Below are 144,179 nucleotides of genomic sequence, written 5' to 3'. Positions count from 1 at the left end.
GTTTACAATTATTACTATTATTTATTTATTTTTTTTTACGCTGCTGGCTCTTACAGTACAGGAGACCTGGAAATGGGATGAGGGCTGATGAGTCACTAATAGAAAACCCTGGAGTATCATCGTGTCATGACACCACAAAGGTTCTGCTTCTTCCATTGATCTTGTGCAACAACATTCACAAAGAAAAGTGCTGAAAATCACTTCTGAGTGTGGAATCAAGTTGTCTGTGTTTGCAATTATCACAACATCATTTTCCTGCTCATACTATGAGAGCGGTGCACTTTAACAGAGGTTTGTTAAGGTCATTGACTATCTGATGCAATGAGGAACTTTTATTCGGGGGATTGTTAAAATATTAAATGCATGAAGTATTGTCATTTACCGACCACTCACACGTAAGTCACTCAATGAGAAGACCTGAGCACTCCAGTCGGTAGCAGAAAGTGAGAACAAAGCTGCACCTTGTCAATGGTTCTCTCATGCCAGGCAGCTGAGTGTGTGTGTGTGTGTGTGTATGGGTGGGTGGGTGTGCACATTGTGTTGATGTGATGTGAAGTGAAGACTCACTGAGAGATGGAGTCCAGTCCACCCGTCTGACAGTCACAACACAAATAAGCAGTGGACTTCCATGTTTGCCTTGCCTGTTAGTGTCCAGCAGTACACAACCCAATTACACCATCGGCGCTTAATTGTGAACTCGTCGAGTTTTGCGGATTGAAACTAAAATAACTTTTTGCAAAGAAAAATAAACAGATGGGGATTTTTCCTGGGAGGAAACCTTTAGTTTACTATATGACATGTTTCTTAATAGTGCTAAAGTGTTCTGTGTTCTTTAAATAAACAATGGGGAGTTTTGCATAGAGGGGCATGATAGAATGCAGGATTTCACTGCCCCTCACACACATGTCAGCAATTTGGCTGCCTTGTGTATTTTGGACGTAAAAAAAAAGAAAGAAAGAAAAAAAAAAGCAGCATTTCAAAGTAAACGAAAGAGGGAAAGTCTTATCCGCCTGGCAGCTGTGCTCAGTACCAAATTGCTTTCAGGTGATGCTCTGCAGCTCAAACTTGCTTGGGTAATGTCAAGTGATGCATTGCAATCCTGAGAAAACAACACAGACAGAAAATAAATAGGGAGAGAGAACCGGTGGAACGTTCCTGTGCTTGTTCTATCCTGTCGCCCTTCACCCCCATGTTCCCCGGCTCCACACCCCACATCCACATTTCTCCCCCGGGTTTGGCCCACTCTGATGTCCACAGACATGAGGATGTCCTTTTCAATGAGACAGAGATTATACTCTGAGGTTCTGTGGTTGGTCTTGCAGAACAAAGATGTTTACTGCTTAAGTTCGAAGGAACTCAACATAATGTCCTTACAGGCGTTCTTAGAGTGGAGGTCTAGAAAGTTCTCATGAGTTAAGATACATATTAATCATTTAATATTCAGGTAAGAAGAAAGGTAATCTTCTCAAACCCTGTTTGAGGCATGTCTGTTTTATATCACCATTTAGGTATTCTCATTATTTAATCATACTCAGAATGAAAACCCTCTGTACAAAAAAGAGATCATTTATCTATTGAAGACCATGTTTTGGTCATGTTTCATATCCTTCTTGTCTTATTGCTAATATGCTCATGTATTACCACCTATATGACTGTGATGTAATAGACTGTGTAATTACTCATATTTATATTACTGTAGAGGGTATAGCTGAAAAGAGACTGTGAAATAGATTGGAAGTATAAGAAGGTGCAAAGTGAATTGTTGTTCCTTTGTAACTAGTCTGTTAATTAGGCTAAAAAGGACTAATTACATAGAAACACACAATGTCCTTAAAATGTCCTTGTAATTTGTGGTGAGTCACAATTCTCGCTCTAGAATGTTGGCTTCAGGATGGCTATCTGCCTAAATGCATAACTGTTGCACTGGTGTGGAGGAAAGCCATAAATCAAAGTGACTTTGTAATTACGCTAGGGTCTTAGTATGTACATTGGTCACTGGACTTTGATGCTCTAAAATTCATAAGAAGTGGAGGGTCCAAAAATTAGGATTTTGGATGATAATTGGACTTATGCTTTGCAGATGGCTATTAGGATAACCACATTTCATAGATAATATGAATTTATTTTGTAGTCTTTTGGACTGGATGTGCTGTGTTGAAATTTGTTTTGGAGGTGTTTGTAATGTCCTGGCGTGACCTACAATCATCTATCTTAATACTACGAAGCATTTTTCATCTCTGCTTCCCTCCCCTCCCCGACCGGGACAGATAAACCACAACGGACCTCAGTGATGCAAGTCAGACCCAGCATAACACAAAAAATGAGCTCACAATCTGGAGCAAAGTGCATCAGAGAAGGCAGACATGCTTACAATGTGGACTGTACTCCCTCATCACTCTGATCTGTACACTGCTCTGGTGAAGCCTCAGATTGCAAAGCTATTCCAGTCCATCTGAGAGGCAGCTCACAAACAGCCAAGTAATATATTCTTTAGAACTAAGTCACCCATCATGTAACATACTCTTGGAGGGGGAAAAAAATCATGGCAACCATTTGCATCATCATCAGTCCTCGCACAGCAAAACATAATACATATGAAACGGGCTCCGTCATTTGAAGGTGCACCAGTTGTTCGCGGTTTGTAGCGTAGTCCCACGAAATGTGACCAAGGACACAACAGGTTCACACTCTGAAAATTTGTTCCCAGTCTCGCTTTGTTTACACATTCAGAGCGGAAGAGTCTGGAAGCGTTTCACTGCTTGACTAGCTGGGAACTATCAGATGATTTCTTTTTTAAACTATTTTGATACAGACTCTGAGGAAAGTTGGCCTGTGCCTGAGAAAGGGGCTCCTCTGGGCTTGAGGGGCCTGGCCGCACTGCAAGAAGAATAAACACAGTGACAGGATCAGGCTGCAGCCGACACAGGCCTTTCAGGAGCAGGAAAACATCACAGACCCGTCTAAAGACACACAATAGTCAGGCACATAGACTCCTCTCTACTCCTGATCAGGGGCTGAGTTCAGTGGAACTGATGGATACATGTATTGTAACGTAATAGGATAGATGAATTTTGTAGTTTAGTGGTCCAGATTTTGGCCCTCAAAATGTCTTGATGTGTGGCTTATATGCAAAAAAGGTCAAAGGTCAACGGATTATGGGGAGGCCCTTTCTCCCATGGCAATTAGGGCTGGTTGCAAATCTCATTCTGCCACACGCCTAGAGGTGCAACGATCCTAAAATGACATCTGCCTTTGCTGCGGGCTCGTTCCCTGTGACCTATTCCCCAAATGTGTTTATTCTGGGGGCTGCCATTACCCTGGCTCTCATCCCACTGTGGAGCTAATGGCTAAATTCTCTGCAAAAAGTTTTTGTGAAATAATTGATCGCATGTGAGAGTGCTGGTGCGTGTTTCCTCCGTTTTTGGAGGTGATATCATGTGGTCAGAGCATTCTTCTGATACTGTGATTGCTTCCGCTCTGCTGCGGTCGGCCATGGCCAGGAGACAAAAGTAGGCGAAGCATTACAGCATTTAAATGGAGCGCTCTCATTAAAGCGTGGTGTTATCACCATCACAAACTGCCCTGGATATCAGCCACCTGCACTGAACAGCTCCTCCAGCTTTCGCCATTCTGGAACTCGGTCAGGAGATTTCTCCTCAGTTAGACCTGAAGGGCTGCAATGGCTTCTCAGTACAAATATAGAAGAATATGTTGACACTGTCTTTGTATTTTTTTGAAAGACTATATCTTGTCGGCTGAAATTGTTTACCTTTGCTCTTGTCACACGATAGCCGTTGGACGCCCTGTGTCATGTGGGTAATGGAGGGTGAGCCTCTCAGTGGCGGGAGCTGTTAATAGATTCAGTTCTCATTCCTTTTGTCAAAGCATAGATGCTGAAAAATGTATAGTTCACCAAATGGCCATAGAGTAAACAAGCACATTGTTTAGAATGGTATGGCCAGACTGAGTTGTAAGCTTTGAGCCTTTGAGCAGTGCTTTTGCATTCGGGGTCTGCTCTCTCCAGACAGTTTCTTGAATCTGATGACTTTTTTCCCTCGCTTTTTCCCCCTTTTGTTTTGTATACGTCAAGTAAAACCATCCAGCGCGACACAATGTTGGCTGTGATCCCACACTATAAGACGGACCCTCCGCATTAACCTAACTGCTTTATTTTTCCTATTTTGACAAATTTGCGTTTCCAGGAAGCAGCTGAGGTCAGTGCAGCATCTGTTGCTACTTATGTCCAAGATGCATGCACTGCTTTGTGTGGGTTGTCAGGGTAACCAAACCTTTGCAATCAGGCCTGCATGGCAGTATCTTCAAAGGCTTGATGTGACTCATGTCAATCTTAGAGCTTCTAGAAAAATCTTACTACGTGTGCAACACTTCCATAACTATCCTAACAGACTTCCCTTTTCCCGGTCACTCACACATTCCTGTCTCTGACATAAGCCTTATAATGCAACAATAACTACAATACTGATGTTTCTCCTGCATAGCTCATTTGTTACCATATATGGTCCTCTCATTATTTTCATTGATGATTCTCAAAATATGATTCTCATTCTGTCACAAATTTCATCAAAGGCATATCCAAGTGATAGATTCCAAATGATAAAATACAAACAACAGACAGAAAGAAACCAGACATCACAAAACATTTCTGGGAATGTTCCTCCAAATTTTGAAATCAACATGAATCATTCCACACAGACAAGTTAGACAAAGACAAATATTTGGGTGTGTTTTTCATATGAAAGAACACAATGTTAACAAAGAATGCAGGAGCATATTTAAGGTCTCCTTCAGAAGGAATTTTAATTGGTCTTCACCAATGCAAATCACCAGAGTACTACAAAAGCACTAATATAAACACAGTTGAACAATGTCTGTTTTTTAATCGTGCTGTCTCCAGCATAAGCTATTTTGATGTATTTAGAAACATCTAAGACGGTAAGAGTGGCGCAGAAAGAGATTTAATTACAAGTTGGTTAGAGTTGCATATATGTTTGATAAACCTGGCTCATTCCACTGTTGTAATCTGATAAATAATCTACTCAATATATAACTCTGTGGCTGTTTTACAGTGTGCTTGCTAATTTCAGCCCTCTGGAGTGTCAGCACACATTTAAAGACTTCCACTCAGGAAACCCTCAATGGATCTGCCAAAAGTGTCACTAAGGGAACATCACAGACCAGTTTGTCAGTGCTGGCAGCTGAGTCTGTCTCAAGGATGTGCATCTGTGCTTTCCTCTTGGCAAAACCTCCATTTGATGCTTACGAGGTCTAATGAACCAATTAATCAACTGGACGAGAATTCTATTGATGAAGATGGCTCTGTTTCAACAACTTTTCTGATCAGTAAAATGGATTTGGTAAGTGGCCAGCACTGAAATATAGACCATAACCATGAAGGATGGTGGTACAGGGACCCACTAGGTTGTAGGTAGGCTAACGCTTGTCCTATGCAGCGTTAACAGGACATTTTGCTTGTAGTGAAGGGACCACCCCTACACCAGTTTCCCCCAAAACTCAACCAGATGTGTAATGAGCCCCTCCATGCTTGTAGTTGTAATTATTTTCACCTGGCCAGTGACGGTCTCCTGTGTGGAAGCTAACGTGATCAGCCCCAATGCGGATCTCTCTGAGACCTCACAAGCCTCTTCCAAATTCAGTGTTCATTTCATGAGATTATTAGCCCCAAAACACCTCCTCTCAAGCAGACATATTCAGTCACCCACCCAAACCAAGTCTGGTCATAGCGCCTGACTCACTCTCTTTTCCCTTTTTTTTCGCTCTCTGTTTTTTTATCCATCAGTGTTAGGTTCTCTCTCTCTGTTGAGTTCCATGCGGATTTAATTTTCGCTGCCCCCCGTAGCCTCCCGTCCACCTCATTTTTACCTTACAGCTGTTGTTTTGGATTAGTGAAACAGCTGCTGTCAAATGAAATGATCCCTCTCCAGTGCCACCCACCGAGCCAAAGAAGATGACAGGTAAGTGTCAGTGTGCGTCGGTGGGTGAGTGGGCGGGTCCCCGCAGGGTTCGGCTTGGTGACTGTGGACGACAGTCTGTCTTTTCATGGTCAGGCAGCGCGTCGAGGCACACACCTACCTTTAGCTTTGTTATTTCTCTCAGTCAGGAATGTCATAAATTCCCAGTTTTGCTGAAATCCATCACTTCTCACACTTCCTTACACTTCTTCTCTTTCTTGATCAGAACAGCAGACAATGAAGTTTAGACAAGTTTCGGCTTCTGTTTCTGTTGCCAACATCAACATACACAAAAACATTCTGGGAACATGTCTGTTCTTGTTTACCATACATGCTTAAATTTATCCTACTAGGGTTACAACTCTAGGAGTTGTATGAGACCATAAGTATCATTAACAATATCTTTATGGAATACATAAAATTAACTTCTTTTTTAAAACTAAATGACACTAAAACCTGGCTGAGACTACACACAGGCATCTCTTTCTCCGCTGGTCATGATATTGGTGCCAGCATTGCAACTTCTGAATATGGGTCTGAATTAAAGAAACTTCATTCTACTACTATTCCAACCAGGAGCTTTGTTGCTAGCTATGCAACACGTTTTTGTCGAAAATGGGGAATGTTTCACACATGTGTAAACTGTAAACACCATGCACATTAACTACTCCTGAAACATAAAATAAACAACTGTGATTAAAACAAAAGAAAACAAAACAAAAGAAAACAAAACAAACAAACAAAAAAAAAATCAAAGCATTCATAAGTGGCACAACCCAATAATGAACCTCAAACTTTTTCTTGTTGAATAAGTATCCGTTTTGGACAAGATGAACCTCAGATGTCTACATCCTGTATGTTGACTACTCTGTGTGGTTTGATGGTGTACTGGACTAATTATTTTCTGTGTTGCTACTGTAGACCCTCCCAGCCAATGTCCAGGCTGTTTGTTTTTGGTTCTCAGTGGCCCCAGTACAACAAAGTGACACAGAACAAGGATCTGATTGGAAGTGTGATGGAGGGCCTCTGCTGATGGCTTCCAGAGGACTCTGTTGATTGGATCAAGCCTGGCCCCTTGCTGTGAGTGGACTGGGGAAGGCAGGGGGAGGACCACTGCAGTGGACTGCCAAAATGTTCCAGAGTGGTAAACTGAAAGAAAGGGAGAGTCCTGCTCCGTGCTGTAATAAGCTCACACGATATGGTGCTCCCTATTTTCTTTTCGATTTGTCATATCAGCGGCACAGAGAGGAGGTTAAATCCAATTACAACACAGTCAGAGCACGTCACAGTATCTTAGTGGTTCAGGTTTACATCAACAAACCTGAATTATCCCATCCATCTTCAGAACTGTAACATAACCTAAGCCGGTTGTACTTCACCTTTACAGAGTATAGTCATAGCTCACTTGTCCACTGCCTCCTGTGTTTTCCCTTTAGCTGCCCCTCTGCCCTCTCACCGAACTGAAGACGCGCTCAGACCTCCTCCATGCGCATGTTTCCTCTGAGATACAATAGGGGAGCAGTGTGGGGATGCTCCTGGGCCACAGGGGCAGATTTATTGCTGAGGAAACAGCAGCCAGTGTCAAAACGAACAATAGAGGATTCACAGTATGTCGGTGTCCCCAGGACAGGCACCCACTCCTGTCCAGACCCCTTTTCCTACGGCTGGGAACTCCCTTCCTGTAGGACTGGCAGAGAGACCAGGGTGAGAGAGAGAGAAGGACTGAGGTAAGAAAGGAGCAGAAGGTGTTTAGTATCTGACAGGGGGGCCTCTGCTGGTTAGCCAGTCAATATTTGTGGGTCATTACATGCTGACGTATGGATTTATCTACTACCATGTGACGACATATCTCGTACCCTGGTGCACTATCCACCGCAACTTGCAGCTCCCTCTGAAGGAGTGTAGCAAGGGTGGAGGGATTGGTTCTGGGTACAACTTGGTTTTCATGAGATTGTAACTTTTGGTAAAACTCTGAGTTCCTGAAAAACTGTATTTGTTCTGTGGTCATACCACCACTGCGAAATGCCACCAGTTATTAGGCCGAGAGATGATTTATTATGTTTGTTTTGATGATCCTGCAGACAAACAGCTTGCCATTTATCTCTGAAATAAACCATGGCTGACAGTAATGCCCAATGAAATACACAGAAAATCAGACACCTTAGTATATACATTCAGCCTACCTTGCCCACTTAGGTGTGTTTTGCTAACATGGTGCTTCATGAAGACTTGGGAAACATACTTCCCCATCTACATCCATCTCTTACACGTGTTTGCACTTCAGGGAGTGCTTCCACATTTTACAGGAGCTGGCATTACTTATTGAGCCATACTCCAACAGTGTGGTTTTAAGCAATCTTAGCAGTTTTGGAGTATGTGGTTTGTCCCCTGAGGACAGATATAGCGGCAGAATTCCTTTCTTATGTGATATTAATGGAGAGATGTCTCAGTAGCCATTGTGAATAGGCTGACCATACAGGTTTCCATTATTATCAACTCCTGGCTCAGAAAAGCTTGTTGGTTAAGTAGTTTTGTGCTCCATTTGTGGTGTATTGGCATATTAGCTAATATGTTGGTTCACCATTAGAGAGACTTTCATAAACACAGAGACCACAGCTATTTCAAATGTATATCCAAATAGTAGTTTTCTTTAATCAGTACATGTACTAGTAAAATTTGTGAGAATTATAGAACGGGATTACTGCACAACAGACTGGTTGGATCATGGATGGGCAATGGTCTGTCTGGGTAAATTTGATTCAAATGCAAAAAAAAAAAAAATCCTTCTGACTGAATGAACCATGTTTCCAAACAAATTGATTCAGGCTTTGCTTATGGCTGCAACTCGATCTTTCTTATTTGAAATAGAGATAGACAGAAATTCTAAGATCATGTCCCTAGAGGACAGAAAGAAAACTGTACTCCTGATGAGAACACTAAAAAATAGACAATATTAGATTTATAATTTATCTGACTTACAAACATTTGAGATGCTAAAAAACCCCCAGATCTGCCTCAAAATGTACCCTTCATTTGTCAAATGTCTGCACTTAGGTGGCTGAATGGCTTGCGTCATGAAAATATAGCTAACACTAGCATGTTCAGCCGCCATCCTTACGCAGAAATTAGATTTATCTTTTAACAACAACCAGCTGGATTTTATGTAAGACATGACCACAATAATTTAAAAGCACACTATATTAGTCAATTTAAACAAATATGTGCTTGCTATTTGGTCGGGTCATGATCCACAGACTCCTGGGTATCGGGAAAGAAGTGGCTTGAGGGAGGTTTTTGTTAAGTAAAAGACACACAGTTAAGTAAATGATTGCTGAGTAAAGGGCTCCTCAGTATATGTAAAATGAATGCTAATCTAAATCGAACCAGCAGTGACAATAAAGAATAATTTTAGACTGAAGCGAGTGGTGAGTTTTGCCTTTATGCCACGCACTGGGTCCGTTTTGCCTTTTGTCAAAAGCAGTCATCAAGACATAAACTAACAAGAACTGGGCAACCTGTAAAATTTAACTATGACAAAACTAAATACTCTGCAATGTAAGCTCCATACTTTGAGGTGAATAAGGGGAACTGAATAAATAATGATTTTTTTAATAACACTCAGTAATGCACTTCTCAGTGGAGATGACCCTCACAAAAATCAGTCCCTAAAGAAAGCGACTGTGGTACTTACTTAGTGCATAAGTTATTCTGACTTCCTTGCCTTTGGGCATCCCCTCTCAGGAGGTCCTGGAATTACTAGAGACAAAGGCTTTGAGTGGCAGCTATCATGCTGACGTTTTTTACACAGCCATTGTGCCAGGAGATAGCCTAATTGTTGTTCTCAACACAAGACAAATGGCAGCTAAAAAGCGAATGTTCCTGCCGCAGCCTGTGGCCCAAGGAAAAGGTGATATAAATGTATGAGATAATGTTGTTTCATTAAGTTTGTCTCCCTTCTCTTTCACAATGCGTTAACAGCCATTCACGACATACAGCGCTGTAAATATAGTGTTTAGTGTTGTTACACCACGCGCGGGTCTGGCTGGTAATTGAAACTTTTTCATTTCGCTTTTGTAATGTCATGTGTCTGCGGGGGTGATTGGCAGACTGAAGTGGCCGCAGATGAAATGGCTCCCGTGTTAATGAATAGAGCGCTGATTGCAGGATCCCGAGCTGTAAATTACCGTGCTGCCACGCTGACGTGCAATTACCGGACCCCTTCTTGCATATTCATCAAGCTGTTTTGCATATTGATCAACAACTTCGCGCGCCTACTAACAGCGAAAAAAAAAAAAAAGACTTTTTAAAGTCTCTGCTCCCGTTCTTCGGAAGTCGAAGGTGTTTCTCCTGGGGTATAATGACCTAAAATGTGTTTTAAAATAACTGAAAAGTTTCTTCTTCTTTATGAAATAAGGTTCATTGTGACTGCACTGTTCTCCGTTGTACACGCACTCAGTAGGAGGACTCTACAACCATTCTTGTCACTTCAAGTGCTCAGAGAAAATTAGGTACACGAAAAGACTCATTCAGTTTTGATTGGCATCTTCATGCGTTTTGTAACGTCAGTGCATGGTTCGATACATCCACACACACATTTTTTAGTACTCAGTTTTTTTTTTTTTTTTTTTTTTTTGATAATTCTTTATTTAATCTTTCATTACGATACCAAGATCTTTCTAAAAACAGCAGAGTAACAACGATGAAAATGTGCTTTTTTGGCCGGAATGAATTTACTTTATTTGACCTCACAATTATATTTTACCTTTTTTTTGTTTGGTGCATTATGATAAATTGAAGGTTAAAACCGATTTTTTTATGAACAAAGAGCAGTTTAAATTTTTAAACATAAGACAACAATAGTATAATAATAATAATAATAAAAATAATGATAATAATAATAATAACGTTGTGGTGGAGGTGGCGGAAGTGATCCACAGTAATCACGGTAATGATAGCCTACTCCTGATTACAAATAAATGATGTGCCTAATTGTGTAAATAAATGTATCTTTTTCAGTTAACAGATTTCACTTAGAGGATTTCTTTATTGATTGACAGTTAGACATTGGGTGATCAGTAATCACATGACTATAATATTTGCATTAACGGTTTGATGGAAACAGTTAAATACGTATGTCCTAAACTTGTAATGATATAAGATTTGCTGAAGAGTGTCAGTCTCGGCAGGGTTGTGAGTCGGACGAGAGGAATTACTTATGGACTTGGCTTCAAATTTTTAACAAGTAGACAAAAAATGCCATCTGAAATGCTTTGATTCCCAGAATGCCATGAGACACGGATTTAAAGTACATGAAGCCAAACAGATTTGACTGTCTCATCTATTCTAATTTAACAACATATTCATTCATCACGCATGCTGACAACTCACACAATATTCTTGGTGTTATTTAGAAAAAGAAATGAGTGTTCTACTAGACCACTTATGACATCTTTTTCCTCATGAAAAACACATCAGCACAACAACCCTGAGTAATTTTTTTAAAAAGTATTTGTCACTTTTGTGCAGAGCTTTGTTAAAGTGCATTAAACTGACCGATTTAAGACTCGTCTCCATTCATGTAGTGTTAAAACCGACATTAGTGTGAATCTTCTGTTAGACTGGAGAATTCATTCTTGAAATCTGGAAACACAGCATACATTTGTTAAAAAACAAGAAGCGGGAGTATCATAACGGAAAAATAAGAGAGCTGCCAAAAATCACTGTTGAGCAATCAAAGAACAATACAATGTGTAAACTTCAAGACAAATGCACTGTCAACATTTTTCTTTAAAACGAAAAAAAAAAAAAAATGCATGTGCCGATTATGGTCGTTTATGAGTTTGTATGTATAGAATGATATTATTTTCTTGAATTTCAGTTTTACACAATCACAACTTTGAAGTATTTTTCAAAACAAGAGTAACATTATCACATATTTGCTCAACAAACTTTATTTATATACACACACATGCAAACATATACCTAAATAAAGGCAATTACCTAACTGTCGGTCTGTCTGTTTGTTGGTTTGTCTGTTTGTCTATGTATGTATGTATGTATGTATGTATGTATCTATCTATCTATCTATCTATCTATCTATCTATCTATCTATCTATCTATCTATCTATCATCTGTAGAAAATGCTGTAGATGACATGCTCTTTTAAAACCCAGAACTGCAGAATGATTGGTTAATGTCAGTAAAATGGTATTCTCTTCCAGTCATCCTTACCAGCAATAAAAAAAATCAAACCACTATTATTTGAAAACACTTCTTTGACAAATGTGAAATGACTTTATTGAGCATGGTAGATTTAAATGTATAAAAATAAGGATTGCCTCATAAGCTCCCTGAACTCTGTCAGAATCGAGTAAGCCTGCCAAGACCTCATATTCTCCCATTTCATATTTATAAATGGCATTCTGAGCTGCACTTTGGCTGTCTTGTGATGCCTATACTATTCCACTAAACAGTCTCTTTCAGTCTGCCATAACTCTCAGTGCTCATGATTTTTATGCCTGCAGTTCACATTGCACACACTCAGATTCAAAGGAAAATTATTTTAACAAAGGAATGTGAATCAGCCGGAGCGTACAACCCCTTTACTGTGAGACAGTAAATGCACTGATAAAAATCTCTACTTTAACATGTTTGTTCGTATTTTAAGTGGCCTATTGCATGTTATAAGCACAAAAAAACCTGTGCAAAGGACTAGGAAATGCAAGCAGCATTTCAAAAGAAAAGGGACAAAATATGAATGCAGGTGCTGACCTCCTGTGTTTTACACATCTGCTCACTGATGTTTGCAATTTCACCACTAGTGATCTTTATCATTGATTCAATTGCTCCGTGAACTGGAGTCGTTGGCCTGGCCTTCTCAGCCAGCCTTGCTGCTGGCAGGCAGTCAAAGGCCTGGGAACAGCAGTGAGCTCAGCACAGCCTATGAAGCAGCCTCCAGTTCCTGCTGCAGATCAGCCCTGGATATCAGCAGACTAATTGTGCTAAGTGCTCACTCTGCGCATTTTGGAACACAAACAGTAAACACCCTCAGAGCATCTGTCTATGCTGACAAAAGGGCAGTATGCCCACTACAGCTGGTCAAACAGGAAAGAATGACTTAAGATAAACAACAGAGAGCAAAGAGAGAGGGGAGAAAGAAAAATTCTGTAACCACTTAACCTCAACAATGTTTTCTACACTCTCTCTATTTGTGTGTGTGTGTGTGTGTGTGTGTGTGCGTGTGTGTGTGTGTGTGTGTGCTTGCATGTGCATGCCCATGTGTGTGTGTGTGTGCTTGGATGTACATGCCCGTGTGTGTGTGTACACCTGAGTATTGTTCACAGGCAAACTGAAATGATAGGATCACTGTGTTGGACTCAGATTTGGATTATAATGCATGTATTTAGTTTTAAAATGCCTCTAAAATCCCACTTATTATTCCATATCACTTCTCTTTGTACCCCACAAATGTTAAAGCCAGAACCAACAATCTTTTAGAAAAGAGAATAAGAAGAATTATAACAAATGAAAGGCAGGTGCTCTGTCACTACATCCTGCTCAACATTTTTAAAGTTTGAATCATTTGTGATCCTATTTTACGTCCAAATGAATGGAATGAATATTACCAGGATTTTTTTTCTCCCTTTACATTCATTTTCTCATCTACTCTCCCTTTCCCACATCTGCTCATTTGTCAAAACTCAAAAGTTTTTTGAACTCAGTGTTGTACTCACGTCAGCAGCGTTTGGAGGTGTCACTTTGCAAGCCTTGGATTTTCAGAAGGAGAGTGAGAGGGCTACACCAGGGGAGTTTCAGCAATAATCAAACATGACAGGGGTCGGCAAAGGTCAAGTGGGGTCAGGAACCACATCCTGACATTGCATTCGCTGCATTACCTCATCCGCTTTCGATTTAACCAATGCTATTGACTTTATTACTGATTTACTCAATTTCATTATTATCTTATATTGCATATCCCACACTCTGTACACACCTTGAGACATTTGCATTTTGAAAAGATTTAGAAATTGAAGGCATTTTTGTAACCCTAATTTTTTCAAAGTATGAAACTTTAATTTTCACTAAATGAATTTATGTGGTATTTATAATGTAAATTTATTTTATTGGAAAATTGTGCATCTTTTAAAAGAGCTTCAGATCCTTCAGATTGAGGATGCAGGCTGGCTTACACACAGCCGTATCATCACAGGGAGTGAATAAATGAGCAGTAGGATATTTTCATTGATATTAGTAATAATGCTCAGTGCTTGTAATGCAAAGCTCACCAGTGCCTTCTGCTGCTTCCTCAAAGTAAATGGCAACAAATATTGAAGACATTTCACAACAAATTGAAAAGACATATGGATTAAACATTTACAACGAACAACAGTACATGATGTAGATATTTTTTTTTTGGTTCATGGCGCTTTCGTGGTCTGAGATGTTTATATATATGTATATATATATTTTTTTCTTATGAAACCAAATGTCAGCACAGTCCTGTATTTTAATGACTGTGTTTCCACACACAGGCCACACGATGGCGGTATTGTTATCTGTAAATGTGGTAGGCCTGCTTAATAATGACAGAAATCATTCAGCTGCTCATCTCAACATTTTGGACCTGACTGTAACAAACAAAGAACTACATTAAATGGCCATTTTACTGTCTCTTTGACCCCATCACAGGATTTCCAGTTTAAATGTTTTTCACTAAATGTTTCACCTCAGTGTAATTTTTCAGGGATGGAAAAACAACATTACGTGATCCCTTATCTCTTTAATGCAAATTGTTCAAATTGAATACAAACCATGACCAGATGCAAATAGAATGTAAAATATTATGTACAAACTAAGATCTTGTTGACTTATCCCTGACTATCAAGTACAGGTTGGGTAGGAAGAACATCATCAACAAGTATCCACATGGTAATGTTCTGTGTGACAGGGGAGAGATTAAGATGGTCCAGTCATCATCACATACACACATACATATATTTGGCCTTGTGTTTTACTGTACAATCCCTACTGATTTTCATTTTACAGATGCTGAAGATTAACAACTTTACCTTAACCCTGACCATGACCAGACAAATACTTCGGTACTTTTTTAAAGAGCCATATCTTTAAAACAGTCTTCATAAGAAGGAGAATTTCATGTGCTTGTGTGGATGTATCGTTCACATGATGCCATGACAATCTAAATAATACACCCACACATACAAAGAACTATTTTACCAAGGTCTTTTCCTCTAGTGGGAACTTGAATGAACTTAAGGCTCCCCAGTTGAACTTTATCAGTGTATACAGTGTTCATCAATGATTTCACCAGATGTGACTCACTTATCATATAAGCTTCTTGACTCCTCTGAAAATCTTATCTTTAAACCCAAATTGAATGATGAGGGACTGCTGGATGGAGATAAGATTATGTCTGAAAGTATTCATTTATTATCTTGGCGAGAGAACTTTATCCAAAATCTGATATTGAGCTAGAAAAATGCAAGGAATTTTCTGTAGTAAAAAAAAAAAAATCACAGGGTGTTATGGGGTATCAATGTCACTTTACCATGATTATCAACAGCTATTGAAGTTTGGACCCATGTGTATTTTTTCAACAGTAATTGTTACATCACATTTATTCATTCAGCAGGTGCTTTTATCCAAAGCTAATTGTTCTTTTAGGGATGGATTCCAGTCCGGTTTTTAATCAGTAGACTGTAGTCCGTTTTCCTCTGTGAGCACACTTAATTCAACTTTCCTGTTCTTCATGTTGAAAACAAACACAGTGAATATATTTGATCATAATAAGTTAGTCTGAAGCTACATTTGTATGTGCCTATCAGTACTTAAATTTGACAGAGAGTTTTGACATTACTCCATTTGCATGAGCTTTCCCATGTTCGGCACACTGAGAGACGATTAGGATGCAAAATGGAATAGAGTGAGGCCTGGTGTGCAGACTCATTGTTCCAGAAGTTTGACTCAGTGGTTTGCACCACAGCCAGGCAGAGTATAGTTCTGGTTCTTATAGCAACAAACTTCCAACACTGCAGACATGGCAGATTCAGAAGACAAATCTCCTTTCTGTGGAAATGTGAAATGTATCCCCAAAATGTAATGTAAATATAACATGTGTGTGTCTGAAAAGATAGAAAGAAGTGTTCTGTAAGGATGGAATTAGAGAGAGAGAGAGAGAGAGAGAGAGAGAGAAGGAGAGATAGAGAGAGAGAGAGAAAGAGAAGAGAAAGACTGCCCAATACCTTGGCAGTTGTTATCACAAACCAGTCTCAGATCAACATGGCCTATAAGGTAAACATCAATGAATCTGAGGAGGCCTTCACTTTCAGGGATATTAGTGAAAATACAGCCAGAAGGGTTTCTCATAGATCTGTGTTAATTGATGTCACACCAGTGTAGTGGAAAGTGAGATTGTACCATTGACATTTGATTAAGCTCTATATAGCAGCTATAGTGATGTGATTATGTCTATGACGTTCTCGGTCCAATCATCAGTACCTCCAGCCCTTGCCAGTTCATAAAGAACAAAGGTATGTTTTTGTATTACATTAAAACATTTTTTTTACTTGTAGTGTTTTGCAATTACCATGTTATGTTTGTATGTCAAGGAATCCAAACATGTATCATTTTCCACTCTTTACTCATGTCTAAATAAATAAGACTATGACGTCTTGCAATGGCCATGAACAAGGCATAAACAATGCCTGTGAGGCTGGGCTTAGCGGTAGTGCTGTGTTTCAGTTGTCCTAGAGTAATAAACAATGAAAAACAGCACATCTTGCTCCCTTTCTGTCCACAAAAAGAGAAATAAAGAGAGAACAACAGTAATGTGAGAGGCCATGGACCTGTTTGAAATTGCAAACAATAATGTAGGTTCATTCAGAGTGGAGCCAAAATCGATGACACTCTACCTTGTTAACTGATAAACACCCATGTGATAGAGAAAGGTTATGTTTCGATCATTATCACTCATACATTATCACTCAATAATTAAACAAAACCCACAAAGTTTTAGGTTTTGTCCTGTTCTCCATGAGAGCAAGCCATAAGTCTATCAGATGGACTTTGTTTTGTGTGGTGTCTAACGGGTGGGTAGGGTGTGTCTATTTGTTCCTGCAGGCACTTTTCTCTCCTCTGTAAGTAGCAGATTAATTTTTAAGTGGTCTGAGAGCATGACAAAGACAAGCATATCTTCAGACTACGACAAAAAAAAGTCCTTTACCACACACACTGAAAACAAGGGGAGGTGGCCGCTGACATCTGACTAAGCCTGTCATTTGTGTTCTTAGTCAAGGTATAAGGGCACAAAAGACAGGGAGACAGGTATGAGACAAAGACATGTCTGCTAAGAACTGAAGCTGTTTGGAAGTGCAGTCAGCAAAGCATGGGCTTATTTCAGGGGTGATGCCTCTCCGTGCCGACTCATGAATTGTTGCTGATTGTCTGTCTTCTTTAACCACTTACTGTGATGGATTCGTTTAGGGAGAGACTTGTCTAGCCATGGGGCTGTGATTTTGCAAGAAAGAGAAGAGAGAATGAGAGGTGGGACAATATGAAGAAGAAGAAGAAGAAGAAGAAGAAGGAGAAGAGAAAGAATGAGTGTGTGTGTGTGTGTGTGTGTGTGTGTGAGAGAGAGAGAGAGAGAGATGTTGTCTCTCAAATCAGTGAATGGGATTAAAGAGAACCAGTTCAATGACCAAAACTGACCGAAGATACTGCAATGCTTCAGCTATGATGAGAAAAAAAAAAATCCAACGGAAGCTTTACAAGAAGTTTATTCTTTTAATTTTTTTGGACGATGATGATGGACACATAAATATGTTATGAGTTGGGTTCTGATTTAAATATCTGAAAAATCAAAGAGGAAATGGTTTGGCACAGTTACAGCTATTCTAATTACCATGAGTATTTTTCAGTCTTTGGATGAAATGTTGCGACCTATAAGTAATGGCATGATGTAACTTCATGGAGAGTTGCGGTCGGGAGCAGGATGAAAATATCACATGTGGGCCTGTGAGTGAGAGAAAGGGCACATCAGGAATGAACCGAATGCGCCAGAGACCGTTTGAGGACGTCGAATGCTCTGACACAGTGCGCCTAAAAAGTACTCAGTATACAACTGTAACTCACTTCTCACGTGAAGCTGTGATGAGCGAGGGGTAAACAAATTTCAGACTGTGACAATACATTCACCGTCACAGTACGCACACGCACAAACACGGATGCGTCTGTGGGTTTAGGTGGGAGTGTCTTCTAATAAACATATGACAAATCCGCTATTCTTCTTTTAAGCCTTTTCAACACACCTGCACAGGTAGGAACATGCTAATTGGTAGTTACATCCATATATGTTGAGAGAAAAATCACCACAAATGTGTCCTTTTAAGGAATAAGAACCAGTCACTGGCTCACAGTAACCAATCACAGAGCAGAAATGCATGCAGGAAGAGATGGACAATCACCTTGCCATCTGACCTGTGGCCAGCTACCCATGTTTACATTATTTTTTTAGCCTGTAGAGCCCATATGACTAGACTCTTATTCCCACGACCAATATACTGGTATGTTTCTGATTCACATAACTAAGGCTACAAACTGAGTGTCACTTTACACTGACTAAACTAAACAGAAAGAGAAATACAGACTAGTTGTCCCCTCATTCACCTCAAAACATATTTATCGCGGCCCCTGTTTATCCTCACGGCTCCTCTTATTCTGGTCAGTTTATAATTGAGTTCATTCTTTCTTTGGACCGTGTTGTTTCAGAGTGCTGCTGAATAATTGAGGTAGATTTGGTTCAGGTTGCCGCTGTGCACTGACGTGAATGACTCTGTTATCACACAGAGCTCCACTCCACCCACCCCATATCCAGGTAACACGTGTCGCCCCTCCCTACTGCTCTGTATATAAGGCACTGTTACCTCTCTCTCACAACCAGCAACCTACTGCACAGCCCCAGGAGCACTTACTCCTCATTTCCAGCAAGGACAATCTAACTACAGGTAAGATCTCCGCTGGTCTTTCTGCTTTGTCTCCTCATTTTAAACTGTGAGGTCAGGTTCAGGCATTAGACTCGTGAAGTGCTTGAGATACAAATGTACTGGTAAATTGCAAGTAATGAGTTAAAGTTTGTTATCTTAAATTAATTTAAATCATTCCCAGCTTTGGTCTGATTTGCTTTTTTTTACTCATATAATGGCATGTTTATTATAAGTCCATTTGTTCATTTGAGTGAAAGGATAACTAATGTTTAACAATAATAAAGAAACTATTGTAAATTGTGTTTGTGTGTGTGTGTGTGTGTGTGTGAGTGTGTGTGTGTGTGTGTGTGTTTGTGTGTGTGTGTGTGTGTGTGTGTGTGGGTGCATGCGCGTGCGTGTTTGTGTGTGTGCATGTGCATGTACATGTGCATGAATTTTTTAAGTAAACCATTATTGCATGGCAAAGGGAACACAAGTTACTGAATAAAATTTTGTTTTTATATTTGGAGTGCCTCAAACAGGATTAAATAACAAGAACAAACCAGTTCCCTTAGTAACTAATCCCACATTAGAGAGAGGTGACTGAGCTGCTCATCTGAAGTGCCAACACAAAACAGTAACTTTTCTCTCAGCAATGCCTCCTGCCCTGAGGGTCAGTGGCTCTCAAAACAGTTTTAAAATTTTATTTGATGATTAATTAGTGGTTGATGAAAAAAGATATACCTCATTTGCGTCATATGAAAGCTTCATAGGTTTGAGAGTTGGGAGTGAAGTCATTTACATGCAGTGAAGTAAGCTTTGACAACAGTGTCCAGGCAGTAGCCAGTGGCTGCATGTAGCAGCTTATCAGTTTATGGAGAGAGATATGAGGCTTGAACTGACAGCAGCCAGACCAATTCAGAGTCGCTCTTCGAGACATGGAGAGTCACCTTTTGCTTTAAACTTTAGCATTCTCTACAGAGAATACAACTCTTTCTCTTTAGGAAACTTTGCATAATATCTGTGTTTACAGATATTCTAGTCTAACCAAACTCTTTGACTTGGGAAGGAGTGTCTGGTTTTATGTTATTCAGTAAAATAACTAAACATATGCATCATATCGACTGCTGCTCTTGATAAAAGGGCCAATAAGTGCAACCGTGAACACTAAAATTGCACTGGAACCATTAAAAAAGACCTCTGAAACATGAAGAGTACATTAAAAAAAAAAATACCTGCGTGCACATCATTCACGTCAACACTCCACATGCTCTCCTCTGTCACAGAGACCATGGCATCCAGTTTCTCGGTCAGGAGTTTCTCAGCTGGGCGTCAGCCCTCGTTTTCCAGCATGTCGCTCAGGGACCCCATACGGAGCCATTCCAAAGCCTCCGTGTCGTTCGCGGCACCCAGGCCTCTCACTCGCTCCATGTCCATGAGTTCTGACATCAACGGGCTGACAGCCTACTCAGTCAACGGCCTGGGCAGCAGCACCAACGAGAAGGAGGCCATGCAGGTTCTCAACAACCGGCTGGCCAAGTACCTGGACAAGGTGCGCACTCTGGAGAAGTCCAACTCTGAGCTGGAGATACGCATTAAGAAGCTGATGCTGGAGCGCATACCTAAGGGCTATGATGTCGACGGCATGGTGGCACAGGCCCAAGCCTTGGAGCAGGAGGTATGAGATTATAATACCACAGTCCAACAATACAGATCACCGCCACTGAAAATTTCACTGCCCTGTCTACGGTTATTAGCACAGATGGAATACCCTAATACTCCTACTTAACCAGATAAAAAATATTAGCAGCGACAGGTTTTGTATAGATTTTCTTTTTGACAAAGTTATCTATTGTCTTCGATCCTATTCTATTCTATTCTGCACACAAATTGTGCCTTATTTGTGTGCAAAAAACTACTTTAGCTCATGTCTGAAACAAATACATCAAAGTAACTGTACCTCAGCGGTTGTCTGTGAGGTGACACACACGGTTATTTGGCCTGAGTAACGCCAGCCTGAGTGATCAGTGTATGTTAGTAACACAGGAGCCCAGTCAGCCCTGACTCAGTTAATCAGCTATGCCATCCCCCCAGGTGCGTCGTTAAAAATTAATCAGATTTGGACAAATCATTAGTTAGACTTAAACAAACCAGGAATGTAGTGCTTAATGTCACTGAGATGCACGCTTAAGTTACATTTAATTGAGATGGGAAAAGCCAACAGTGACAGTGCATCAATATTATTGTCTGTAATTTAAAGCAGCCAGAACACTATAAGATGTTTATCCAGTGTTGATTGATCGATATAGTCAATAGGGTGACAGGATGAGCATGTGATGTGAGCCCCATCTGAAGATAGCTGTTGTTTCAGGTGAGGAAGAAGACTCTGGAAAATGCACGCATCATGTTGGAGATTGACAATGCAAAACTGGCAGCTGATGACTTTAAGATCAAGTGAGTGTGTGGAACTGCTTCTCTATTGACATGGATCCAGATCTCTCTGCATAAAGTGTTTTAAACATTACTCAACTGTTCTTCCACATCTATGTGTGTCTATGTTTTAGATGGGAAACAGAGAGCGCTATGTGTCACTCTGTGGAAAGGGACTGTGTGGCTCTAAAAAAGGCCAAGAATGACCATGAACACATCATTGCCAAACTGCGTGGTGACCTGGACAGCCTGAAGGAAGAGGTGTACTTCCTAAAAAAGAACCATGAGGAGGTAAGGCCATTCTCAATGTGGATGGAAAACCCTTCCCCTTTTAGAACAATGCACAGTTGAGAACACATTCTATGTGGAGGGACAGTATTCTCTGTTTTAGGTTCCTGGGGTAGGAGCTATCTAGCAATCCCACCAACCGTTCCTAAACAACAGTCTAACCTCATGGGAGACACACACCAGGCTTTGCAAAGAATTACTAGTAATTCAAGCCGTTAGATCTGCTGTCTTCTGCAACATAATATGTGGGTTTCACCTCCTATGCTGGCATAGACTCAAACTGTTATCATGTTAGGCTTTAAACAGCTATTGTTTGAGCATCACTTCAACTTCACAAATAGACACAAATTTGTGTACTTCACATGCATCAGCTTGTTTACACTCTTGTCAGGTCTACCCCTGTCTGGACTCTATGAGAAATTATGTTTATGGGAGCCAAGATGAACTCACTTTCAGTCCTTCCTGTTTTCATATGGGATATAGGAGGAGATAAGACAACACAAACCACACACACACACACACACACACACACACACACTCACACACACGTACATACTTTTTCAAAGTGTATGTATTTAAAGAGTAGGGTGTGGTTTTGGTGAAATGCCATATATCCTGAACATCCGGTGTGTGTGTGTGTGTGTGTGTGCTTGAGGGGTACATGCTTTGGATCTGCTGTAGGTAATGTGAGAGTATCTTCATCAAGTATTAATGGAGAAGGAGTTAATAATAAAGGGACTCTGAGCTTCCCTACCTGGCATTTAGTTTACAGCAAAGCAAACAGCAAACTCACAAAACCACAAACAATCAAAATATTATGACACTTAACACACAAACAGAAACAAAACAGGATCGCGTTCAACAAGTCTTTCTCCCTCTCTCTGTCTCTCTCTCTTTCTCTGTCCCCTGTAGGAGAAAGATGGTCTTAGGTCACGTCTGGCCCAGGAAGAGTTGAATGTGGAGGTGGAAACAACCCGTGGGCCTGACCTTGGAACAACCTTGGCCGAACTCAGGGCACAGTACGAGGGCATTGTGCATAAGAACAAGGAGGAGGCTGAGCTCTGGTACCGCAAGAAGGTCACTGGCTTATTATTTTACATGAGTCTCATGTCTGTTATGTTACTTTAGTGACAGTCTGGTGTGCTGTGTTACAGTATTAACTTTTTTTTCCTATGGATGTAGTTGTTATGGTCTGATTTTATGCTACAGTAGTAATATCTGGGTCACTGTGACTTCAGAAGGATGTCTGCAGTGTTGCTTAAACGATATGCATTGTGTGTGTTACTGTTAGAATAGTAACACACCAGGAGCGTATCACTATTGATTGAGTGACATGACGGCAGTGTGTCAGTGTTAAGGTAGAAAGATATCTGCAGTGTGGGTAACTCTTACTGCAGAAACCAACAGAGTACAGGGCTGTTAAAGCAGTAACTTTCTTGTTGATGTGGTAAAATGTCTATTGTGTGGTGTTGTAGGTGGAGACATTGCAGTCCAAGGTGAAGGAGAGCAATGAGGCTTTGCGTAGAGGACAGAATGAGATTGTCGAGAGACAGCGCCTCATGCAAACCCTGGAGGTGGAGCTGGACAGCCTACACAAACAGGTGAGAACCTTACCTCACAGTCTCACTCAGGGACTGTTTCACACAGCTACCTTAATATCACTAACACCTTGTTCCCAGGCAAAAAAAAAACCCCACCCTAATTTACAGACAGGATCTTATTCTCTCAGCAATTACACAACACGCTCTAATTTTTAAATCACATACACGGTGATGATACTGCCACACGATTTTTCTGTTTGTTTACAAGCTAAAACGCGTCATCTTTAGGAATTTGATCAGCTCTACATGCATTTGTGCTCTCAGAGAACACTTTGGCTCAGAAACAAATGTAGGGAAGTCTCCCTGTGCGTTGTTATCCTTCACTTATCCACGTGTAGCGTTCTACTGGGCGTGAAGTGAACAGGCGAAGGCGTTACTTACAGTTCTTTCTCTCTCTCTCTCTCTCTCTCTCTGCTGATAAGTTTGGTTCAGAAGAGGGTGACACTGTTTTTCTTTCTTTTTTTTTATTTTAATGTTTTACAGCCATTACATTGGTGACGCACCGGTGATCTGTCTCTTTCTTTCTCCAGGTGGCTTCTCTGGAGATGAATCTTGGGGAGACCGGACAGAAGTATGCCGGAGAGATGGAACAGCTTCAGGCCAACCTGTCTCAGCTGGAGGACGACCTGTCCCAGCTCCGCCTCGAGATGCAGCGCAACAAGACTGACTACGAGCAACTGCTCCGCATCAAACAGAACCTGGAGCTGGAGATCGCCACCTACAAGAGACTGCTGGAGGGAGAGGACGTGTAAGTGTGGATCAGGGGCTGCCCCCCACGTTAGGTGTGAAAGGGAGGGTGGAAAAAGTCAGCATGCGAGATGACCAAAAAAAAAAAAAGAATTCTACTATGAGAGCTCCGTTGGTGAAAGCTGCCATTCAGTGTTTACACATTGATGGGCAGTTTGGGAATGTTTTGTAAAATCATTAGTTTCAAGCGGAATGATGTTATGAATCCCGTTTGGTATATTTTCCCATTTTACGATATAAAATAACGTGGCTGTCTTTGTTGTTTTTTTTTGCAGGGTTAAGGAGATCCCCAAAAGTAAGTTTAGACTTGCATGAACTATAAACACATTCATGTCACACATTTTGTAATAGTGCAAAGACATGTGGTTGACACTGAATGTAGCATATTTGTTTATGAAGTGTTCCAATACGTAGTTCAGTCTCACTGTTTCTCCACCTATCTACAGACAACTATAGTCGCATTGTACCAGCTTATCAGTATGACTTAATTACATTCCAGAAGAATAAGAGCCCTAGTCAAATCCATGTGTCATTTCTCACTATGCAGTCACGACACAGACCCACCTATCTCTCTTTAACTCTCTTTCTCCCGCTCTCTCTCTCTCTCTCTCTCTCTCTCTCTCTCTCACATACACCCTATCTCTCTCTCTCTCTCTCTCTCTCTCTCTCTCTCTCTCTCACATACACCCTATCTCTCTCTAACTCTCTCTCTCTCTCTCTCTCTCACATACACCCTATCTCTCTCTCTCTAACTCTCTCTCTCTCTCTCTCACACATACACCCTACCTCTCTCTCTCTCTCTCACTCTCTCACACACACACACACACACAAAATTGCATCCATCTATCTAGATTCTGAGGGATTGTTTCTGTTAATAACAGTAATAGCTACAATCCTAACCATGATATTTGCAAATATCAATATTTGTACAAATATGGCATAGTATGTGAATATGAATGTGAATACTCTCAGTCATAATCAGTCTTCATTGAGTTAGTTCCTACTGTTTTCCAGGAAGGAGCTGAGGATTGAGACTAATGATATATTAAGAGGTGCAAACTGTGTGTGTGTGTGTGTGTGTGTGTGTGTGTGTGCGTGCGAGCGTGCGCCTACGTGTAAGTGTGTTATATAAAGATAGAGAGAGAAAGGGAGTGAGAGAAATAGACAGAGTGGAATGGAGAAAAAGAAAGAATGTTTCAGGACCTCTTTCTTTTACTACTCTTTATACGAAAGTCCAAATTTCCATGTTGTTGTTATGACCTCTCTCTCTCTCTCTCTCTCTCTCTCTCTCTCACACTCAATCTCTCTCTCTCTCTCTCTCTCTCTCTCTCCCTCTTCTCAATGCAGAGGAACCTGACGTACGCACCAGGAAGATTGTCAAGGTGGTGACACAGACTATGATCAATGGCAAAATTGTGGATGAATCCAGTGAAGTTGAGAAGATTGAGGAGGCTAAGAAGTGAAAGAGGGCCATCCTTTCTGAGGCCATTGTGCTGTCCATATAAAGCCTTCACTGTTAGTTAGGGACCATTTTACCCCAGGGCCCCTGGAGGCTCTTGTAGAACACACAAATGCCTGTTTGATTCTCAACAAAGTCTTTTAGAACGATCATCTTTCCTGATCCTCTTTCAACCAATGAGGAAAGAGCGCGTAAAGATCAGCTCTAGAGTCAGGATTACGGTTCTCACACTGTACAACGACTCTTTCGTCTAATGTTACCCACGCATGCAAATTTTACTTCTTTCTAGAAAGGGAAAATGTAACTCTATGAAACAATTGGTTTGGGTTTAAGCACATCCACTTTGTCAAATGATTAAATCTTTATTAAAATAAGTATACACCCAAAACAAATGAGTGCCATCTGTGATTCTTTCAAACTATGATAGCATGCCATGAATATGAATACGCTATATAATATCAAAGTTACCTTTTGTTATTTTCTCATTTAAATTTAGTCCTATTTCTGGATCAATGGAACAATGTTGTTTAAGACATAAAGGTAGTCTGTATTTGCCATTTAAATTCAAACCCAGTAAAGTACAAGGCATTTGTGATGTGCTTGCCCTGTTCACGTGACAAAGCTTTGCTTTTTTGCAAAAGTGGCGTCATTCTTAATTAAGAGTATTTACATATGAAGATTCTTCAGCTTTATATAGGTGTATGTGTATGTTTGATCATTTTCCTGAAGGCATGACTCACTCACAAACACTCAAATAACTGTCATACCTTTGATTTCAAAACCATCACTTGACAGATAAGATTTGTAGTTTTATGCCTGTGAATTAACTGCCATGTGGGGTCACAGACAGTTTATTCAGAATGACAGGAGACACTGAGTCTGTGAGCATGGGTACAAGTCACAGCAACAGTGAAATTATCATTTATGTCCATGAATATTTCACTGCATTTCACTACAATCTTTATCAACCCCATTTTGAGTTATTCTGAATGCCTGGATACTAGAATAATTCTGTGAATTTGAAAGACAAAACTGTAAAAATAGAGAACAAATGGAATAAATAGTTTATGGGGACAGAGAAAAAAACTTTTGAAAAACCTTTAAACCCTTTTGAAAAAGTTTAAAACTGACCCAATCATTTGTCATGTTTTCAGAGTAAACAATTGTAACACAAGCTGCTTATCTTTTCAAAAGCATTTCAGAAAGAGCTGTGCACATGAATGATTTTTTTATTCTTTTGCCAGTTTAATTTATTGGTTTTAATCATTTTACACCAACTGGAAATATGTATTCCACATGGCATACTGTATTCGAAGAAAAGAGGAAACTTTATGAGGAAATTTGAAAATATTTTTCTGTACCGTGTTATGAAGCGGTGACATGCTGCTGTAATGAACTGGGCTCTGTTACATTGACTCAGATGGGTCTCTTGAAACAGGGACAGTCCAGTTTAAACAGAGCTGGCAGTCTATGCAAAGAGACATCAGACAGCAGAATAGAGATTTTTTACTGTGCCCATTTGCCAAGTGTCTTACACTTAAAAAGTCAAGTACAGACAAGTGCAGGGGTAGTAGATAGAATGCACAGAATAATTGCAAAAATAAACATGCTATCATGTGGCTTTTCACTATATTGTGTACACCTTCTCTAGACTGTGCACGTATGTCTGTATGGTTGTGTGTGTGTTTATGTATGCATGTGTGTGTGCGTGCGTGCGCGCGTGTGTGTGTCTGTGTTTATGTATGTGTGTGTACGTATGTTTGTATGATTCCTCAGCAAGCTCTGGCTAGTCTTAGTGGGGCCTGTTTTTCCAGACAATGAGATGATGGTCTCCATAGACACTAATCATGGCCACAATGGGCAATTACAAAGACAAGCAATCTATTATCCAATAAATCTGCCCTCTCTCTCTGATAGGGGCGGGGCAAGCAGCCAAAGCAAGGCGCCCAATGTGTGTGAGTGCTTATGTATCTGTGTGTGTGTCTGCTGTGTCTGTAGAGGGCGTCTTATTGGGCCATGAGGGACTTTCCCCTGACACGCTCCTATGCTCAAATCCTCGTATACACCATTCAGAGCAAAGCCACCCTTGAGATCCCCTTGTTTGCAACCCGTCCGCCATAGACATAGACAGGCGTGTTCACACACAGGAGTGAGACATGCATGAACGCACATGTTCTTACATGGACATGTTTATGGCATAAATGATGTCAAGAAAGACTTGCTAAGGAGGGCACATCCAAAAGCAACAAGTGTAATTAGTGATCTCACCTCACTGACATACCCTTTTTAAGATAACAATGACCATACTATACTACAACTATGTTATCACAAATGCAAGTGAGATAAAGGTAGGCTGGCTTTGGCTGGGTGGGACACTTTGATGTTTGTCCCTATTAGGACAACACAGTTGACAGCACAGTTCTATCATCACCATTTCACATTTTCAACCCAAAATGATGGGAAATCCAAAAAAAAAAAATACAGTGTACAGACATTGTACAGATATTCATTATAGTTCCCATAAGTGTACAGATGCAGTTAATGGCCCTAAATTCATGAAATGCTACATACCAATGGATTATTTCTACTATTGCTCCATGTAATTTTTGATCTTTATTTTGGATGGGAATATGTTTCCTCCAGATTGCTATAGTCTGGCTACTGATGAAGTACTGTAACAAATACTCATTGATGCTTGAGGCATGTGTTGGACAAGACTTTATTTGAATGTGATCAAAAAACAAGAGTCACGAGAGGGCAGAGTACAGTGCATGACTGTCAGGCTAGTAAAGGTTAAACAAGGAATCAATAATGGGGAAGCACAGGGCAAAAACACAGGAACAGTTATGCTAAGAGGAATGGGGAAGCTAAACAGGAATAGCATGGCCAGGCACAGTTAGGTTCATGAAAGACTTGGCAAGTGACAATGGGAAAATCAGGAGTTTTTAGACACAGAGCTAATTATTTTATGAACAAGGAACAAGTGTTCATGATGATCAGAAATTGAGATGATAGACCTGGTGGATAATGAACTGATGAAATGGATTGACCAGAGGAGAGGGAGGTCAGAGACACAGATGTGACAAGTACATTGGTGATGCCGAATCGTGTATGAGTTAAACTGTGTGATAACTCAGTATGGCTCCCCTCATCGCTTTTTACAGGACTTAACACGTTTACAGCCCAGTCCGTCCTTGCACCAGCAAACTATAACTGTTCGTGTTTGTTGCGGTACTTTGATGTTGAATAGCTCCACACCATTCACATGTGGTATTAAATAAAAGAATTTTTAGTGTTAAGACCCTGGTGTTTTTTCAAGGCCATTACCGCCGAGTTTTTGACTCTTAGTGACCCTCTGTAGCCATTTCAACGCTTCAGTAAAACATTTTCATTTGAGAAAATAGCACAGCGAGACAAGAGTGCTTTTAATGTGATGCAGAAAGAAAATGGGCACCCAAGGTGGTGTGGACACGGGTCAGAGAGAAAACACTTAACAAGAGTCACATATAAGTGACGTAATGAAACTGCTGAAGCATGATGTCCAATAACTTCACTAAATGTCTCTGGCACAGACAGTACATCTTCATAGCAAATAAGATTCAATAATTGGGTTAGTTAATAATCTCAGAAGTGGTTCTTTGTTTCAGTCAATGACTCTACACCGTTCTTTTGAAGTGAAATTAACCACGCTGTTCTACAATAGACCATGGGAATTAAGAACAATGTAATATATAGACATTTCTGTTAATCTCTGGGAGACAAGCGATACTGAGCTCCACGCCTCTCTGAAGCACTGGCCAATTTAATATTCACCTGGGTAATCTATCTTTGTCGTAATTTTAATTTCCAATTAAAATATTCCATTAACTTGAAGTTAAACTTCTGTGTTGGGGATTACAATAGAAATGTAGATTCTGTTTGTAAATGCTGACACAACAAAATTGTTCTAAGATGCTTTAGAATATATTCTATGTCACACACAGCATGGATTTACATACTTGCCTTCAGAATAACTATAAGATCTATCAGATGAGTCAAGATTTTGTTGAACTCACCTGCAATGACATTGTCACCAGCTCACATGTACACTCTCTGTGACCCTCTAAGGTGATACTGATATGAGAGTCCAAGGGAAAGATATTGTCAGATAGGGTCAGCAGTGGTCAAAAGCACACACTCCTTGACTGTTAAGTCTGTACACTGGTTTCAGATGAACTCTGAATCAGCTGACTGTGAATATCATTCTAGGGCATGAGGCAGCTTTGTCAAAAAAGTCCCTTCGCAGCTTCATAAAGATGGAGACAGTACTATATCCAAACTGCAGTCCTTATGATCAAAACTCATTATTATGCCTAAACTATGCTTTCGAGGATAGTGGTGCAAAGACCCCAAGCAGTGGTCTACTGAGTCGTGGAAAAAAGTCATAGGGTCAAACGAATCATCCCTCACTCTGTTCTCAACACACAGATGAGCACATGTAGGGCACTTGCTGAAAAAACAAACCTGCATGTCTGAATTTTGACTCCCTATGGTGAGGGGGTTCTAGAATCTCTGCTGTGGTGGAGGGTGCATTTTTCCAGCGTACTGTAGGTCTACTCAACCCTTTAAAGTGAATGGTGAGCTCTAACAAATATAAAGCCATTCCGAGTGGTGACGCAACAGTAAAGCATTTCTTTGGGAGTAATTTCTTTCAAAATGATAATTCACCCCATCCAGAGGCCCCAAAAGGTCACTAAACATTCTGATGAGCATAAAGAAGAAGTCTTATGCCTTAGTCATCTAAAGGAACAGAACTCAACTCACTTGAACACTTATGTGAGATGTTGGAGCAGTGTTTTCACTACTATCAAAATAAATAAATAAATAAATAAATAAAAGAACGAATGAAGTGTGATGTGAATCTCTGATAACAAGTGTTGAAACTGTTGTGGCGGCACTTTGAGTTAGTGCTTCCTTTCCTTTATTGTTTCTGTTGGGTTTTTTTTTGTATTTACCTGTGTACATACACACACATAATTCTCTCTTGTTTTGGGGATGGCAGTTTTAGCCAGGTATTTGACTGGTGGTTGTTTGGACCTAGAGACCTGTCTCACACTATAGGTAAATTCTATAGTGACCTTTAGTGTTACTGAGGTATTCAGTAGTAATAACTGTCCATTAAAAACATAGCCAATGTACTCCAGTGCTCTGGCACAATGATCTGCTCTTGGTGTGTACTCTAAATGCCTGCTGAGACAGATTATCAAGACTGGCTCAGACTCTCTGTCAAATAAGAGCTGTTATTCACCGGCTAAGATGATGAGATTTCTGTCAGTTTCTTACTTCAGATGCCTCAATTCATATCAGTATTAATATACATTCAAAGGCTGAATTAATTCACTGCAATTATTTTTTATTGTGGGCATACTTTCTTTTCCATTTGCCACATGATGCTTTATTATAGAAACTGCAAACCAGGTGGATAATCTGTATGCACCCTTTGTGAAAATGTAGTAGAGACTTTAGGGAGTAAACAATTTCACATCTAATCAAGTAGCATCTCTCTGTGGTAGTTTCCTTTTTACAAATTCAGCCTGCAAATTTAAATGAACTTTTTGTGTTTCAAATGTTCATGTATTTCAAGTATGTTATGTCTTTATGCCTTGTGGTGTGTTTTACACCAACAGAGTTATGGTTTTATTTTAAATTCATTGTGCTTTTTATAACATCTCTAATTAAGCCAACACTAAGGTGTTTTCAGTTCATAAACCTAAGGTAGCTTTTACTGGCTTAAAAAGTTCTAGTTCTATTTTATTGCTGTGACCAGTTCCAGCTGCTTCTTGAACTTTAACAGTTTATTGTGCAGTGTGGATTTCTGAGGTCAGTGCTAAGCAGAAGTGAGAAACCATTCTCTGCTGTTTGAAACCTGGGGAACTAGCACCACCTTGAGTTGGAATAGCAGTTTTCAGGACAGGACTGAACAGAGTGAAGTGGTGACACTTTTCATATGTATAAAGTAGTTTTAAGTGGTCAAACTACCTCTGTCAAATAATAAATCACATTGTATCAGCACTTCTACAACTGCAGCATTACACGATGACTGCAATATTGCAGATGTGAGGTAAAATGGATGGCATTGTGAAATTGGCAATGATGACTGATTGACACCAAAAACTCAGCATTTGAAACTGTAGACAGCAAAGACTTTAGACTGATCTGTGATCAAAAGCACCATTACCACTTAATCATCTCACTAGCACAAGATAACAGAAAAACTAATAAACAGAAATTCAAGTGTCAGAAAAACTGAATGTGTTTGAGAAAGAAGGGAAAATACTGATAGTGGTATAATAGATGTATCCATTAACATAACGTGTTTCTCTCATAACATTACAGTGGCTTCTTTTTTTTCATCAGTGTCCTGAGAAGTCACAACTGTTGTGAAGTGTTTCAGACCAGTGATCAACAAAATGCAGCTTTTATCTTGTTACTCAGCAATTACATGCCTAATTCAACTTTTCAACTTCACACAGACATGAATAGTAGCTATAAGAAGTTAAGCCCTGAACTAAAGAGGGCTGTATGGTGGGAATTTCCAATTAACTGAGAGATACTGTCTTTTTGATGACAAACGTGTTAACGTGTGACATGTGTGGACTTTAAGGAGAGCTGCAATATCTATAATGACCACATGGTGACACTATATGATTTTTAATTTCATTATACACGCTCTCTGCCCCACACTGTCTGTGCGAACCAAAGAAATTAAATATGCAAAGCAAAAAATTTAAATAATTGCTTTCTTATCTGTATTTACTTCCACCTTTGTTTTGTGTTTTCTAACTCGGTGCTCTGATATTCAGCGTGTCGTAGGATCAGGGAATTTGTGAAGCAGTGAATTTCATTTTTTTTATTCATGTAGCATTGCATGTTCACATGTAGCGTGCCCTGTCCTATGTTTCATTAGGGAGTTGTGGGCGTGGGTGGGGGATTCAGTGCTGGTGTTTGAAAAATTGTGAACCCATGTGGCCCATCTGACAGGCATACATCCTTTCCTATCACTTTATTTCTTGGCTGGCATTGGGGGCGTGGCTTGCTTTTGAAAGGCTGCCACGAAACTCACCTGAGAATTAGTGGAAGACCGAAGCAGGGAGAGCTTTTTCTTTTCCTTTTTTATGCAGATAGTTGCCTTTGTCATCGGTTCCGTTCGACATTACGGTTTAATTTCGTCGGCGCACTTCTTTATTTTGCAGAAATCCCATAAAACAAAAACTGAATCGAAAGGAGGAAGAAATTACTTGGGTTGGTCGTTGGAGCAAGACCGTGGGAGCTGGTTGTTTGTAATCAGTGACTCTCCATACCATGTGCCACCTCCTATGCCAGCTTCTTTCTTTCTTTTCTCTGTTTTCATTCCGTTCTTACGTACACTTTCGTTAGGAAAACTGTTCGGGGTTACGTTAATCATTGGAACATTTCACAAACTCAGTTGCTCGCTGCTCGGGGCTTAGGTGCAGGATTAGTTTGACAGCGTAGCCTGTTAGCTTGGTATCAGTATAGATGCATCTACCATAGAGTAGCGTAGGGAAGGTAAACTTGGGTTCAACTAGATTGAACATTTTCCCTTTTTTTTTTTCACGTGAAATTTGTGTGTGTGTGTGTCAGAGTGAGTGAATGTGTATCTATGGTTGTAATTGCTGGCAGTCCTCCTTTTTGGAATCAAGAGATTCGGTGAATGACTCCACCGGTTTTAGTCCGTTTAGGAGCTGGTGTATGGCCCATGGATGAGTTGAGCGGCCCAATTACGTTTTTGAAGGACCAAATGCTTGTACTGAATTCACCAAGAGGGTTGCTGGAATAAGTAGTTGCATTCAAAGACATGTTACAGTCTGTGTGTGAGTTGGCTAAGGAAAGTCTTCATAAGGCTGGAAATAAAATGAAAGACAAGTATAAGAAAGCAGTAATCAATACTTTTGCTCCAAGAGAGTTTTGGTGTCACTATCCTTCACAGGCGATAAATTAGGCTTCACGTGTTTTTTTGGGCCATACTCTGTTAAGCATGTGGGGGAGAGTAATTATGTTTTAAATACACCAGATCTTAGATGCAAGACCAGACAGTGCCATGTAAATCTCCTTAAACTCCAGTCCTGGGGGCCCACTGTCCTGCATGTCTGTTTTGTTTTAACTCAGGACTGACGCACCTGATTCCACTGATCAGTTAATCATCAAGCCCATGATTAACTCAATTAACTGTGATAATGAAGAGTTGACTGGAGGTGAGAATCACTGTCCTAGAACCATACATACATCAAGCAACAGTTTTTCCTTGTGCTGCGTGTCTTGCTCGCTTAACAGATACGGGTATGGTAGCACCATCCCAGAAAATGGGCCCAGGTTAAGGAGGAGTTGGTCTACATGATGAAAACAGGAGCAGTAAAGCCAGGGTGGAATGAATGGAGTTCACCGGTGGTAACAGTGACAAAGCCCGATGGGTCATTGTGGCTCTCTATTGACTCAAGGAAAGTGGGGGAAAAAAAACCTGATGCCTTTCCCATACCAAGATTAGGGGATTGTATTGACAGAATTGGGCACATTAAGCTAGTCTCTAAGTATGATCTACTTGAGGGATATTGGCAAGTGCCCATAACTGATAGAGCTGAAGACTTATCTGCTTCGTGCATCCCTGAAGCCCTGTTTCTTTTCTGTGTACTACCATTTTGAATGAAGAACACTCCAGCTACATTTCAGCATTTAATGAATATGGATGACGTTGTAGTTTATCGTTCATTCCGGTCTGAGCACGTTGGGCACATACAGCAGTTTTGAGTGGTTAGAAGCAGCAATGTTGGTGATAAACCTACCAAAGTGTGAGATTCGTAGGGCACAGGTTACTTCTCTTGGCCATCAAGTTGAGCAAGGAGTGTTAAGACCTAGAATAGCCAAGGCCCAGGCCATCTTTGATCTGCCCGTCCCTCAGACCAAAAGACAGCTGATGCTTTATCTGGGAATGTGTGGGTTTTACCGCAGATTTGCACTGAACTCTGCTACAGTGACAGCTTCTCTGACCAATCTTCTCAAAAAGGGAATTAAGTTTCAGTGGCCTGCTAAATGTCAAAGTGCACTGGAAAAGGTGAAAGCCGTTTTGTCTTGTGAGCCAGTTCTGAAAGCTTCTGGTTTCTCTGTCCCATTCAAGCTAGCGGTTGATGCTTGTGATATAAGAGTTGGGACTGCGCTTCTACAAGCTGATTTGTCAGGAATAGGCAAGCCTGTGGCTTGCTTCTCCAGAAAGCTTAATTGCCATCAAAGAGTTTATTCCAGCAGTGAGAAGGAGGCACTACTTTTAGTTCTGGCTTTAGAGCATTTTGAGATGAATTAAGCAAGTGTGAAAGGTGAAGCCATGGTTTATACAGATCATAACCCACTAAACTGTCTTCAAGATTCAGAATGTCCAGCCAGAGAGTGTTCAGATGGAGTTTAATTTTGCAGCTGTATACCCTGACAATAGTGCATTTGCCTTGGAAAGACAATGTAATTGCAGATGCTTTCTCTTGTAGCTAAACTTTTCAGGAGCAATCATTATACATACTATATTTCCTTTACTGAGTGAATTGAGTGAGGCTACGTGTAGGGTATGGTACACAAATTATCATTTGTAAATAAGGTTTTATTGTTGAAGGGAAAAGAAGATCCTGTTTTTTTTTTTTTTGTTTTGCAAGGGGGCAGGAATGTTAGGGCAATCTGTCAGACACACTCTATCACTTTCTTTCTTGGTTTGCATGGGTGGCATGGCTTGCTTTTCAAATACTGCCACGAAACTCACCTGTGAGTGAGAAAGTGAAGGAGAGAGCGTGTTGGCTTGAAGATGACTGCCTTTGAAATCGCCTTTACTTGGCGTTACGGTTTCATATTCTTGGCATATTTTTCTTTTCCTTTTTTTGGTGTGGATCCCATAAAACAAAAACTGATGGAAAGGAAGTAGAAAAGACTCGGGTTTGGTTGTTGGAGCCAGACAGTGGGAGTTAGTTGTTTTTTAATCGATGACTCTCCATATCAGGTACCACTTCTTATGCCAGCCACTTTCTTTTCTTTTTCTCTGGTTTCATTCAATTCTTTCATTCCTCACTTTTGTTAGGGAAACTGTCTGAGGTTAGATTAATCATTTAAACACTGCACAAACTCACTTGCTCACAGCAATACTATTTGTGAGGTGGATAGTGAGACCCTTATGACAACATAAATGCTAACATAAATGCTACATATTGGGCTCTCTCTTTTTCCTTTTCTCTCTCTCTCTCTCTCTCTCTCTCTCTCTCTCTTTCAGCATTTCTATGGATCTTTCTTTATTGCACATTTCCTCACCCCTCTGCTCTAGAAATGTCACCCAGATTCTATTCACCACAAGCATAGTCCATGGGGGCTTCCCTTAAGCCTTCTCAGAGACCTGCAATGTGTAGACTTGTCTGCAAGACAGCTAATCAATGTGTATGTGGGCCAGTTTGTATGTATGCATGCATGTGTGTGGTTTTATAGAGGAAGCTGTGCTGGTATTGAAGATGGGTTTTTCTGACCGCCAGCTATCCCAAGCAGAGTGGATTTCTCTTGCCGGGTGAGTGAAGCAAATGAACTGTTGTAGCACTGACCCTGAGACAGTGTCAGCTTCTCCACTCACTGGAGACACATCATGACCATATCACTCCCCCTCAATCTTCTCCTCCCTGGGGCTTTAGTATCCTGTGCAGAACTGAAGTAGGTCAACACACACGCACACAAACACACACCACAACAAAAGCACACGCATACAGTAACAATATATATCTCTCTCTCACGCGCGCGCGCGCTTACACACACTATTCCTGCGGTATCTGTTCCTGCTTGTTGCTTGTGATTTTCAGAGTGCTACTTAAATCAGTTCCATTATGATCAGGAGAAGAATATACTGTTGGAAGTAAATTTATTTTGCCTTACTTTGATCTCCTTACTTTGACTTACCCATAATTCAACAGTTTTTATAAATGCCTTGACAATGCATATTTCATAGTGTTGGATAGTATTGGACTGCAAAACAAAGCATGCATAACCAGAAGCATTCATGCCACTCACACACACAGCACTTAACTTGCAATGTCATGTCAAAGAAACAGAATGATCTTAATATCTAATCAGATTATCTCAGTCTTTTTCACAGATTGTAATATCTACATCAGTGCAATAGCCTTTGTCGTGGTCTGGAAGTTATTTTTCCAAGTGAGTTTTACATAACACCATAGAGTTTCCTTGACAGCCTAATTTGGAAACAAAAAACAAAAGCTGTGGTGATGAAGTTGTCATACTCAAACCCAAACAAGGAAGCGGCAGTGTGTTTACTGTTTCAATTGCATCTGTCTCTTTAAAACAGATGCAGCCCACGCCTCGAAAAGCGGCTTGTTCCGGCTTTGCCCCTTTACATCTTTATCCTTGCCCCATACATGAAAATAGTACCATGTTCAAATGTTCATCACAAGCTGTTGGTCACAGTATAGTTTGCAGTTGTCATTATCTTGACTTTAATTCGTGCAAGTCGAGATGATCCCTTTTCCTGTGACGCGCGTTTGACGTTCCGTGTCATGAAGCACGGACGGAGCGGAGTGATACTTGGTACTGAACCTCCCCAGTTGTCAAACCATGGGAGTGTACCTGCTTAGGCAAACATGACGCGTAGTTAGAGAATGTGCAGTGAATTTGCTACAAATAACATTTTGATCCGATGTGATGCCAGGGCATAGTAAACACACTGCCAGGAAATGAGAAAATAGACCACGTCTCCGGAGAAGTTGAGTTTAATGAAGGTTTTTGTTTGAGCTTGCATTGTCGAAAAACGATGGAGATAGTGATTAGACTCCGTTGCTGCACTGCCTGAGGTAAGTGACAGGAGTTGGGACTTTCTGATAGTAGATCAAGTGAGACTGTGAGAAAGTGGTGTGCGCGGCTGTTAAAATCACAACGCAACAGTTATGCAGTATCTTTTTTTTTTTTTTTTTTTGGTAGTTGATAAAAGGGGCTGTTCTTTTTGTCCTCTTGAACTCATTTGTTCTCAAGTAAAGCTACCAATATCACTGATACGCGGATTGCTGTATAACAGTTGATGCTAAGCGTCGATTGGGCTAAGAAAGTAGGCTATGGCACGAGAATTTTCCCGAAAACAGCAGTGCAACTCATCCCAGTATCTGTTTAAAGTGCTTACACTGATGGCATTTGTGTTCTTCTCTTGTGGCTCGTCAGTTTCTTGCTTTAGATGGCAAAAAGGTATTGGTCTTCGTATTCATTTTACTTGATCTACAATTTAGAGATCGAGTTAAAAGAAACAGAGGATTGAGCTACATTGCTGTAGGATAAAGACCAGCCATTTCTGAACTTCTAAAGGTGCGCGCAAAAAATCAAATATAATATTTTCATACAGAGATGGAGGACGATAAAAGTTGCACAACATCGCCCGGGTGTGCGCTCACTAAAGAAGGACTGTTGCGCTTGACACTTCCGCGTGCTGTATAACCATTTTACTTTCGGATCGTTTAGATGGGTTCCCACCCATCCTCCTCCTTATGCTGTGATTGAGCATGATTTTTTCGTGCAGTTGATGTTCTGTCCACATTCACATACATGGGATAATTTTAGGCCTACGTAGAATTGATGAATTACGTTTATATATATTAATAAAAAAACTGTTATTTGAGTACGAAAACAGCGCTTGCTGAAGTTGAAGGGTTTCAAGTTCTTGGCAAGATTGTCAACTCAAGCTTGACACTGAATCTTTAACAGCACATGTCAGTCTGGAGCTTTGTGTAGATACATGGGCAAAGCATCGCCTTTGATCATCTTGATGAAGATGACGACGAGAAGTTAGATCATGGATGTGTTGTTTGGACGTCCACATCATGTTCCTTCATTGCTTTCAGCAGAGAAATGCCACATACAGATAATGAATCATTTGTTATGCTTTACGATTCTATCCATGAATACAATAACTGATACAGCTAATATCCTTGCCACTTCTAGTTTGTTATGGGAGGTTGTAATATTTGCCCTGCTTGATATGTCACTGTCCTTTTAGTTCTAACACATGTACAGATGCCACGTCCAAGTCATGTTATGACTTATAGAACCATGGACAGAACTAAAGTTGTATCTACCCGTCATCAACTCTTTGCCCACCCTGTCTATCACTTATAAACAGATGTTACAAGAGTTACCAAATGGTTGATTGTCTGAAATAGTCAGTTAGATGGTGTCTTAAATCGTGTTGATGTTGTGCGTAAGGAAATGCTAGAACTTACCAGAACAGGATGTTCCAATGCTGGGGTCATAGTCACGCTGAAATGTAGCAAACCAATCCAAGAGGAGCTGAGACTGCCCCACACCCCTTGACACACACACTTGCACCCAGTACCCTTTGCATTCCAGGGGTTCAGGTTCTTTTGCCTGCCAATTCCCCTGGGGGGGGGGAGGGGATCCCTTAAAACACAAGGGTCTGTCCGTCAGGCACCATATGTCTGTCTCAGCTTTGGAGTCTTCTGATGGTGCCATTTGTTCACCTTTAAAACTGGTTAAGCATTGTTCTCCCTGTATTATTTCAGACCCCAGTTAAAGCTGGCTTTATTTTTTTTTTTTATCTCTGATAAAAAGCTTACATTCCAGTATTCAAGAGACACTTTTAATCGGTGTCAGTGCAAATAATCAGTGACTGTTGACTTTATATTCTAGTACTAATTATTCAGTGTTCACTATTCATGTGCTTGCCATATTTCAGTTGGTGAGGACTGGTTCAATTTACATCTAGAATGAAGACTTACTGCAGGTCATGTGATCCGTTAAACAATGAGCCGTGGTATATATTTGCATTTGCCACAGTTCACTTATTTTAATTCAGAGCCTTTCTGAAAGAATACTTTCCTCACTTTTTACTGCATGGTTTGCTTTTGTCACAAGACGGTGAACAATCATTTCCTGTTTACGTGCCATGTCGATTTTAACTGTTACGCTTGAAGAGTTTGAGTCTTACTGGTGTCAGTATAATCAAATAGCCATAGAATTTCAAATTGTATTAGATGCCCCAGCCCTTCCCAACATGTAATGTTGTCCACAACAAAAGTTTTTGCTCCTCAAGCGTTCAGCAATACGCTAGCCTACTGGCACAGAGCGAAACAATTCCCCCAAAACACCGGATTTGTACAATAAATTTAATAAAAGTATTGCTTTTGTTTGTTAGATTCGGTTTGGTGATTGACGATAAGTTTCATAGCAGGGATGATTATTTGTAGGGAATATCCCAAAGAAAGTAAGATATAGCAAAGCAAGTGACTGTGAATCACTGTTGTCTCAGCTGTTTGTGATACCACTCCCACACACTCTAGGCGTTACCGCAACTGCCTTCAACCCCCCAAAAATTTCCCTCTGAGCACGTTTTGTCACATGCGTCCCTTAGCACAGTGTGTGAGCCCCACTGTTGCGTGGATTCCATCCCGTTAAATTCACCATCACGAAAGCATGACTCGAGAGATCAGCACGGAGCTGTCCACACGTACAAGAGTGTGTTGCGTTTGTGAACGTCTGCCTACTTGCATGGTGCGTAATTTAAAGTTTCGAAAGAATTGTTTTTTTAAAAAGATTATTTAGCAGTGAGATACTTGCTTAAAACATGCTCTTGAACCAAGTCTGTACAATTCAGAGGTTTAAGGCCGCTTGCAGGTAAGCAGCGATACACAGATTATGTAGATGTTATGTAGTTCTTGTATAAATACACTGATGACTTTTTATATGGAATGGCATGGTAAATGGTTAATGGCATTATATGAAATGGCATGGTAAATGGTTAATTCTGCCCTCTGCACTTTGACTTGTGACTTAAGGACGTGTTCAGTAGAGAATTTCTCTTGAAAAGACAGCATCTCCAAGGCACAACCAGCAAGCCAGAGAATTTTACAGCACCAGAGACGTAACCACATGGCTGTGGGTCACACTTAGTTAATGTGTGTGTGTCTCTCCCTCTCTCTTCTCTCACTCTCTCTTGCTCTCTCTCTCTCTCTCTTTTTTTTTTCCCTCTTCACCCTTCCTCTCCATGACTTGCTCCCTCTCCTCTTGACAAGTGATTGATTCTCAACAGCAGTGAGAGTTCTTGCGTAACTTTGCAAAAATGGTGCAGGTTAGCTGAGGAGAGGCAGCCATGTGACAGAGTTCAACTTCCTGAAGGGAAGAAGAAGGGACAGTGTAGGGGGTGGTTCTACGACTGGGGCTGTTGTTATGGCGTGTTCATGCTGGTACAGGAACTGACTGAAAATGCAGAAATGACACTGACATCTTTTTCTTTGGGGAAGGGAGGAAGATCAAACCGGATAAAACTGGATCTAATAGAAGTTGGTGTATATTCTCTATTTTTTCACTTTGTCCCTTTTGAACCTCATTCTCTTTTTCTGCTTCGGTTCTCATCTTTGTAGTGTTTAGTCGTGGCTGTTGGAAAATTGCTTGTAACTGAAATCTTACGAAAGGAATAAAGTGCAGGGAAGAACAGAAAGAACAGAGAGAGTAAGAATGACTGAGAAGCGGGAACGAGCAAATGAAAGAAGGCGTGGCATCATAACGAAACCCCTGCAAAGCCGGTTGTTACTGGTCGATAGAGGCGGCAAGAGACCGAAAGAAAGAGAAAAGTAGAGAAGGAAAAAAGAAGAGTGAGTGCAACAGGTAAACACAGTTCTTTCAAGGGCGTGAGAAGTTAGGGTTTGAAATAAGTCATTCAGAGACTCTTTAGTTTTCTTTTTGTAAACTTTAAATTATTTTGAGAAAATGGCTGAAAGTTCTGTTTATTGGTTGCGAACTCCAATATAGGATCGTTCCACTCAGGATCCATCTGACTGTTTCCTGTCAACCGTATGAAACTGGGGTCAGTCAGGGTCGGATCTGTGCTTTAATGCTGTCACTGTGTAAACAGGAACTTGTAATGGTAATGGCTGCTCCGTCACACAGCTTGAGGTGGGGGTGTGTGTGCGTGCGTGTGTTTTTCACTGTATGTGTGGGTGTGTTTTTTTTCATCTAGAACAATACATTTCTCAAAGCGTGCAAAAGTAAAGATAGTCAAGACGTTGTCCCTCCTTATGAAACACTCTTTTTGAATCATTTTTGTGTGTCTTTTGGAAAAAGCTTTGTTAGTTTGTTAAATTGCTGTCGATAAATCATACACATGTAATGACTCTTTTCTTCCTCAGCCGTCTGTAAGCCATAGGGGCGTAGCGGAATGCGATCTCCCTGAGTGTAACCGTGGCCCCAGGAGGTGACAGGATGCCAGTGCAGGCGGCTCAGTGTACAGAATTCCTGTCCTGCCCCATCTGCTACAATGAGTTTGATGCAAGCAACCATAAGCCCATCAGCTTGGGTTGCTCACACACTGTCTGTAAGACATGTCTGCATAAACTACACTGCAAAGCCTGCCCTTTTGACCAGACCACCATCACCACCGACATCGACCTGCTGCCTGTCAACGGTGCTCTACTTCAGCTAGTGGGCGCTCCGGTGAGTGGGCCAAACATGGGAGGGGGATCAGCGACACGAGGTTCCCCTATGAGTATGGCAATGATTGGAGCCACCACCGTTCTTGTGTTGTTTCTTCCCCTATCATGTTACTGTAAAGTTTGTGTAGGTAGAAAATGTCATTTGAGTAATTGTGTTGTTGAACTGTGGGTTTGTGCTTCAGGTACCTGATGACCAGAGCGTGACACTGGGCAATGTGTCAGACAGCGAACATTACGAGGTCTGTAAAAGGTGTGTGGAGGAGCTGGCGCTGTACTTGAAACCCATTAGTGGTGGAAAAGGTAAGCGTGAGTTTGTATGTGTGTGTGTGTGTGTGTATGGGAAAGAAATCTATCTATCTATTCACTCGTGTTCTGTAGGCTGAAAAAAGATTGGCTTCTTTACATCAGTGTTTTGTCATGGTTGTTTTATCATTTTAGGTGGTTAAAGAAGCATAGGTTAGAAGAACTGAGTATTTCCTGTTTTGCATTGTGTGTGATTTAGTGTGGTTGGAACGTTTGTGTTTGAGCAGGCGTCAAAAGTACAAAATCTACAAACAGGAAATGCTGTAATAATTCATAACAATTTCACTGTCTACATTAAAGTTCTGGTAAAGTATAGTCAACATTGTTAAAGAGCCTTTATCCAATCTGACAGGTAACACCTCTTGTTGTAAGGGAATTTCTCAGTGTCATTAACAGCAGTAAATACAAATTGTTTAAAACATCATTCACTAGTTCTAGTAAGCATATTTTTTTTAAAGCATCACAAACCCTCTTAGCAATAATTTCTTAATAATTTTTATATGATGATATGTGATATGACATTGTCCTCCTCAGTCTCTGACATCATAGTTAATTTGGAGTAGTCCGGCTGGGGTCTATTAAGATGGATAATGGCTCTTTGTAGACCATTAAAAGGCTCATTCACCACACAGTAAACCCAGAGCTCTGTCATGTAGCCCCTCCTATGAGTAGAAAGCCAATTTCAGGGTTAAAGTAACTGTTTTATTGGTCTGATAGCAGCAGGGGCACTTCAGGTCTTTCTCCACGCTCTGTGAACAGAAGGGTGATAAAGCAGGGCTAAAGCTCTGAATACTCCTGTCTGATGAGCTCCGTTTTTAGACGGGAGCTGAACGCGTGCCAGATTTCTTTGACCATAAACCTCTGTTCATCCATATTGTTCTCTTATTGCAGAGATGCCTCTCAGTGGGGGTAGTAAAACTGAGGAAGTGAAAGTACTTGTCTAAGCCATGTTCAGTACACCCTAGCTCTCTCACTGAAAGCAATTTTCAGTCATTCACGTTGGGGGGGAAAAAACCCATTTTTCCTCTTATCTTTGTGACCTATTAAGGGCCAGTTATAAAAGATGTTTTTTGTGATGCGAAATGTTTCTGATAAACAACACGTGTGCGTGGAAGTGTGTATAGATGGCATCTGATTGGCATGCTCCCCCCCACGACAGGCATGGTGACCCTGAGTCCGAGCGCGCTCAGTCGGCCCATGCAGAGAAAACTGGTAACGCTGGTGAACTGCCAGCTGGTGGAGGAGGAGGGGCGGATGCGGGCGGTGCGAGCGTGCCGGTCTCTGGGTGAACGCACCGTCACTGAGCTCATCCTGCAACACCAGAACCCCCAGCAGCTCTCTGCCAACCTCTGGGCAGCCGTGCGGGCACGCGGATGTCAGTTCCTGGGGCCTGGTGAGTGCCGATGACCTCATTTACAAAGGTCGCTCCTGCCACAGACACGCTCATACACATACACTTGCATATACACGTACACAAGTCACAATGTCTAAGAAAAACCAAAAATATATGGCAGTTTCTTTTGTTAACTTCCAAGATTCGTCATACGTAATTGAACATGATTGTATAATTGGAGATGCTGTCATTAGAGTATAGGTCTTTGTCATTGTGTGTGTTTCTCTGCGTGTGCACAGCTTGGTGTCAGTGATGATTACTCATAGGGCAGATTCTGAGAGGGAGCACAATGTGTCTCTCACATGATCTCGTTTTGAGTTTCTTTTGTCTGATGACACCAGAGATATGGGCCTGTTAATGAAACAATTCGTTTAAGAAAACAGAGAAAGTGTGTGTGAACATACATGTTCCGTCTCTCAGCCATGCAGGAGGATGCCCTAAAATTGGTCCTTTTGGCTCTGGAGGATGGTTCTGCCTTGTCCCGGAAGGTTCTGGTGCTTTTTGTGGTGCAGAAGCTTGAGGCGCGATTCCCGCAGGCCTCTAAGACCAGCATAGGGCACGTGGTACAGCTGCTCTATAGGGCCTCCTGCTTTAAGGTATGAAAAGTTCCAGCACAGTATGAAAAGTCCTACTGCTCTTCTAGTGCACCATCTCATCTGCAAACACACCGCTTCTGTTTACGATTTTATTTCTGCAGCCCCAAGGAGCTGTAGGCTGATGTAACTTGATATTATTTATGTATGAATATTTCTCTGGAGTTTTAAAGTGGCTTAGTGTGAAGGATTTGAAATTAACTGAGTAGCTACAAATTGGACTACATCCCACATTTCCCACATCAGTTTAAGTTTAATTCGATAATAACTGAACTCAGTTAAAAACTCTCTTTAGTGCACAAAGATGTTTTTTAGCAGCAATAGAGAAAGCCTGTTGGTGTTAATTGTGAGGGGGATCAGCCTGTAAACATGGCATGGTTGGCAGGGCAGGAATGCCAGCCACTCTCCCAGAATGCACTGGTGTTCTATATTTGCTCCAGTTGGCCAGTAGCAGCATAAGACACAGTTTGAATCATAGATCTCAGTAGCCAAATCCACAGTATACAGAGTAATATCGTTAATCCAATCTTGTTCCTGTCATTCCCAGCCCTAGCTTCTGGAGTCTCAGCCTCCCTCTACATAGTGTAGCAGCCATAATATCATCTTGTACTGTAGCCAGGGGTAGCAGGTACAAGCTAATTAGGATATGTGAGCTATCTGCTTTAGATGAGCCAAGTTCATTAGCATTTGTCCTGAAATAGACCTCTCCCTTGCCTACAGGCATAACCAGTAACTAAACACATGCACGCATACGTAACACCTCTACGCATGATTTATGCTTTTGTGTATTTCAATTCTGCATGCTTGTCTCTGAGTGTGTACAGTTTGGTGTCAGTGATGATTACTCATAGGGCAGATTCTGAGTGGGAGAGCTCTGGCTCTCTCACATCTGATCTCATATTGAGTTTTTTTGAGTCTGATGACACCAGGCATGTGGACTAGTTAATGAAACAATCAATTTGAGAAACCATAGAGAGTGTGTCTAAATGTGCATGTTCTGTCTCTTAGCCATGAGCTCACTGATAACATTGCTGCTACTTTAGTGAAATGGCAGCTGAAAGGATATTTGGCATTTGATGAAGTTTTGAAGAGATATACTATGGGCCATAGAAGAATGATGTGGTGCTGTATTAAGTCTCTCTGCATGCGCCGATCCCTTCCTCTCTCTCCTCGTAAGGTGACCAAACGGGATGAGGACTCCTCTCTTATGCAGCTGAAGGAGGAGTTCCGGACTTACGAGGCACTGCGCCGCGAACACGATGCTCAGATTGTTCACATCGCCATGGAGGCCGGCCTACGCATTTCACCAGAGCAGTGGTCTTCTCTGCTCTACGGCGATCTCGTTCACAAGTCTCACATGCAGTCTATTATAGACAAGGTATTACCACGAGTGTCATATTGTAAACACTAGCACACTCATACTCCCACACTATACCTCTTGCTCACAAATCCACTTTATTCTAGTCTTCAGTAATGCACTTTTTGACAGTGATACAGATGATTTTAGATGAAATATCAGACCATATGAACTGCACTTTCTGTTAAACAAGCTATCGTCACTTTACACTTTCAATCAATTATTTAGGCCATAAATTCTTCCTGTTCTCGTATCTCTGGCCTTAGATTCACCTGCCAGCTACTCCAGTGTTCTTATTATATTTTCTTGATTTAATTACCACAGCTGCAGTCACCTGAATCCTTTGCCAAGAGTGTACAGGAACTGACTATTGTTCTACAGAGGACGGGAGATCCAGGCAACCTCAACAGCCTCAGGCCACATCTAGAACTGCTGGCCAACATTGACCACAACCCAGGTGAGCCCATGTCTTTGCTGGCTTTCACGCACTGTAGTTACGCTTTAGACATACCGCAGTTTTGAGATCACAGCCAAGTGACGGTTCCCTCTTCTTCTTTTGTGTGCGGTTGTTTTTGTGTAAAGACGCAGCCTCGCCCTCCTGGGAGGAGCTGGAGCGCGTGATGCTGGCAGTGAAGGTGGTGGTCCACGGTCTGGTCGAGTTCATCCAGAACTTCAGCAAAAAGAGCCACGAGACCACACAGGTGGCTTAAAAAAAACTCCCCTGAACTCAACGCACTTCGGTTTCACTCAGCCTAGCATTTGCTTTCTTTCATATTCTGTTAGTGAATGTCTCAGAACAACTCTCTCCTCTTGTGCAGCCTCAGCCCAATAGCAAATATAAAACCAGCATGTGCCGAGACCTCCGACAGCAAGGCGGCTGCCCGCGAGGGATCAACTGCACCTTCGCTCACACACAGGATGAATTAGAAAAGTGGGTGTACAAGTACTGCGCATGCATACTTTCCTTCTCTCTCTCTCTCTCTCTCTCTCTCTCTCTCTCTCTCTTTCAAACATACATGCGTGCACACACTGTCACTGACATGTAAAAGTACATCCATGTCTGCAATATATCTCTGCACAGTCTCACATAAGCAGACTCATACACATGGACACTCTTTCACTCTTGGTGTCTCATTCTTATTCATGCTCACCCACTCCCACACCTACACAATACAGTCACATGCTGAACGCTGTTATCTGTAAAGCCCATGCACTCTGCTCTGAAAACCTTTCTTATACTCCTCTTTCACTCTTTATTTCTCTCTCTCTCTCTCCCCCTGCCACCCACCAGGTACAGAATGAGAAATAAGAAAGTCAATGGGGCAGCAAGGTCATTCCTGCTGCCCCAGGCAATCCTGCCCAAAGGGGGCAACAGCAAAGGAGGACTTCTGTCTCTGGATGGAACTATTGGGGGTCTGCAAGGCACTGAGAAGGAAGGTTTGGTGTCAGAAGGTTCCCCAGCCCCTCAGCTCATTCCCAGAGGTGGAGACATACCTGATGAAATGACCAGAGCTCAAGCCAATGGCGCTAATGGTCTTCCTGGTGCCACTCACCCATCCTCTGGAGGCCTGGAGAGGTACTACCACGTCATCTCCACTGTCACTCAATGGATCTGTCAAACGTGGTGTTTTCAGCTTTAAAGAATTTTATTTGCCATTTCATTCTGTAAAGATCAACTCTCTCCATCTCTTAGGAAAACAATTTCTCCCCCAAAGACTCCTGTTAGTCATAACCACAGCTCAGTGACGTCCACTCACCCCTCAGGATCTCAGATGGAGGGAGGATCTGTGCTGCCCAGACATGGGCATTTCCCTCAGAGAGGACACCCTGAGGTCTACTACTCTCAGGAGCCGCGACCCCCATGTGAACTGTCCCCTTACCAGCCTCCTAGTGAGTGATCATATTCCAAATATTGCCTGAGCATTTCTATTCCTGGGGTAGTGTTTTTTTTATAGTATGTTTAATTTATGTTATCAGAATATTTGTCTATACATTTGTTCATCAATCTCATAAGTAAAGTGCTCTTAGAACCAGGGTGGAGTATCAGATGGTGTTTTTTTTTTTTTTTTTTTTTTCCATTCTTATTTAATCTTGCTCTTAGCCTAGTTGTTTATTTTGTACAAACAGTGTGACACTCCTCTTATCTGTCTGCCAATTCTGCCCTTATAGACAGCTACTACTCTTCCTCCTCCTCAGTGCCTCCGCATAAACCATGCACGGCACGTTTTGTACGTTCTAGCAACGTACCCGAATCCTCGATGCCCCCAGCGATGGGCCCGGCGTACTCAGAACATCACACCTCACTGCCCTCCCGGGAACGCCTGGGGCCCTCGCCCTTTGGACCAGCCCATCCCTACGGACCCCTGTCGCACGGCCACAGCACCTACGCCCCCGTGTATGATAGCAGACGTGTGTGGAGGCCTCAGCTGTACCAGCGGGAGGACGGCCGGAGTAACTCTCTGCCTCCTGAGGTGCTGCACTCCACAGTTTACCAGCCTCCCCTGAGAGAGCGCTTCAACTCCCTCGACAGCCCCTACTGCAGCACAGCGGAGCAGAGAGCGGCTCTGCACAGGGTGCGCTCGCTGTTCCCCTATCACTCCTGCTTTTGTGTCAGAGACTCACTGCTTTAAGTCTGGCTGTTCTAAAAGCTTGAAGTTTTGTTCCTAGGTCTAAATGCTCTCGTACTGTGAGTAAAGGACCAAAATGTAATAACAGCCAAAATGTAATAAGTTACTACATTTTGGGAAGGTTATTACATTTTGGGCTTAGTGTAGAGACCCAAAACGTAATAACAACCAATAATGAGATAACTGGGGATAATCCAATAGCCTGTCGATAATACAACGAAGTTTTGATTAATAACCATGGACATTTACAGTTAGGGAATTTATTACAAACATGTGGACCTGTACTTCAGTGAATGGGTTAATATTCTTCTTTGTTTTTCTTCTTCAGGACTCATACGGCCGCGTTCCTCTTGGCTATGACGATCTTTTTCGACAGGAGCAGTTGTCACATCATCATGGCAATGTAAACAGGCCATCCCAATCATGCCCAGTTTTCACTGCTGACTTTTGTGCAGAGGTGCGTCTTTGTGTTTCAGTGTGCGCGTTTGAACTCATTTTGCGTGTGGTATCTTGTAACTGTCCAATAATCTGTTTTGAAAACTGCTTTTGGATCAACATAAATGTATTTATTATGAAAATTCTACTAATGAATTTTTCCCGATGTCAGTTGCTTCTTTTATGGAGGTGACACGTTCAGCTATTTAAAATGTGCAACAGCCTAAAGCACGGTAGAAAAGTAAACAGTTGGATTGTAAGTAACAATAGTGTCCTGAATACTGTGCGTATGGGAGCACTCAGGAAGATTTAACTATGGAGAATTGAGGGTAGACTGAGTCACTATGCACTGTTAATCTTTATATATCCACACATTGTCTGTTAGTGGGTGTGAGGTGGAGAGATGAAATTGCTCATTACAGCTTTCTCTCTCTCTCTCTCGCTCTCTCTTTCTCTCTCTCGCTCTCTCTCGCACTCTCTCTCTCTAGCACTCGGAGGGTGTAGGTGGTGCGTGTATAAGCTGTAAGTGCCGTGGAGACGAGACTCTGGCCCACTACTCGCCTTGGTCGTGTGGCACCATCAGCCCATGCATTGGCCCGTTTGAGTCGGAACCTCACAGCTCCTCATCCCACTCCTGTTCGGAGCATCACACAGTAAGTAAAGTTGCACCGCACCAGCTATGGGCTGATTCACACGCTCTGATTCACAGACTCATTTAACCTGGATGGTTAGATGATTCACACATCTTCAGATCCACTTTTTTTTTTTTTTTAAGCTATACAGCGTTAGGTTTTTCTTTTTAAATCACTTGTTTTTTTTCCCCCGCCCTTTCTTTTCGTAATTTGGAATGACCAATAATCCAAGATGCTGCAAGCCCTCGCATGACAGTCACTTCAGTCGAAGTGAGTGAAGCTAGAACACAGTTTCCTTTGACATATGTGACACAAATCACTCATACACTATTTACACACTTTACGCTGCGTGAAGTGATATAACACACTAGGAGGAAAGCACTCTTTGCTTGACTTTCCGTACAGCTACACATGTTAGCGAGACCTGCTGAGTAGAAGGAGGGTACAGACCCTCGCCAGCACTTCCAGACAAGGGATTGGGCTAATAGTGTTCTTCTGGACTTCTGGTCTCTGCAGATAAGTGTGGCACAGCTGGGATTCAAATCATGAGACCCAAATGTAGGACGGACCTTTTCACCATTAGACGGTGCCTTAACCAAATGTGCTACTCAGGGGGCCATAGATACCCTAATTTAAACTTCACGTTGCCTCAAAGTAACTTTTGATGGTCTCAAAATGCACTGGGGTGGGTCAGTTTAAATTTTGTATTGTGCTGCTTCATAGCCTTAGGCTGCTTGGAGGTACTAAGTGCTGATCAGTACAGATCAATGCAAAAACAATATGTACGTAACTAAGTACAGAGCAGTATATCGGTACTACTCACTTTTACAGGAGATATTTGTGCATTGACTACTACCTAAAGTTACATAAACTGTCATCAATAGGGACTCTAAAGTGTGATTCAAAGCCTTATTGATTTTTTGTGTAATGATCTTCTTGTCAGGATGTGGAGAGTACAGGGAAGCATTGGCTGCATGTCTTGGAGCCTTATAGGCGACTGAAAGATGAAGACCCTATTATCCCATTTGGAGAGGGGCCCATTATCTCCAAATGGGGGGCTATTTCTCGTGCCTCCCGCACTGGCTATCACACCACTGACCCTGTCCAGGCCACCGCCTCACAAGGCACTGCAAGCACCACACCTAGCAACTTCAGAGGTCAGCGGCCACGCCCAGGCGGCAAAACCAGCGTTACGATATGGATGCAAATAATGCTAGAAGTGATTAGTGTATGGTGTGTCAATTAAGAAAACTAATTGTTTTTCATGAAGTAAGTTCATGAAAACTTATCAACTGGAGAGCTGAGCAGAACATTCTAGAAAACCTACTGAGAAAAGGAGAGAGACAGAGAAAGAAATACAGAGAGAGAGAATAAAGAGAGGTGGGGTGTTGGCAGTGCTTAATCCTTTTGATTTAGGATAGGATTAGAAGGGGAATATAAATGAATGTATGCTTTCATCTTCATTCAGGACTCAGCACATTGGCTCTCAGCATTCACACCCTATGTGAAGTTGAGAGGGTTTTTTTTTTTTTTTTGCTGTTGTGGTGCAGAGGATATGCTAATGTTGTTTTAACGTTTCCCTAATGTTGGATTTATGTTACCTCCTCACAGATTATGGCCCTCACATTGGTCACAATGACTACAGGTGGGGCCCACGAGGGTCTGATTCATCCAGTCACTCCAGCTTCCTAGAGAGGTAACATAGCTTATTTATCCCAACCTCAAGCAAGCCAACTGTCAGCGCTAATTTGGTTTGGAATGAAAATCAGTGAAACATTTAACACCAGCTCTTAGTTGCCACCTAACACTTCTAGGCCTTTGATTCTTGGCTCTGTTTGGGCACATCCCTTTTTGTTTTTAAAGTCTTTTGATGCCTCAGATGTTTCAAAAAGTGTTTTTAGGGGCTGTTTACTCAAAAAACAATCATTCAGACATATCCACATTACAACTCCAAACACTTCTAAGTTATATGTAAATCACATGAAATTACATTTGACCCAATTTGTACATTATGTGATTGCAAGGAGAGCATTGAGCTTTGCCTCCTACTTCATTCTCCCTTCTGTGTTATGCTGCAGTTACTTCCCTGTCCTCTCTCTGGTCTAAAAATAGAGCATCAGTGGGCTCAGTTCAGGGCTCCTCATGTTCTTTGGCAAAGCTCTGTGTGTATTACAGCAAACAGTGTGTTCCCATCTTACCACAGCCTTAAATCTCCAGATTCATCAACACAGAGTGTTTATACCTCACACACGCACAGACACACGAGACTGAAAACTGTATACACACACTTATTCAATATTTTATTGAGAACTCCAAACCAGACAACGCACACCTTTATGCTATTGCGTGTACAGGTCAATTGCAGAGCGAGAGTGAAATTGTGTACTGTCATTCCAAAATCTTAATATTTCTTATTGTGAATGTGTGTGTGTGTGTGTGTTCGTGTATATGTGGTGATGCAGTGATCAGCTAGGAGTGGTGGAGCTGCCAGCACAGAGGAGTTCCTACAGTTCAGGGGTGAAGCAGGGCTCGGGGCTCCTGCGTGCTGACCGTTTGGAGACTGAACCTGAACCTGACATTGAGTTAGAGCTGTCCGCTCTGGAACTGGAAGAGCCAGACACACCCCAACACAAGCATGAGGTAGTACCCTTGATACCAGCTCTGATCAGAGGCTATCAGCCACAGAAATCAGATGTATCAGGAATATGCTTTCTTCTTCACTAATATCCTGCCCCCCCCCCCCCCCCCTCAATCTTTCTGTACCCTTCCCTTGTATTTTTGTCTTTCCTCTCTCTTTTGAATTCTCTCCATATGGTTTCTGTAGGAATCTCTTGATTCGAGGACTCATTCACATGGCAACAGCCTCTCCACGCCCTTCAACAACCCAGCAAGGTCACAGTCTGACAAATTCCTGTCTGACAGGATGGACACCCACTTGTTGAAAAAGATGGCCTTCAGGTGAGTTGTCACACAAAGTTCACAGTTCTTCGGTAATTTTTCCGTCACAACTTTTAGGTTATCACTTTTACCGCACTGTTTGTTCTTTTGGTTAAAGGGGTTTTGTTCAAATGGAAGGCTGGTCCCTAGAGACTGGCTGTGTTCCTAGTGCTTTACTTCTATGCTTATTAGCATGAACTCATCATTGAAATCTTAGTACAAAGCTTAGTACATCTGATTATATAGTAGTTTTGAACACAGGCTTTGCCTCATCTTTTTTCAGATTCTCACTGAGTGTGCCTGTGTTGCAGGAAGTCTCTCTCTCCGGGGGGCCTTGTCTCTGGGGGTCTCAGTGTGGGGAAGTTGGCGTTGAAGACAGGATCTCCCAGGGCAGATGATACTGCTCATCCCAGTCCAGTGGCTGAGATGCTGCTCAATGGGAGCTGAGTGCTCCATTAACCAACTCCCTTCATGTTTGAGCATCATAGAGTAAAGTGAAGAGCATCAAATTAACACCACCTTCTTTTTGGACAGCAGGTAGATTTGCCCTGTCTGGGGAAGAACAGAACAAGAGGAGCTCTCAACTTCCCACTCAGCAAAAAGCCTTTCATATTTCTCTCCATAAGTGCCCTGCAAGCATGTATCACCCCCCAAAGTTTTCATGACTGTTTCTTTTCTCTGTTTGTTTGGGTGTTTTTTTTTTTATTCATGGGTGTCATATTTCATAAGGGAGATCCCTCACCAATACATTTATGACTTAGTGAAAGGCCTTAGCTCATCTATACTCAAAAGTACAGTAGAGAAATTGGTTCAAGTATCAAAGCATTAAAACAGACCAATAATAGAGCCGATAGTTTTCTATAGCTATTATTACTCCTAAAAATGTTTACAGTAGCTGAGGTTAACCAAGGTGCTCTGCAGTTCCAATGCTTTTTGCTAGTGTGCCATTTAACAATACTGTGTAGTCTTAGCCACTGGAATGATATCTGCATGTCAGTGACTCCTTTCACTCCCAGGATGCTTGTGGTTATTGAAATATGATTTGTTAGTTAATGCAGGCACCTTGTTTATTGTGTAATACTTGTCTATGTCGGGACAATATTATATACATGCTCTGAGAGAAGGCAGCTTAACAGGCGGTTAAAAGTCTGTAGAAATTTACTGATGCCATTTAAAAAAAAAAAAAAAAAGACACAACAGTTGTGCTTTTTTTTTTAAATCGCTTGTTAATATTTCCCAGCAATCTAAATCAGTCCCTTTTTTTCCTCCACTTATGTGTCTTTTCAAACATGAAAGCAGTGTTAGACAGTAAGCTCTCTGCATTTCACAAATCATGTGAGAATACCTTGATGTGGAAGGTTTATCATTTCATGTTGTGATACAATCATCACCAAACTAGTTTGACAGGTAAAATAAGACTATTTTGGTGTGTGTTTGTTTGTTTTTCTGGACAGAACTTGCATCTATTGTCTTGCTTAAGGATGTGTGTTTGTGCTCTATGTATTTGGGAAACATACTGCTCTGGAAGGTCATATGACAATAACCCACATTTGACAGTTCTCATGTGCGGCATGGAAAATGTCACGTCAGCATTTCTTTGTTTCGTTTGATCATTAGTGTTAGCTCAACCGCAGGACAGCACAGAATCAGAGCAAATACTATTTCAAACTGTCTCTCCTCTCCGTTTCTTTGTTAAATTGCCCCCCCGCCCCCATTTTATTTTAAGAAGCATCACTAACTTCTGTGAAGTTGTTGGTCAGAATATTTTGTATCAGGATCTCATACAGCTGTATTTTTTTGGGTCATTTGTTCTGATTTTTTTTTTTTTTTTTTTTAAGTATTTAACTAATTCATCCGTCAGCATTCACATCTGAACAGGATTTATTCCTGCAGGTAAACTGGTATGGTTCATTAGGTATAAAAACCATGAGTATGAGGATGACTCCGGCATTGGCCAAAAGGGTCAGTGCCATCTTACTGCTGTTTTGTGCACTGAATGTTCTGTTTCTGCCGTCTTCTCCTGAGAGGGTGAAGAGAACTGGGGAGTTGATGCTATGTGTTACAGTGTGTGGGAAACTCTCCTATTTATAATAGGATTTATTTTTTAATTTGTAATAAGGAGACAGTGTGGACAAGTCAGAGAGAACATGGCCAGTGCATACCCCCCCACCCATCCCTGCCTAGCAATGATTTGTTAAATATTGTTCTGCTTTTAACTTTCTTTCACTGAGATTGATCACTGCCCCACCCAAACTGGACCAGCTTAAGATGTGTGCACATGTTGCTTTAAATATGTTTACATGAATTATAAATTGAAAAAAGTGAACGCTAAGTATAAGACTGTTAAAATGGTTTAATACGAACTGTCCTTGTTTTTGTAACTTTTAAAAGTCAGACAATGCAAATGAATGAATGAATGATATATTGGGGGGAAGGAATTTCTTAACGTCTTGGTCATGATCCGGTTGGTAGTCTTATCAAAGCTCACTCTGCCTCCTGCTGTTCATGTTTATACCAGCAGGGGGTGGCAGAATCCAGGCTCAGTCTCTGCAACCCCTCAGGGGAGATCCATTGTCGCTAAGCTACTGATTGCAATTTAAGCACTGTCAAGGTTGAACACACATGACACACGCACACAGTTAATCTTTCTCAATGTAGCTTATTCATACAAAAAATTTAAAAAGATATTTTCTTTGCTGCTTTCTTTGTTACTGGTGCAGAATTGGGAGGAATAATTGTGTAATTATTCCAGAAGAGAGTCATTTAACTTGACCTCACAGCTTGCAGTAGTTTCACTGCACACACTGAATCCCATTCACACCCCATCTCTGCTGTCTTATAGTGGGAGTTCTCTGTCCCCATCAGTTCAACCCGGGCCATGCATGCTGTCCATATTATTTTGGCGATAGGGTCAATGATTGCGTAGTTGTGATACAACACTCTGGCGCTTTTAGTGTTCTGCACATGCCCACTGTGTGGCTATGGCTCGTACTGCGGTTTGCCTGCCTGCAGCAATTACGTTTGCTTTTCAAAACCACATTATTATTATTATTATTATTGTTATTATTGTTATTATTATTGCTTTTGAATTTTACAATTTTTGCTGAGCCGCAAGAGTTTGGCAGGTCTGATGGTCAGGAATATATGCCTGTTTGTCACTTGTGTGATCAAAGAGTTAAACTGATCAAAGAGTTGATGTTTAAATATTTTTACGTCTGTATTAGACATTTTCTTTGCAAATCTATTGTTCGATTGAATTGTAAATGTAATAAAAGATGGTACACATCCGTCATTTTATACAGCTAGAGCCATCATTAGATGGACTTACTGCACATTTTTAGGATATATATTCAACTATATTTAAATATGAGGATATGGAGATTATATATATATATATATATATATATATATATATATATATATATATATATATATAAAATGATGTCACCAAGAGAGATTCTTTAAAAATAAAAAAAAGAATATCTTTTAAAGAAATGTTCACAGAAATTTGTATTGCATTTTTCTTTTGAAATACCACTTGTAAGAGATTTCCTTTTTGCTTATGGCAATGCCAGTCAGGATTGAGTTCAGTTTACGTAATGAAATGTAGCCAATATCAGAGTGGATTCTTCTTGTTTTTTGTTCGTTCTTGCACTTGTAGCTTGACTGAGGCCTGAATTCCTCTGAAGAGTAGCCTGATGACATGAGGCAGATATGAATGGAACTGTTGTGTAAATGCATGCTAAGGTAATAAATACAAACACAGTAACAAAAAGCGTGTTTATTTTTTTATTCTTGTCTGTTCAAGATGCGTACTATGCTCTCTGGTGCCGTTTTGAGGTACTGCAAATACTACTATGAGCTGATATTTACCCTCCTTTAAATAAACTGATCCCCTCCCCCTTAATTTCATTTACTCTCATATAGTTTTAAATGTAATTCAACATTTTAACATTGAAGACCTCCTCAGTAGATTTATTAGAATAACACTGTGTGAGATTTAAGGTGAAAAGATCTATCACCTCCCTACCACCCAAAAACAATCGTGTATAAATCTTTAGATCCTGTCATTGTTGAACATGTATGTTTCATGATGTAAGTTACCCTGTTGAGGTACTTCAAATGTGACGAAAATATTACATTTATGTACTGTACATACATGTACTGTATTTATAAATGTATTTCTAGTAGCTGTACTTGAAATAAGGCTTGAAATGATACATGATCACTTGAAATTATACATAAGCACTGCAATTATGCACTACCACACAAGTGTTTTATTAGCATTTTATTAGCATTTTTATTTATCATATTTCTGTCATATCGTACTCATACCCATATGTTCTTCCTCTGCTGGGAAGTTTTGTAAAAATGATGTCAAATGGTATGAGTAATATAACAGTTCTCTCAAGGCAACTTTAAATAACCCAGTACAATTCTATTATGAAACAGTGCAAAGAAATCTCAGCAGAGGGGGAAGGAAGCTTTTGAGGCCTTGTCTTCACAATGGATATTGTGTAACGCAATGTTGAAACACGAACAGGGACACAACGCGTTTACCATGGGGACATTATGGAGCATTGTAAAATGTGTTTAAAGTGAAAAAAATGAAAGTGGCCCTGGCTACGGTTATCTTTTTCTTCTTGCTAAAGCCTGCAATGTTTTGCAAATGCTTGGTCACATTTTACCCTCTTGAGGGATGAGTAAAGTGGAATTAGCATGAGAGGATTTTCAGGATAAGAGTATTGACTCATCCTTTGCTGACACGAACAGTCTTAATATGGAAAATTGCACAATATCTATTATGTCCTAAATGCAACCTTTTGGATTAAATTTCTTGCCGTCAGTACTACACAAGAGAGTCCCACACAACAATGCGCTTGCTGGACGTTGCCTGCTTCACCAGTTAATTCATAATATGGACTAATATGAACGACTTGATTTTAATCATAGTGAAACGTTTGCTAAATATTCAAATGAAACGACAGTTTACATTCTTCTGTTCACAGATTTACCGTCGTAGAAAACTTAACCATTAATGTCTACCCCACCAACCAAAATCTTTTCCCATCCGGAACATGCGCAGTCCAGACGGGGTTTGGTTTATGTTTACAGCAGCTGAGTGCTGTGTCTGGCTAATGTTGAGCGATGTTATGATAAGCCTCGTTGGACTAAAATTATATTGTGGAAAAAGGTAAGGCATTCGGGATGTCTCTCTTTTTGTACTTAACATTTAAGCTGCACGCCCCATTCGTGAGTGATATATTCAAGCCTTATTAAAACACCAGTTAGGTACATGGGGAGTAAGCCAGCTAGCTTTCCAGTTTCTGGTTAGCTACTGAGCTAATGTCAGTGGCAGAAGGGCCGAACTGTTCTGCTCCGATTCTTATGTGTAACAGAACGCCAGTGCACGCCATGACTCATCTTCCAGGGGTGAACAAGGGACCCTTTTTACATGCAAGCTGCGCCAGTTGTTCGGTCAGCGTGTATACTCATTTCAATGTGAAGTTCATTGCTAGCTATATTAGTTCTCTCTGCAAGCTATGCTAACTCCGTAGTAACGGCTTAGCTTAGGCTGATATGCAGTCATATCGCTAGCTTGCTACTGGAGTCTTTGATTACGCCCCGTGTTTTTGCGAAATAAGTTCCAGCCACTTATTCGTTACCGACAGTTACATCGTTTCGGTCCTGGTACTTGGTAGTTGCGACCTTGTCAATGAAAGTTAAAGTGCCACCGATTTATTTAACTTACCATTACATGACATGGGTGTATTTATCTAGCTATGTAAGTTAACGTGACTGTCTTGTACAATTGCATGGTCAAGAGTGCATGACTACACATCCACGCTATGTGCATGCAAGTGTCCATACGACATAGCACCGCAGAATGCATTTCTCAATCTATTGTACTCATAGGTATTGGAGAAAAATGTCTTGGTACAAACGAATAACTTACTTTCTCGGTGCGCACGCAAAATGAAGCGTATCTCAGCATGGCCCCACACCAATATATTCACATAAACTTGACTGACACACTTGATGGCAGTGTTGTTTTGTGTTATTAGAATTCTGCTTTACACTCCGTAGTCCTATGGACGTTGTCAGTGGCGTCAAGTTTCTACGTCTTGGCTGTATGTGTAATGATAGAATGGGGAGAGCAGATGATCTATTGTCATCGTCAGGACGACGGATAAGAGCTAACCAGCTATGTTTGTTGTTTATTATGGTTTTGATCTATAGTTTGAACAGCAAACCCTATACTGGATCGATAACCATGACATGTTAGGTACATGTTCTTTTGTGTCAGTCCGAAGCTGTAGCCTGCTCTAGAGGCGTTATGGTAACAGCAAAGCTCAGTGGGTAAACTCACCTGAGACTGAGCAAGGTGAAAATAAAGGTGTTGGCACACCCTCACCTGCTTCAACCATGCACCCATGTGTAAATATTTGCAGGAAACACCAACTCAGCTTTAGACAGAGGGAGTGTTTCACGCTGTATGTAGGTTGGAGTTGACCATGACAACTGCACTGACAACAATTTTGTGTGGCTCATATAGCTTGCTGCCCACTGCCTTCCTACCTAATTATGTTTTGCAGAGTATTTTGGTTGTCAATGGGTCCAGTGGACAGCAATATGTTGCTGTCCACTGAAGCTTAAGTTTCTCAGTGCTTCATCTGTAGTGGAAAAAAGAAGCCCTTTTATGAGGATATGATACAATTGGAAAGACTTTGCCCCACCCTTCTGTGAAACTAGCCAGATAGGAGTTTTCAACTACTTGTCCGTTGCATATCCACATTAGTACTGTGGACAGAGCACTCTGCACACTTGTTGAATGAAGGCGATAAATGTATGAGATCTGTTCACTGCCTCTCTTTGGAAAGATCAGCAAACCGACATGCACAAACAAATAATAATAATGGCAGAAAAAACCTTTTTTTTCCTTCTTTTTACAGCCCGGTGTTCAGGCAGTTCCATATTCAGGAAATTGTGTGGATCACATTAAAGGCCACAGTGTGTTAATCTAAGCCAAGTGCTAGAGCAGTCAGCCCTCAATGAGATGGTTATCACAGTCCTTACATGCGATCTAAATCAGTGACAGATGCTATGTCACTCAGTGTTCTTCCTCAATTCTCTCTCTCTCTCTCTCTCTTTCTCTGTCTATCTCCCCCTCTTCCCCTAACACAGCTAGTTATAACCAGGGTTGTCTCACCTTGTTTTGCCCACTCTTATTCTCCTGTGCCCTCACCCTGCTGTCATGGCCTCAGACAAAAGGGGGAAGTGGATTTGTGGCATACCAAAGTACTTACCAGAGCATGCAAGACATGGGGCTCAGCTGACAGCCTTGAGCTAGAGAGTTCAACAGCCATGATTGCACAAAAAGAATAGTCCAGATTATGAGGTGGATATCAGTACTGTGTGAAAGAGCAAGAGACAGCTGTACTGAGAGTACAAAGAATCAGAGAGCAAGAACGAGGTAGCTACTGAGTGTGAGAACAGATAAAAAGAGAGAGAGAAAGAAAAAGAAGAGAGAATATCTCCCATCAGTATGAAAACAGGCTAAATAGTAATTAGAAGCCTTCATGGACATGGGGAGCCCTGAAGCCAGGCAATTTTGCCTGTAATTTGGTTTTGTTAGCAGAGGGGCAGATTTATTGTCAAGCATTCCCCAAGTAAATATGGTCTTTCCTCTGACAATGTCCCTAACAGCCTTTTGTTTCTCTTGGTTTTCTCAACAATCGCCTACCCATGCAGTTAGTACGTGCTGAATAATACTGCCGTCAGGGTCCTTTCCGTGAACAGGTACACACTCTGTATGAGAGGTATACACTCCTTATGAGGGGTTGTCATGACAACGCACAGCTGACTAACATCCTGAGGAGAATCAGAGAGGGCTGTAGCGGAGAAACCCCCACCCCTTCCCCATTTCTATTGCATTTCCTCTCAGCCTTTCCTCCAGAGAGTGGGAAACATCAGCTAGTGTTTCAGTTGCTCTTTTCCAGTCTCCATTTGGCTGTAATGTCCTGGGGTAGAGAGAGAGAGAGAGAGAGAGAGAGAGAGAGAGAGAGAGGGGGAAAGCTGGACAAGGCAGCCATTATTAGAGTGTGGGAGCTGGAGAACAGAGTGTTAGTGTGAGCAAACCTGATGCAGTGTGTATGTGTGATTGTTGTAATGTGAATATCACATAAGCATACACATTAGTGTTTGTGTTTCTGCGTGTCTCCAAGTGTGCTTCCTGTGTCGCTATAATCTATAAATGGTACATTCTGTCAACAGGGTGCATATACTCACTTGAGCAGTTTTACTCATCCATTGATGTGTATGAGAGAAATGTTAAACAAGTCTCTTCAGACCATAGCCAGTGCTTCTGGAGAATGAGCCTTATCTTGTATGGGTTTATCTGACTGACTGGTTGGCCTCTGGTGGATGTTGTGGTCATTGTCCCCCAGAGACCAGCTTAGAATCTGCTTCCATTAAAAGAGAGCAGAATGTGCCCACTCAGGAGAAAACCAGAGTATTTGGCCTGGGTCCGCTCACTACTGTCCAGCTTACCAATATCACCCTCTTCCATTTCGTGTCTTTAACCAGCTCCCACTGTGTTCATTATTCAGTCAGTTATACATATTAAATCAGTTAGAGGTGCACATGAAAACAAGAAGTTATGCCACAGGTTTCCACTCTACACATAGGCCATTTACTTTAATAAATGTGCTGTGACAAAAGGAGTGAATTGTATTTTATCACTCAGCTGTGAGTCCTGAATTTTGCTCAGCCCAGGAGTTGATAGACTTGAAGCTTTTAGATTGTAGAAATGTTCTTTGCTTGTTCGTTTGCCAGAGGCTGATGGAGGTTATGAAGGTGTTACAGAGTCTCTAGGTTTGAATGAGACATTGCTGTGATGAAAGCTGACTTAAGTGAACCAATTAGTGTATCTGTGGAGCTATCAGGTGAATATGTTGGCTTGGATTGGTTTACTGGAGCATGAGTGTGTGTTAGCATATCACTTAGCTCAGTAAAGCACCAAGGCCCATGGATTAGTGTTGTGTCGTGACTTTCTCTCTTCTTCTCGTTCTTATTGTTGTGAGTGGGGAGACAGCTCAAAACAGCCTGTTGGTGCTTCTGACCCACAGCCAGAAACACTCTGCTTTCCCTGCTGCTCCACAATGGCACCTCCCTGCCCTACTTTACACCCCCCCCCCCCCCCCCCCCCCCCCCCAGGTCTCTCCTACTCTCCACCCCCTCATTCAGTCCTCCCCGTTCTGTAAACTCAAACTCCTGGCATGTTTCTCTTTTTCTCTCGCCTCACTTCTCTTCTATTAAAAGGTCAGCCATGTTAGTGATTGTGAATGAGAGAGTGTTGATCAGGCTCATTGTGTATTAAACCTGTGAGTGAGTCAAAATGGTGCCTGCATAAGGGGCTTTGTGTGGAGAAACCCATAAGTGACTGACTCATGACCCAGACTGGGCCTCAGTGGATCCAGTCTGCCGAGGAGCCTCTGGGACAATGCTTTGGGCCTTTTTGGACGGACTTATGACGGACTGCTGGGGGTGTTCAGCTCGTTAAGTGTCGGATGACGTGCATTTGAACGTGATGCATTGAGCTGAATACAGTAAGCATTGTGTGTGCGTTCTAAAGTTTGTTTGTCATTTGACTGTTGCTATGGAGACAGGGTGGTATTTTTGCATGTAGTGAGGCAGCGGCTGTCCCCTAAGAGGAGCTCTGTGACTCTGACCGTGTGACTCTGCCATGAGCTGTTTCTTCACATTCATTCACACACTCAGCCTGTACACTGCTACACTTTATTGTCATTACATCACCGTATAGGATCATATTACATACCATTAGTCTGCACTAAATTGGCTCTGTTACCCAGTTAAAACTCAATTAGTCTGTCTTTAGAGATGTATAAGCCCTGTAGAAGACCTCTGTTACCTCAGCCTTTCTCTTTGTTTCTTCCTCTTCACTTACCACACTCAACTTCTCCCTTTAGCTTGTACTGGCGCTGTGCATTGAAATGAATGTTGTCTCAATATGCAGTTTGTCTCTGTGCTACGAGCAACGTATCGTGGGTGTTGTGACCGGTAGCCCAAGTACATGGTGGAAGCTCCCCCTGGTGGACATAAATTGTAGTGTAATTGTGGAATTTGAACTGTCAATAATTATAATTTGACTTTACTGCTGACAATAACTTTGTGTAAAATTCAGGACATGGTGCTGCTCATGTGTTTTCCTCTCCATTTTACTTTTCTCATACGTTTTCTTTTTGTTTGTTTCCTTGTTTTTCTTTCTAGGTGATTTCACTCATTAAAGCTCATTCATGAATGCGCCTGGCTTGGTTTAGCAGCCATGGATGACAAGGCGTCAGTTGGGAAAATTAGCGTGTCATCAGACTCGGTGTCCACCCTGAACAGTGAGGACTTTGTCCTGGTCTCCCGGCTGGGGGACGATACCCCATCCACAAATAATGGTAGCGATGATGAAAAGACAGGACTGAAGGTAAGAGCTCTAGAGGAGTAGACAGCCAAGCAGTAAGGAGACACTGAGAGTTACTGGGATGTCCAAACTAAGAGCTAGAGGGTAGGCTTTGTTGTTCACTGGAGAACACAGTGTGCTGTGGTTTTTCATTAAGGCTTGTTCAAGTAGTTTAATGTTAATGACAGGAAGATGAGGTAAAGATGGATTGGTCTAGTATTCTGTAACGACATTAAAAAACACCTAATACCTCCAGACGAGTAGCTCCTTTAATGGGACTGACTATTCCTTCCCTTCCAAATTGAGAGACTAATTCACTGGTTAGCGAGATGTTAAAATGCAGGTGGTACCCTCTTAAAAGGTCCAACTGAAAATTGCTAAGGGCCTGTGATTTTCTATTTGGATTTGTGACCTTCTGTTCATTGTTAAATGTATAATGTGTGATTATGTAATAAGTGTTTGTTAAGGTTAAGAGTCACCACTTACAGTATCACCAGGCATAATTCAGTAAAGTCCTCAAGACTGAATAGATTGTTTTGTGGCAAAATGGAAACTTCCATCGCACTCATTTCCACTTTTTGTTCACCTGTGTTTCTGGTCATTGGCTACATCAAAACAATGTCATGTCATCACTTCCTTAGTTACATAACACACTGCCAGGCCTGTGTTTGTGACACTGAGACAGCGAATTACTGAGCCCTTTGTCTCGCTCAGCTTTCTGAAATTCACAGGGGCTATGTGTGACTGCATTCTCACTTTACACACCACAGACACACACATTCACACTCATTCACTCACACTCACTCACTCTTGGTTTGTGGATGCTGTGTTCTTTGAGACTTCTTGGTGTTCTGTCTCATCCTTTCCTCTCCTCTTCCTTTCAAATCCTTCACTCGTTCACTGTCACCAACCTGCCAGGCTCTGTCATTGATCTCTTCACTGCTGTTCTATGTTTTATTTTGGGTTTTTTTGGTGAAATTGTCCTTTCTCTGACAGACTTTGTAATTCATTCTTGAAAGTTCTTTGTGTCACTCTCTCTCTCGCTCTCTCTTTTTTTGGTTGGACTTGTGGAGAAAGTGTCCATTTTTAGCACTATTCTTTCTTCTTCTGGCCTTTTTTCACATTTTTACTCCATTTTAGATCACTGTTTCAGAACAATCACTGTGTCACCACTGCATTTAAGTGAGAGACAGCCCCCATTCTCAGAAATGGTGGTGTTGATGTGACTGGTTCAGGTGCTTGTCGGTCATATTGTAGTACTCTGATTCAGCCAGTAGAGAGAACCAATAGCCTTCAAATAGCCAGTGTGCTAACATTGTATGAGGATTCAGCCTTCACAGACTGGCGAGAATGCTTCTGACTGTTCTACTTTCTCTTGCTCTCTCCTAAATAAAATTGTCATTTGGATGGTGTGTGAGGTTCATCTGGTACATATTACACTGTAACATTTCTGTTTCTATTCTTATTTCTATTAACTCTTCATGCTCTTCACTCCCAAAGCCTACTCAGTGAGGGGCTGTAGGAAGGGGTTTTCTAAACGTGTCGTTTGTTATGCAGGTGATTTCTGAGGAAGGGGTCAGCTTTAAGGTCAGTCTCCTTCTCTTTCTTCATCCCTTCTTTTCTCTCGCACTCTACGCTTCTCCTTACTCTTGTATTGTGACTGTGCAGTGAAACCGTGTCTGTGCTCTATGTGTGTTTGATTGGAAGTTGATTTGGCAGCCGCTTGATCGACAGCTCCTCAGGCCCGTAGTAGTGACTCAGTGGAATAAGAGGCGGGCTGTAGTGTGGGACTGAGCTGTGGTAGTGATGTATTAGTGCAGTCTGAAAACGCTTGTGAACCTATAGGCAGACGGATCTTAAGTTTGACCGTCGGCCTATGAACACACCAAAGCGCTCTCTCTCCATTGTGTTTGTAGCAGAGTGAATGCTCTGGTCTCAAAAGCAATACTCTGCCAGTTTTAGTCCCCTTCCTGTTTTTATGTGCTGTGCTAGTCTAGTGCTCACAGATTTTTTCCAAATGTGTTGTAGCTGCTACCATTGTGTTTGAAACACAGAAAATGGAAAACTTTGTAACATTTCTCACGATGAAAGCGAGTGATTCTGTCCCATCCCCGTCATTGAACAGCCCTTGCTTTTACAATTATTCTTACCTGTGACCTGTTCAGTGCTTTTTCCTTTGCTACCTGGCTGTGTTCTTGTTTCAGATGATTTCATGAATCCAGTGTCGCTTCAAAAATCCTGTTCCCACTCTCTCTGATCAGCACGATAAGTTTATGATTCCCACTCTCTCTGATCAGCACGATCAGTTTATGATTCCCACTCTCTCTGATCAGCACGATCAATTTATGATTCCCACTCTCTCTGATCAGCACGATCAGTTTATGATTCCCACTCTCTCTGATCAGCACGATCAGTTTATGATTCCCACTCTCTCTGATCAGCACGATCAGTTTATGATTCCCACTCTCTCTGATCAGCGCAATCAGTTTATGATTCCCCCTTTGGATCAGTTCTTTGATGATCCTTTTGCTAGTCACGTAATGAACATTCACAGCACAAGATTAGACCAGAGGTAGAGGGCAGCTTCTCTTCAAGTAATGGATTGAGATCACGCAAGGAGTGCATGCATAATGATCGGCATGTTAATCTCAATGTGACGGTACAGATTAAAGCCTCTGAAAACAGTATGAGAGGGCCCCAGAGTGGTGCTTCTGCTTTAGTCTCTACTTCATGGGTCTGTCCGACATCTACAATACGAGCTTCAGTTCCCACCTGTGCCACACTGCCCAACCACAGACTGGGGTCCAGGGGAACACCCTTAGTCTGTTACCTCAGGGGGGTTTGTCAGATAAGGTCAATCTCCCTCTCGCTGCTTGTCAGTGGTCACTCAGAGTCAGGTACCTCTTCAGTCCCTGGTCTTAGTGCTGTCGTAGTGCTCTTCTCCAAATGCATTATGTGACTTTATTATGTTAAGCGGAGGCATAGGCTGGCTTCCCACATATTGGAGGAAGTGTATGCTAGCCTCTCTCACCTCAAATAGAAGCAACTGTTATCTGAGGGAGAGATTTCAGAGAATCCATGCATGGTTGTACATTCCAAATTAAGGTTAAAAGTTATGATCAACTTGCAGAAGCATCAGTTATTATGAGGGATTTTTAATTTGTTTGTTTGTGTGCGTGTGTTTGTGTCTGTGTGTGTATGTGTCTGTGTGTTTGTGGGTATATTGTGTGTGTGTTTGCATGTTTCTGTGCCTTTATGTGGGTCTGTGTCTATTTGTGTTTGTCTTTGTTCTAATGTCCACACACACATTTATGTGCATGTGTATGTCCGTACATGTTTCTTTGTGTGTGTGTGTGTGTGTGTGTGTGACGGCAGATTGTGGGGAACGGCAGTGAGCAGCAGTTGCAGAGGGAACTGGAGGATGTTCTGATGGACCCGTCTGTGGCTGAGCTGACCACTGGGTCAGACCAAGCAGGAGAGGGGGGCCAAGGTTACCCTACGACTGCTGCACCCCTGCAGCAATGTCAGGACCCCCTCAGCTCGCAGCCCAAACTGGAGATGGTGCTGCCCGTGGTCCAAACAGCACAGGAGAGTGAGCTGAACGAGCGATCCTACAGAGGTTAGTGACGAACAGCACTCCCAGCAGTTTTACTGCCACTACCAAACTCAGACATGCGCTTCAAATGGTGTTTTGTTTTCTCTTCAAAAGTCTGTGTTTTCCATGGCCTTGTTGGTTTAGGCTTGTTAAGGCTAGGGATTCTGCCAGGCTTTTTTGCATACAACATGTGCCTAGAAGTAGGGGTGCATTGAAATGAGGAAAAAGCTGGATCTAATCGAAAAAAAAATCTACTAGCTAATCTGATGCCCGTAGTACTGAAGTTCATAGGTTCATACCAATAGATTTTATTTGTTATACAGTTTTAACAACCAGTAAACACACGTGTTTAAGTGACTGACACATACAACCAAGGATGATAATGAAATCAATACAGTTAGGCTTAACAATAAAAAATACATGTATTTTAGAATGGACTCGTCTGCACAATGTCAACTGAAAAACTTTTGAATAGTTTGCGGTGTGATTTTTCCAGGTAGAAAATTCAATTTGTTTTGCTAAATCTTTTTGATTATTTAGCCCTTCTAGATACTGTAGTAGAGCAGTGTTTACAGACAGTGCTTATGACAGTGTTTTCTGTCCCTCTGTCCTCCTCTGACTTCACAACGTATTGGCTAGAAGGTTGTAGTTCTTTGTATATTGGCTGAAACTGAAAGACTGCCAAAGATCTGGTGTGTATTTACCTACAGAAATATAGTTTTTTGAGTATTTCTGTTCCACAACCCATGAGGACATGAGAGTCAGAGCTTGTGTACTGCTCATGCTACCTATTTAGATTCAGCTTGTAATATGCATATATGTGTGTGTGTGTGTGTGTCTCTTTGTTTGTGCATATGTTTGTGTGTGTGTGTGTGTGTGTACAGAGGAGGCATCAGAGTCCAGCCCCACCCTGCTGGTGCCTGATGATGACAGCGTGGTGTTCAGTAAACTCACCTATCTTGGCTGCGCCTCCGTTAATGCTCCCCGCAGTGAAGTGGAGGCCCTGCGCATGATGAGTATCCTCCGCAGCCAGTGCCAGCTCCCTCTGGATGTCACCCTGTCTGTGCCTGGGGTGTCCGAGGGCACCGTCAGGTACGGACGCCACTTACGTTACGCCCTGTTAAGGATGAAGGGGAAGAAGAAATGGAGAGGGGACAGAGGGGTTGTAGACAAGGCAGATATAATTGTGCTTGTATTGTGTGTGGGTGTGTGTTTGTTTTTTTGTTGTTTTGTTGGTCCTGATCCTTTAATGACCTTCTAGGTTGTTGGACCCTCAGACGAGCACAGAGATCGCCAACTATCCCATCTATAAGATCCTGTTCTGTGTGCGCGGGCACGACGGCACGCCTGAGAGTGACTGCTTCGCCTTCACAGAGAGCCACTACAACGCCGAGATCTTCCGCATCCACGTCTTCCGCTGTGAAATCCAGGAGGCGGTGAGACACACACACACACACACTCACACACACTCCCACATATGCTTCTCTCACATGATTTGTATATTTGTGATTTGAGCTATGGTTTTGTAAAGAAAAAGAAAGCATGTCCTAACTATTAAACATACTAGCACAGAAGAGTTTTGTTGTTTTAATGGTCCTACCCATCACAGTATGGTATGAAGGTCATATCTCTCTCCCCTTTCCCACACAGAAGATATGACTGTAGTTCAGTAATCTCACACAAGAGGGAGCACTGTTGCCTTCTGCTGGAAGGCACAGCTCTGACACAGTGGGCAACCATGCAGCAAATATGTCCCACACCACACAACATGCACAGCACATGGCTCCATTTGCTCTGCTCTTCCATTTTCAGACCTCAAACCTACTTTGGTTCTTTTTGCTTTCTCTCTCTCCCTTTTTCCCATACACACATCACCACCACAAATGGGGATACGCAGTGATCTCATGTGTGGCATCAGTGCAGTTTGTGAGATTTAACAACGTTAAATAGTGTGAAAGAGCATAGCACAGGTGTGGCTGTTGAACTGTGATGTTTCGGTGGTCATTAGACTCATTTAACTGTGCCCCTTATCAGATAATGACTGTGTGGAGAGGCTGAGATGAGACAGTGTCTAAAGCATCACACTGTCATTACACTGCAGCACAGCGTCTCCTGGGACCTTAGCTACTGACACTGTGAATTCAGTACGCAAAAAGGCCATGAGGGCTTGTGTAGTAATTAGAGCCATGTTTGTCTGTTTGCTTGTTTGTTTGTTTGTTTATGTGTACTTATGAATTCACCCCGCAGGTCAGCAGAATACTGTACAGCTTTGCCACGGCATTTCGGAGGTCAGCCAACAAGCCCTCTCTCTCGGCTCAAGCCCCGCCCATGACACCAGACAGCGATGTTTTCACCTTTACAGTCAGTCTGGAGATCAAAGAGGATGATGGGAAGGGCACCTTTAGGTAGGTCATACCAATCAGTCTTTAGCCAGAGAACAGAAGATTAAATGTTACATAATAGAATAAAGAATAAATGACACAGTTACACAGAATAAATGACACAGTTACACAGTCTTGGCCGTGGTCAAATTGAGCACTGTTAGCGCACGTTTCATCCACAGTATGAGGGCAGTCAGGTATTTTCCCACACCGTGAGTTGCATACTGTCACTGACGAGATTTGCTGGTGAACTCTACTCACAGATGTGTTGATGTCTTTCAGTTTAGTTGGTCTGTATATGTGTATATGGCTGTGTTGGTGTCGTTTTGTTAAGATGGTCTGTATATGTGTATATGGCTGTGTTGATGTCTGTATATGTGTATATGGCTGTGTTGGTGTCTTTTTGTTAAGATGGTCTGTATATGTGTATATGGCTGTGTTGATGTCTGTATATGTGTATATGGCTGTGTTGAGGTCTTTTTGTTAAGATGGTCTGTATATGTGTATATGGCTGTGTTGATGTCTGTATATGTGTGTATGGTTGTGTTGATGTCTTTTTGTTAAGATGGTCTGTATATGTCATATGGCTGTATAGGTGTCTTTTCATTAAGATAGTCTGGATATGAGGGTAGCAGAAGGACCCTGGCTGACGCACCCATCTAAGGAAACACTTCCTAATGTGTTCCTGTGAACTCCTCGCTACAGTCGACAAGTTAATACATTTTAAATGAATTAAGTGTTATTCATAGCAAGAGCCGCATGTCTTCGGAAGCCAAATGTGGCCCATTTTGATGAAGGAAATGATAAAAATAGACAGTGAGAGAGAGAGAGATAGAGTCCCTTTTTTTCCCCAGCTGTCTCTTTTTAAGAAGTGTAGACGCATTCTTCCTCTAATTAATCATCCCTGACATCCTCCTCTGACTCCTCTGCTTCACAAAGAGCCTTATTCACACAATCAAACCAAGAAGAAATCTTTTGCTCGCTGTGTATGTTTGTATGGGTGCAAGTGTATTCATGTAATTGTGTGCTTGATTTGAACATGAGTTTGTTTCTGATTGTGTCTGTGTCTCTGTTTATCTTTCTATGAATGTGCGTTTCTTTTCAGTAATGTGTGATATGGCGTGGCGTGTTTTACCTTGTTTGCACTTTTGTGCCATTCGTCTCAAAGCAGAACGCCTTTTTTTTTTTTTTTCTACGAAGGTCTTTTGCAGTCAGAGCCTGTTGAAAAAGCAGAGACTCTTTTAAAAAAAAAAAAAAAAATGACAGATCTCTGCTCTGGCCTATTTACACCACTCCTTTGACCCCCAGATGACCCGTCTGTCCTGTTTGATAGCGTGTTTAATTTTGCCTTTGAAAACAGACACAGCAGCATGGTATTTAGGTGATTGTGTTTTCTAGATGATTTCTCAGGTCCGGAGCGGACCTGACGTACTGCAGGCGGTGGACTGGCGGAGGGGGAAGAGGATGTAGACAGTAGGGTTAGGGAGCGGTGACCAGACCCACAGACAGACACATACATCACAGTCTATGCAAGACTCAGCCAGAAATTCCATTAAACGTAATATGCAGTAATACAAGTGAATCTTAAGTCTGTGGCATGGACAGAGTCGTATGAGAATGTTTTTTTTTGTTGTTTTTTTTGTGTTTTGATCACATTGGTTTTGTGAGAGAGCACCTTCTCTTTGTTTAAAACCCTTAAGGGGTTAGCATGCGGCAGTCATTCTCGAACCTTCTCACACACAGTCACACACAAGGGATGCTTTGCTGTCCAGCGTGGTACTAGGTTACATGCGAGACCACAACTGCTTTGTAAATAGCCATGACACAAAGAAGTTACTATTAGGCTAGTCTCCAACTGTCCCTACCAGACAGATGATCACTGTCAGCAGTTTGAGGAGATCTGATGCTGTGGCACTGTTGGTTTGTGAGCTATGCTCAAAACAGGCTCAGTACATGCAGCTGAGCTAAGAAAAAAAGATTTTTATTGGACTTGTGATCGGGAATACGTCTGAGACATTTTAAGCTTTTTGACGTGTTTGGCTTCTGTTTTACATGCACTTTCAAACAAATGTAATTTCCAAGCCGTTTTGGTGCTTGGATTCACTCCCAGCTATTGAAAAATCCTTTTGCTGTATATATTGTTACCTCATATAGAATTTGAAAGACATAACCACACTAAAATCAAGAGATGCGCGGAGTAAGCATATGAAAATCCTCTTTGTCTCACAGTGCAGTGTCAAAGGACAAGGACAAACAGAGTTTCAAACTGCGGCCCGGCATGGACAAGAAGATTGTCATTTATGTACAACAGACGTCTAATAAGGAGCTGGCCATTGAGAGGTATAGCATTGGTTCTCTCTCTCTCTCTCTCTCTCTCTCTCTCTCTCTCTCTCCATTTCAGAGGCATTAGTCTGTTTACACTGCAGGGATGTGAACGTCTGTGTGTCTCACATAACAGGCTGTAATTCAGTTGAAATTAATAAACACAGAATGTTTAACGTCTGCCTGTTTCCGAGCCCAAGTGTCACATTTCGGTCATGATTACGTGACTTATGTTTTGCTGAAGCCTGTGAATTCTCCGTTGTGGATTAGTTAGGACTGGATTGTTGTCACTTGTGCATGAACTTGGAAAACATCATTTATCTGGGTGGGTGTGGGGGTGTCTGAAATGTATTTGTAGTAAAGGTTTCTCAATAAAGGGTGTGGTATTGACTACTTTATAAACAGTTTTGTTATTTAGTTGTGGTGTTACATTAGTGTGTGTGTGTGTGTGTGTGTGTGTGTTGCAGGTGTTTTGGGCTGTTGTTGAGTCCAGGGAAGAATGTGAAGAACAGTGACATGCACCTGCTTGACCTGGTAGGTGTTACAAATTACCCCGTCATGTTCTGTTTAGGTCAACTCCTGACTGCTGTCATCTGGTGTTATCTCTGCTTATCTGTCTATATTCCTCTCCTCTCCTCTCCTCTCCTCTCTTTTCCCTTTGTCTAGGAGTCAATGGGTAAAAGCTCAGATGGGAAGTCTTACATCATTACTGGGAGCTGGAATCCCAATACACCTCAATTCCAGCCTGTAAACGAAGAGACTCCCAAAGGTCTGTATGCACACACAGACTTCCAAACAAATCCTTTACTAACATGATTCCCAGGTGTATGTCCAAGGATAATGTCATTTTTGTAAATATATCATAAGTTCCTGTACATTGCTATAATTAAGCAGGTGTATTACATTACTTGATGTGTATAACTGAATATGGTATAGTGATAATTCAATATTGCTCGATGCAGATAAATTCATGTACATGACCACGGCAGTGGACCTTGTCATCACCGAGGTGGAAGAGCCAGTGCGTTTTTTGTTGGAGACGCGAGTTCGAGTGTGCTCTCCCAATGAGAGGCTCTTCTGGCCCTTCAGCAAACGCAGCTACACTGAGACCTTTTACCTAAAACTCAGACAGGTCAGAGCATACAACACAACTGCTGGGACAAGTTGAATGTTTATGCTTATATGGAAGAAAAATATGGAGTTTTCCCTCAGAACTGAACGTGTCAGAAAAGTTTTTCTAAAGCCCAGTCAACATGTTTGAGAACCACTGAATTGTTCATTATCATATGTTATGAAATTAGCATTGCTTTGTGTGTAAAGTTCCAGTTAATATTATGAAAGGAGCTATCTTCTCAGCTCTCATAACTGTATGTCTGATTATAAATATAATTGACCGTGTGAATATGGGTAATCCTTCTGTCTTCTCTCTGAATGTCCGCGCTGAGATGAGTGTGACTGTGTCTTCCTGTCTGTGCCAGATGGAGAGGAAGGAGAGGAAGAGTAACACAGACACCATGTATGAGGTGGTGAGTCTGGAGAGTGAATCTGAGAGGGAGAGAAAGAAAACCACAGCCAGCCCAAGTATCTTACAGTCTGCCTCCCATGGCTCCATGGTGCCTTCTCCTCCTGAGGACGATGAGGAGGAAGGTCAGTAGCCCCGTGCTTATGTTTGCTACCTTCTGGTTACAGTTGTCAGCATGCAGGGTGTACTTTGTGTGAGTGTGCTGCCTTTGCCTTTTTTGTAGAGTTAAATGATTAAATGTTTTTTTTTCTGTCAGTTACAAGCCTCTGTACATATTACAAGCATTGCTACCAGTGGATGTATGCCCAATTGACCTCTAGCCTCCTGTCTTTCTCTCTGCTACTCTATAGACAATGATGAACCATTGCTGAGTGGCTCCGGAGACGTATCTAAGGAGTGTGCTGAGAAAATTCTGGAAACCTGGGGAGACCTGCTGTCAAAATGGTGAATGGCTTGCAACACAATCGAGAGACTGCACCAGGGTTTCTGCTAGGATTCTTTCTTACCAGTCTGGTGTCCAAAAAGAATTTATTTTACTGGACAAATTTGAAACTTACAGGTCATGTCTCAGTAACAGTCTGTGTTACAAACGCAAAAATAACGTACACCTAGGTTGACGAAAGAATGACAACGATCAGTTTGACTATTTAATGAACAGTACGATTAAGAACGATTAAGCAAAATGAACAGTAATGATTGAGCAAAACCTCAGCATTAGCCACTAAAATGTAGGCTATTACGAAACATCTGTGACCTGTAACAACTGTAGCCTGTTTAAAAAAAAGGCTAGGCCTACGTGGCATTAAATGTAGCCTATAGGCTACCAGGTAACATTTTATTTTCTCCCTTTTTCATTGTGGCAAAGTCCTCCACTGCCAGCTGGAAATCAAATGTCTCCAATGTGTCTTTGCAGCTTGCAATGCTCATCAGCCATGTCACTTTTTCCTCCTTAAGACGACCTCGTAGCGCCATCTTAATTGTATGAGCGTTATAACCGGACATTTTGACCATCAAATTTTTAATTTATTGTTTTTTTGGGTTTTTTTTTACAAATGTTACCAGGCAAAAAGCGGTAATTACCAGCTAACGGAAACCCTGGACTGCACTTTACCATTAATGCCCATCTTCCCACTTCCCAACCCCTCCTCTCCTGTTCTGCTGCCTTTCCAACCACATACATCTTAATCTTAATCACATCAACTTTATACCATTTGTCAAATTCATTCATCTTCTTTTAATTTGATAAGCAGTGTAAAAAAAAAAAAAAAAGTAGACAAGGCACTGTCAGATTGCTGACTAGCAAATATGTGTGCCTCCGAACAATACGAAATCCTCTCCAATTAGGTGTTATACTCACAGCCATGTTATAAAGGCAGCAGTAGATGAGGAGTCTTTTCACCAAGTCCTTGTTTTAGTCAGTGTTTAGCTCTCCTGTCTGCGGGCGTGAAACAGTGTGTGTGTGTGTGTGTGTGTGATGAACGCAGTCAGGCCAGCCGTGTCACACGTCATTTACCGTGACGAGCCACCGCTTAGCGGGTCATCAGAAAACGGCCACTGTGGAGCAAGGAGAACTGAATCGATCGTTCCAGTTGGTGCGTTTTCCTGCCTGTTTGGAACGAGGGAGGGAGGGAGGGGGTTCCAAAGAGGAGAGAGAGAGAGATGAGAGGATTTGTGGAGCTTTTGTCTGGATGGTATGACTGAGCTCTAGCTATCCACCCCTGTCGCTTGTGCGAATGAGAGATGTCTGCTCTGATGTAGATATATGAACTAATACTTGGATGGTGCAGGGTTACTCAGTAGGAAAGGAATGACTTCCCCTTTGTGATCTCTAGGCCATAGACAACTTTAAAAACAGGTCTGACCAAAACCTTTATAACCATAGCCTGCAGCCTATCTTACAGAGATCTATATTTCTCACATCAGCAGATAGCAGCAGGTTTTAGTTTTACTAAGGGACAGAATGTACCAGTAAGTCTGTGCTTGGCTGAAAAAAGATGTGCTCTGAAAACCAAATTTGTCCTTTGGGCCTATAGAGTGGGATTCCATAAAGGAAAGAGGTACTTAAGACTGAAAGAGGCTTCTGTTCCTACCTAATGTCTTTCTCTCTCCAGAACAGACAAATATATAATTTCTTTCTCTCTCACACACACACACTCACACACACACACACATAAACTCACTCATCCCGCTAATTTGAGAAGTCATTTGTGTGAAGGAAGGGAAGGAGATATTGGAATCTGCTGGAGCAGGGAGGTAGAGAAATGGGGTAGGGGGAGTAGTGGTTAAGATCCAGATAAGGGTCTTATTAAGATTATTTCCCGCTCCCATTACTCTCATTGTTCTTAATCAAAACCTCGAGATGAATTCAATTAAAAAGCAGAGGAATTTAATTACAGGCTCTCTCAGCGGCTACCGCTCCGCCGTGCCATAAGGAGGCGGTCACATCTGTGTGGTCCCCCCCGCCCACCAAAGCCCTCTGCATTGTTTTTGAGACATTTGGAGAGGACGTTTTGTCCATAACTGTAAATAAATTGACCATCATGCATTATCATGAGATCACTGTTTTATACTCCAGAACAGTGTATCCATCTTTGATACGAAACCTGTGTGATATAGGGCATGGCTTGAGAGTCTCTGCCTTAATTCTCTTTAAACAATTATCCCTTTTCTCTTGCGATTATACGTCTGAAAAAAAAATTGAGTCAGAAAATGATGTCAGAAACATTACTACTAAATGTGGTCTTTGTTTCTCAGTGACCATCTCCTTTCATTTATGTGTTTTCATTTAGCCTGTCCATTCAGACCGTGTTACATTAAAGGGTGATATGTTTACTTTAATGGGACTGAATTTGCGGCAGTCTTGAAAAAATGGAATTCCGAACTCATTTTTGTGCTCATGCGGTGACTGGCAGTCCATTTTTAAGTTGTGTATTTTCTGAAGAGCCCCTAAAGGAACAGAGTCTCTTCCACTTACATCATGCTGAAAACATGCATTGTTGGAGTCTTTTTCCACTGTATAGGAGAAATGCCAGAGGTTGAATAACAGTACCATCTACAAACACACAGTTGTACTGAACGCTGATGAATAAACACTCATACAAAATGTCTGATGACGCAATTCATCTGGTGAGTAGCAGGTCGCAGCAGCTTACAGAAAGTACTGGAAAGAGCTCATGACTGCGAGGTTGATAGAGAATCACTTGTCTCTTTCATTGTTTATGATACCATTGCTTTAACATGATCATCTCTTTTTTGTGTGTGTGTGTGTGTGTGTGTGTGTGTGTGTGCGTGCACGTGCCATCTTTTCTCAGGCACATGAACCTGTCTGTGCGGCCCAAGCAACTCCCAGCATTAGTCCGCAGCGGTGTCCCAGAAGCCCTCAGGGGGGAAGTGTGGCAGCTCCTGGCTGGTTGCCATAACAATGACCACCAGGTGGAGGAGTACCGCACACTCATTACTAAGGTAGGCGCAGATCTCTTGGGTCCGTTCTCCACTCTTGACCTCCACTACTGCCCATCCCTTTGCTTATCATAGTCATACTGGAAGGGGTTTAGAGCTCGTGGGTGGATCTACTTGCAGCGGGCCTTTAAGCTGCAGGCCTGTTGACCTCTATCGCACACTGAAGGCTGTGGAATCTCACCAGACTCCATGGGGAAAGCTTACAGATTTATACAGCATAACTTAAAAGACAAGCCATTGGAACCTCATGGGGAACATTAGTCTCTTTATGTTTACACACACTTTCAGATCATTATTGAAACATGGCTAATAAATGAACTAAAATGGTTTGGAGCGGAGGAGATGAAACGCTCTTTTTTTTGGTTTGTCAAATGAGTGATGAGATCGCATATGGGTTCTATCTGCCACAGCTCGGGAACATTTGATCATTGTCCTATGTTTTCAAACCCCGCTGTGTCTGGCTTCTACTGGGTTTAGTGAACAAGCTGTGTGTGAGTCAGTTGTTGTGTTCTTTTGACTGGGCATGTAATCTTATACGTTTTAAGAGAGTTGCTGTGGGATTGTATATTTGTTGTACATGTGGATAGTAGGCTGAGTGTGTTTAAAATGACATCACAGCGTGTTGTGAAAGTCGCGTGCGTAGGTTTGGATCTGAAATAAGAGAGCATGGAAAAGCTCTTATCTTTGCACAGCCACTAGCATCAGACACAGACTGGGCCATTTAGCCGAGAGAGTTGACACAGCACCCAGCAAGCAACCTGGCCTTCATTTTCTCTCCCGTCTTTTTTCTCCTCGTGGTTCACTCTCACCCACCGATCTTTCTTTGTCTTAGCTCGACCTTTTTTTCTCTTTTCTTTCTCAATCTTCTTTCTCACCCCTTCTCCTTTTATTAATGTTTTTGGCAGACAGTATTATCCAGTCCTTCTCCTTTCAGCCTCTGAGTGTTCCGCATTGAAAGGCTCTGTCTTCACGGGAGGTTCCCCCGGCTGTTAAGCGCATAACTTCTGTGTGAGAGGCTGCTGTATATGTACATGTCTTACAGAGAGAGAAATGGCAATATCTGTAACAGGTTACACTGAATATATTAATTGTTTCTCTTTCTACATAATGCCACATCTTTCCTGTTACCTCTCACAGTGTAGGTGTACTAGATTGAGACTGATCCGAGTTCACACCAGCATCATAACATTATACTTTTGTCACATTCCTGGAAAATGTTGTCAGATTAAATCTCTGTAGACAGTTTTCTAGCTGTGTATGCTCTGGTGTTCCCTGCGGATCTATGTATTTCCTGTATTTCTGACCAAGGATAATTTACACCTAGTACCTCTACTCCTTTAGATGTTGCTTATATGATGAAATGCCGCAGGTGAAAGGTAAAGTAAGTAGAGACTGATATTTAGTGTGTTTTTTATTGCACGTTTTTCTGTTGACTTAGTTGGGAATAAATGTAAAACCAGAAAAAAAGTCAATCATAAATAAACTAACAAATTAAGGTGAAATAAACCGGCAGATTAAAATTTGATTCATCACTTTGCTGCGTTGCACGACATGGAAAGTGAGACGTATAAAACACAGAAACTGTCAGAAACAGTTCTCCACATGCCCTTCCACTGGTGCTTAAAGCCACTCAGACCTGTAACAAGTGATAAAACAAAAATAAGAGGATTAACAACACAGCCTAGAACACAAAACAGCCAAACATAGATTATGGCTATTAAGGATAATATTCTTCAAACCACTGGAACATTTATGACATCAGAATTAAATTTTGTGGAGGGGAAAAGCACAAAGACAGTTTATTTGGAAGATGGCAGGTTTTTTGTTTTTTTTTGAAAAAGTGGCACCATATGACTTAAGGTCATGAGATATTATTAAAAGCTCTATTTACCGTGATATGAGCTAATGTGAGTCCAGCAATAAGCAATAGCAAATAACATTTAAATCATTTCATCTGACAGGGGAAAATTTGATTGGCAACGTGTAAGCAATGTATGTGCGTGTGCTTGTGTGTGTGTATTTGACGCTCAGTGGTTTGTGTAATTAGTTTTGATTTCCAAGATCTGTTTTGTTCAGTCGTACAGCTGTGGAGGCTTCCTGCTCTATTGTTTGCAGGATAGTTGTTAGTGCTCTGGGCGGTGGGAACGGTCTGAAATCTCCACTGGTCTCCGCAAGGAAAAGTAAAAGACGGATGGCGGACTCCAGTTCTCCCACAGGCGGTCCCAGCCTCCCTAGAGAATTCAAGCCCTTCCAGGAGGTTTTGCTGAAGGCTACTCCCTCGGGAATTGTCCCCGTCACAGTTCTGGTAACATGGGCACATCTGAAGACCCGCAACCCAGGTCTCACACAGATCCCGTCCTGCCAAATACAGAGCTGCTTCAGAGATCGCTAATCTAAATGTGGCAGAGCTCCTTTGAAAAAAAACATTTTTGAGTTAAGTGGCCTCCTGTAACTGTAAGGCGAAATGCAGTGCTTTTTTTTTTTTTTCCCTCCTCCGTCACATTAATGCTCTTCGCTAACTCAATTTTGATCAAGCGCGTGGAAGGCCTGTCATGTGGTTTAGGAGCTTTTTTCTCTGTATTTGTTTGTTGTTCAAGAGCATGTAGTTTGTCGGTTATCTCACATTTTTTTCCCTAAATCTGTGTCCAGAAAGCGGTTCCTGATGTAAAACTGCTCTCATGAAAATGAAAGTTTACTGCTCGGGGAGTGTCTCTAAACAACGCGTCCAATCCCCGTCTCTTGTGTCGATCGTCTGTGCAGCTTGTCCTTTCCCCCTGTTGATGTTAATGTAATTTAGGAAAAATGTGAAGACCTGAGGTCCCTCGTTAAGCTTGTACTCTGAGAGACTGGCTAAGGTCAGACATTCTCGATTCAAGATGTTTGATGTCAGTGAGTTTTGTTGTTGTGTTCTCTGCTTGGATCTCTGTGTATTTTTAGTGAACGCAGTTGATATACATTCAGATCACCTGTCAGGAAAGCTGTCCACATCTACAAGGCACGCTTCAATGAAATATTGTTTTTCATCTCGCGTGACACCCAGTTTCTTCATCCATATCAAAATCATTTTTGCTCTCCGTCTAGGAGTTATTGTATTGTCTGACCACATCAGAAGTCAGTACAAGTAATTTAGTCATTTTCTTTCATTTGCAGCCGGGACACGGTGTCATCTTGAACGTTACAGTCGTAGGGATTGTGTCACAGCTTTAGCAGCGCATGCGGTGATGCTGCCACATGTGCGGTGTAAGGCATTGCTCACACTAAACACAGCATGGTTTGGTCTCTGTGTAGTTCAGATCCATAGTGAGAGGCAGTGGGTGTGTTTAGTTTGTTTGCTTGCTGGGCTACGGGCATGTAGTGTTTTTGCTGGGCACAGGCATGTCAGGCACCATTATGTAAAGTCAACATCCTGCAGCTCTCTGGTCCCAGGTGGCAACAAGATGTTCTCCTTTCTCTTAACACACCCACCCCCGAGTCCAAATAAACTTTCACCACACACACATACTAAGAGGGTGTGTGTCTGTGTGTGTGTGTCTGTGTCTGTGGATGTGGTTACGTGTGTGTCTGTGTGTCAGAGATGGTGCAGAGACCATATTAATTGTGCTAAAACAAATTTAGTTATTCCACAGTATTCTACTGTTTCTGTAGTCACATTTCTTCACACAACATATTACAGTGCTTTAGTGGGTAACGGTGTCTTAGTCTTAAATCCTGGTGTCTTAAGTATCCGTGAGGGCACTGTTAGCCCTGTGAAGAAGCCCGGCGACGTGCCGCATAGCCGGGCCAGCATGGGTGTCTCAGTGGGAGGGTATTGATCATGATGAGAACAGACTATGGTACTGGCTGAGAGCAAGAAGAGCATGGGAGCTGACAGCACTGTTCTGTGGAACAGGCTAGTGAGTGCTCAGGCCCTCTCACTTCCATTTGGCCCCCCTGCTAAAGTTAGACTGCACGTCTGATCACATAAGAGCTGCTTTGCAGAAATTGAACGTCGTGAACTTTCGGTTCACTCAATAATGTCTGAGCGGCAACCAGAGCATGTACAATAAGCACAGAGGAAATTCGCTCGTTTTTTTTTTTTTTTTTTCCTTTTTTTTTTTTATGCCATGCTACTGATTAGAGCTAAATGCTATGTTTCTGGATCTTTTTGGTAACCAGAAGTAGAATTATGTGTTTATGAATGCTCATTTTTGCCATCTACTCGCTTGTTCCATGTTTCTTTGTCCTTGAATCATATCACGACTCGAGCATGCTGTCTCTCTCTCTCCCTCTCCCTCTCCCTCTCTCTCTGCTTCACCCCCTCTCTCTTTCTCTCTGTGGTAGGTGCCCAGTGGACAGAACGTTCAGTGTGGCTGGTGCTGGCCTCTGTGTTGTTCCCTGTGCTTTATGGAGAGAGTGTTCTGATGACCTTCTTGTGTGTCTGTAGCTGTACACATGAACTAATCAACTCATTAAGACTCCATGTTCCCATTTCCTACCACCTAATGAATAATATAGAAGTGAATGTGGGCGGGGAGCCAGATGGAAACAGGGCTCTTCATAGAGGCCGTGAATAGAATGAATGTGATGGCGATAAAAAGAGTATACTGTACGTGATGCTATTAGTAGACATTAGGAGGGAGGGACTGAGATGGCAGACACAGAGTAGTTGAGAACGGAAGTGATTGAATGGATGTAGCTAATAGAAATACAATGAGTTGAACTAACCTTTTGTTATTCCGTAAAGCTGATATGAGCTTGACAGACATTGGTTATAATTTTAGATATGCCTGGGGCAAGTGCGGTCACCTGTATAGTGCACGTGTGTTTGTGATGCATGTTTGTTTTCTGAAGGTTATGTCGTCCTTTTGTCGTGGTTGTGCATTTAGTTGACAAAGTTTGACACAAGAAAAGCAAACTGATTGATAACGTTATGGTTTTTAAATGATCTTAATAGCTGTGGACAGTTTTGAAATGCTCTGTGATGTGGCATGCATGTCTGATTGAAAGGTCTGCAGTCTTCTAATGCTTTTCAGTGTGTATGTCTGACATCTGGCTGATGAGGAGGTGAGAGGAGATAGCCTGAAGCCATGTGAAGTAACAGGTTTACAGAGTATAACTGAGATGAGGGAGCTGGGGAAGTGAGCCATACACCGCGTCGGTGGAGTTCAAAAGCCTGTTTCAGTATCAACCAGTGAACCCCAACACTCTTCCCGCACTCATCACTGTCTGCTCCCCCACAGCCCCTACACGTGGATAGGTATTGTCCTGAACAGGAATCTGGTCCAGAAAACCATGGGACCACTGGCTTGGAAGTGAACCAGTGTGCACATATTATCCTTCGTGTCAAAACAGGCATGGGTAAATAAATGTGGAGCTGGTATTTATTTGGTCGGAGCTGTCAGACCTCAGACAGAGACAGTCAGTACTTTTTGTCAGTGACTTGTGATCTCTGTGGAGCATGTCACACATGGGCTGTCAATGGAGTTAGATATGTTCCCGGAAGAATTTGCTGTGTCTCCAACATTATCGTTCCACCTGCTGTGATTCTGGCTCAAGGAACTTTTCATGAACAACCTAAACACCTAAGCATGGCCTGGCAGATGATAAACAGTTTTTGGGTCTTTTTTTTTTTTTTTTACCATATTGCGTGGCTTCCAAAATATTGTGTGCGTGTGCGTGTGCGTGTTTGTGTTTTCTGTTTGTGTTTACGTTGGATGCCCAGTAGGCATGGTGATTCATTTCTTAAGTGCTGGGGACAAAGAATAGCCATGCTCTTTGAATTTTGTCATTGTGTTAAATTTCAATGGAAGCATTGAATGACCCACATTTCTATTTTGAGTTTGCCATAAAGATAGTACGCGGGTGTATGGAGCTCATGGCCGGAGTTTTTCAAGTGACAGTGATGAAACGTGCTGTCTACGTTTCGTATAAACATTGCTGAAATACACACATTTTCCACATTTCTATGGACAAAATGTGTCTCAGTCTCACTACTCGCTCAAGATTAAGTGTTGATTTTCATTTAGTGTGTAGTCATAAATAGTCTTAACACGTCTTAACATTAGGTCCATGGTGTTGATGGATTTGCTTTGCCTTCGGAGAGCCCACCTCACCTTTTCCATGTGATGTTCACAATGTGTCACTCAGCCTAACTCCATCCACTACTATTTTATTTACACCTGTTGCCATAACAACAGAATGAAGCAAACAGATTCGCTGTGCCACTCCGTTAATGTGCTTGGAGCCTCAGTGGAAATCCACAGTACAGAGAACAGCCAGAATGGCAAGTTTATCAAACACACTGATAGTATAATGAGCTTCTTGTCTTTTTCCCCATGGCAGCTCTCAAGTACTGTTCAATAGTACCTTCTTGTCATGGAGGTTAATGCTTTATGCAACCCCCAGTCCAGTGTATTTAAATGGACATCACGAAGGCTGGATACAAGAAGTTGATGGGCATTTTGGTTTTCTAGTGTGAGGTCAGCATTGTTATTGTCTCAACTGCTTTGTTCTTGGAGTACCTGACAATGGTTTACCCCAAAACATATGCCGGGACATCGCTCCTTAAGTGTATCCCCAGGAAAAAATGCAGGGATGTAGGAAGATGTTTTTGACATTACAGATTCAGCCGGGTTATTAAATTCTGACCACAAGCATGAGACAAACTTCTTCATATTGGTCCATTTCTCTGTCTTGTATGGATAGCCATTGATGAGTTTCATGTCTTTGCTTTTTCTCATGCCTGGCATTGCTATGCACCAGATGAAACCTAGACACACGTGTCGAACTTTGCATCTGGGTTCACACTATCTCCAGATGTGTCTGTGTCGAGAAACAGAGACATAGTGGTTAGACATACACACACACACACACACACACACACACACACACACACGCGCACACTCACACTCACACTCATCTCTTTTGACGCTCTTCACACACCACCCTATGAGGTGAAGAAAAACAAACGACTTGCACAAAGCCTGGTCTGTTAGTCTGCTGTCTGTTGCCACCTGCACCTCTGGCCTTGGACAAACTGCTCCATTTTAGCAGCCCACAGCTCACGGCACTGACTGAATTACATGTAGTCCAAGGTACATAAATGAGATCTCAGAATGACTACTCAGCCTGGTGTGGGTTGGCTGATGTGTGACGGGTCAGTGACACAAGAGGGCAATGGAAAGTTTTTTTTTTTTTTGTGGATGGTCTTGCGTGATGTGTTGTATGTAAGCTCCTCAGGTGCAGCAGTTTGAGTTGAGTTCTCCTGAGCCATACGGATGAAAGGCACGTTGCTGATCGAGGGGGTGTGGGGGTGTTGGCCTCAGCTCAGAGCTGCTGTCTCAGAGGAGCTGTTGTCAGCTGTGGCCACTCTGTTATGAGGGTGCTAATTGGACAGTCAGGGACACCTGGACCTGGATGTAGAAACCTGCAGAAGTTTGCAGGAGAGGAATTTTCTCTCTTCTTCTCTCTCTCTCTCTCTCTCTCTCTCTCTCTCTCTCTCTCTCTCTTTTTCCAGCTTCCGTCTAATGGATGAGCCGAATGTTGTCTGCTCCCCACCTTTCAGACAGGACTATTTTTAGCCCCTTGTGTGCCAGGCTGAAGAGGTGCATGAAAGCAGGGGAATGTGTCTAGAGCGCAGCACATCTAGTGACAAAGGAGTGTGTGTGTGTGTGTGTGTGTGTGTGTGTGTGTGTGTGTGTGTGTGTGTGTGTGTGGTCAAATAAAAACAAACCTGTAAGAGACACCAAGAGATGGGTGACTGGAGAAGGGTTTGAGTGTGGAGATGGAGATTGTGAGTTGGAAGAGGGACTAAAGGCCAAGAACTTTTAGGAGATGACAGGACATTGTCTTTGAGCCAAAAATAAAGACTTGTTTTTTTATTTGTGTTTGTTGTCCTGGCTATAAAGCCTGGTGATTTTAACGATTCAGATATTCAAGTTTGGTCGTCCAAATTTAAAAATAGGAATCACACGCTACCCAGCTACCAGTTGTTTTTTTTTTCAATTTCTTGAAGGAGAATTTGCATAGAGCCTGGCACTGTTATAAAGGCTCACATGTCAGGAATTGCCCTTCAGTGGGCATTAAACCCCTATCACAGTGAGGGCTTGAGGGCCAAACACACACACACACACACACATACTCACACACCCACACTCACACACACTCTTTTGGGTTAAGCATGTGACAGTGGCACAGAGAACTGTGGTATTTGACTTTTTCCCTCTCTTCTACTCCCTCTATCTCTCCCCCAGCTTGTTCTCCTTGTCATGCTCTCTCTTTCTGTTTCACACACACACACACGCGCACACACACACACACACACACACACACACACACACACACACACAAACTGTAGCAAGGAGATAGCATCTTTTTTGCATGAGGGAACACTGTTTTCACTTGCATGCAAACTCTGTACAAATATTAAGTCTGTGTTTATATATCTTTATGGATAAGGTTTATTGCAGTATTGTAGTCTGGAGGCTACAGCTGGTAGTCATTCAAAATTTCTGTTATGTTGTATTAGGTATTAATGGTGCAAGAATATTCTTGGGACACTGGGAATGGTTGGCATGGTGTGATGTAATGCACTGGAGCAATGGCTGACCTCTCATGCAGATGTGAGAGACAGAAAATGTGTATGGATGAGTTATTGTGAGGGTACTGGTGATGAAATATAATAAGTGTCATTATTTTTGCCAGAACACTTAAAATGTACCCCCCCCCCAAAAAAAAAGATTTATGTATGCATACAAGAGGGGAAAAAAGTAACTGTATGGAGGTGCTTGTGTCTTTGAAGGAAATAAATGTGTTTGAGACGGAATGGAGGGGGCTGTAAGTAAAAGGAAGGGAATGCCTCTGCTCGTTCCTCTGCAGCTGCTTACTGGTTAAAGCTGAAATTGGGAGGAGCCTCTCTACCACTGCTGCAGCAGAGACAGAGAGGGAGGGAGCACGGATGCATCAGTGCCACAGAGGAAAGTGAGAAAGAAAGAGAGAGGCAGGCTGCTCTCTTCATCACACCACTCTCTCCCTCATTTCCATTCCAGACGCTGGCTTCTCTCAGGAGAGCCCCGTGTTCTGTTTGAAATGCCAATCACCTCTGGCTGTTCCTTCATCCTCAATCACACACCAACCTCTCTGCGCAGCTGTTAGAGAGCAGGAGTCCCGGCTCTCGCACACAGGAGCTCTCTCTCACCCTGCACCGGACTAAAGTTGCCGAGAAGACATCGGTCTCTGGATTTCGTCCTTTCAGAGGTTAGCGCTATTTTTTTTTTTTTTTTAAAGGGGAGCCTGTCAGACTGCGTTACTTGAAAGGTTTTCTTCAATGGCGTCTTCCGTGCACGTGTTTTCCACTTCACACTAATCGCTGTCAGAGAGCGAGCAGGATTCATGTAATCAGCAGCAGCAAGGACTTTGCTTCATTTTTCTCAGTGTTCTTTCTCTGCCTCTCTCAGTCACTTGCTCTGTGGTGGCGTTTGTCTGCCTTGCTCCAACGCAGCTGTGCTTCTCCCTGGAAGGGAGTGAAGGAACGAGGAAGAGGAGACGGAAAAGGAGGAAGAGAAGTGGGTGCTGGTACATCCTGTGCTAAACCCTGACTCACCAACCCCCCCCCCCTGCCCGGCCCCCTAACCCCACGGACGGTGTGTGATTTTGTGTGTCCAGCATCGTGAGAGACTCATCCCCTTGGACTAACTTGGTTTTTGTGTGTGAGAGAGAGAGAGAGAGGGAGAGAGAGGAGAGAGAATCTCCCAGTAACAGTGTCGGCAGAAGGGCTCACGTTGCTGCTGACATGGCAGGCTACACGCTCGGGCATATCTCTCAGAGGCAGCTGCACACTGGGCAGCCTCTGCTGAGTTAGGCCCTCCTGGGGAACACCCTCGTCCTCCCTCCTGTGCGCCTGCGCGCTCTCCCAACAAGATGAACTCTACCCTGGAGCTGAACCAGAGCACAACGCCCTTCTGCTTGCTGGATGTGGGCTACTCGCAGATCTTCAATACCTGTGTGCTAGAAGTGGCCGTCATTCTGTTCCTCACCGTACTCATCATCTGTGGAAACCTGGTGGTGATCTTTGTCTTCCACTGCGCACCACTCCTCAGCCATCACACTACCAGCTCCTTCATCCAGACCATGGCCTATGCTGACTTGCTGGTTGGGGTTAGCTGCCTCATCCCCTCCCTGTCTCTGCTTCACCACCTGGAGGGCCTGGATGACGAGCTCATCTGCAAGGTCTTTGGCTACATGGTGTGCGTGCTCAAGAGCGTAAGCATGGCCTCACTTGCATGTGTAAGCGTGGACCGCTATGTGGCCATTACGCGGCCGCTCTCGTATTCCACTCTGGTGACGCCCTGCCGTCTGCGCACCTGCATCGCCCTCATCTGGCTCTATTCAACCCTTATTTTCCTGCCCTCCTTTTTTGGCTGGGGCAAACCTGGCTACCACGGCGACGTGGTCGAGTGGTGTGCTTCGTCATGGGGCACTCAACCACTTTTCACCACCTTTATTGTGGTGGCGCTCTATGCCCCAGCCGCTCTCACTGTCTGCTTTACCTACGCTCACATCTTCCGTATCTGCCGGCAGCATACACGGCAGATCAGTGAACGCAGAGCCCGCTTCGGACCACAGGAAACTGAGACGGGAGAGGCAGCCTGCCCAGACAAACGCTACGCCACTGTGCTATTTCGCATCACCAGCGTTTTTTATTTACTATGGCTACCCTATATCATCTACTTCCTTCTGGAGAGTGCCAGCATCTACCGGCACCCGGCTGCTTCCTTCCTCACCACCTGGCTGGCCATCAGCAATAGCTTCTGTAATTGCCTCATCTACAGTCTGTCCAATAGCGCCTTCCGCAAGGGCCTTAAGCGCCTCTGCTCACTCTGCCTCAAGCGTCCTAATGACCACAAAAAGCCCCCGGGAACACCACCCGCGGTCCCCCCTGCACCAGAGCACCCAGTCTGCCATGTGTAGTACCCCCCCCCCCCCCCCTCCGTCTGAGCGAAGAGTGTGACATGGTAAATGGGAAATGTCTGGATTTAGGGGGCTGCGCTGAGGATTTGTTTGTCAGCATTCCACTCTACCAGTTTTGTACCCCCTCCTGGGTTCTTAGAGGGACCAGCTGATGAAGATGCTCTGTTTGCCTACGTGCAGTGTGCCAACCAGCCATCAGGAGGAAAGGGTGACCTTTTAATCCCAGTCGTGAAGGACGAAGCGTACAGTTTTCGCTCATCTCAGCGTGTGGGTTTGGGATGAAACAAGTTCAGCAGTCTTTTTAAAATAGAATAAAACAAGTAATGAGGAGAAAATATTCCATGATAAAATTGTAAAGCAATACATGATGTCATTATCTTATTAGTGTCTACTTGCAAAAAAAATCCACATCCGTCTTTAGCATCCTGAATGGCACAATGCTGCTTCTGTGAGTTGACCTGTCTGCTCTAATGAAGTGACGTCTACTTAAGAGACAGCCAACACATTTACATTCAGATGACTTTGTCCAGCTGACTTTTGGGCCTTCTCGTCTCCTCTGGTGTTTTCTGAAAACTTTAGTGGATGATTTCTGCAGTTTGTCTTCAAGGCATGCTTAATGAGGTCACTTTAGCAGAAGCAGATGACCTGTTTCCCTATCGAACAAGCCTCCAGCTGCTCTGATGCAGGTACAGAGAGTGTGCTTCCTGCTAATGACATCTGGACCTTCAAAGCTGGATGTCAATGATCAGCTCATGGCGTAACTTTGCGTATAGCGCATGCGGTTCTCCTCCGTCTGACCTGCTCTCCGTCTCTTGGCATTTCCCGAGCCGACGATAGCCTTTTGCATTCCATCTCATTTCTGGGGATAATCTGATCAGGGGCTCTGCGAAGCAGGGGAGTGTATTTGTTGATTCTTGAGGGATTTATCGCCACTTAAGCCCTAGCCCTTTTGTCTGTGACTGTGCTATCAGTTTTGTCAACAGAACACTGGGAGCTCTGGGGACAGGATTAGCATTTCTGACAAAATTTGTTTGAGCGAGAGTGAGCGTTAATCAGGCCACTGTGAAATGCCGCATTTACATGTTCGTCCCCATTAGCTGCTTATTAGACGCTGTGTATGGGGCAGGGGTTGCATAACCTAGCCTCTGATCAGGGGATGGGATCCACACAAACACATGAACGCAGCAGTAGACAAATGGCCCATTTTCCCTGACTCCTCACTAACCCCAGATCGCTCTGGAGATGCTCTCTCTGCAGAAGAATTGAAGGACCTCTGTATCTTCAATAACAATGCTGATGTGTTCTAAATCTCCAAGTTTCATCAGTTCAGGGACAGAAGATGGGCACCTGGGAGAAATGGATTTATGTTTTTCTGAAAGTGTTGAACTGGGTGAAAGCAAAACGGAAGTTGTGCTTTACATCCCAGTGTTGTTAAGTGTCTTCGCTTGTAGCACTGGACTGTTTTGAGAGCTGAAATGTAGACTGACATTTATGGGTATTTTTTGGATAAAGCTAAGGATATTTTGAAGTTGTGAGAGCGATGGAATGCTTAAGATACAGCAGTATATCTGAATATATATATACATATATATACATATAACATATATCACAGTACATTGTAAATGGACCATGCCACATTAAATGTATGACATCATTCTTTCTCTCTTAAACACAGAAATGCAGAGACACAGAAAATGTTCTCATAACAGCTGTCGATTGCGTCAGCAGGCCCTTAAGATAAACAGCAGTGCAGTGGTAAAGCTGTGCTGATGTGGCCAAGCATCAGTGACTCCACAGGGCCCAGTGCTAGGTGCGTTTTGGCAGTAAAAGACTGGAATGCCAGTCAGTTTGATTGGGCTGACTCTGAAACCTTGTGACTAGTTTTACCATCCAGAGAAGGACACACATACACAAGCACATTCAAAAACAAAGCATTGCTTTGTGCAAAGAGAGTACCATAAAGTGGTGTTGATATGACCCCCTGAGCTTTGTAAAAAAAAAAAAAAAAATACAAAAAAGTTTCTTACTTTAGCAATTTTATTACACACACACACACACACACACACACAAATATACATATAAATGTTAAAGTGAGAAAAAGGACCAGCAGAAATAGCAGACGTTGGGATGGGTATATATGCCATCCATAGAAACTGACTTTGACTTTACGAAATTCTGTACATAATTCATATGTGAAGTTGCCAAGGTAATCGAGGACACTGGAATAGATGTCTCACTGTCCTTCTGTCATGTCATCACTGCTGGAAGCTTATATTCCCTTCCAGTCATTTTACAGCTGTATCAGTCTGTTCTGTATTTGAATGGTACTCTTCAGTGTAGGATCCTATAGATAGTTTTGTCCTTCTAGTCGACCAAAGTGAAAATATTTATTGGATATTAAATTGACCTTTTTTTTAATTTAAAATGGAAAGTGAAAAGACAGTGAATGGAATGAATGTGCAGTGCTTGGAAATGACATTTTGGGTAACAGGCTATTCAGAGTATGTGGCCATTGAAAAAAAGACTTTAATTCTGCCTTTTCCTTCTGTATTTAATGCAATAGTGTTTCTGACCATGATCTTTACTCCTGTTTTATGGAATGTTTTTTCCATTGGAGTGCTTTATTTATTGTATCATATTCTGAAACACATGTCTTGAGTACAAGTTTTTTCTATTGAAACTGTGACAAAGATGCTCTAATTTTGTTGATGAAATAGGTAGTTTGACTATTGAGAACTGATTTATTTTTTATGTCATGTCATTTAAAAAAAAAAAAAAAAAAGCATGTCAGAAATGCCTATAGATTTACTTTTTTACGAGAAATTCACGACGGATGTAGAGCCATCTGTCTTTTGAAGTGTTTGCTGAAGTTTGTGAGTGAGAGTATGAACCTAAGAGGGGAGGAGAGTGTTTTCTATCTGCCAGTCTCTGACAAAAGCTGTGCAATATGTCTATTTTGTGTGCCTGTGCTCACTTCAGAGAAAGAAAGAAAGAAAGAAAGAAAAAAGAAAGAAGGAAAAGAGTGAACGAAAAAAAAAACTTATCGCACACAATAGAAAAAGGGCTTTCATTTTTTCAAAGTGTTCCAGCTGTGTGTTGATGCATAGATTTCAATCTGGTTGCCTCTGGACATGTGCTGTTTTTGGACTGTCGGTGAAGTATTTGTGTAACACAGCAGATCAGCACACAGATGAGCCTACTGCCAGAATCATACCCCCCATCTTCTGCTTTATAGAGTCCACATGACTCTGTGTGTGTGTGTGTGCGTGTGTGTGTGCGTGTGTGTGTGCGTGTGTGTGTGTGTGTGTGTGTGTGAGTTTTAGAACAGAACAAAGGCACATGTCTTTACAAAGAACTTGTTTTGTGTTCTTGATGTTTGTTTTATCAGAGTGCAGCCCTAGGTGCTCAGACTGTTTTTGTGCTAAGCTGACCTAATGCCTGGTGATAAAGTGAGGAGGGCCATCCTTTGGGCGTTCTCTATCTCTCTCTATCTCTCTCTCTCCCTCTCTCCCTCTCTCCCTCACCCCGCCCCCCCCCGCCCCTTTCAGAGCACGGTCTCTTTTTTACAGCTGAGTTGAATTTAACTCTTAGAACAAATATCATTTGCATGGCTATTTATTGGCTAGTTGCCTTCAAAACCATATGTTTGTTTTCTGAACGCTTGAGAACAGTGGACTCAGCCCCTCGCTAACCGAATCCACCATCACTTTTGATTGAAGAAGATTTGTTTATTCCTGTTATACATTCTCACAATGATGTCACTCATTTTTTCTTTGGGACAATCTAAACGACTGTTTTACTGTAATGTACATTTGTTGTCATATCAATTTTCTTTTGAACTTTCAGTTATGTTGTTATTGCTGGTTGATGACATTGCCGTTGTTTTCCGTCTGAATCTGTTCTGAACTAAGGCTTCTGTTGGTTACCACAGTGTGTGAGTTTGGACCTGTCATTTTTCCACTCTGTATTTGTAATTCAAACAAAAAGAGATTACGTTTTGGGATCATTCCGTCCCTCTATTCAGGTGTCAGTTAAATGTCTACCAAACCATGGTACTTTTTGTCATGGGTAAGACTGGGAGAAAGGTTTCCATGCTGATGTAAGTTTCAGGACATTTTGGATGACATAGAACATTTTTTTTTCTTTCTGTCCTCAATGCCAGAGTGCTTTTTTTCTTTACTGTGGGAAAAGCTGTTCTGTTCTCGCAATCAAAGTCAAGGGCTAGTGATCTCAGGGGACCCAGTCTCCTATGGTGACCTGTTCCCTGCAGTGCCATATTAGGACGTGGGCCCTTACCCGGGCCCACTATCCAGGAAGGTGGAGGACTGCGCTGGAACAGAATATGTTTCTCCCAGGAGAGCACCCCTCCCACACACACACACACACATGCACACATATACACACACATACACACAGATACACACACATACACATGTACACACACACACACACACACACCCTTTCCACTGCACTCTGGCTTTGACAGGAGAGTTGTCTTTATTGAATTTACTCACGTATGTTTATATTGAGCTCTTGTTGTTGGGTAATAGTTTGCTCATGATCTGGTATCTTCAGTGCCCTCTGCTTTATTCATTTAAACAGAGAATACTTTTAACCTTTCACCTCAAAATCTCCAAAAACATGATGAGTTTTTCCACCTTTAATGTGTTCAAACTGCAAAAGCCTTCACCTTGAGAAATTCTCTTTGAACTGAACCAAGTAGGGATTGTAGAAAACCCAGGGTTCCCGGGGTTTTTGGAAACAGTGTGTGTAAAAAAAATAAAATAATGTCCAAGATGTATGTGGTTAGGTACCTGTGTACCTAGAGTTTTGTAATGTTGTCATGTATGTTTTAGAAGATAATTGTTAGTCATATATTTATATTCTGGTATAACTGCACTGAGAAAATAAATGTGATCTTGTTGTAATGACCTTGTGCTCTGTTATTGTTACAAGCATGGCTTTTTATGAGAATGTTTATGTGCCAATGTGCCCACACCCTCATGTGCGTATACAGTTGCAGTGTCAGCACTGTATAGGTGTGTTTTATATGTTCTCGTGTGCATGCGTCCTTAATATATGTAGATGTATGTGCTGCTGTGTGTAATTGACAGTTCATTAATAACCTTACACAGGCACAGCAGGGCACAGTTAGCAGTCAGGGTGCTCATTAATGTGTACACGCACACAGAGAGAAAGAGAGAGAGAAAAGACTCCTAGCTCTGTTATTGCCCTTCAGCCGCAACTCCTGTTTTCAGCAGCAGTCTCCAGAGAGAAATGTATCCTCCACACACTAATGTACAAATGTTAACACTACAATGCTTTTCTGACTGCTTGTGGACACTCCTAGTAAATTAGTCTGAATTTACTAGGCCTGTATGCGACAAACTGAGCTTCTCGGAAGGGGTCACATGTCATTTTTGAGGTATTCATGGCAGAGAGTCCCGTCAGTCCCAGGGCATATAGGAAGCGCTCCCTTCCTCCATCTCTCAGTCATGTGAGGGGAGAATATGCTTTGAAGAGAGGTAAAGAGGGGGCATCTAACCAGCCTACATCTCCAACCTTCCCACCACTGTTTTCATCAAGTCTACTTGATGTTTCATAATCAGTCCTCGCAAAGAAAAACAAAATGCTATTTAGCCCATTGTCATGGGTCAGAACAAATACAGACTGTAAACAATGAAGGAGAAAAAGTACAATGTTTCCCGTGGAAGTTCCCCACCCCCTTACCCTCCAGCCACAACCCACGACCATATGCCAACACCAAACACACTGTGTTTTGCTTTCCTCACTCACGCACAGGCCTGACATGGGCTGGCTCTTAATTGGGCTTATGTCACTCGAGTTTTTTTTAGCACATTTTAAAACCCAAGATAACCTGTCCCAAAGAAAGCCATACATAAACACAGATCCTTATCAGAGTTAGGGGAGTTGTGTGGTCTCCAACCTTGGAAGGGGCTTGTCCACCACAACCTGTACGGTTTAGAGGGGTGGTTAGCGAGGGGGGTGGGGTGGGGGAGGGGCAGAGTTTCTTGGGAAATTCTTCTGAAAAAGAAAAAGGGGGAAAAAATGGCATGTCTTTTGGCTCCGTCCATTAATTCTTTGTTTATTATTCATCTCTTCCTGTCATTCTTTCCATGCTTGCTTTCTGAAATTTCTGTCTTCCTTTTTGGAAGTTGCAGCAGACTTCAACTAAAAGAGAAGGAGAAAAAAAACAAAAAACGAGAGAGGTAGAGAGATAAGGAAAGAGCGTGAAAAGGAAAGAGAGAAAAGACTTCACCACCCAAACACCATTAAGGCTAAGGCTGGGTTTCAATTCCAAAAATAGGCTCACCTCTCTCTCTTTTTTTAATGGGAACACAAGATTAGCCACTGGAACATTCCACTACATACTAATCGCTGTCAGCAAATCAATCATTATCTGAGTAGCTTTAACTCATCACCTGTTCGCTGTAGCTCTGCTTCTGGATTCCTGTCTCTAGGTAATGAGACCATTGTGGCCTGTGTTTCGGCCGGCTCTGGTCTCGTCTTCAGGCCACAATTTGGACTTGCGTAGCTTTTTCCCAGCCTGGTACCGAGCCTGTCCTAGTTAGGTTGTAGCCTTTTATTGGTTCTGCTCTTATAAAATCCTGTTGGTCTTGACCTGATACAAAACCAGTTCAAGGCTGGTCACGCTCTGATGTTAAACCTGTTCGAATCTGGTTTTGGCCTGTTCTTAGTTGGATTGTTCTTGTCTGGTCTTAAAGTCCTTAAACCCTGGCCTGGTTTTGGTGTGATATCAGCATTTGCTTCAGGATTGACTTTGGGGTTAGTGAGCAGCAGGGCAGGGTTGGGCAGTGGCAGTAAAGTGCTTCTGTGTGTTTTTGGTCAAACTGGCTGTGCTGGTGCCACTAATGCTGACTGTGCGCAGTTGCTGAGCTAGTCAGCCTGGCTGCTGGCTTTACGGATGCATTATTTAGTGGCTTTTCTCCTCCAGATAAACAGAGCATCAATAATGTAGAGCAAGGGTAATTAATCTTTGAAAAGAGGGTTTGCAGAGTCTGGAATCTGCTCTAGCTCTGTTTTCCCGTGCATGCAGCATGACCCGAGTGTGTTTGCACATGTGTGTGTCTATGCATGTGCTGTCAGAGTGTGTGTGTTTGTGCTACTCCATTTGGGGGCTTAACCGGAGCAAAGCTATGCTGAGAAACATGCCAGCTCTCGGGTTCCACTCTAGTCTCTTTTGCTGGCAGATCCCAGCTGTCTTGTATTACACATGTGATAACGCAAGTTGGAAAGCAAACTTAAGACAATGTTCACACCCGAACAGTTGACATAGCCTGCAGCCAATCAGTATCCCATTATCTTAACTTATCTGAACTGTGGAACAGATGTATGGAGAATGGAACAGCATTAAAAAGTGATCAGATGAAAGGAATAGGAACAGTGGAGCTCACCCACGAGTTGGTGTGAGGGAGAAAATAGAGGGTGAGTGACGGAGAGTGTGCGTGTGTGACCCTGGAAGTAATTCAGCTTTTAAGAGGAGATTGTAGCCTTGTGCTTAAAGGCAGATAAATAAAATATGATGTCCTGAATTCTTCCTGAACGCCTACGCTGAGGCCTGCCCACCCACAGAGAGACTGGTACGTTACTGGAGACTCCCTGTCACAAGATGACATCTAATTTACGTGCTATGTAGTGGTGATTGTGGGGGGTAAAGTTGGACGTGGTGAAGCCAGGCATATGAATGTTATTAGAGTTAAAGGAGTCATTGTTCTCCTCAACCTGTCTTTGTTCAAACAGAAGTTTGCGTATTGTACAAAGTAAGAGAAATGGTTCATACTTGTTGCAATATTGTTTTTAGGAGTTTCTCAACAATATCTATAAATATTTCAGCAATCAGTCACATAACCCTGAATTAACAAACTCTTGGCAAGTTGAGCATAAGAAACAGTTTTACTTTGCAAACCCCTCTTGATTTGCCTAGTCATTGTGTAACATTTTCAGCATGTTTCTCTCCTTACTGCTTCCAGTCTGTATTAGTGTATTTATTATTGTATTAGTGTATTTATGTTCTGTTATGTTGAAACTTAACACACACACACACACACACACACACACACTGGCCATGGGACTACCCAGTCTCTCTGTAGATGGTTTTGAAGGAAATCTGTGGTCTCTGAGATGGCTGTGGATTCAAGCAGCTCTTAATGGGCTTTAACCATATTTAAGACATACACTCCCTTCAGCCATGCTGGTGTTTGATCTCACACATGACTCAGTGCATTTCCCTCCAGCCGGTACAGCCTCTGAGTCCGACTCCCATCAGTGGCTGAGTCACTGTCTTGGTTTGGAATGCCTTTTGCCCTGAGCCCAAAGCTGGGAGAAAAAAACAGATATTGTATAATATATAGGCTGTTAACCACACTTGATGATCTACTACTGAGACCATGCTGGAAAACTTAAAGTGGCCATATTCCTGTTCTGTACCTTTTGTCTTTTTGGAGTCTGCTGTACTGCCAGACAGGATGAACCTGAGTCTAAAAAAGTCAGCTTTATTCGCCTTGATGTGTTTGGTCCCTCGCGTGTCCCTCAGTCGATGACTTTGTCATTTTGAGTTGCGTATTGTTTATTGGCCTTACTTGGTCTTTACTGTCTGTTCAATGGCTACATGATAGACACAGTTTGTAACACGCCAGTTAGCGTGCCACTCTGCCTACTCTCTAATTATGACTAATTGGATAACGGCGCTAATTATGATGATGATGATAACGATGGACTCATATGGACTCACGGGTGGCCAGGCAGTGGAACAGCGGTCATGTGACCCTCTCACCCTTCTGGCCGCAGAGCTGTGGACTTAACTGGTGAGCGTAAAGGGAACAGTGGGGGTCTGAGATGGACTGGGTGCCTGAGTGGAATGATATGCAGTTAAATGCATGGATGGGGTTTAGGATCTCAGCTTTGGCTTGGGTAGGTAGGAGTCACCTTGTAGAAGAAGTCCTTAAATCAAAGTGACAGAGAGAGATGAGCTGGACCGCACTGCGTGGACTCTCTGCTCCGCGGGTGTGTGCTTGTAAGCAGGTGGTATGACCTGTGACCACGCGCTTGCACACCGTCTGGAGGGAAAGTTTATTCGCTTGATCTATTCTTATGTCTCATCTTGCCTTTTACAATGACTTTCCATTACATGTAACTGCACCATGGCCTTAGGCTAATGTGTGTGTATATGTGTAAAAGAAAGAGAATGTGTCTGTGCCTATATAAAGACTCTGTATATTCAACTGTGTACTCAAAATGATATATTGAACTAGTGTATATGCAGTAAATTGCTTAAACCCACCTCTGTGTTTGTATGAATTAAACACAAGGGGCCTATAATGATCACATGGTTTCCAGGTGGCTGTGCATATGGACAATATTCATAGCAACAGACAGGAACACCATTGGCCTTTTGACCATAGAAATCTAGGCAGAGGACCAACATCAACCTTTGGTATAAGACTAACCGTGGGGAAACGTCAGACACTAGTTGGATACGATCTTTCCCATGGCATTGTGTGTGTGTATGCTTGTATTTTCAGTACCCCATTGCAATCATTTAATAGTTTGAACAGTTATTGTGAAAATAAGACTTCATGTGAAAAAACATGGTCTGAATTTCATCACACTCAATGGTATGACTTTCCAAATGCACTGGAAATAGTAATCTCCTAAGCAAGTCATTGGACCAAATTAGAAGAGTGGAAACCCCACCCCCCCCACACACACACACACACAAAGCACCAGGAACATGGTTTGACACATTTCTATGGTTAGAGTCAGAGAATAGGGCCTCGCTGCCTATGACAGGCCCAGGTCATGTGATGGCTGCTCCATAGCCGATCTCATGCCATTGGTCTGTTTTAGGGTTGTCATGAAAGAAGGTTTTGTATTTGCTCTTTCTCCTGTGCAGGCGGGTGACCAGCAAGCAGTCCATGCTTAGAAGTATGGGAGGAAGATGATTTGTGGCATTTCAGATGTTCTCTCTGACTCTTGGTCATGTGATCTGTTTCTCTGCAATGGTTACATCACAGTGCTCTTAATGGGCTAATGAAATGGTCCGGTGAAAGAGAATGGATAACATACTCTACCTAGATCCATTCTTCTCCTCCTCCTCCCTTTCTCCAGCTCTCATAGCCACAGCACTTTTAGAATTAGAAACCTGTTTTACGCTAAGGTGAATTAATCGATACCATCTACTACACAATTTTCTCTCCCTTTTTCTGGCTTTAGGTATTTGCAAGTACTCATAAGTTTGTAAGGACAGTTCTACTCTGAAAATTGTGTAGAAAAGTCCAGAGCTATAATAATACGTGGTGACACTGCATATTACAAAGTCACTGAACAGAGGACGTTTACTGTGGGCAACTGAAACAGTAGGAATGCTGAGGAAGAAAGCATGGGACGAGCATGAGGATGCTGAGAGAACACCAAAGCTCTGTTACCGGTCTCTTTCAAGAACAGCCAGTCACAAGTTTAGACCAGAAACAAACCGAATACAGAGAAACCTCTTAATGTTTTGTTTAGACTAAATGCTGTTTATCTAGTTTAGCAAACTCAAAGTGTTCTCAGGTCCTGTCTACTCAATCAGGGAGAGAGCGGTCCTCACACACATACACACAAGCCCAGACGCACACACGCGCACACATAGACACAGGCACATTATATCTCAGACACTCAAACATAGACCCACACTGAGTGTCTCCGGCACCCAACATACTCTTTATGTCTTAGACACTCAAGAGCACACTCTCTCTCTCCCTCTCTCTCTCTCTCTCTCTCTCTCTCTCACAAACACACACACACAGACAGACACACCCCACTGTTTCTGGGTTTGAGATGGTGGGTACAGACTGATCTTCATGCCTCAGAGAACACTGAAAACACAGAACAGAACTATGTAAATGCTGAGAGTTTCAGGGGAGGGGAGAAACAGCCAGGGCAGCGTGTGTGTGTGTGTGTGTGTGTGTGTGTGCGTTCTGCCCTGTGGCACACACTGTAAGTGCCCTCTGCTGTACACACAAGCACAATACTTCAGCCGCAGGCTCAGGGGCTTATAAGCTTAACCAGTGCTCCGCATAGCTTATGATGGCACAGATGTAGAGAAAGCCAAGTGTTAACACCAAGGGACAATGTACCTGTTTTTCCCCCAGACACTTATGGTGATGATGAATGTGAGAGGAGAATAGCTTTACTTGAATTGTTGTGGTGTGAATATTTATGTTCTTTCTTTCTTTCTTTCTTTCTTTCTTTCTTTCTTTCTTTCTTTCTCTCCTTCTGTCTCTCTATCAGGAATCCCCACAAGACAGTGCTATCACCAGAGACATAAACCGCACATTTCCAGCCCATGACTACTTCAAAGACACAGGAGGAGATGGCCAAGACTCGCTCTATAAGATCTGCAAGGTGAGGAATTATCTAACTGCGTAAACTGGCATCATTGTAATGTTAAGTTTAGTTTTTTAAAAAACAAATAATTCTCTAGACTCTGCAAACACACTTAAAACTAAATCCATATGAAATTCATCTTTGCATTCCTCCGACCTCAAACTTTCAAACCCCCTCCTCTTTCTTCCGTACCTCCTGAGAAGTGTTACATATCATTTTGTCAAAAGTTTTTCGTATCAAGGTCACTGGGTTTTCCTTCAAACATATAATGGATGATGTTAGCGAGGGAAGTTTGATTAATTTCAATCTTAAGGCGTGTGGTAATAATTCAGCAGCTGAAACCTCTTTCCTCAGTGTTACTTTCATTAGTCAGTGCCTGGGCTCCTGTGGTATAGATTTTCTGCATTGACCACACAATGAGATCCAGCTAGCTCTCCACAGGCTCTCCCCTCTCAGGGGATGGTAGTTAACTGGAGTTCACAGAGTTTATTCTGTCTCTCTTAGTAATGAAGGAAAATAAAAGAGTGAATAAAGATCATATTAAAGATCTGAATGTTCAGCTCAAACTGATAGGAACGTCATAAGCCTCGGGAGTTCTGGTGTTATGTCTGGGTTATTAGGTGTCTGTTTGTTCAATTACTGGGAAGACTTGTTTATCACTGTAATGGAGACATTCATATCAACACCATTTGCGAGCCCACAAGTACCGGATCAAGCAGTTGCAGACTTTTAAACTACATCTCCCACAATCCTGAGTTAATGCTGTCTGTGTTCCTGCTCTGTAGGCATACTCGGTGTATGACGAAGAGATTGGTTACTGCCAAGGCCAGTCCTTTCTTGCCGCTGTGCTGCTGCTACACGTAAGGGTCACATGATCAACATGATTTCAGCCACTGCATGATATAGTTGAGATTGTACCGTCGTACCAGTGTGTCCCTTCTCCTAGACGAAAGATAAGAAGGACATCTAGTGGAGATGATCTGCAGTTTATAGTCTCGCTAAACCTCTGTGCCCAATTGTGCCCCAGGGCCTTTAAATGTATGTCTTAAATTCCAATTCAAACATCTTGCTGTCATTTGTGAAAAAAGATGTCTCTGCTCATCTGGCATAGTGAGTGACTTCACATGTTTGGGTGTATTTGATAATGATGTAACCTGCTGTGTGTGTGTGTGTGTTTTCAGATGCCAGAGGAACAGGCCTTCAGTGTGCTGGTGAAAATCATGTTTGATTATGGTCTCAGGGAGCTTTTTAAGCAGAACTTTGAAGACCTGCACTGCAAGTTCTTCCAGCTGGAGAGACTCATGCAGGTGTGTCTGTGGGTGTGTGTGTGTATGTGTGTTTGTCTGTCTGTCTGCTTCTGCTTGACTAAAACAGGCGTGACAGTGTCAACTTTTTGTGCGATCTCTGAATCCATTAGTTCCATGATTTATCCCCTATCATTACCAGTTTTGCAGTGACAAAGCGTATGTGCATCCTGCTCTGTTCCTGTCTGTTTCAGGAGTACATTCCAGACCTGTATGCTCACTTCTTGAACGTGGGTTTGGAGGCGCACATGTACGCCTCTCAGTGGTTCCTCACCCTGTTCACAGCCAAGTTCCCTCTCTACATGGTCTTTCACATCATAGACCTGCTACTGTGTGAGGTAACATTGCCTTCATCTCACCTGCTGCTCTCAAATGATCCCCCTCTCACCTCAACCTTCTTATCCTGTTTGTCTCTCAGTTACAGATAGAGCAATAATTTGTTGTCCCTCTCTCTCTCTCTCCCTCTCTCTCTCTCTCTCTCTCTCTCTCTCAGGGCATCAGTGTGATATTTAATGTAGCTCTGGCATTACTGAAGGTAAAAACAGCCACGGGTTGAGATTTTCACTCCTCTTCTACACTTATATAAATATAGTATTTACTCCTCTCAATTCTAACGGTCTTAGTGGCATTTGATAAGTGAAATATTTAACTCTGACTGTTATATATCTGCCGTCAGACCTCCAAGGATGACCTTCTTCAGACAGACTTTGAGGGTGCACTGAAGTTTTTCAGAGTCCCCGTGCCAAAGCGCTACCGCTCGGAAGAGAACGCTAAGAAACTGATGGAGCTCGCCTGCAGCATGAAGGTACCCACACACCTGTCTGTCATATTGTGTGGATTTGATATGGGACTGTTTCAGTTGTGCTGTCTATAGATGTCCATTTCATTCTGTTTTCCCGCAGAATCCACGGTCACTCAGTATATTCAGTCACATGGATTCTGTTTTTATATAGTGTTCAATATTATGGATTCCTTGTCTGTCTATGGCAGTGTTGTGTCAGTCAATCTCTGTGTAGGGCCGTTTCAGATCAGTTTTGTTCATACGTCAGATCCATTCTAGATCTCAAGTATAGCGCTCTTGACATTACTACTCCATCAGCATGATGAAAATAAAAAAATGCTCTTGGCATAATTACTCCATCAACATCATCAAAAGGCAAAAAATGATCAGCATCCAAATGGATGTGGGGCTGTTATCTAATGCAGTGTGGAGGGGATTTGCCCCAGCAGTGGGTGCACTACTTTAAACTGAACAGCAGAGGTCACTGTTGTATCACAGTAGATATCTGATTCTCCCTTGTCGCGTTCAGGTATAAGATACTTGTGTTCCCTGAGGTCTCCTGTCCTTACTTTTTTGTCAGTCTGTGCCCAGACAAATTAATCTTGTAATGGAATCAATGCTGGCAGCTGTCCAGTGATAGCACAGATACCCATTTGTGGTTTTGAGGTTAATGTTTTCAACAGTAAACTGTTCAGACTATAACAATTTAATGATGGTGTATTTTTGAAAAGGTAGCTTTGCTGTCTGATAGAGGCATCCTGCTTTATCAGTTGTCAGTTTGTATCAGTAGCTTTATTGTCTGATGGAGGCACACTCCTTTATCAGTTATCAGTTTGTATCAGTTGTCAGTTACTCCACTCAGGGACCACTCACAGGCTCTATATGCCGAACTGTGTTGACTGACTGACCTCACAGGCTCTCTGTGCTGAACTGTGTTGACTGGCTGACCTCACAGGCTCTCTGTGCTGAACTATGTTGACTGGCTGACCTCACAGGCTCTCTGTGCTGAACTGTGTTGACTGACTGACGTCACAGGCTCTCTGTGCTGAACTGTGTTGACTGACTGACGTCACAGGCTCTCTGTGCTGAGCTGTGGTTTCTGACTGAGCTCACAGGCTCTCTGTGCTGAACTGTGGTTTCTGACTGAGCTGACAGGCTCTCTGTGCTGAACTGTGTTTACTGACTGGCCCTGTGTACTCAGGTTAGCTTTACAGTGGGATTAGACTGCAGCTGAATGTGTGTGAGCATGTGTGAGAGCGGTGGTGCCCGGCCGGTACCCCGCAGTCTCCTGCTGTTGCTGTCAGCTCAAGGACAGCTGGAGGACGTGACCATGTGGCAGCGTCTTAGACAAGCACAGTGCCAGCATGACAGCACCACGGTAACGCTGTGTCACCTTAGTACTAGCATCACACCCAACATCCGGAAGAAGAAAAGGAAAGGTGTACAGAGCTGGTAGAGAGCTGAATCATATTTTAAGGAGGTTAATACTGAAAATGAGGTCCGGTTTGCAGGTGTGTGCGCGTGTGTATGCATGTGTTAGTGTGTGTGTATGGATGGGTGCGCGCTTACCTGTCACTCCTCACCCCAGGTGTGTGGACACACATCTGTTTGTTCTGCACACACAGCGTGTCTGTGTGAGCGTGCTAGCTTTGCCGCTGTCAGAACATGACTGATTGGGTCTCAGTGGGGTTTCTACCGCTCTCCTCTCCCCCTGTCATCGTCGACACAGACCGACCATTCTCCCCCACCAAACCGTAACCCCGCCCTCACATTTCCGCAGTTCTCCTAATACACTCACTCAGTACAAAAACAACACAAGACAACACACTTACTTACTCAGAAAGGAAAGGGTTTTTTTGCACTTCGAATGCATTTTTGGCTTAGGTACAGTTCAATTGCGAGACTGCAAACACTGGCTTCCCTTTCACTCTAGTGTTTGGTCAGGGCCCCTTCCTCTGAGAGAACTGATAGCACATTTCTCTGTCACATCAAGATATTTTTTTCATCTAAATTCAACGCAGACATATCACATTCTTACTCATTTTGACTCACCTCACATTTTCTGTTTGCTATCATTTTAACACACCTCACATGTTCTGTATGCTGTTCTTATACATTCTGAATGCCACGAAGGCCTGTTGTAAGGCTCTTTTCTCTGGACTACAAATTGCCATCAGTAGAATAATTTATGGTTTAATCTGCATGTAGAACAGGCCAGGTCCTGTACCGCGGTTAAGAGCGGAAAACCACAGAAAGTTAAATAGACCTCATTTACGAGCCTCAGCATAGAGGGAGCATGCAAACCGTGCTTACCGAGAACTAGAACGTTCTAAGTTAAGACGGCTGGTGCAGCACACGCACACGCATAGTCTCTAAACTGGGGCATTATAAGCAAAAAAAACCAGAAGTATAGAAGGGTAACGCGGTGAACGTGTCTCTGGTGTTGTTGTCTGATGTGTTGACATTGAGTCAAGCTATCGTTCAGTGAAACAAGACTCACTTCTGTACTTGTCTTTAACTGGTCTTGTACTTAAAGCTGTGTGTTTTTGTTTTTAAAGTTAATCTTGAGTCTATTTGTGTTCTGATCTTCTCTGCTGTATTTATAAAGCCTTAGCACGATCTCAGTTCTAAAAAAAAAAAAAAAATCCTTGTTCACTTCCTGTTTGACTTCCCATGTCACTCATCTTTATCACTCTCTCTTCCATTCACATGTGGATCTACTACATTCACATATTGTCCTAATATGTTTCACATACGTGCTCTGTCTCCATACTGCTCCATCACTTACCACTGTACTGGACACACACACACACACACACACACGCACACACAGAGCGCTCGATTACATTCACATAGACCTATGTTCACATACCAATCTACTACATTAACCTGGACCCCAGGAACCCACTTGCTTCCACTGTCTGTTAGTGTTAACAGTTTTCCTCATGCTTACTCTGTGTGTGTGTCTCTGTGTGTGTGTGTGTGTGTGTGTGTGTGTCTCAGATCAGTCAGAAGAAGCTGAAAAAGTATGAGAAGGAGTACCATGCCATGAGGGAGCAACAGGAGCAGCAGGAGGCTCCCATAGAGAGATATGAGGTAATGTCCTGTGTGTATGTGTGTGTGTGTGTGTGTGTGTGTTTTCAAGTATGTGTGTTCTTTGCATGCTACCTACATGATTGTATATTTATGTGCTGTGTATGAGAATGCGGTTGTCTCCTACTGCTGGCTGACGATGTGCTAAGAGAGCATAGTGATGATGAACTAAACAGATTCATCAGAAGGGTTTTGTGTTGCTGAACATCCTAAATATATTTCCATCCTTTCACTGCCTGTGCGTTCAGACATTAGCATTTGTGCTTTGTGCCTGTAATGAGCAGTAACCTTAGAGGAGGCAGTTCTCCTGGCCCAGGGGAGAAGAGAGAAGAATGGTTAGGAATGAGAAATGATGAAAACATAGAAATCTTTCTATCTGAAAGTCAGCCCTCACCATGCCCCTCAGCTCAACTCTGAGCTGGGTTTCAAGAGGTATTACAGTAATGATTTTCAACCTGCCACTCATTTCTACACGCAAACACACACACACAAACACGAGCATGCACGCACACGCACTAGGAGCGTGTAGGTGTGAGGTAACAGAGACAGACATGCACTTTGGAAACTGCTTACATGCACAGACTCACATTCTGACCTTGTGTGTTTAGATGCATGTAGAGCAGCAGCGCTGAGACATCCTGTGTTTTTTCTCTTAATGTTTAGATGTACTCACCATTGTAGTGGGTGAATTTTCACTCTCATCATTTCATACAGGTAGTAGGTGCAGTGAAAGTAAAAGACAAGCTCTTAAATTGACCTGCAACTGGTCAATTTTTAATCACACTTGATTTCAAAGGCGGCTCTTGTTAGAAGCATAGTTAACCATTATATAGAGACACGTCAGGTCACAAGACTACACACGCTTTGGAGCCTGACATACCGCACAATATCTCTTCTGTTTCCAGAGGGAGAACAGGCGGCTTCAGGAAGCCAACATGCGTCTGGAGCAGGAGAACGATGATTTGGCTCATGAGCTGGTCAGCAGCAAGATCGCCTTGCGGAAAGATCTGGACAACGTAAGTCATTTTTTCTGTTCCTGACCTAGCTTAGAGTGCCCATCAGAGTTGACATAGATTGAGCAATTTTTTTTTCTCTCTCTAATCTCTACAGCAACTAATGACCTCTAGCAGACCGAGTCTAGTGGAATGCTGAATTCTCACACCTTTAGTTTTGTTTCCTCTCCCCTGAAAGTCTCTTTGAAATGTTGTTTATTCTAAAGGGGCCACTGAAGAGGTTAACCGTACCTCGTAAAAAACGTTCGGTCCGTGCACTAGACATATAGGTATGCTGCTGGTCTGCAGCTGTACACAGTGTGTAAGGGGTTGTGTTTGTGTGTGTGTGTGTGCGTGTGTGTGTGTGTACTCCCCAGGCTGAGGAGAAGGCAGACGCTCTGAATAAGGAGTTACTGATCACTAAACAGAAGCTGGTTGACTCTGAGGATGAAAAGAGGAGACTGGAGGAAGAATCTGCCCAGGTCAGAGACCCTTCTTCACTTTCAGTTATTCCTAATGCAAACCTCAGGGCCCTTCCTCTCTTCTACTAACTTATCCTCTTCCACCTCTAATATACCTCAGTTTACATGCACTTCAGATGATGATTAGAAGTGGGATAATGAGAATAACTCTGGGCAGGTCTGAGGGTCCTGTTGTATGATATATGTTCTGTCGTTTTGTGATATTTCAATGTTTTCCCAAAAGCTCCTTTGAGCTGGACAGATTATGACACAATTTTAATGTGTTGAGGGTTGTGGTTCAGACATACAGACACTTAAATCCACGCGCAGCAAGAAAGAAAAAGATTTCCCCTGCACCTCTCTCAGATGCAGGGAGGGAGAGAGAGAGGCTATGTTCCTGTGTGTTTGAGTGACTCAAAGACAGGGTTTAGAATGTGTCTGAATGTAAGTTGTGTAAGTTGTGCTCTCGCTCACACCGCTGTTCCGTGGAATCTAACCATGGCATGTGTTCACAGCTCAAAGAAATGTGCCGACGGGAGCTGGATAAATCTGAATCAGAGATCAAGAAGAACGGCTCCATTATCGGAGAATATAAGCAGGTAAATGCAGAGAGTGACTTTGAACATTCTGCATTTTCTCTTCTTTTACATCTAGGCTTCCTCCTCATTTCTGTCTTGTCCTGTTGGGCAGTTCCTGACATAAGGAGGTGTCATATCCTTCAGCCCTCTCCTTTTATCCTCATGAAGCTCTCCTCTGAATTCTGCTCAAATGCTCAATGCTTAGCTTTAGCACTGGTTAAGATAATTCCCTACCGCTGTGAAACACGTCGACCATAACTCATTAAACAGTCCCTTCAACAATGTTTCATGCCCCAAATTTAGCCTGCTCTTTTCTTCAATTATTTACCGAATCCCATTAAGGAAAGTAAAGTCAGAACATGAGAGATGTCTCTCAAAGCAACTGAAATAGAAAGGTAGTTTTAGCACATGCACTACTGTTCTGGAGAGCGTAATGGTGGGTTTGGTTTGAAGAATTTTACAGATAGAGATGCGTACAGGGGGAGAGAAGTAGCGTGAGAGAGAGAGAGAGAGAGAGAGAGAGCGCTTTCAGACAGACAGCAGGAGGACTAGGCTTCTGTAAAAATAGTCCTGCTCCTCTCTCTGCTGGGCTCATTTTAAGAGGCCTCCTGACAGAGTGATTCATCGCATAGTCTCATAATGGGGTCCTCAGAGCCGGTCTTAAAACAGACTACGCACACACTCTTTTCTCCCTCTCACACACGTACACTTACGTTATCAGGCAATACAGGACAGGTACAACAGGCAAACCCTGACAACATCAGTTAGACAAGTTTGGGGTATCACAAGATATCACAGAGGGCAGCTGGGAGTTAGAGCAGGGAAGCCTGTCTCACTTTGAGGTGTTCTCACTTGGAGGTTTGGAGCGCTTAGCTTCTGAGAAAGTGGACAGAGACTTAAAAACCCATTACACACAGAACTGGTTTATGGACTTTTCCCAGCATAATTGTGGATACAAGTGCTGTTTGGTTTAGCAACAACCACGGTGCGCACTAATAACTGAAAACATGGGAACCATTTAGAAGCTCGCTCCATTATTTTTAATTAGCAGGGCTAGCGTGAGTCACAAAAGCATTTGACAGACACCAAAGCACCTCGTGTTCCAACACCGTTTGGCCGATGAGCAGAGCATACATTGTGCTAAATGAGGATAAACTGCTCCTATTGAGAGAGTTTGTCTCTTTAACAAAGGCGAACAAGGTTAGATGCTATCGCTAAACGAAGATATGTTTTCCAACATAAATTCGCTGTTGTACGCACTGAGAGGAAGGACAAATATTTTACTGTCAGCTCAATAACGTACACAATTCTCACTCAGTTTTATCAATACGTGTACCTAATGAAGGTGTATGTGGTCCATTGATGATGAATGTGTGTCAGTGAGAACGCACTACCTCTGTCAGTGGGTGTTTTCGATGAAGACATGTTAGCTCCGTTCACGTGACGGGCGTCTAGGCCGGTATAGGGATTGATGTTTGGTCAGGAGGACGAACTAGATTGATCAAATGTCCCTGTTAGGGCGGCCATTTAGAAATGGATTTTTCATTTCAGTGTGCAGAGAGAAAGAACAAGGCTGATGATCCTCTAATGACCTGGGCCATGTAGTGCATTTAATGCACTTACTGTAAGAGGATGCAGCAGATTACATTGCCAGGGGGATAGAGGGACAGGTAAAAAAAAAAAAAAAAAAAAGACATCCAAGCCAAAGAATGGCATTGATGGGAAGGCTGGAGAAGAAATGAGAGTCTGTTGTTTTGGAAGCACTCTCTTACGGGTATGTGTAGATAGAGTGGACTGATGGAGTGAAAAGGAAATTTGATATAGAGGGATGAAAAGTGCAGTCTTACATTCCTGTTGTTTCTCTTTACTCTACGAGAAGCTTTCCTTTGTTGTGAACAGAGGAATTTCTTCAGAAAATCTGAAAGGGAACCACAATTTTAAACAGGAAAAGCTCTAGGAAGCGCTCTAGGCCTGTAACATGTGTGTTTTTATGTGTGTGACAGATCTGCTCTCAGCTGAGCGAGCGTCTGGAGAAGCAGCAGACGGCTAACCGCGGAGAGCTGGAGAAGATCATGGTGAGTCCCTTATCACGTGACTTTGGGCTACAGTCACTGGTGTGACCCTTCTGTTATCTGCAGACACATCAGACTAACACTTGGTGCTAATGGTTTTATCCACATCAACACTTTGAATATCAGCACTTTACTGTACAGTTAACAGAGTGACAAAATGCACCTAGCGTGTATTGAATAACCCAGTGACCACAGATTCCACAGTAAAAATGGATACTCAGACTGTCTTTAAATGGGAGGGCACTATGACTGCGTCTCTTTCTCTCTCTCTCTCTCCCTCTCTCTCTTTCTCACACACAAACACACATACACAGAGAGAGAGAGAGAGAGAGAGAGAAAGTGATTTCCTTCCCTGCTGCTCTGTAGCTGTTCTCTAATGAGGTGAAGAGAGGAGTGAAGTGGCTCTTTGAGTACATGATGATGGCCTCTTCATTCAAGCGCTGGGCCCTCTGCCTGCCTCTCAAGACTCTCCACACACACTCACACATACATGCACTCTGTCACACACACATTCATACTGCCGAACGACGCCCACTGTATCTGTGTGTGTGTGTGTGTGTGTGTGTGTGTCAGCTGCCTGGTGCAGTTTGAGAGCATACAGCATACACACAATACACAGAAGATGGCAAGAAGTGCATCCTCTTGAACAATTTGGACCATGGTTATTCTGATCACACAGGTTGACAGGAAAAGTTCTGTCTGTGAATAGCGTTTTAAAGACGTTTAAAAAAAAAAAAAAAGAATCATTGAAAGAACAAACTAAGTTTGACTGCGGTCAGCGAGCCCAGGCCTGCACTGACTTTGACATGGCGGACATATGTGACGGTGGTTCTCCTTACATGATGGGTTTACGTGATGGGTATTGTCCTCCTGCAGATGAAGGTGGAGGACTGTGAGAGATGCAGCGTGCTCTTCAATAAGGAGGGCCGCCTAAAGGTGCTGAGCGCCGCCAAAGAGGGCAGCGAGGAGGAGACGGACGAGGAGAAGGAGACGCTGAAGAATCAGCTGAGGGAGATGGAGCTAGAGTTGGCTCAGACCAAACTACAACTGGTAGAGGCAGAGTGCAAAATCCAGGTACGCGCCGGCTTTACTGTCGGATCGGTGAACCTGATCTCAAATTACTCATCTACCTGCCGTCACCGGCCTCATTTCACCGACTAGAGGCTTGAACCTTAAATGGTCCGTTGATCTAATCGCGAATCATGAGCTTTATCTCATCACAGGCATTCCTCACATTACTGAATTTAGCCTCAGATCTCACATGCTCCACACTCTTCCTTACAGATAGGATTTGATGAAACGATTGCCATTCAGATTAATGCTGCTAGTTTATCCATTAAATTCAAGTGAAAGAACAGACTCAAAAACATTCAAAATAAGTCTGGTGTTTTGGCTCTCGAAGGTTGGTTTAAACCCTACATAAGATGTTTTAATTTGAAGCACCATTAACCTTTTTAAAACTTTATGTGTAAAGGACCGTAATAGAAAGTGTCGAAACTCTTAAGTATTTTCACACCAAACACTGGTCTTTATGCTCTCTGGACCTCAACACTGTAACATCTCACCCCCAGTTAAACTTAAACCGAAGAGCAGTATCTTACTTCTGCTCAGCCAAACTACAGGGTCATAAAAAATGACACTGGAACATAAACCATAGTCCTGTACTCTAAGTCTTAGTCCTGATTGTCACTGTCCGTCATATCCGGCAGCAGGCTTCCCTCACATCAGCTGGCAAAGCAATATCATTTACACTAAATATAATGCAATAAATGCTGTGTGTATTCTCCTGATATTAGCCTCCGGTTCAGCAGTAAACACTTATCTCTTTTGTGTGTATGTGTGTGTGTGTTTACTCTCAGGACCTGGAGCATCATCTGGGCCTGGCACTGAATGAGGTCCAAGCTGCCAAGAAGACCTGGTTCAACCGGACGTTAAGCTCCATCAAGACTGTGACAGGGGCCCAAGGCAAGGAGACCACCTAACCATGAGGGAATCTCCTTTAGACTGACCGCACCTCCCTGTCAGCCCTGCTCCACACTCTACCCCCTCTCTCCTCCACTGGCCAGTGGTGCCTCCCCTCCCCTCCCCTCATCCACTGGACCAGAACGAACCACATGAGTTTCTCTTCTTTTCTTCCATTTTTTTATTCAAAATGAACTTAACTCAACTGGTACAACTGCCCCAGACAAAAGTACTTTACTGAGAGAAAAGAAGGCTTTAAGGCTAGTCTTTATACTACTGATATTTAACAGGTGAGGTGGGGGTAGCACAGCGATCTGTGCTCCCTCTGCTGGCATAGGATTATAACACTCTGGCTACTGTCCTACACAAGACTACTTGCACAAAAAAAACCCAGAATATTCAACTGAACCTATGGTACGAGTGATAACAATCTCCTTTTCAAACAAAGCTTTTCTAATTTCCGTTGGACAATAACTTTAGTTTATACTATCTGACTGAGCGAGCATATGTGTCAATGAGAATGTGTGTGCATGTTTGTAAGATGACAAATGGGAGTGCGTATGAGTATGGGCAATGTTTGGAAAGACCTGTTTTATTGTGATACGTGTGTGTGTGCGCGTGAGTGTGAGAGAGAGAGTGTGAGTGTATGCTGACCTAACTGAAGAAGCTTAGTGCTGTTGACTGAGAGTTGCTGTGGTAGAGCTCAGATAAAGGCTTAACCTGTGGGTTAGGCTAAGGTAAAACACAGATTTTTTTTTTTTTAGCACATTGTACAGCAGAACTATCTGCTGTGAGCGCCACTCCTCCACTGACCACTAGTGGGCACCCTGCCTGTGGTGGATCACAGAGCTCAGAGCAGGTTCTTGCTGAGATGAGCTGGGGAAAAGATAGGGACATGTCGGTGGGCTTTCAGGTCTTCCTGAAGCAGACCCTCCTCCACCCGTGCTTCTCCTGACCCGTACTACGGCTGGCTGTCGTCTGCTGCGAACGAGTGTGATTCAGGCAAAAGTAACACCCTGGTCACCAAAGCACTTCCTCAGACCCAGAGCCTGCGTGTGAGCTCACCTACCTTATCCCAGCATTAAAGACCACACATGGTCGCGGTCAGGAAGCCCGCGATACAGGTAAGACGAGACCAGAGCATGTGTGACCCTGGTCCTTGTACCTGGAAGGAGCATTAAGAAGTGAGGTGCATGTGCGTATGCATTAAGTGTTTGTACGTGTGTGTGTGTATATATATAAGAGGACGCTATGTAAAGAACACTTTGTGGGTTGGGGGAGGGAGAGAGGGGGAAGGTGCACCTTAAAGATATTTATAATGGGATTTGGTTTGCTCGAGTCTTTGCTGAGGTCAGTGGAAGTCCCTCGTGCCCTGACAGATAATGGGGTCATTCCAAGAGGCACTGGCTTGTACATAAGACGCAAATGAGGTTTTGTTTATTTTGTACTTTGACTCTCCTTGGTAACTGTACTAATGTTGCCTAATTGTACTGTGTTCCAAAATAATGACTCGTTTTTGCTCAAAGCTTTTGTCTTAAATGTCAAACTACTGTCTCATCTATTACATGCCAAATGTACCTTCATCCAACATTACATATATGTGAACATTGTAATAGTGTAGGTTGCATTGTGTATACTTCAAGAATTTCAGTATAAAGTTACAAACACAAACCTATTCCTTTGTTTTTGTGTTGTGTCACCACATGTCAAACTTTGGGGTTCCTGTCCACAGCTTTAGTACACGCTCCCCATCATACAGAGCTTTACAAATAGATAATTAATGATTACATTACAATCAGATTCCCACAATGCCTCACAGTATGGTTGTTAAAGAGGGTACCAGCGAGTCCCTGTTTATGAGCAGTGGAAGGAATTGTATTAAGATGAACTGTTCATTGCAGTGTAATGTCAGAAAGTCACATTAAATGGCACATGTCTTTACCTGTAAGTGAATGGGGAAAGTGAAAATATCTCCAAGGTTGTAGGAAAGAAAGCAAATAAAATACTTCAAATCTGCGCACTTGTGCTAACATGCTAAGCGATGTTCTGAATACAAAATGCCACTTAATGTGTTGAAGGTTAATGGACAGCATTTTCCCTGTCTTACTAAGTTTTCTAAACAGCAAGGATCAAAAGATTCAAACTGAGCACCTGCTTTAGTATGCAGTAGTCTCAGATATTTACTGCTCAGTTTTATCTTTCATCATAAAACACAGTCCCAGTGGAGCATGAAAATGGACATAAACATACAAGACCTAGAGATTTTATGGACATGGACCAGGATTTTTTCAGAATATCGATTAAATGATTCCATATTTATTTGGTAATGAATTATGCAGAGGAAAAGACTCAAGCTATAAAGAGAGAATATTAACAAACGCCATCCCAACCATTTAAAACACGATCTTTAGCACTGCTTTTCTAACTTCTTTAACATACATAAAATAATAAAGCCTTCACAGTACAACCCCCTTTAACACTGATATAATTATGGCAGCCTCTGTGTGTTAGCCCATTTGTATCGGATTATGTTATGACAGTTCTCACTGATGTGGTTAGATAAATGAACTGTCAGTAGTTAAAATCTTCCAGTATTTTGGTAGATCTGTTCCATCATTACAAGTGTTTATATGTTTGGCTCTGTAACGACTTGACCCAGCCTGCAGTCCTGTAAAATTATCACCCGATAGGAGGTGTGTCTGGAGCAGGCATTGGAATCCTGTTACACTGAGATACTGACCTGCACCAGGCATCAGCTTTACGTAACCACTGCCTCTCAGCATGGCACCGCCCTCCCTCTTCCACGGCTCTAAAAATACAGCCAAGCGTTCAGGAAGCTGGAACTTACAGCTCCGAGAACTGAAGGACCAGAAAGGTTCCTACTGGTTGGCACCGCAGAACCTCACCCTAACCATTCCCTCCCTCCTACTCTCACTTTCTCCGGTTCCTGCTGATGCAGGGAAGGGTGTCGGTGCAAGCGTTTCCAGGGCTGAAATAGCATGGGCCTGGCTGGGCTGGCGGAGCTCCTGGTGATGGCTTTTCCAAATGAGAGCTGTGTAATAAACAGCTGGGCTCTCTTACACTCTGGCACGAGGCCACAGGGCCGCTGAGGTTCTCATGGGTGGTGGCTAAACCGCTCACTGCCTCCCTCCTCATCAGAACAGAGAATGAGTTATCAGCTCATAAGGAAAGAATAACATTGTCTGGATGCCCACCTGTGTTTTCCCTCCTCCTCTATACCTATATTAGCCTGCTTTGACTGGGTTGCCTTGCTTCTGACACAGACTGTAACAGAAGAACAAAGAATGACAGTCATTTTGGAAGGGACTGCCAGTGACTCAGTGAAAATAGGCATGGAGTGCTTGAGCCATAGCTCTTGTTTGGAGGGTAAGTGATAAACTGACCAGTTCATCACTTGACTTAGTGATGAGCTGTCATTGCTAACTGCTATCTTCAGAAGCATCTCCTCAGCAGATCTCTCTAGCATGTGACTCAGCAATGAAGAACTTGGATAAAGGGCCATAAATCTATAAAACTCTTCTCAAGAGAGCATGCATTTAGCAGATGATCCTGAAGGAGGCAGATCTGTTTGATATGCTAATAGATCAATATTAGCGTACAGTACCAATCACTCCTGCAATTCAGACTACTTGCATCAGGGTCACTTGGTTCCAAATTACCGTCCTGACAGGCATTAAATATCATCACTGTTATTAATCTGTTGGCCCTGTCACACACACACGCACACACTCACAGGACTCTGGTTTATTTATGATTGGCAGATGTATTTGCCCCTAGCAACACATTAAGTTTTTATTGACGCCTCATCTGCCCCCTGCACTAAAAATAACTGATAATTTGACGAGTGCACACAACATATTTTCATCAGGAGACCAAGAGAAACGGACACAATACACCACACAGCCGAAATGGTTTATAAGCAGGATATTTTTAATAATCTTAAAAAAGGTTTACACTTTGAATAAGATTCAGAACTTTATTTTTTTTTTTCAAGCATAATTTATGGCAAATACAGTGATAAACAGACCACCATGATTTTTTTTTTTTTTTTTTAACAAGTATTATGTTGAATTCAATACCACATAAATAGCATACATCTACTGCCGTCATGTTACTTAGCATCTAGTCCAAGCACAGCTCACTCACAGAGGTTGTGCACAATCATCACTTCACATTAGATTATTTATCTCTTATATTTCAAATCTAGATATATTTTCTGGATATATTTGCTTTTTCAAGTCACGTAAAAATTGTGAAACTGGTAGCTGAGAGTCATCAGTAGGGACTGTTTTCACCCACAGTCCCAACTGAACTGAGATGGGGCATATTTACAGAGTCGTAGGATGAACACAGTGGCAAAACTGCCTCACTTGTTTAAAAAAAAAAGAGAGAGAGATGTAAACACAACTGGGTATGTGCACCCAAAGGTCACACAAGTAGCTCAGAAGATTCAGAGACAGACATATATACGCATAAATATATGTTACTTTATGTCTCTACAAAGATACAAGTAGCTCTTCTATGATTATACATTCTACTAGAACAGTGTACATTCCAAATCTAAAACGTTTCGATCACATAAGATTGATCATCGAGAACCTGAGGTTCCAGTTTAATCTTAACCTGCTCAAATGACAAACTTCCATTCTTGACCCTAAACTATGTGCAGGGAAGAGAGAGTGGAGACGGGGGAAAGGTTTCACCTCAGCACTTCATTTTGCGGACCTTGCTCAAGTGGAAACTGGATCCAACTCTATTTCAGCACCATGGCTCCAACATCACAACCTGAATTCCCATCTTTTCTAGCCCCCCGGTCTGTGACACACAAGTCCCTTTCCCTGTCACTACAATATGTTTTTGACTTGATTTTTTTTTTTTTTTTTTTAATTTGTACCAAGAAACTTAAGACACAGAGAGTGAGGCGACTTTACTAAATTGTTGATAAAGCACCAAGGTCATCAATGTTTGGTTTGAAGAATGAAAAAGAAACATTTTTCTTTAATACATCTTTTTGACTGTTAGATTGTGGTATGCATTCATAATAACTTCAAGCACAAGGTCAGGTCATCAGGCATAAAGGAATAAGGTAAAATCTGCTTGTTGCCATTTGCTGATTCCATCTTCTGTGCATTGCAGCATAGCATTAACTGCTACCCCAATAAAAGAGGACTTTAGAGCAGTGTTAAACGGTCATGGGAAACTTCTCAGTTCTGAGTGATGTTTTTTTTTTTAAAGTCAGTTCACTACTTTAATGTCTTGTTTGCTAGTTCCTGTAAGAGATCTTATCTGGATTTACGATCACTGACAACATGCCTAACCAAACCTAACTAAAACGCGTGAGGTGAGCTCAGACTGGAGATTTGCCTACGGGCCAATGACGTGCATCTGAGCTTTTTCAGCCTATCAGGTGTACCGCAATTGGATCGAACTGCATAAAGGAAAATAAATAATTAATCTCAGTGTAGTCAATAAGGCTGAGCAATAAGCGTCCGACAACGTCAAAGGATTTCAGATTAGGATTAAATATTTTGCTCCATGTTTGTTCAGCATCTCAAAATGATCTCGGATTTTGCCTGGCTGACTGAATTAATCAACACTGATGGACAGTGACTATTCAAAAAAAAAAAAAAAACGTGTGCAAATCATTCTGCGCCTGCAAAAAAAAAGAGTAATGAGTTTACCTGCCTCTGTAACAGCAGGAGTCATCCTTTCACGGCCAGTCACTAACAAACCCAGAAAACCCCAGATTGCCATAGACTTTAAAAGACATTCAGAGAAGCTGGTCTACAAATATTGTTTCAGTGCCTTGACCTCTACACCAGTAAAGGCAGTTGGTTTTGTGAGGTTCTTTTCCCCCTTCTTTACATCTAAGTGTAAATTATAGCTTTCAGACATTTAGGCTACTGCAAGTCCAAAGTTCTCTGCGACCCTGAGTAGCATATGCAGTATTGCTAATGAGGCTTTTAGTTTGCCTTGCCCTTGACAATCTGTCAGTATTTGCATGGAATCCATCTATACTCAGCTCTCTGAGAATCACAAACTTTAGATTATCCATTCTTCATCAACACCTCAGATCCGATGGTTTTTCATTTTGGCATCTTTCCAAAGAGCCAGGGCTCCTCTGAGATTTCTCATGACAGTTTTTTTTTCCTCCCAATCTCATCTTCGCATTCTCATGTGAAATGCAGCTGTGCAAATGCCTTTTCAAATCTTTTGCCCTCACTGGGGCACAACAGAAAATTGAAACACACTTGATTAGCTTTGGTCGCCTCTGATGAGGGGGAATTAAACACGACTAAAATATGACTCCTCGCAATATATTTATGGATACCATCTGGCTGTCAGAACTACCCAGAGAAAGAAAGAAAGAGAGAGCGAGAGAGAGCGAGAGAGAGAGAGAGAGAGAGAGAGAGAGAGAAAGCAAAGTTAGGTTGAAAAGATATGAGAAATGATTTGCCCTTAAAGATGACAGTGTCTGCAGTAATGTATTCAGTGCCCCTCTGAGGATCCTTAAACCTTATTAAGGAAGAAGGAAGAAGACAAGGCTGCCACCAAACATCATATACTTTTTGCGCTGAACCATATGGCTTTTTATGCTCATCTATTATTTTTTTGGGCTACACAAATATCCCTGCTATATCTGTAAAATTCTTTGCCTATTTCCCTGTGATAACTTTGGTTATGTTATGATAAGCAAGTATGAAACACATTCAGACTCAAGGTGCATGATAAAATGTGACATGTTACTGTTGTTGTTTGAAGCACTCAGAAAAGCACTTAATGAGACATGGAAGACTTTGAACCTACCTTCAACTAATCTACCAATCTCTATATTTTCCTTCCAGTTTATTTCAATATTGATCATCATTATTAAGACATACAAAAATAGGAGGATTAAACGTTTGACTCGTGATGGTCTGTTACATCCTTGTGCAGGATGCAATTTGACATTATAGGAATGGAAAGGGCCTTGTGTGTTTGACAACCATTCATAAACCATTCAATTTAAAAGGATCATAACAGCAACCCACTCACTAATGTTATCTTTGTACATTGTCCTTGAAGTAAAAATGAAAAAAACAAAACATAACAACAAAACAAAAACTGAACAAGGACTTTCGAACGCACTTACCCATATTAGACTTACCATCTCTAATTCATACACGCTTGGAGTCATTCTTCTTGGGGGGGGGGGGGGGGGTGTTTTGAGCTTCAATAACTTTCAGAAATTTGTTTTTGAAACATCATTAATCATCTACAGAAGATGTGACAGTACAAACAGTGAAGATCAAACCAGTATGAACATCTGAATGAATGAGATAAACAGCGATTGATGTACTTTTTGTAATAATTCAGTGATTGTTGGCTTGTCATTTTAGTACTGCAGGCTGAATTAAGACTAGTTTCTTGATGTGCTATAGAACACAAGCTACATAAGTGAATATGCTTGACGTTCAAAACTACTTCAGATCACATGACTTCACGCTTGTCTGTACACTTAAACTGAGCAACCTTCTAGCTCTTTCTAAAAAAAAAAAAAAGAAAGAAAGAAAGTGGCTCAGAATAGTATTTCATTTCCAACTGAAAAAATACTGTTACACAAACCCATTATTTGATGACTGATTTTCTAATATTACATTTGAGGGAATATAACATGAAAGCTATATCAATACCAAAGACTTTTTCAGTCTGGATCCCCCCCCCATTTTCTAGCAGGATGAAGGGTAATTTTGAAATACAAATTATTTGTAATAAAATTTTTGGAGCATTTTTTGAGCAGCGATCATGCAGATAACATCAGCAAAGGCTTTGGATTTGCCTAAAGTCACTATCAAGACTGTCCTTTCACCCCAAGCATGCTTAAAACTCCATTCCAATCAAACACTTTAAGAGTATTAGAACTAATGGGTACATTGTGGAGGGGCTACTGTTTGTAAAGACCTTGGTCAGTGGTTTAATTAGTCAGCCTGGAGGTGAACTTGGCCTTAAGCTGAGCATTAGTGTGTGTGTGTGTGAGAGAGAGAGAGAAAGATACACTGGGATGGGTGCTGCTGTTGAAACCTCTACAGCGTGCTGGGTTGAGTTAAGAAATCAGAGGACTTAGAGTTGCACCGTCGCCATTGTAAAGAGCAGAAACAATGTGCTTTGAGTCACTTGGGTGACCGGGCTACTCTAGCTGCCCAACAAACCTGGTCACACACCACAGTGTGCATAATGTGTATGTGTGTGTGAGTGTGTGTGTGTGTGTTATGCCTCAGTCAACTCTGGAAGAGGGCTAACAGCTAAAACGAGGGATGTGCTTTCTGACTGGAACTTCAATAGGAAGTGTGTATAAGTGTAAAGTGAAAGAGAGAGAGCGTCCCTAGAAGGGCGAGAGGTTGGAAGGGCTTCTCCTGTCCGAGCCAAAACTCCAGGCTTTGAGTCAGACTGAGCGTGCTCACCAATGCTCAAAGCGCGAAAAAGGAAGCATCACTAACCTACTACAGGTAGAGTAAGAAAGAAGATTCATATTACAAGTCCACATAGATTACTAGATTAACTTGCTTAGTGTATACAAAATTCAATGAAAGCTGTTTTCTAGGATTATGCTTACATTTCACTTTGCAATTCTAAAATAATTTATACCAACAATGTTTTATATACTTATATATATATACTTATATATATATATATATATATATATATATATATATATATATATAACAATGTTATATATACATAACAATGTTGTGTATATATAACATATATATAACATATCTACACATATATATTTATAGTATTATATACCATAGATATATGTGCATATATTTATAGGATAGCCACACATACACAGAGTGAATATACAATGAAAAATGAAATATTGCAGTGCTGTGTTGGGTAAGACTCAACTGAACATTCACGTCATCTCAAGTAAGCTTGAAGCCAAAGAGTTCAAGGTGTATTGCTATATAAGAAAGACCAAAGTCCCCAGCCCTTTGGGTTTGAGCTGAGGTGGACTCCAAGTCAAATTCAGTATTGCTTTTGAAATATTGGTTGTCTTTTTCCTTAAGTGGGGTATAGTTGGGTTAAGGAGGCAAGTGTGTTGAGTTTGGAGCGTTCTGCGCAGTGGAGACAGCCTGGTCAAGTCTGGAGCAGTACCACACTTTAGAGCCACACAACCTGATGGTTCTAGAAGTCAGAGAAGAGATCTTGAGGACCCAAGTGAATAATAAAAGGTGCGATGGTCCGCGGCTGGTAAAAGGGATTGTCAATGAAAAGACCACCTACAGTGAGGAGAAGAGCAGAGAGACTGCGATTAATGCTCCGGCCCTGCAGGAGGCAGCATAACATACTCTGGGGGTGTGGAGGTTGGTGGGAAGGGACTCTAGGGTCTCTGCTCTTTCAAGGCTGTATGTGGGGTTTTCATTGCACCGGGGCGTCTCAGGTTAATCAAGACATCAACAACTGAAGTTGCACGGTTATCACTTCCCACAAAATCGAACAAAAAGAAAAATATCCAGAAGAGGAAAAAAAAAAAAAACTTGGAGCTTATCCGTTTTTAGACAAAGCAGAGGAATGTGAGAAAAAATGTGGCAACTTTCAAGTTCAGACAATGTGGTTAGTACATAACTCCGACCAATCAAAACCAATGTGATTTTGAAGAGAGCATTGTACAACATCTGTCATCGTCACGAGAGAGGACTAGCCCTTAAGGTTTTGGAATAGGACAGATGATATGGAAGAACCTTATGAAAAGACGGTTCCATTGTCAAAACTATAAGCAGTCACACAAATTTTGGCAGTAACAAAGGAGACAGCAGTCTCCTCTCGTCAGCGATGACTACGCCCCGGTCACTGGCTAGCACAAGCACCTCCCGATGGGACAGAGCCACTAGGTTCTTAGTCGACTACCTTTATCTCAGCTCTGACTCCATCTCTGCCTTAGTAGATGGAGTATAGAGTAACCTGAGCTCTGTAAAATGATAGCCCATATTATTCATGGTAGCAATGAGGCCTGAAGGATTGATGAGTTACTGAACAGGACCATACATACACAGCTTGTTTTGCTTTACCTAAGCATAAGCAGAATGTTTCTATGCCATACAGAAACAGATTCACACTTACAAGGTTTCATTAGGTCCAAAACCCATTTGCATATACTTATGTCTTCAGTGACTCTTGCCCCAATGAAGCTGTGATTTTAGCATACAGAGGATTCTTAACGGAGGCTTTCCATGGAGGCAAAGGCCAGAGAAGGGTGAAGGCTGGGCAGAAAGCATACAAGCTGCAGAAGTGGATGGAAGGGGAGGATGATGGTGAGGTTGCTTGTGCTGACCCATGGGGGGGCAAATTTATAGCTTGCACACACGCACACACACACACACACATACACATATACACATACATTCTAAGACACTCACCATGAGGACAAATCAAAAGGAAAACCAAAAAAAACATCACAACCTAAGACAGTTAGATAGCATGTCTCCATGGATCCCTTGTTGCTGCTTTCGATTCTCCGGTGAGGGGCTGTGACTGGAGACTCCGTTTGGTGTTGCTCTATGAGGTTTGTTCGACTCTCCTGTTTGGAGCTTTGTGTTGCTGATGGGCTATTATTGACCACTGTGGGGAACATTAGGGGGGGAAACCAGCCAACCAACCAGCCTCATCTGATTGCTAGACAAATAAGGAAAACAGATAACCTGCGTGAAGTCATGGGGGTGTCTAGTCTCTCTCAGTATGAGTTAGATACTTTCCTCATGCTTGGTCACTGGCACGGGAGAGGGTTTTTTTTTTTCAAAGGGAATATGGGAATATGGAAAAGTTCTTAGATGAACTGACAGGGAAGTGAGGCTAACAAAGGCATCCCTGAACAGTGCTTTCACAGCATACTGACATCATTCAATACCAGTGTCATGCAATGTTATGAGAATTATTTCAATATTCTTACAGCCACTGCTAGAATGACTAACACATCAGTGAGTGCTATTCATTAAGTTAGGTTTGAGAGTCTAAGCACAGACCAATTTGGCACAGAGACCCAAGCTTGGTACATGACTATGATTCGATCCCAGCTCTTTGAATCTACTTTACGTCTATGATTGCAGAATACATGTTGGCTTCTAGTGGAATCTTATGAATCTAGTACAAGCTTCTGATTGTAGTACAGGTCCATGAGTTTACTATGAGCACATGGTTCTAGCTGAGGACTGAGTGTTGCTTTGCGGATACACACAAGTCAGTGCGCAGCAAACGTAGGAGACAAAGGTTTATTAGTCAACAGTAGTTGAATTAGACCTATACATATTTAACAGACCTCATCTTATGTTTACAGAGATTGAAATCACAATTGCCTAAATCCATCTGCTAGAAAAAAAACAACCAATAATAACAAAAAAGGCTGGTATAATTTAAATTCCAAAGAATGAGGTAACAATTCACAGTACAAATCCTTCAAGTTTTTTTTTTTTTTGTTTGTTTTGTTTTGTTTTGTTTTTTTTTTTTATTTTAAGAACTTAAAACCCGCAGTTGTATCGTTTCAAAGTTGGAAACAGCAAAGAGAACAAAATAAAATGCACTTTACAAATGATCCTCCGCTCAAGTCCTTAGCTTTAGTCCCCGTGTTAAGCTCGGACATACGGCCTGACCTTCCCTTTTATGTAAAAGTGGGTTGTGTGTTTGGTGGGCTCCTGAGCTAAAAGAAGGAGTAGTGGGGGACTGGGTAGGCGGGCACTTTCATGACAGGCAACAGAAGCATTCTCTTGGGCAAACCTAGGGAAAAACGAAAAGAGCACTCAACATGAGTCCAGGGCAAAAAAAAAAACTATATATATATGGATGATTGTTGAGGTTTTTATCTAGACCAGTGCCAAGTCAATTTCATTCTAGCGCAAGGCTACGTAGAGTGGAAGGTGGAGAAGAATAAAGGTAGGGGAAAGAAGAGAGTCAGAAGGCCAAAGAGAGGTTACAGCGTAAGCCATTTTTAAAGGTTCAGAGATAGAAAAACAGAGTGTGTGTGCTGTTTGTGTCTGCATAGGACCATAATCCTGCATTTTACATCAAATTATTTTAACATTCCTAAAATGTAGGAAAATACATGTTATTTTCGACGGGCAAAAAAGGGTTCAGATTTCCCCTCCTGATCACATTGGCCTGTTATAAAGTTAACACTGTGCTGGGCCCTCAAAGACACTGAGGCATTTGGGAGGATTTGGACATATCTGGATCTGACAGATACTGTTTGTCTGACTTCTATGGCTAGTTCTTGAAACTGAAATGTCAGTTTGGGGCAAAGCGCTAGACAGGTAAGGCTGACAAAAGTTGCAGTGGGCTGGTTTGTTGTGACTGTATTGACCCTTCACTCTGTGGTTTGGCTGAGAAGGTTGTGTGTGTGTGTGTGTCTTCCCTAATGTTCATGGTGGTCATTTTTCTGACAGTAACCTTCCCATTTAGAAATCACAAAGCAGCAACAGGAGGCAAAAGTTGAAAAAATCACATGACTGAAGTGATAGTACCCACATGCACACACATTCAGCCTGCAACCACACTCGGACCTACCCACACACACACACACATACCCCCACACACAAACAGCTCTCAGAGAAGTGAGAGAGAGAGGAGAGCACACTGTTCCTTAGAGCCCTGTACCAGGCCTCCTCTCACTGTGGGGGTCACGTAGGGCCCAATGAAGGAACACTCTTTATGTGGCAGGTAGAGACCAGGGCCCCCAAAAACAACATGAACCCCACCCTCCAATCAGCCCTGAGTCCCAACCCCAGTCCCCCCTGCACATAAGACTCATTCAAAGCAGCCGCAGCAGGGCCAAACTATGAGAGACTCCCTATGCAGTTCACTACACACATACCCAAAAGATTTACTGTTGGCACTGCTATTCTGCCCTCTGTGTGTGTGTGTGTGTGTGTATATGTGTGTCTGTGTGTATGTGTGTGTGTGTGAGAGAGAGAGGGAGCAAGTGAGAGAGAGAGAGAGAGAGAGAGAGAGAGAGAGAGAGAGAGAGTGAGCGAGAGAGACTGAGCAAGTATTAATCTGGTTGAGGAGTGATGAAAGAGGCTATGAGAGACATGCCAACACCCTGCAGCTCTTCCACGTCAATGTAAGTGAGAAGATCACAGCTCAGTAGCTGCTTCTGCTAGTGAAGACATGACCAAATGAGGGAAAAACACAATAATGTACTCAAACAACACAAAATAAAGCTCACAGGAAATAAATAAATAAATAACAATAAATGTTTTCTACAGACTAAACAAGAGTGAAACTGAATGACTGTGTGTGTGTGTGCGTGTGTGTGTGCGTGTGTGTGTGTGTGTGCGCGCTAAGTGGACAGGCCCCTGGCGGCTGCTTTGAATGGGACACGTATTGGCTGTAGACAGCAGGATGACACAGAGAGAGAGGTGTCCAGGGAAAGAATGAGTGGGACAGGCACACCAGCAGGCAGCGTTCTGGACACTCAGGTGCAGCGTAGCAAGGCTTGGCTCCAACCACAGGAAGAACCAAAAGGTTATGATTCATCTTCATATTCCAGATTTTTTTTTCTCAGCTTGGTTTGGTCAGCTAGCCGATTCAGGATTCTTACGGCCTAATTGAAAAGCATGGGCAGAGTGGAGTGGGGGTGGGTGGGGACTGGGACCCTAGCCTTTGGGGGGGGGGGGAGGTTACGTACCGTAAGCAGGAGCAGCAGCGGCTGCGGCGGCGCTATAGCCATATGGGGTCCCGAATCCTGTGAAGACACAACTTTTTATCAACCAAGTTCTCAGAGTCACCAAACTCTACACACGTACAACTTCTGTCATATAGAACCGTAACTAGACATCGTGTACAGCATCAAGTGCACAGGCACACATACGCACACACACACACACACACATACACACAGGTATTTGGTATTACTTCATAAAATGTACAGTGTACTTTACTGCTAGCGGCTGCCAACATGAAACATTGAGGTGACATTTCACGATTCCTGGTTTCACCATCAATGCCAAATTCTTTTCAAAACAAAACAAAAAACTAAATTCTCAGTTTGTGCTTTCCAAAATCTTAGTCAACAATTCAAAACTGCACTCCTCATCTAGTTCTTTCTCTCACTATCCACACACACAAGCGCGCACACACAGAGTGCGAATTATACAATGACAATCGAGGGGGTCAACTTCTTCTCCAGGGCTATATAGCATCGGATATATAAACGTTTTGACCCCCCCGGACCACTGTTTTGACCTCTTTTGGGAGGGGGGGGGGTTCAAGTCTTAATTAGTGGGGTCAGACCCGTAATTCGAACCCTGCGCGCACACGCGTACCTGGCGTGACGTATCCCGGTGCGGCGGCGGCGGCGGCGGCTGCACTGATGAAGGCCCCTCTCGTGAGCGCTGCTCTCCCTCGACCTCGTGCAGCCTGCGCTACAGCGGAGGCAGCAGCAGCCGCAGCGATGGCGCCTTTAGTCTGAGGAGCAAACACACACAGCAGACAACACACACACACACACACACATCAGTATCCACACACTCACTCCCACATCACTGTGGACTGAGGAAAAAAAAGAGTCCAGCACAGGTTGGCTTCTGCCAGGTGATCAGATTTGTTCTCATACACAACCCAAAGATCATCAGTAGTCAAGGGCAGTGTATTGATTACTGATTAGCATTTGGTGTAGTGTTTAATATGACTGGATAAGATGGCGGTATATTGGCAGAATATTGATCAAGGACACAGAGGAAGGTTAGACACAGGGTTCGCTGCCCATTGATTGCATGCTGGAGGGAGTATCAGGATGGTGACATTGATTACTGACTAATGTATTGAGTACTGATAACCCACCTGAGGGAGAATTTTTTTCTTCTTGTTTCCAGCAGCGTTAGGTCCAGAGAAAAGTTTTTCTAAAGCAGCTAGCGCAGCGCTCGCCTTAGCCACCTTCTTATTGGGCCCCGCGCCACGGAACTTCTGTCCATCAACTTCCACCTGTCAATGAGGACACGTGAGGTACTGAACGGGCGGTAAGCTTGACTTATCTACATATGAACTGTGGATTGACTGGGTCTGTCTAAACAGGTGGGAAATTCAGAGTGAAGTATGGGCGCAGATATGGTGTCTGGCATGGAATCGTATTTTGTAAACGTGAATTTGACATCGGAGATGCTAATATCAGTGTGGCAAAGAGCGTCGGCAAAATGCATAAACGTAATGTAAATCCAGAGAGAGCGTTTTGTGCGAAGATTAGATGTGGGGCACTTTGTAGAGTCCAGGTTTTGAAGATAGCATGGCTGTGGAGCGCGCGGTTTACAGATACAGTGGATATAGAGAGCATGTTTTGTAGGCACAGTAGATACAGAGTGTTTCTGTGTGAAGAAGTGGGGTCAAGCTGGACTGACCTCCATGACGAAGCGTTTGTCATGGCTTCCGCCGCTCTCTGAGATGAGCTCATACTTCAGCCCTCTGCGTTTCTCATTCAGTTCCATCACTGGGTTTTTCCCACTAGCTGTCAGAATAGGACCCTGAGTTCGCACCTACAACGCGAGGACAAGAAGACACAAGAGACCAGAAGACCTTTCAGTTTCCAGTGCTGTAGAACCCAGGCGCCTCTTTTATCACCAACACAAAGTGTATATAGGGTGGTCTGCCTGGACACATCCAGGTAAGATACTGCAAATCATGTGCATGAATGTTGTGTGTACCTCCAGTGTGTTGGAGCTGTCTGTGGAGTGTGCTGTGTTATTGCTGGAGTGTGTGGACGTCTCGCTCTTCCCTTCCCCGTCAGACTTCTCATCTGCACTCATGCAGTCCAGGTCTGTGTCAAAGCCAGTGGGATAACCCATAGCCTGCAGCACCTGAGGGAAACAGCGCTCTGTTATAGACCACAGCCAAGACCGCAAGCTCCCACAGCCTCGTCTCACACACACACACAGACACACACAGTTCCATTTCAGTGACAACAACACCTTCAACTACCTACACTGAAATATGAGCACAGAGACCCCTTTGATCCACACAGCAAATGACTGAAGACACTGGTAATGTTGGTAGCTGTTGGTCCAGTCCATAATGCCCAAGCAGTCAATGTTTATGTGAGACTCGTGAGTGTAAGGTGGCCAGGGGGTTTGGTTCTGGGCTGTGAGAGTGTCTCTGTAATGAGGAGGCTGCTAATGATGCAGTTTGGGAAGAATATTTCCATATACTCGCATGGCAGGGAGTTCACGGTGAGTTCAGGGCTGCTTTAAAGAGACTGTGCTGCAACTTAGACACTGACTGAAGAAAGGATATTTCGAGCTTAATGATCTTTTCATTGATCAGCAACATTTTTTTCTCGCCTCCATGTAAAACCAAAAAGAATGCAGAAATTCAAGGTCCCTGATAATGAGCGTAAACTAGGATGGAAAGATGCAGAGAGATACGGCATTATTTTAAACCAATCAACTCAACGGACACAGCTTAAAATACTAGCACCTGACCAATGAACTCAGACTCCTTAATGTGACTGGCATCCAGTCTAACCCATAGGAAGTCTTTCAGGGTATCATTATGGCAGCGGGGCTAAGAGCAAGCTCTCTAGTAAAACCACCGACAGTGTGGCGTGGAGCTTTATCCTGGGCCAGGGTGTGTAGCCCTCTGTCTGACCCAAATTGGTGATTTTGTCTTGGCTGGTGAATGTGCCTTTTTATGGTAGTCTGAGGGCAAAGAGGATTATCCCAGCTCTATGCTCCAGGGAGCCTCTTTGTTCACAAGCACTCTGGGATTACATGGATTTGGTCCCCTTGTATCACAGTACCTCAGTACTGTCGTGTGTGTGTGTGTGTGTGTGTGTGTGTGTGATTGACCACAGATGATTAAAACTGTGGTTTACATTAGCTAAGCCATGTGTGGTAACAGTGCAGAAGTTCATACCCATCGATTCACCAACAGAGCATGAAGTCCTCATTCTGGGCTTAATAACTGCACTGCACTGAAAACATACTGAGAATCAACAGGCATTAAACCTTCCCTTTAGAACAGACACAATGCAACGTGGGGGCCAGAGTGTGACTGATGGGCCAGACAGAGACGAGAGTGTATTTTTTTTTTTTTCCCCTGAGAGTCACCCGACGTGTAAACCTGGGTTTTAAGAATATACACGTTTCCAGAACATTCTTTAACTCATTTCTCACAAACTCATCTAGCTCCAGGTCTGACTCTGAGCTCACGTACCTTAACTGCAACGTGTAGTTTGGCCGTCTTCTTGGAGGAGCCCGAGGCTTCATAGACAGTACCATCCACATCCACAGACATGGTGAAGACTGGCGCGTGGACCGGACCTGACTGAGACAGCAGTTTATACTGCAGCCCCGGCCGGATCTGGTTCAGCCGCATCAGAGCATTCATTGGTTGGTTGGAGTCTATTGCTTTACTGTCAAGAGCTGTGGAGAAAGACAGAGTGATAGAGAGAGAGAGAGAGAGAGAGAGAGAGAAATAAAATAGAGAGAAAGTAAGAAAACTCTCTTCAGATGTCTAGACCTCACATTAAGTGGCATTTATCTATCATAATTCTGGCTGCCAACTGCTACAAGTGCTTCTGTTTGACCACTTTTGATAAGACTGGCTGGAAACAGCCTTGATCATCTTTGAGAAAGATATTAAGTATTGATTTCAGTTAACAGTGAAGAGTTTACATTGTCTGTCGAGAGAGGAGAGGAAAGCAAGAAATAAAAGCAGAAAGTAGGAAAGAAAGCTCAAAGCAGGCATTTCTGTAGTCCGGCTAAAGACCTCTCTGGAACGCTGTGCTAGCTGTTGTGTGCCTATTACAGAAGCCTTCACAGAATGTCATGTGATCAGGCGGGTAAGACATGTCCTTTAAGTCACACGTCCTTTGGGCGGGTTTCTCAGATCAGCTGACCTTTTCTAAGATTACGTTTCATCTTCTTGATGAGGTCTTTGTCATCCATCAACCCGTCTTCATAGGGTCTCTTCAGGCCAATGCCTACCACAAATCACAAAAAAAAAAAAAAAACCCCACCACAATCAATCAACAAGACAAGAATAAACATCTAGAACTATGTGGAACCATCTACAGATGTTTCACAGACGCATACACACACTAACACACACCTTCTTTGTCTGGCCACGGGTATTTTTGGGAGGGTTTACTTGAGGGAAGAGGATCCATTTCCAAGACTTTGTAGATCTGCCCAAATGCCATGAGCCTAAGAGCGTGCTGAAAGAGACACACACAGGCAGAGAAAAGGCTGTAACAGCTGGGAAAGAAAGGTCACCCACAGTGGGACATAAAGTGATCCAGCTCACAGTAGATAGAGCACTGATGACCCAATAACATTTTCCCTAACACCGTTTGGTGTTTTATACATAAGATTTCATCGGCAATTCATAAGATTTCATCAGCACCAGACAGACTGGAGAAAAAAAAAAAAACAACAATAACAAAAAAAACTCATAAAAACCCAGTCACTACTAGTTTCATTACCTCATTACCTGTCCCTTTTCTTGACAAGCACAGAGCTTAAGTTTTGTTTTGTTTTTTTCCCCTCCAAACCACCATCAAGCAGTCAGTGACCAGTCCAGGAGTCATGGGATATGCTTCAGCAATACTAATGGTTTTATGAGTGAGGGGACATGTCAGTTATGGAAAACACATCCCTCATACGGCCCTGTGTGACTCACGTCTGCAGAGGTGGGGAACGAGAACTAACTCTACAACAAAGCGCGGCCCGACACCCTCACACAACACAACAGGGGGGCCATTAGCACTGACAAGCTCGATTTCTGTTTACCTCCTACCCTACAGCCAATTTCCTCTCATGTCAAAATCATAATAGTTTATGAGTGAGAGGACACAACCGCTACTGTTTGTGATTGTGTGATGAACCCTTTCATAATTAGTTTTACTTGATGTGCACAAAGATATTTTGGTTTTTCATCTTCCAAATCTGAAAATGTTTTTTGGCTAAATCATGAGTCAAAGTATTTGTGATGTATTATGAATTTTGTGACAGCCAAGGAACAAACAAAAGCAATCTCATCGGAGCCCTTCACATTCACCCTAAAATCAATCATATTGAGAAAATATTATTTCCCCAGGCTGGAATTCGTCGAGAAGAAAGCACCCGTGTAAAGAGACAGCTACATTTAGTCTACTCTTACCACCAAAAACCTCCTTATCACTGTTCCCACACTCCAGCGGCTAAAGAACAAAGACTAACACGAAGTCACCGATGTAACAGATACATTTTCACTCATGAGGAGCTAAAAGTTATTTCATAGGAACAGTGTGTACGAACTGGGTTGGAGGCTTGTGAATCAAAGTAAAAGTGCTTAGCTGTGAATATGTGAAAACTGCAGAAACATCTCTGGACCACGACAGCGTCTGATTAAGACTGAGAAGCGAATTTGTCTGATATCACATCCAGAGCTCAGTCATAGAGGAACTATGGGAGAGAGCCAGTAGACTGATCTGCGCGTTCACCCAGTCCCAACATATCTGCTGCAATACAATTAAGTTCATTAGCATTCCACAGCCGTTTTCACCTTCCTTCAAAGGAGAGGGCTGCTCAGATCCACACGCCGATGCGGCTCACTCGCGCTGCAGTGCCGCACACACATTCCCTAATGGGTGTTCACACATACATGTGCACGCACACGCACACACACACACACACTCATCCACATCCCACGGGCAAAGAGCAGGGTGTGTGGGTCACCGCAGCAGCGTTTTCCCACGCTCATTAGAGAGCCAATCTTGGAGGTGCTGTTCGTCTGGCTGCTTGTGTGTGTGTGTGTGTGTGTGTGTCTGAAGCTCCTGAACGTGTGTGTGTGGTGGGCTGCCGTTGACAGAGATGCAGTAGTAGTAGGTTATGTCTGAGTCCAGACCAGTAGCAGAGATAAGGTTGATGGGTGTATATATGTGTGTGTGTGTGTGCGCGCGCATGTGTAAAAGAGACATATCAGTAATGGCAGGAGCACAGATGAGATAAATGGGAGCCCCATGCTGCACTGAATGCACAACCACACACACACGCGCACGCCTGAGTTAGTCTACATGCTTCATGTAAAGTAAGTTAAGAAGATATCTTCTAAATGTGTTTTGTCTTAACACAGAGGAGTGTGAATGCAGGCACTGTTTGCTCTCTGCTGTCCACTGAGTTATTAGACGTTAGGTGAGATTTCATTTATTCAGGAGAAATGAGGACATCTTGTACCTGTGCACTGTACGTTATAGCCTCTGCCTCCTCATCGGTCATGGCTGACAGTGTGTCTGTTGGCTCCTTTTCACAAGGATCATGTAACCCTGGCCCACCTGGTAAATAAAAGGAGAAGAATATAATATATTATTGTGAAAAATGGTATTACACACATACATGTCACATTCCTCCGCTACCAAGACAACCCGAATACGACTGCGGCTCCTGTCAGATCAATACATCATCACCTCCAAACAGCTAGGGGACAAGTCCAAAATCACAATAACAATTCAATCAAAACACTCTCAGCTTTTCACCGCCAACACCATCATCGCTAAGCTAAGGACAGATGGTTCTCCGCTCTGAACAAAAGTTACAAAAAAAAAAAAAAAAAATAGAATCTATCCTGCCCTTCTAAATATCAATAAATAGCAGCATCATTCCCCATGCTGCAGAGTCCAATGAAAAATTAATGCCTGCATCTTTCAGTATTAATTAATTATGATCACATTAAAGCAGAGAGGCAGAGAAGGCCAGGAGGAATTGACTGGTTAAGCTGAGAATAGTAAAATGAGGTTCCATTTGCCCTCTGTGCGCTGAGGAGGAAATGCAAACCAACACAAAATCTGCATGTGTTCAAACGCTTTCCATCACTCTTTCATTAGATATTCATCTGTTTTCAACTCACACAAGATCACCAGGAAAACCTCTGAGAAATACTAGGCCAAACGAATTTATTTTAAACAAATGAGATTGAAAAAAAACAAAACAAAAAAAAAGTTTAGCATGTGATTGTTTTTTTTTTCCACCCTAAGTGCTTCTTCCAGTCCTCTTTTGACTTGGCCTTAGTCTCTTTCTCCGTGTTATCTTGTTCCCGTGTCCATCTCGGACAGAGAACCTACCTGGGAGCAGGATTCCAGAGGCTAGGCATTCCATGACTCGACGGAGGGCTTCACCAGCACCCAGCGGCCTGTTACACGTCGCAATAGCCTTCTCACAGATCAGCTCCAGAGGCTGGGCGACATCCCGAAAAAACACAAAAGGATTATAATGAAGGTCAGACGTCTATAACAGGGACATTGTGCGAACAGCTCAGCTTAGATCCGGGGAGAGAGGCTGCCTTGACTCACCCATCCTTTGAGGGGCTCCCAGGCTGGTAGTCTATTGCACATGTCCCTCAGAATCCTTAAGACAATCACGCAGGACTTCAGTCCATTCACTCTGGCCTGTGAGAAAAGGGGTGGGCACCATATGAGTACACAGATGGCACAACTCACTGAAGACACCATATCCAAACTCTGTAGCTTACTCTGTCCTGTGTGTCTGTGTCTGTGTGTTTGTGCGTTAAAGTGGGACTTAGTGGAGCCAATTTCCACCTCATGACTTATGAACATGACACGGGGCAGTGGTGTTGGGCGGGAAAGGAGAGAGAGGGGAGGAAGAAACAGTCCAGAAAAAGCACTGACAAACTTTAATGACAACAAGCAGGTTGCAAAAAACAAAACAAAACAAAACAAAACTGAAAAACGAAACCAAAAAAAAGAAAAGAAAGGCAAAAAAAAAAAACACAAAAAAAAAAAAAACAGTGGAACAATTGCTTTTGTAGCCTTACGATATTTGTTGAGATGAGAATTAAACCGCAGTGTACGACAGAAACAGCTTCGGAGTGTTAAGCGTTTGGGGAAACAAGGTGAGTAATTGATATATGTGGTAATTCGCTTGCGTTCATAAGGCTACAATAACAATGAGAAGAACAGAGCGCCAACCTGGAACCATTTGGCATGTCGCAGGGACGCCAACGCCACCAGGCACCTCTGTCTATCCAGCACGTCCGCCGGTTCGTTCACCTCAGCGCCCTCTATCGGCGAGAAGAACGGGACAGGAATATCAAAACCACACGCACACGCACACACATCCACACACACATACACACACAAAATGACCGAGGAGAAGGGGGGGGGGGGGGGGGGGGGATGATCTGTTAAGGCACAGCAGAGGGTCAGCCGTTTGGTGGGGGACGGGGGGGCAGGGGGGAGGGGGGTTGCATCCAAACAAGATGAGTGTCCGTGCTCATCTTCAGTGGCTGGCTGGACGATCTGGAGGGCCAGATTTACCGAAGGCCTTAGCTTGTAGAGAATGTTTCGAAGTTCTGTGTAAAAACCAAGCCTCCAAGGCAATTAAACAGCTTTTTTGTGTGCCTATGCTGTTAGGGTTTTTTTTAGTACTGGTGGTAATCTCAAAACATTTTGCACAAGCTACCACCTTCGATAAATCTAAAGCCAGAGAGTGCTTGGATTAAACATTGGAATGATATTCACATGCAGTGGGCGTTCTGTTAGAACGAATCACCACAAGAGAAGACAGAGAAATATACACACACACACACGCGCGCACACACTAATTTGAGAGTTCAGGATTGTTCTCTCCCACCCGAAAATGACGAGTCAAATGAGCACTTGTGTTGTCTCTCTCTGAGTAAATCCATATTTATGAGAAGGGTGTTCTGTTTGAAGGGCCACAGACCTAAGTCCTGAGTACTAAGTGAAGGGAGATGAGAGGAAGAGGATAAACGGTCCTGGACTTTAGAGATTATGTGCTGATAATAAGAGAATAAATCTTTCATGTGAAAGCCATTGGTGGGGTTATATCACAGGGGCTTCACCTGGAATCAAGTCTGGGTTTTGACTGGAACTTCTCCAGACAACCATGAACGTGATCTACAGACAGCCACGAACGGGTAACACACTGCAGAGCACTCTGGAATATGCGTGCACACAGACACACACAACCTGCTCTCATTGCATACAAGCACAAGCACACTGGGTCTTTCACAAATAACTTCTCAGAGACCCCTAACCTGTTGGCCTTCAGAAAAATAAGGCATGTACCATGTTTTATAGATCCACAGAGGACTGCATAGTTTTTTTGTATCATTTCTGATGAATGATGGTGTGAACGTTAATAATGCTAAGTTTGAGGTGCGCGTCCAACAGGTCGTCCTGACTTCCTGCGTTCCACCGGGGCCGCTCTGTCTAAGCAGGCCTGCTTTGTGCTCTTTCATCTGGGCTCTGACACTCCTGAGGGACCTTGCTCATGTCGCTCAGTCAGGTGAAGTGAGAGATGTCCAGCTGGGGGTGGGGTGCTTGTAAAAGAGTGTTGGGACAGAGTGTGATGTGGATGTGTGTGTGTGTGTGGGGGGGGGGGGGGGGGTGCTCTCTGATTATTGGACAGTGTGTGTTTATTGGAGTGCTTGGACAGACTCTCTCTCTCTCTCTCCTGTCTGATGAGTTTTGGTCGGACTGAGAGAGGACGAGTGATTGAGCTGTTCCTCACTTAGACAGGGCCCTTGACCCGCTGGCTGGGGAAATACGAGGGGTCCCTCTGTGATGTACGGCCACCCCCCACCCTCCGTCCTCCAGCCCCCCCTGTGTCATCTCTCATCCTTCACTCAGACCCTGGTGCTGAATAGCCTGACACGGCCGGACGATAAATGGGAGAGCCTGAACTCAGGATATTGATTTCTAAGCCTGGTTACATCCTTTCTTTTTTCCTTCCCACTGACTCTAAGCCCTGTCTCAGAGAGAGAGAGAGAGAGAGAGAGAGAGAGAGAGGGAGAGGGGAAGGATAATGTGAAGGTCTTGCTGACTCCAATAAGCTAGATTCTATCCCATTAGAGTAAACTGCTCCTGAGGTGTCATAATGCATGTGAAACATAAGGCAAGAAGGAGTGAAAGTAAGCCGCCCATGCATACAACGAAAAATAAACTCTGACCTGACTGAATATTGGCTCAACTTCACTGCACTGATTACTAAACTTAGCGCTTATGAAGTGGGAGAGAGAGTGTATTATTGTAAGGAGCAGTTCATCCTCTTGTTCTCTCTCTCTCCCCCTCCTCGGGCCTACCCTCCCAATCTGAGGAAGCCCTGTGGGTCAAGGGGTCAAAGAGAGACTGGGGGAGTGTGGTGAGAATGACTAAATCAGCACCATCAGCTAATGAGAGTGAGAGAGCAGGAGATTCTGGGACAGCTATAATATGCAAGAGATTTTTTTTTGGGGGTGGCGTGTTTGTGTTTGCTCAGAGCAGTTGAAGGAAAGGTGGAGTAGACAGAAAGGTGTGCAGTTCTTTTTGTGGATGCCTGTCTTTGGGGAGTTGGGTTCTGGGTGGGAAGCTAAAGGGAGACACGCTGTTATCTCCCTGTAGAACATGGTTCGAAATGCACACAGCTGCCTCCCATAGCACGCACATACATGTCTCTCACACACACACACACACACTCACACACACAGTCTTCTAGGGGCCTCTTCCTTTCTGTAGTTTTCGCAATGTATGCAATACCCACACATACGCACACACATATACACACACATACACGGAAGACGGGGTACCTTGCTCTCCTGTTTCACTGTCCTCTCTCATCAGTGGGGAGGTGAGAGTGACCTTCAGTGTGAGTTTGGGCTCTGTGGTGCTACACACTAAAATAGCTGCTTCAGGAATACAGCGCTGCACCTCGTACTTCTCCTCTGTTAGTTTCTGTAAGGGAGAGATCATAAAGCACTCAAAGATCACACTGTCTCCATCAAACTCAACTAAACAGACTGTTACAGCATAGAGGCCAGCACATCCTAGCACAGAGAGCCGAAAACCAAAACACACACACATACAAGCACACGCGCACACCGGCACACAAAGCAGTTAAACAGGGATTATAAGGTGAAGGAGAGAGAGCCAGCGAACAGTTTCCACTGAAAGTAATCACGTTTGATGTGTGGGCTCAACTCCGGGCAGATGACTATAATCCATTCTATTAATGCCAGCCACGCAACTGCAATCTGCACCGCTCTCTTTATGCAAAGCAAAGGGGGAATCAATTACCCCTCCCTCTGCAGTCATGCCACTTTGAGGTGATCAAATGTACACACTGTGTGTGTTAGTCTGTGTTTGTGTGTGTGTGTGTCTTGTGTTTGTGTGTGTGTCTATGTGTGTTGTTAATGCGTGTTCTGTGACTGTGCGTGCGTGTGTGTGCGTGTGTGTGTGCACCCACGTGTGTGTAAGGATGAGTCACACTGTCTTAAGCCTGCCTGTTTGCTGAAACCAGTGATGTCTTACAATGACATTTACATTAACTCCTCTTACAGGGAGTGGTCTCTCATTTCACGGCTTTTCTGTACATGGCCTCTATGTGTGTGTGTGTGTGTGTGTGTGTGTGGGTGTCTAGAGGGGCCATGGTCCAGGCTTAGCCCTTTGTGCACCCCTGCCCTGTCCTGTCCTGTCCTGTCCTCTGTGAGTAATTAAGGAATAAGGCAGTGTAGAATTAATTCCTTGGGGAGAATACAAATACAGCAGTGCTGTCTTCACTGCTGCTGATGCCCTCCACCATCAAACCACCACCCCTGTATGGCCTTTGTGTGTGTGTGTATGTCCTGACCTGGATCTGCAGAGGCAGGTTGTCACAGACGATGCACAGCAGCGTCTCTGTGGGCTTCTCTCTACACATGAGCACCAGCTCCAGGTCCATGTCGTCTTTAATGAGCAGGCCTTTAGCCACCAGACCGATCCTCATCACACCACACAACACCCCTCCACTCGCCTCCCTGAAGCACACCACACAGGAGGAAAAAGGAGAAGAGAGGAGAGGAAAGAGGAGAGAGGAGAATTAATCCGTATTGAAATAAATAAATCTATACTGAATTAATCTGTCACTTTCATCTTTTGTTCCATCACTCACTTGGTGCCAGCCTCAGTTGATTCCTCAGCGCTGGTTTCAACTTCATCCTCTTGGACGCTGGGAGTGTTTGATTGGTTGGTCTGGTCCAACCAATCGGAGACGTGTTTGAGCGCGCACTCCACGGTGGAGACCAGTGTCTGTACGGCCTCCAGTTCGTCAGAGGACGGGTAGATGGTAGAGTGTTTGGCCATGACGTGACGGTCGTCATTTCCAAATGAGCGGATGGACCTCTGACAGCCAAAACGCACACACAGAGAGAGAGAGCAGACAGAGAGAGTTAGAGGAATGTTAAATGTTACAGCTAATACAGAGCAAGTTGAGTTCTTAATGGGCTTTAATGGAGCACACTGATGCATTCGCACACAGACAAAAGAACTGGTGCAGATCATATGAGTCTGGGCTATTGTGTATAATGAGAGTGAAGGGGGGAGGGAGGAGAGAAGTCAGCGGAAGATTAAACTTTAATCAATCTTGAAACAAACACCAAAGATGAGTAATTCTTTTATTCACTGGCACAGAGACAAACCGCTGCCCTGTGTGTGTGTGTGTGTGTGTGTGTGTGTGTGTGTGTGTGTGTGTGAATGTGTGTGTGTTGGGGGGGGGGGGGGGGGGGGGGGGGGAGGCGGCTCAGAAGCATCAGTGTTGATGCGGCTCTCACACCCCCTCACTGAAGTCCTAATGCCATCACAGCGAGACTGCCAATTACAGAGCTTCACACGTGTGACAGACAGACAGACACACAGACAGACAGACAGACAGGAGAGACAGAGAATGAATCTGAATTGTGTTGATGTAAATCTCATGTCTGTGAGAGCGTGTGCGAACATGATGAGCGTATGGTTGTGTGTGTGTGTGTGTGTGTGTGTGTGTGTGTGTACCATGGATCATCCTAACAGGAGGAAATCAATTTCAGCTTGGTGACAGCCATCCTACAACCTCCTTTAATCAAGCTTTCAGCCCACCCTCTTTCCTCTCTACCTCCATCTCTGCTTCCATCTTTCAGGGATGCATACACAGCCTTCTCTCTCCCTCTCTCTCTTTCTCTCTCTCTCCGTTGCCCTCAATCAAGTTTTCACCTTAATACCCTAAAGCTATGGAATCTGTACTTTGCTTCAGCTACCACAAAGTCATATCTCACACATCACAAATCTGCTGTTTAACACACCCACACTCAAACACACATCTATCCATTCTGCTAGCCACTCACACACACACACACACACACACACACACACACACACACACACACAACACACAACACACAACACACAACACACACACACACAAACACACAAACACAAGTCTATCCTTTCTGCTCACCATTCACAGTATAAATGCTAATGCTCTCTGTGGACATTTTTCACTCCTAAGTTTTATTTTATCCATCATTGAAAAATAGGGTACAGCAACATGGCAAGGTCAAAAAGGACACTTGGTGCTATATAGTTGTGGGTGTTTACTGCGTATAGGAGAGTGGAAGTAAGAGAGCGAGATCCAGTGACACAGCTACGTCACTTGACACCTATTCTCCATCATTCCTCTCAGTTCTGTCTCAGTGCTACATGCATCTATGGTTTATCATTCCTCTCAGTTCTGTCTCAGTACTACATGCATCTATCCTCTATCATTCCTGATCTACATAACATGCTGCAACTCTCACATATTTTCCATTCCACACCATATCTATTCAATATCCCATCAATGCCAATGTTTTCTATTCCCAAGAAGAACCCTGACCTTTATAAAAATACAGAGCTAAAAAATGACCAGTTCCATCCATCATGGGTGAGACTGAGACAGCCTAAGGAGCCGCACACACTGTGACAAAGCTGGATTCATTTGTTTCAATCTTATTTCACCTGCCCTTAGTTCACACTGCTATGGTGTACAAGGCCAACGGCTTGCTTGTCAAATAAGACCAGTCTCACTTCTCAAGGCTTCAGCTTTTCCAATCAGTTTATGGGCACTGAACAGCGGGCTCAGCCACAACTTCTGTATGTTATACACACACACACACACACACACACACACACACACACACACACACACAGAATTACAGGGTGTGTGTGTGTGTTCCAATCAGTTCATGGGCAATGAACAGCTGGCTCAGCCACAACTTATATATGTTATACACACACACACACACACACACACCCATACAGAACAAGCGGGGGTGTGTGTGTGGTAGCAGGTCTTTCAGAATGTTGGGCTGTGTGTTTTAGACTTGTGCCAAAGAGGCTAATGGGAGCAGGGTGGGAAGGATGGTCATTTCCTTTCAGTCCACGAATCACTGTCAGGTTATGACTGAATAATCAGTTATTGGTTTGTGCCCACAATTACAAATGCTTAAGGAATCACAGCATAATAATGGATTTCCAGTCATGCTATATGACTATATGATATCTTGCAAACGGCTTTCTAGGGTAAAATGTCATAACCTGTCCACACTGGAACTTAAAGAGACAGTGGAAGGGTCTTTCTTTAATATGAGTTTTAGTTAGATTCTCAAAGCAGCATTTAAATACTTATTATAAGAATTATAACGACAAAAACCACCACAAAACTGACCCAGGATTAGCTCCTGATTTGTTGGCTCACTGCAGCAGCTAATTTTCAAAAGTGACTTCGGTCATTTATTACAGAGCACTGGAAAGCATGTGGATGTATTTTAGAGCTACACTGGTAATCAGAGCTTTAATTAGAGCAAAATCTTATTTATTTAAGTATTTAAGGATTGGCACTGGAGACAGAGAGAAAGAGAGAGAGACAGACAGAGAGAGAGACAGGTGGCGTTTACAAACGACGTCAGTACCTTGCTCATATTGCCTTCACTAATGCACTGACAATTAGTTCTGCTCTGTTTCCTTTGTTTTAACATGTTTCCTTCTGTTTAAAAATGCCAAATGACAAATCACAGATCGACTCTCCACAATGAATCATCTGCAACTCTGGCCCATGCATGCTGGTGAGTAGCCATAAAACACACAGACGAGTAAAAGAGTGTAAAACTGTAGAGCTGCAGCCCCCTACACAGCATATTAATCACAGAGTTTAATAAGATCACAGAGAGAGAGAGAGAGAGAGAGAGAGAGAGAGAGACAGAGAGAGAGAGAGAGAGAGAGAGACAGAGAGAGAGAGAAAGAGAGAGAGAGAGAGAGAGAGAGAGAAAGAAAGAGAGAGAGAGAGAGAGAGAGAGAGAGAGAGAGAGAGAGAGAGAGAGAGCGCACTCTACACCCTCTCGCTCTGCTGATTGCTTGGAGAGCTGCAATGGCACAGAGCAAATGAGGCCCCAACAAAGGCTCCACATGAGTCTAATGAAGAAGTGTGCTGGCTGCACACACTCCAACTATGCTTACACATACACACACTCACACACAAATATATATAGTCACACACACATGCTCATACACACACACACTCATTTATATACACACAGACGCTCATATATATATACACACACACACACACACACACACACACACAGAGTCCTAAGAGGTCAGGCAGTCACCATTCAGCCTGCAGATGTGAAAATGAAGTGGAAATGAGCTAAAACCACACAGGAGAGTTTAATGTTTCTGTGTGCCACTGTGGACTACAAAACAGGAGCCCAGACCCTGCTCTGTTAACATCACACTCACATGCCTGAACACTAACAGCAGACTAGTTAACAGCACTGTGCAAGACAAAACACTACACACAACACAACACATCCTAACACAAGTCAATATACTTCATTGTACAAAGTAAGGTCATACAGAAATCCGTTCAGAAAATGCACTTCAAAAGTGTCAAACATAGAGCCATTACCAAGGTTTAATTTTAATGTACATTCTATACAAGTTATAATTCAAAAAAAGTCTGCAAATTACAGTCTGTGTGTGTCAGAGAGCAAGAGAGAGAGAGAAAATCTTTACTACTTCACCAGGTTATCACTGCATTTTTAAACAAACACCCACCCACAACCGAGAGTAACTGTTTGCCTGAAGGTGAACGATGAACAACAAGACAGGGCCTGCACTATTCCCACCAATGTAATACTCTGAATGTGTGTGTGTGTGTGTGTGTGTGTGTGTGGGTGTGGGTGTCTAAAACGGTATCTTGCGCAAAAGATATTCTGTCTAGACATTCATTATTTAGGCTTTATATTTGCTTTCTAAACATTGTGATGTTGAGATAAACTGCTGCGAGCAATACACAGGTGCACTTCATATAAGACAAACAGTCATACACTAAGGCCATAAAATGATTTCACACTCCCACTTAAAACATCTTCCAAAGAGTGCAACTATATGATGTTAAAGAACACTGCCCAGGTGACTAGACGACGTTAAAGAACGCTGCCCAGGTGACTAGACGACGTTAAAGAACCCTGCCCAGGTGACTAGATGACGTTAAAGAACACTGCCCAGGTGACTAGATGATGTTAAAGAACGCTGCCCAGGTGACTAGACAACGTTAAAGAACACTGCTCAGGTGACGTTAAAGAACACTGCCCAGGTGACTAGGTGACGTTAAAGAACCCTGCCCAGGTGACTAGGTGACGTTAAAGAACGCTGCCCAGGTGACTAGGTGACGTTAAAAAACGCTGCCCAGGTGACTAGGTGACGTTAAAGAACGCTGCCCAGGTGACTAGGTGACGTTAAAGAACGCTGCCCAGGTGACGTTAAAGAACACTGCTCAGGTGACGTTAAAGAACGCTGCCCAGGTGACTAGGTGACATTAAAGAACGCTGCCCAGGTGACTAGGTGACGTTAAAGAACGCTGCCCAGGTGACTAGGTGACGTTAAAGAACGCTGCCCAGGTGACTAGGTGACGTTAAAGAACCCTGCCCAGGTGACTAGGTGACGTTAAAGAACGCTGCCCAGGTGACTAGATGACGTTAAAGAACCCTGCCCAGGTGACTAGGTGACATTAAAGAACGCTGCCCAGGTGACTAGGTGACGTTAAAAAACGCTGCCCAGGTGACTAGGTGACGTTAAAGAACGCTGCCCAGGTGACTAGGTGACGTTAAAGAACGCTGCCCAGGTGACTAGGTGACGTTAAAGAACGCTGCCCAGGTGACTAGGTGACGTTAAAGAACGCTGCCCAGGTGACTAGGTGACGTTAAAGAACGCTGCCCAGGTGACTAGGTGACGTTAAAGAACACTGCCCAGGTGACGTTAAAGAACACTGCCCAGGTGATGTTAAAGAACACTGCCCAGGTGACTAGGTGACGTTAAAGAACACTGTCCAGGTGACTAGGTGATGTTAAAGAACACTGCCCAGGTGACTAGATGACGTTAAAGAACACTGCCCAGGTGACTAGGTGACGTTAAAGAACGCTGCCCAGGTGACTAGGTGACGTTAAAGAACGCTGCCCAGGTGACTAGGTGACGTTAAAGAACACTGCCCAGGTGACTAGGTGACGTTAAAGAACGCTGCCCAGGTGACTAGGTGACGTTAAAGAACGCTGCCCAGGTGACTAGGTGACGTTAAAGAACACTGCCCAGGTGACGTTAAAGAACACTGCCCAGGTGATGTTAAAGAACACTGCCCAGGTGACTAGGTGACGTTAAAGAACGCTGCCCAGGTGACTAGATGATGTTAAAGAACACTGCCCAGGTGACTAGGTGACATTAAAGAACGCTGCCCAGGTGACTAGATGATGTTAAAGAACACCACCCAGGTGACTAGATGACGTTAAAGAACACTGCCCAGGTGACTAGGTGACGTTAAAGAACACTGCCCAGGTGACTAGGTGACGTTAAAGAACACTGCCCGGGTGACTGGTTATCTGTGCTCTGGGTCAGAACACTGAATTACCTCAGGACACTGGCTGAAAACTGTCCAGACAGCACAAAGGTGGGGACAGGTCTGTATTGGAAATGACAAGTGCTTCAACATGAGTCTGCATATATATATATATATATACATATATGTGTGTGCGTGTGTGTGTGTGCGCGTGTGTGTGTGTGTGTGCATGTGTGTGTTTGCTCTCACAGATGGCTGAGGGGTAAAACAGGATATGAGTGGGTTCAGCCTCAAACACAACATTAAAATTACATCATCCAACTCATACCGCATACACACACAAACACACGCACAGAAACACACACGCACGCGCGCACACACACACACACACTTGTACTTCTATCTTTGTGAGGACACTCACTGACATAATGCATCTCCTAACTCCTTAGCCTAACCTCAGCCATCACAACTACATGCCTTACACCAACCCTTACCCTAACATGAACTTAATTCTAACCTGAACTCTAAAACCAAGTCTTAACCTTCAAACAGCCCTTTGAAGAAGCGAGGACCAGCCAAACCGTCCTCATTTCCAAGATCTAAAACTCAAACTGGTTGTCACAAGGATTGCTGTACAACTACACACACACACACACACACACACACACACACACACACACATACACACACAAACATGCACACATACATACATATACACAGGAACACACACATGTGCACACAGAAACAAACACACACACTTAGCTGGTTCATTTTTTCCAATTATCTCCCGTTTTCATTGTGGTCAACAAACTGCATGTTGAGAAAAGACAATGCAGCCTTGACTACAAAAGCCATTGTTCAAACACTGAATGCTTTCCACTGTAGCACTTTCACCAGAGACACTACAATACCCACGCTGCATTGTTCGGGATCTAATCTCCATACTGACAGTCACTCATTAGAGCCAAAGCCGTGTTCAATATTAACATTTATGACAAGCCATTAAGGGTTATGGCTGCCATAGTACATACAGGCTTTGGCTGACTTCCTCTCTAACTCACTCTCTCGCTCTTTTAGTTTTTGTGCCATCTAGCGCACAGTTGCACGGAGGCTAACACAATAAAAAAAAAAAGCAAGGTCACCTCATTCTCTCTGCCATAAATCAATAGAGATATAAACGAACACGGCCATAGCAGGAAGGGAAGAGGGGGAAAAGAGAGAGAGAGGGAGGGAGGAAAGGATGTGCTAGCATGTGTGCAGTGCAGAGAAGCCCCAAGGTCACCCTGGGCTGGCATTAGCACCGATGCTAGCAGGTCGCTCATTATGGCGGGTTATTTATGGACCCACCCCCTCCTAGTGGCCTTTAATAATTCATACACCCCAGCTCTCCCCTGAGGCTCTGCCTTCCCAAGTCGGAGGTAAGGCCCATTAATCAATCCCTGATCCCTCTCTCTCTCTCTCTCTGTGTAGAGCGCTTCATCATCAGGTAGGCTTCAGTCCTGACTTCAGCAGTAGGGCTTCTCTCCTCATGTCTCATTGTCTCTGTCATCTGCCTCTGTGTCTCTATCATCCATATGCTCAACTCACTTAAGCAGACTACACCGTGCATGTGTGTGTGTGTGTGTGTGTGTGTGTGCATGTGGGTGTGTGTGTGTAGCAAAACATGACCTGAGGTATAGATCACTGATCACAGAACACTGTGAGCGTAGGTGTCTGTTACACAGCCTAGTACACAAACACACACATGGAGAAAATACTAATTTAAGTGCCTCTCCAAGACTGCGATATCCATGTGTGTCTGGGGTGGCAAAACATGGATCTACACAGACAGTTACAAACATGCTGCAGGCTGCTTACCATGGCTGCTGCGTCTCCCTGTGGCCGTGGGCGGCGTGTGTGTCTGGATGCGTGGGAGCGTGGTGTGTGGGGACGGGGCCCTGCAGACGCCCTCTCCTCATGCGCTCTGCTCTCCGCCCTCCACCGCACCTACAGCACCAACACCTGAGAGAGAGAGAGAGAGAGATTAAGTGTAAAAGTGTAAAAGTCAAACAAATTACTAATGAGGAAAAATTGACTGGAGAGTAAAGGGCCTGAAAAGCCCAATCAGCACAACCCAACATCTATTAATATAACAAATGACCCTACACTATTCTACACCAAATTCAACCCCCAAAACACAAAGAGACACACACACACACACTCCACAGCCTCTCTGTTAAACATGTACACACACACACACACACACACACTGTCACTGGACCCACCATCATGTGCAAGCCATTTACCTTTTCTTTCCCCAAACTGATACCCTTCTGTTCCACCCACCCACCCACCCACCCACACACACACACACACACACACACACACACACACACACACACACACACACACACACACACACACACACACACACAGACACACAGCCGTGGGCATGCTGATGGGGTTCTCTGTTTGAGAACAAAAGAGCAGACAGTGGTGAGTGGAGATGTTATTCATATTTCATGAGCTGGGTGGAGCTGTGCTGAAGATAAAGGAGAGATATGTTCTATTGTCTGTACTGAGAAAACGTTCTGCCACAGACACACACACACACACACACACACACACACAAAGCTGAGTTAAGCAGTGCCGCTTATCATAATGTTATCTAAATCCTGCTGCTCTTTCAAGCCAAGCAAGTCCAACAGGAAGACCCAGTGTGAACTTCCTTTTACACACACACACACACACACACACACACTCAGAGCATTGCTCCCCTGCCTTATCTGCCCCCTTTTCTCTTATTGAAATCATTTAGAGTGGTAGCAATAACCATTATTTCTGCATGAAACACTAACTGTAAAATTAGACCCTTTAATCTCCACTCATCTGTCCTAATCCAGTGCCTTAGCTAATGTCATTTTCCTGGCA

General features: G+C 42.9%; 5 protein-coding genes across 6 annotated transcripts; 4 read left to right on the top strand and 1 right to left on the bottom strand.

Moving 5' to 3' along the window:
• The first annotated feature begins 18,964 nt into the window (after positions 1–18,964).
• On the top strand, positions 18,965–25,845 carry si:ch211-243g18.2 (keratin, type I cytoskeletal 18-A). Its single transcript, XM_030768608.1, has 9 exons — positions 18,965–19,012; positions 20,257–20,648; positions 21,342–21,424; positions 21,535–21,691; positions 22,601–22,765; positions 23,164–23,289; positions 23,820–24,037; positions 24,312–24,331; positions 25,384–25,845. Exons 2-9 carry the CDS (start codon positions 20,262–20,264, stop codon positions 25,497–25,499), a joined length of 1,272 nt encoding a protein of 423 aa, XP_030624468.1. The 5' UTR covers positions 18,965–19,012; positions 20,257–20,261; the 3' UTR covers positions 25,500–25,845.
• A 15,931-nt stretch (positions 25,846–41,776) lies between these two features.
• rc3h2 (ring finger and CCCH-type domains 2) lies at positions 41,777–52,874 on the top strand. Its single transcript, XM_030767375.1, has 18 exons — positions 41,777–42,007; positions 42,189–42,316; positions 43,434–43,702; positions 44,123–44,298; positions 45,473–45,673; positions 45,977–46,109; positions 46,235–46,353; positions 46,471–46,583; positions 46,944–47,228; positions 47,346–47,546; positions 47,826–48,225; positions 48,608–48,736; positions 49,203–49,367; positions 50,290–50,503; positions 50,958–51,042; positions 51,809–51,986; positions 52,171–52,304; positions 52,595–52,874. Exons 1-18 carry the CDS (start codon positions 41,777–41,779, stop codon positions 52,728–52,730), a joined length of 3,297 nt encoding a protein of 1,098 aa, XP_030623235.1. The 3' UTR covers positions 52,731–52,874.
• A 4,519-nt stretch (positions 52,875–57,393) lies between these two features.
• On the top strand, positions 57,394–111,305 carry rabgap1 (RAB GTPase activating protein 1). 2 transcript variants are annotated; one of them, XM_030767373.1, is made up of 27 exons: positions 57,394–57,477; positions 62,574–62,778; positions 64,312–64,341; positions 66,130–66,373; positions 67,234–67,441; positions 67,611–67,785; positions 68,597–68,754; positions 70,960–71,070; positions 71,520–71,586; positions 71,719–71,821; positions 72,015–72,184; positions 72,531–72,699; positions 72,925–73,018; positions 75,886–76,036; positions 98,294–98,407; positions 99,175–99,249; positions 99,571–99,696; positions 99,888–100,031; positions 100,187–100,228; positions 100,370–100,498; positions 103,478–103,570; positions 104,473–104,583; positions 104,937–105,041; positions 105,536–105,619; positions 107,602–107,673; positions 108,547–108,744; positions 109,530–111,305. In XM_030767373.1, the coding sequence occupies exons 2-27, from the start codon at positions 62,629–62,631 to the stop codon at positions 109,650–109,652; spliced, it is 3,246 nt and encodes a 1,081-aa protein (XP_030623233.1). In that variant the 5' UTR covers positions 57,394–57,477; positions 62,574–62,628; the 3' UTR covers positions 109,653–111,305. The 2 variants fall into 2 exon arrangements, with proteins under 2 accessions (XP_030623233.1, XP_030623234.1); XM_030767374.1 differs by lacking the exon at positions 64,312–64,341.
• LOC115806573 (probable G-protein coupled receptor 21) lies at positions 85,931–86,980 on the top strand. The gene has a single exon (XM_030767376.1). It carries the CDS (start codon positions 85,931–85,933, stop codon positions 86,978–86,980), a length of 1,050 nt encoding a protein of 349 aa, XP_030623236.1.
• Positions 111,306–121,327: 10,022 nt separating the features above from the next.
• Positions 121,328–135,763, bottom strand: strbp (spermatid perinuclear RNA binding protein). The gene is made up of 16 exons (XM_030768947.1): positions 135,540–135,763; positions 135,240–135,405; positions 134,200–134,344; positions 131,579–131,670; positions 130,943–131,038; positions 130,715–130,826; positions 129,831–129,928; positions 127,726–127,831; positions 127,514–127,597; positions 126,829–127,037; positions 125,322–125,474; positions 125,019–125,153; positions 124,468–124,608; positions 123,951–124,092; positions 123,314–123,370; positions 121,328–121,404 (listed from the first exon to the last, which is right to left on the bottom strand). The coding sequence occupies exons 1-16, from the start codon at positions 135,728–135,730 to the stop codon at positions 121,328–121,330; spliced, it is 2,004 nt and encodes a 667-aa protein (XP_030624807.1). The 5' UTR covers positions 135,731–135,763.
• Positions 135,764–144,179: the final 8,416 nt, after the last annotated feature.

The sequence above is a fragment of the Chanos chanos genome, chromosome 3, assembly GCF_902362185.1.
Source record: "Chanos chanos chromosome 3, fChaCha1.1, whole genome shotgun sequence".
In the NCBI taxonomy this organism is placed as follows: Eukaryota; Metazoa; Chordata; class Actinopteri; order Gonorynchiformes; family Chanidae; genus Chanos; species Chanos chanos.
Note: the sequence above shows the minus strand (reverse complement) of the source record. Positions and strands in the feature narration are given on the sequence as shown.

What these genes read in the sequence shown, in the direction of transcription:
- rabgap1 (XM_030767373.1), top strand. Translation starts at nt 62,629, where the DNA reads ATGGATGACAAGGCGTCAGTTGGGAAAATTAGCGTGTCATCAGACTCG. An exon ending in ATGAAAAGACAGGACTGAAG is followed by an intron (nt 62,779 to 64,311) that starts GTAAGAGCTCTA and finishes TTTGTTATGCAG; the next exon opens with GTGATTTCTGAGGAAGGGGT. An exon ending in AAGGAGCTGGCCATTGAGAG is followed by an intron (nt 71,071 to 71,519) that starts GTATAGCATTGG and finishes TGTGTGTTGCAG; the next exon opens with GTGTTTTGGGCTGTTGTTGA.
- strbp (XM_030768947.1), bottom strand. Translation starts at nt 135,730, where the DNA reads ATGGCCAAACACTCTACCATCTACCCGTCCTCTGACGAACTGGAGGCC. An exon ending in CTCTGGAATCCTGCTCCCAG is followed by an intron (nt 129,929 to 130,714) that starts GTAGGTTCTCTG and finishes TTTATTTACCAG; the next exon opens with GTGGGCCAGGGTTACATGAT. An exon ending in ACCGGGATACGTCACGCCAG is followed by an intron (nt 123,371 to 123,950) that starts GTACGCGTGTGC and finishes GTGTCTTCACAG; the next exon opens with GATTCGGGACCCCATATGGC.
- rc3h2 (XM_030767375.1), top strand. Translation starts at nt 41,777, where the DNA reads ATGCCAGTGCAGGCGGCTCAGTGTACAGAATTCCTGTCCTGCCCCATC. An exon ending in CAACATTGACCACAACCCAG is followed by an intron (nt 46,110 to 46,234) that starts GTGAGCCCATGT and finishes TTTTGTGTAAAG; the next exon opens with ACGCAGCCTCGCCCTCCTGG. An exon ending in CTGCTGACTTTTGTGCAGAG is followed by an intron (nt 48,737 to 49,202) that starts GTGCGTCTTTGT and finishes CTCTCTCTCTAG; the next exon opens with CACTCGGAGGGTGTAGGTGG.
- si:ch211-243g18.2 (XM_030768608.1), top strand. Translation starts at nt 20,262, where the DNA reads ATGGCATCCAGTTTCTCGGTCAGGAGTTTCTCAGCTGGGCGTCAGCCC. An exon ending in GCTGATGACTTTAAGATCAA is followed by an intron (nt 21,425 to 21,534) that starts GTGAGTGTGTGG and finishes TCTATGTTTTAG; the next exon opens with ATGGGAAACAGAGAGCGCTA. An exon ending in TAAAAAAGAACCATGAGGAG is followed by an intron (nt 21,692 to 22,600) that starts GTAAGGCCATTC and finishes TGTCCCCTGTAG; the next exon opens with GAGAAAGATGGTCTTAGGTC.
- LOC115806573 (XM_030767376.1), top strand. Translation starts at nt 85,931, where the DNA reads ATGAACTCTACCCTGGAGCTGAACCAGAGCACAACGCCCTTCTGCTTG.